This window comes from Manacus vitellinus, unplaced genomic scaffold, assembly GCF_001715985.3.
Source record: "Manacus vitellinus isolate BGI_N305 unplaced genomic scaffold, ASM171598v3 scaffold_39_pilon, whole genome shotgun sequence".
Classification (NCBI taxonomy): domain Eukaryota; kingdom Metazoa; phylum Chordata; class Aves; order Passeriformes; family Pipridae; genus Manacus; species Manacus vitellinus.
In genome coordinates, this window is record NW_021940534.1 from 7,077,149 (window position 1) to 7,212,605 (window position 135,457).

The 135,457-nt window shown below is 42.7% G+C and overlaps 1 protein-coding gene across 2 annotated transcripts; it reads right to left on the bottom strand.

Annotated features, from left to right (window-relative positions):
• Positions 1 to 28,084: 28,084 nt before the first annotated feature.
• Positions 28,085 to 107,387, bottom strand: RREB1 (ras responsive element binding protein 1). 2 transcript variants are annotated; one of them, XM_008934487.4, is made up of 11 exons: positions 107,026 to 107,381; positions 95,675 to 95,794; positions 94,132 to 94,334; positions 89,505 to 89,594; positions 87,989 to 88,152; positions 69,259 to 69,403; positions 68,006 to 68,145; positions 54,185 to 54,374; positions 49,821 to 52,563; positions 34,872 to 35,618; positions 28,085 to 31,854 (listed from the first exon to the last, which is right to left on the bottom strand). In XM_008934487.4, the coding sequence occupies exons 1-11, from the start codon at positions 107,054 to 107,056 to the stop codon at positions 31,349 to 31,351; spliced, it is 5,079 nt and encodes a 1,692-aa protein (XP_008932735.1). In that variant the 5' UTR covers positions 107,057 to 107,381; the 3' UTR covers positions 28,085 to 31,348. The 2 variants fall into 2 exon arrangements, with proteins under 2 accessions (XP_008932735.1, XP_017933132.1); XM_018077643.2 differs by having other exon boundaries at positions 31,688 to 31,854; positions 35,413 to 35,618; positions 107,026 to 107,387.
• Positions 107,388 to 135,457: the final 28,070 nt, after the last annotated feature.

A 135,457-nucleotide genomic window follows, 5' to 3' on the forward strand; every position in this document is an offset into this window, starting at 1 on the left:
TTTTTTTTTTTTTTTGGATAAAATAAGGAATCTGTTTGAGTCAATTTTTCTGTAATAGGGTAAATAAAATTTCTTCCTGAAAAAACTTCAAAGAACCCCCACAATTCAGGCAAAAACCTAGCAAGTCTCATTAAGAGCTCCTGTGAACAGTTTTGTCCCATAGTCAGAAGCAACCAACAGACTTCCAGGGATGAGGGTTGCAACATGACCCCTTTCTGCCTGCATCAATTTCAAATAAGTTGATTCCTCAGACTTATAATCAGTGGTGAGAAAAATAATGTCAGCTTGATAGGTCTAAGTGGAAGATTCTCATTGGAATTATTAACTGCCACATATAGTAACTTTGTAATTTTGAAAAGAACCATAGAAATAAAAAGAAAAACAAATCTCAGAATTTCATATCCACAGAATTACTTCTCTAAACTAAAAAAGGTAAAGAAGAGATAAAGGAAGCAGACAACAGGTTAGGACTTTATGTATGACACTGCTCCTAAAAGTGCTTTGTTGAATTCATCTCTCATAGAAAGTACTGAGTAAATGCTGAAGAGGAGTCCAGCTGGTTCTTAAACACTTCACCAAAAACAAGTATTAATGCAAAAATAAGTCTGTCTATATGTACATAAACAGTTATTTGCCTTTTCCTGGTATCTTCAAAGAGGAAACACACATCTGGGAGATTCATTTAAGAAGTTCAAAATGGAAATAAAAAGTAAACTTTATTTATAATCCACAGACTAGAAATGCTCACTCTTTTTGTAATATGCTTTATGAAACTTAAGGCATATTTTCTAGTTACAGTTTTGCATGTAATTTCTAACTGAAACTCTTTTTTAAAATGCAAGGATACAATGCTTGTACATGACTGCAATCACATTCCATGGGCAACATGAACTCCTAGTGAATACTAGCCTTTTCAGAATTAGTATCCAGCAGAAGGGATGTCAAATCTAAAAGTCACAATAGTGGCAAATACTGTCAACACTTACTTTATTACGACTGTGAATGCACACGTGGAGCAGTCCATGAAAAAAAAACCTCGGAATCTTGCTCCAGTTTTTCATACAGGCTTTTCTTTCAAATTATAACTTGTTTAATATGGGTACAGTGCTTAGCACAAAAGAACTGCAGCCTAATATGCTTTTAGGCACAGTTGTAGTATTGCAGTCAGTCTTGGCTTAGCGTTTTGCTGCAGGTAGTCAGGGTACCTCAATTATTTTCACACACACTTTTAATTAACACATTTCTGTGCCGCCCACCACGTGCAAATTCAGTAAGAGCGCCATACAGGTTAATTAATTAGCAACATCACAAGTGGTTAACTCAGATGGAAAAGCAGCACATTAAGTACATAGTCAATGTATAGATGACACAAAATATTTCAGATCCTACAATGCTATATAGGAAACCACCTACAGCATGCCAGTATTCTTCTACTTTCCTGAAGAAAAAGTAATTAGCTGCTTTCCCCCCTACAAAAAAAAACCCCACAAAACAACCAAACCATGGCTAGGTTAAGTCAAACATGTTTGGCCAAAGATTATATGTTAAACAAACTTTAGGACCTTTGCAGAAAAAGTAATATTATACCACTGTGTGGATAGACTAGAAATACTTTTATCAGTAGCAGTGAATGTTTTCCAGTTTTCAGAATCATGCACCACTTTCAGTCAATACTTAACAGCATTTCAGTAAGGTTTTCGGCATGTTAAAATAAGATTAAAAGTTAGAATGGTTACTTATGATAATTTTTTTAGTGTCATTTGCAGGTTGAAAATCAAATGAGTGAAAATAAAAAACGAAAGCCTCAAGACTACATTTACCATTGCCATTACAGCAAGCTGCAGATGCTCAAATGATAAACCTACCCCAAAATATAGAATGTATCAAAACTACTCTTGCTTCATTGTATCCTGTACGAAAATTGCTGAATGAACTGTCGGAGGAAGGATAAAGCTTGTAGGTTGTTTTTGGCCCTGGTATTTTTGTTTTCGCTGAATGTTTCGATTGCAGGGCCTGGGAAAGCTTTCCATCTTAATAACCCTTCTAACATTTAAGAAAAGGTCCCCTGAGATAAAGGCAACGTATCAGTATCATATTCATTGCCTATCACACTTTGGGAAACTTTCAATTAAACTGTCAAATATATGACCTAAACCCAGTTATTCCAAAGCAACATGGGATTACAAGATTTAAACAGCACCTTTGTTTCAGTAATATGCTTTATCTTTGCTTCTTCCAGAGGTATGTTAATCTACTAAAAAAAAAAAAAAAATTCTTATCCTTTGGAGTTTACTGTGTTATAGTACATTAACAAAGTCGAACACAACTGGCATTCCCTGCACTAAAAGCATCCCAAGCTCAAAGTGCAGGCTCCCACACTGCCAAGTGCCAAAGGCATGCTGGCAGAGAAGTGGCCCTGGCCTCCCACAGCCACTCCTTCCACCTGTTGTGGCCATGAGCACCCCGACAGCCATAGGCAGCACTTCCCACAGAATCACAGAATATTCCAAGCTGGAAGGGACCCACTCTTGTGCAGAAAAAGTGGATTCTTTACTCAGCGTGCAACAAACCATTAACTACACACTTGAGAGAAACATTTATTATTTATTCCAGAGTTGTGTGAGCCTGGGCGCTCGGTGGTATTCCACAAATCAAGCACACCAACAATCAAAACTTTCCACTATTTATACATTTTAGCAAACACAGGCATTAATGTTCATTGGCTACAAGTTACATAGTTTCTTTATCTATTAGTATTCTATCTTCTGTTGGTTAATGACTCCCTCGCTTCTCATGCTAATCAATCCGCATGCTCGGTCTTTCTCTACTTTTGAGTCAGTGAGTTTCTTGGGTCCGTGGTCCGTGAGCCAGTCATCATGATCTCCCCCATGCTGAAATTAGCTTTTACCCAGTTGGAGCTGATTTCAGCACAGCTGCTGAGTTGTCTTCATTAGTTTCTTCCTTATCTTGGGAGTTTTGCCAAATATTCCTGTGCCACGTAAATTCTGCATTCTTTGTATTCGCTGTCAGTGGTGCATCCTTCTTCCCAAGCTTTGTTAATCTCCCCCTAGGTCTGAGATCATCAAAGCATGTCAAGCCCTACACCTTAACAAGGTAATTCTACAGGTAAGTCTTCCTAACAAATGGAAATCACTCAGAGCTTGATTGTTAGCTGCTATGTGATTCACGGGTTAAATTTCCTTTCTTGTTATCAGGCTTGAAAAGAAAACAAAGAGCAAACATCAAAGAACATCTTCTCTTAAGAAGATTTTTACATCTTCCACATTTTGCAGCGCCGCGCGGATCAGTCCAAGCCCGACTCCTGGCCCTGTACGGGACAGCCCCAAGACCCCCCCTCCCACCCCAGGAACTACACCAGGTGGATGAGAGCGTTGTCCAAAGGCTCCCCGAACTGCTAGAGGCTCGGTGCCGTGCCCACTTCCCTGTGGGAGGGGCGGCGCGGGTGGATCGGGAGGCGCCGGCGGCGGCCGAGGGCAGACGTGTGCTTAAGGCGGCCCAACTGACCGCCGCGCCTCCTGCCCCGGCGGAGCCACGTCCGCGGGGGCGGACGGGGCGGGCGCGGCCCCGGCAGCGGATGGAGGGTAGCGGGAGGGAGGTCCGCGCCCGCTCCCCGCACTCGCCGCCATTTAAGACAATATCCCGCAGCGGGCCGCCACCCCCCGCCGCCGGGGCTGGCCTGCGTGGGGGCCGGGCGTATGCCGCGCCATCATTGAGGCGCCTGTCGCAGCTGCTCACTGCTCGTTTCCTGCTGTCTTCCCTGCCGCCGCTGCTGCTCGGGGGCGCCCCGCGGTCGGCCCAGGTTCGAGGGCGGGCGCGTGGTGAGGCGGCCGGCGCTGCCGGGCACGGGAGAGCGGCGGTGGGCGGCGAGGGGATCCCTTTGGCGGTCCGGGGAGGGGGAGCCGCTCGCCGCGGGGCCTGCGGAGCCCAGCGCCGCCTCCGCGGACCCTCCGCCGGGGAAGCCGGCGGGCGCTGCTCATTCATCGCCCCGGGCCGCAACCGCGCACGTGGCCGCCGGGGTTCGGGGCCCGGCCCGGTGCCTGCAGGGCCCCGCCCCTGTCCGAGGCGCCCCGCGGGTGCGGTGGCCGGGGCCCCCCGTCTCTCCCAGTAGAGCCGTCCGCGGGTGTCGGCAGGCCCTGGCGGCTGCCGCCGGGTCACCCGGCCCGGTCCCGGCCGTGACACCGGCCCGCCCAGACCCCGCCTGGGGACGGGGCAGCGGGCTTGTTCTTTTCGCCGCTCCTCGGCGGTGCTGATTCCCACATTCCCCAGCAGATGCGCTGGCTGCCACCCTAGCTTCCCACCTCTTCTGCCGCCACCCCCCGAGTGTCCTTGGCGACACCGAGGAGCGCTAATCTCTGTTTACGCTGCAGCGTTATCTGATTCACGGTCTGAAAATTGCCTCCCTACTACTAAGTTTGGGAAGGCAGGAGAGGGAAGGGAGGCTTCTCATCCAGCTCTTGCAGTGGGCTGCAGCACATGCTGTGTGATAGTCCCTTCCCGCAGCCGGCAGCTCTCCTTTCCCGCTATTGCCACATCATCATCAGCCCCTCCGACATCCATTGAAAAGACTGTAAGCTACGGATATGAAAGAGTGTGCTGGGCAGCAAAGGGTGCCTATGGCTTAACTGTACCCTGTTCATTTTTAAATTGCAATAGTCTTTCGTACACTTGCAAATTGAAAACTTCAGCAAATAAAATCACGGTAGTTAAGGCTTAGGTTAAGTATTGCACGTGCTCGAGCAAAAGTCTTTGAGTGTACCTTCTGAAGACACTTGAGAGGAGGGGTTGTGTTTGCTTTTTCTAGCGCTGACTGACAGTTCTTTAGTCTTCGGATATACTTGTCCTGCTCAAGGATTCTTATTTCCAGTGAAAATTTTTAAATATTTATTTTAAATGCATATTTATAGCAGTTAGATCTTTTTCAGGCTTGGGTAAATCAATCATCTGTTCATTTCTACTTTTTCATATGTGGAAAACGTTAGGTTTATTAACAAAAAAAAAATCTGTAGTTTTGTGCACATGTTTTAAAAGTTCTCAGCCTTGCCTCTGTGTGCTGTAAACTGCGAAGGGACAGAACTTTGTCCCATGGCCAATATTTTTATTAATCATATTTGCCCAGTGTTTGAATGTATGAGGCTTGGCTCCATGAAAGCAAAGAGGCAATGAACTATCAGATTACACTTGTCTTGGAGCGTTGCTCTAGGTCAGGTTTCTTTCCTGACTAATGTTGTGGTTCTGTTGCATATATGGATATATTAGTACATTATATTGAGGTCATATTAAAAAAAGACTTTTTTATATTTTAAAACTTGAGTGAAAATACGTGCAAAAAATAATAACTTTTAATCTACCTTTCAAAGTGTGCTGTTCTGTTATCAGTATGCTAATCATTTAGTAGACTTGCTAGTCTTAGAAGAAACAGTACTTACTAAATTAATTTCCTGGCAATAGCAATGTCTTATTTTCACTTTTTAAATTACAAAATTAAAATATTTTCATATGTTAACATGTTCCAAAATTAAGCAATAGCTTTTAAGGCAAATTTGTTGCCTTCTGCAAATTTAAGCATTGCTGAGTGAATGCTGATTTTTTTTGTCATCCAACTGTAAACTTTTTGGTTTTGAACTTGGTGGCAGATAAATGAGTAGGTGAGAAAGTTATTAGAGAAGGAATAAGGCTGAAAGATCAACCCAGGCATCATTTTAATGTGAGGTTTTTGCAACTGAGGCTTCAGAACACTGTACTGGACAGATTTTTAAGAACTTCTTCAAACATTAGTTTGAGAATTGTATTTCAGTGTCAGTTTTCTATTCATTAACTAGACATTAAAAAGGCTTTCTTGAATTTTGTTTTGGTAGGTTCAGGTTTATTAGCTGCAGCTCAAGATGCTACAGAAGATGAGGAAGCTGTGGAAGATACTGTAGTTGAAGATGAAGATGATGAAGCCGAAGTTGAAGAAGATGAGCCAACAGACTTGGTAATTTTACATGAGTGTTACTTCAGAAGTATGAATTAGACCAAAAGTGCTTCAAGCTGGATAATTTACATATGAGTTTAGTAATGTAATTTTCAAGTAGCTATTTCCACGTGTCTGATTAAGCTTGTGTTCAGTTTGAAGTGTCAAAAGGATTTATCTTTTCTTCCTGAATTACAAGTTGAGAAACCACATGGGGACATCCTGCCAAAACTATGGGTCACAAAAAAGAACACCAAGCGAGAGAAACAGATTCTCATGGGAGCCCCCTGTAGTTCTTTTCTAGCTTAAGCTGCACCTCAGTAAACTGAGAAAAAGATTGCGCTGTGGGTCTACTTAATTCTGGCTTCTTTGTATCTACTTTCCAGGGGCAACAGAACGTCTGTTTTGTAGCCCCTTTTCACTTGCTACATTCCTAGCCTCTGACACTTGTTGCAGGGTATGTTGTGAGCATGTTGCTGTTTAGGGTCACTTGCTTCAGCTTGGCAAACGTTAAAAAAAATTTCTTTGACATAAGTTTTCTCTCAGCAGAGTCTCAGATGTCTGATTCCAGGAAAAAATAATTTAATAATTGAGTGCTACTGCAATAGGGACAGTTTGAGCTGAGTCCCTCTGGAAAAGAACCCTGAACAAAATCCCTGGGCTTTTATACTCTTACAACCTGTGCACCTGTTCTTCATGCACTTTGCACGTGCCTCTTGGTTTAATGGTGATTTTTGTTCTGGGGTCTTCTTGTTCCTTATTGAGTTATTTCTCTAACTGTGTTTATCTGGATGGGTTGCATCTTCTGCTGACAGTTGTGGCTTCCTAATGTTTCAGTTTGCACTGGTCTCCCAGCCTCCCTTCACATAGCTAAGCAACAGTTCAAGATTTGTTCAACTTTTCAAGGTGAAAGTTTGCAGCTTGCAGCCTAAGGCTTCAGAAACCTTAGTTATTCATGCTAATCAAAACTAATCAGACAAGACAACACAGGTAAAAGAATTCCACTAACTAAACTTAATTTACAAGACAAAAAAAATTACAAACAAAATAAATTGTAAACAAAAAAGTGAAATATTTTATGAGGGTTTGTGATCTGCTTATAGCAGCTGAGTATTAGGTTTGCTAGACACTTAGTGTACAAAATTCTCTCAAATAAGGAAGTCTGGGACATTATTAGGCAAAGATGCATAGTAAGAACATAGACCTGGTAAACTGTTCTTTCACTGTATCAGATTTTACTGATGTTGATAAGCTGGTGAGCTCATGGTTGGCCAGCTTTGCTAAGTGGTGGAAGGTATGCTATGTCAGTCCTGACAGAGTATTATTAAATAACCTTTTGAGTGTATTTTGCTTTTAATAAATAGTTTATGGCTCGGTTACAAAGCATTACACTTTTTTGACATTTCTTTTATTTGTCACTGAAAGAGAAGATACACTTGAAATCAAGATGCTAGGTGCTCAGCTCTGGTTCCCGAGTTCATGGTATGTGTATGACAGATCTAGTAGGATATCCACTGCTTCAGGTGGTCGTTTTAAGCACTGAAATCAAATGGCCTGACTTGCAAGCGGTTAGCTGAGACTGTTCAAAATTAGGTCAGCCTTGTTTTTATTTGGTGGGGGCAGTGATGATCCCATGATCCCCAAGTGGAAAATAAGCCTTTAATGCTTGCATTTGCCAAATTAAAAAGTTCATCGTCACGAAGGTGAACTTGAACAAGTGGGTCCATGAACTTGCTTAGTTCCAACAGTCTAACTGTTTCCAGGCATATATACACTTAACTAATGAAAACTGAATAGAAAGCTACTAAACACTCCCTCTATGGTGAAAGTAACTCTCGTTTGTCATATGGTTGTCTGTATTTTGGAAGTTCTTGTTTTCTAAATAGAAATATCTTAGATGTGAACACTTAACATTTAGACTCTATTCTTTTCCTTCTGCCCCCAAACAGAAACCATGCTGATGCTTTCTGATTATAAACCTTTTCAATAGAGCTAAATGCAGTTCAGATTAGTACTGTGTAAAATATAACAAATAGAAAGAAATGCTGAAAATGATGCTAATCAAGTCTAGAGGGAGACTGACTGTGCTAATCCTGCAATAGTAGGATTTGGTACTTGCCGTTGTTGCTTGCTTTGCCGCATGGGATTCTCATGAACCAAGCATGGTCTTTGCTTCACTGTTCATTATAGGATTTTTTCAAAAAAGTCTCTTGTCTTAGACAGAAGAAAAAGAGGAAGAAGACTTGTCAGGAGAGCCTAAAGCCTCACCTAGTGCTGATACAACTATCTTATTTGTGAAAGGTGAAGGTAAGAGTCCCCTGCTAATCTACCATCCTCTTTACCAATGCTTAGACTGTATCTGTTTGCTTAAAACAGTGAAGCTCTAAAACTACAGTCTGTTCTAGATTCTCTCTGTTTAGAAATTGGCTAGGTGTGGTGTATGAAGTTTCTAATAGTTGGATATTTTTTCGTGTTTCAGACTTTCCAGCGAACAACATTGTAAAATTTCTGGTGGGCTTCACCAATAAGGGTACAGAGGATTTCATTGTCGAGTCTCTCGATGCTTCTTTCCGGTATCCCCAAGACTACCAGTTTTATATCCAGAACTTCACAGCTCTCTCTCTGAACACAGTAGTTCCACCACAGAGACAAGCCACGTTTGAGTACTCTTTCATCCCTGCTGAGCCTATGGGTGGTCGTCCTTTCGGTCTAGTTATCAATCTCAACTACAGAGATGTAAATGTAAGTCTGATGTAATTCATCTGAATCTTCCTAGTTGATGTGGAGGTGTCAGGAAAGAACTGCTTAGTTGAGTTACTACCGCTTCATAAAGTGAATGCGTTTGTAATGTTTAACTAAATCACTAGGTACATAAGCACAGTAAGTGACTGCTTACATGTTTCACATTAGCTGCCCAGGCACTCTCAGCTCTTTATATGTTGCACTTAAAGTTATGTCGTCAGTGGAAGCTAGAAGGCCTTAGAACTGTATAGTAGTGGGATGTACTCCTAAAAAACCAAACCAACCAACCAAAGCCAAAGCTCTGTTTAGGACAACTGAATTTTCACTGTGCTTTTCAGATTGGACTATGCTAACAAACCCTACTACCAACCTGAATGCCACCTGCAAACTTTATTCTAGGCAAATAAATGGTCAGTAATTGCAATCTGGGGGAAGACTATGCAAAAGCATAAATGGGGATAAAACAGGGGGATTCTTTTTCTCTTTTGGTGCAGGTCAAAGATTAACGGGCCTCTGTACCTTTGTGTTGTAATAAGAACCCTTCGTACGTAATATCTCTTGTTATAGGAAATAACATACTGAAGGCCAGGTGTGACTGTCTTGCTAATATCAAGACTGTTCTTTGCAGTTGGAGCGAAACATTTGTGCTTTTATGTGTTGAGTCAAACTAGCACAACTTGTTACTTAATAAAGTCTTATGCAGGAGTTACTGCTTTCTAGAATTTTTCCAAGAACATGGAAAAAGATGATAAACATTTGCGTATGTGTTTAACAAATTAGTTTGAAATGTTATGTGCAAACTCTGTTATAGGGCAACATGTTTCAAGATGCTGTCTTCAATCAAACTGTTACAATTATTGAAAAAGAAGATGGGCTGGATGGAGAAACGTAAGGAGACTGGAGATGCAAGCTTAGATTGTGTCCTGGTAGAACAGGTTACTGGTGGTGCCAGTGAGAATAGTTCCTGTATCCTCATTTTATTGAATGTTAGGTCAGCTATGTTGATGGTGTAGTAGGCATCTGACAAATGTTGACAGACTGAAAATAAGAACTTTTCCCCAAAATTAAAGTCTGTATTAATAGTGGGGATCTTCAGGATTGTCAATGAGCAGTTTACAGATGTGCTTTAGCTCAGAGGACATAAGCCTGGAATAGGACCGGATGTTATACAGGTACATAGCAATTCCAAGCTGTTATTCTACTCTGCTTTTTCCTAAGAGTTAAGAGGTGCAGAGGGTCCATAGTATTAGGCTATGGGTCCTGCTGTCAAGACTGGAATAAGTTTCTGGAGCACTCCAGTATAATCTAAGATTATATAAACTAAAAGATATATTTGGAGTACAAGATAGAGGAACTCAACCATTGTTTGCACTATCCCCTATCTGTAGAAGATATCTTTCAGGAGTGATTCTTTTCAAAGATAAGTAGATCTGACACACCTTATATGTTGCAAGCATATGCCGTGCTGATATGCTTTTAAATATTTTAACACTGGAGTGGAATTTTAAGTGAACCTCTGAGTTAAAAAAAAAATTTTCTTCAGAAATACTTGTAGACAATGTTGAATATCTGAATTGTCCTGCCACAGGTAGAAATTGCCTGCTGAGCAAGCTTCCTTTTAAAAAAGGTCAGCCAAAAGAAATAGCTGTTGCATTAATTCATATTTCTCAAATAGAATGGCATAAATGAAAGAAAAATTGGTCACATGAAAATGTGTGATACTCTGAAAAAGGAGCTCTCAAAAGAATTCAGTGTATTAGAATTAGTTTGTGCAAATGTCCTGTGAATAGATAATTACTCTATAACAGGGATTTTTCAATTAAGTCTCTGGTTTAGTTTAACTCCATAATTTCCTTTATCATAAATCTGGGTTCACATGTTCAGCTTGGAATAGGTTTTTTACCTGTAAACTGCCTATTTCCCAAATTAATTTTAGATCTAACTTATATTCACCTCTTGCTAAGTATCTACAGGTATTTCTGGTAAAATTCTTCAAAACAGACCTAAATACACAGATTAAAAAAAACTATTGTTGCATAGGTAGATTCTAACTGTGGAACCCAGAACAAGATAAGCAAGGTCTTTCAAAGCTCTGTTGCAAATGAATTAAGTCCTAGTACACTACTGCAAAGCAAGTGCTGCTAAAAGCATGTAAGAGATTTTTAAGGGGTTTGTAAGTGCTTAAAGCTGTCACAAACATAAATATTGCCTATAACCCAATATCTTGAAACTTCATGATAGTGCAAAAAAGTTCTTGAATTTACACAATTTCAGTATTTATTTAGAACATTTTTCTAATTTATATAGCATTTTTCAAATGTTCTGTTGTTCAGAATTAAGTTTGATTACAGTTTCTGAAGTCAAAGTCAGAATATTTGTTAGCACTTCAGTTTCAGAATCATTGTTTTTTTTCCCACTTCTCCCCTACAAAAGTTCATATGTGGCCAAAGCTAGGCTTAGATTCTGTGCCTCTGTGTAAACTCTCTTCAGAACTTACGATTTTCATTTAATGGTTTCTTAAACTGTTTTTTAAAGGATCTTCATGTACATGTTCCTCGCTGGACTTGGTCTACTTGTCATTGTTGGCCTACATCAGTTACTAGAATCTAGGAAGGTGGGTAGTGTGTTTGTTTATGTACTTGTTAATGCAAGACCTTTCTGATGTGAAAAGAAAGCAATTCAGTAATTGTTTCTGGAATATGACAGTACAGGTAAAACTTCAGAAGATTTTTTTTTTAGAACCTTAGAGCTTACTGGAGAAACTAGAGAGTTTTTTAAAACTTCATAACTGAAGACATTTTGATTGCTCAGCTCTTTGGCGCCACACTGAAGCTGAATTGGAAGCTTTGATACCTTCCAGTCACTGGATGTGTGTGTCTTCTGATTCACTACTTACTGGGTAGATTTTCCCCATGCTCTCTATTTCTGCCTATTAGTTTAATCCAGATCAGACTCAGGGGAAAACAACTGTCTAGTCCTTTATTTAGTTCTCATCAAAGCTTTGCCATAATATTGATTAGGGCCTTCTGAATTCCATTTGTAATTGCATTAATTTAGCTAATAACAGCTAAGGGTTTGTCTATGTATGTGGTTTGGCAAGTAAAAACTGTTGAAGGCTTGAAGTCTCATGTGTATGTAATGCATAGGTGATGCCTTTGTGTGGTGTGGCTTAGCATATTTTTGAAGTAACTTCACTTGGGAACAAGTATGGGATGATTATTGTGTGTTGACATCTACTTTGCAAGGTGACATACAAGAATGTTGTACTAATCTGAGAAAGCATAATGAAACTAGTCATCACAAAGTTTGATTAATCATCAGCCATTTTTTGCAACAGGTATAATGAACTTGCCCAGGTGTGCATGAAATCTTGATGTCTTTATGTGCAATAAGTATTGTGAGGCATAAGAAATGGTAATGTGAGGCTTGGGGAATAAATTGCTATTAGGAAGGATAGCTTAGCTTTAACTGCAAAGACAGCTCCATACATTGACTAGGCTTAACTTTGTGCTTAATTCATTCAGTTTCTGCTTCATTCATTACAATTCATTAAATGTAGCATTTTTAGTAATTGTGCTATCCAAGCCTTCTTTGAAAGAAAAATCTTTCCTTTCTTGAATTTTCAGAGGAAAAGACCGGTACAGAAAGTAGAGATGGGAACATCAAATCAAAATGATGTTGATATGAGCTGGATTCCCCAAGAAACTTTAAATCAAATAAGTAAGTAATCTGTCTTCCACAAACTGGAGCATAACAAACCTATTTGATCAATTAATTATAATGGAATAAGTAACTGATACCCATTTCTCACAACAGCACACAACTCTTCTAGGGAATAAAAAACTGTCTAAAGCACTGTGCTTAATGATTAGACTGTTACTTTAGCAGCCTGGTCTTTATTAGATCAACCAGTAAAGTTTGTTCTGTAATGACTATTGGTGACTCTTACAATTTGGTCTGTAGACTGTTTTTCAACAGTATAAAATCTCTACCCAAAACCTGCATCACAAAGGAGGTTTAAATAGGAGAAAATAGCTGTCATCTCAAAGTTTCTGTAGGTTGTTTGGAAGTTTGCCTGTAGACCAAAGTTTTAAATGAGCATTAGAAGTGTATATTAACTAAAGCCACGTTAAAACTTGGTATTAATGTCCTTCACAAATCCAAAATGATTAAGTTCTACTTGATACCTGAAATGACAACAGTAAACCAAATATCTGATTTCCTTAGACTGTTTGTGGATATTTCTAACTTCTCTTACTCTTTCTTCTCTTTTGCTTTCCCATGGCTTCAGTGCAGAGTAGAAGAGGTGAGGCAAACCCTTTGTGAGCTGCAGAGTGAAGTGGTTAATTGGCTGTCCATGTAGTAATTGGGCATGGATAGAAGTACAGCTTCCTGCATGCAATGCCTGGAGATGTAGCATGAGCAGTAAAAGATAGCAGAACAGATGTGTGCAATGGCACAAATGCATTTTATGTACTTCTAAATTTATGTTTTCATGTATTTTGTGTATGCATTTCTGGTTGTATTGTAGTCACATAGTTTCAGTAGGATACTGCTGAAGTATTGTTGTCTCTTCTAGCTGTTCCCAGAACTCTTTATCTAAAAGGCAGATGTGTATTTTGCCTTCTCTGCTACCTTAGTGTAATGTCAAACTGATATTACATAAGGACGGTGGAGGGACTATTCATGACCAATGGCTGAGTGCATCTTGTTTCAGTGAGAAACAGACCTCACCCTTGGGTATAATAGTTTACTAATCAGGTTTATCTTCCTGCATCTTTCTTATCTGGGTGAACTATCATCAGAAGCACTGGCTGGTGTGAGGTGAGAGAGCCTCAACAAAGTGCATCCTAGACAAGACGTAAACAGAAGTGCTTTGAAAACCCTTTGTGGGACCTACCTTTACTTGGCAAAGACTGCTCTTTTAATGAAATAAGCATATTCTGAGCTTCATTTAGTGTAGAAGGGCTAGAGGCCTTAGGTCTGATATGTGCCAGGAGCTGATGACTTTGCTTTTTTTATTCCTTCACCCTTTTTACTCTATTTACAGGACTATTGCCCTACTTGTGAAGATGTAAACTTTCTTGTACATTGTTTTCTGTGAGACACAAGAATGATAGTGTAAAATCTAGGCACAGATATCTGAAGTCTCAATCTAGCAAGAAAAACTAAATGCTATTTTTTCTGAATAACAAGCTGTCTTTAAACAGGTTCAAATCCTGGTAATGTTTGGGTCCTGTCCCAGTCCCTTTCTTAAGCCAAATAGATATTCATATCTTTTCATATCTTAATACCTGAAGTCTAGGAAAAACTGATGTAAGTTGAACAGTTAAGTTGTTCTTAATTGTTGTTTTCTCAGCTCCCAGTTAGCTTCAGTTAGAACTCTACATTAGAGTTCTTTAAAATATGTGGCCTTTAAGATATTGGAGGTTCTTGAATTTTTATTGCTGAAAGACATTTAATACTGTACTGATTGGCTCATAGTGGCATGATGGCTGCTCCTTGTGTTTGCACATACTCTAAACAGTGAAGTTATAGGAGATTGTTCTGTTTTAAGAAAATGTGCATTTTTAAGTTAGCAGGTGCACATATCAGTCACTTTAACACTTCTACAGAGTATTGAAGCTTCTCTACAATAATCATAGAACCATAGAAGGGTTTGTATTGGGACCTTAAAGTTCATGTAGTTACAACCTCCCTGCCATGGGCAGGGTCACCTTCCACTAGACCAGGTTGCTCAAAGCCCCATCCAACCTGGCCTTGAACATTTCCAGGGATGGGGCAGCCACAGCTTCTCTGGGCAACTTGTTCCAGTGCCTCACCACCCTCACAGTGAAGAATCCTCATATGGGGTATCTGATTATAAAGTGCATCTTCATAGTCAAATGTGGATGCTTTCCGGAAAAGTGGGATTTTTCACAAGAAAAACACTTATCTTCAGCTGCTAGTCTATATGAATGTGGAAATGCTTTATGCAAGACAACTTGCTTAAAGGAGAGTCAATCGTAAATTCTTCAGGAAGGCACACTCAAGTCAGTATTGATCAAAATAATTCATTAACTTTATGAAAGTGTAATTACCGAACATGAAAGTTTTCTAAACAGAGGAGTGGGGTGGAGATGGTGTAGGTTTTTGGTTCTGGGTTTTTTCGTATTTTAGTAACTGGCTAGAGCAAACTTCACCCTGGAGTTGCATGTTACAGAATGGAAACGTTTTTTTGTTACCTTCTATTTAGTATGAAAAAGGCTGAACAAGTTGCTTGAATCTGCTTCTCTGTGGTGATACATTGCATTAGCAGGGCAGTTTGTCTTCTGTTTGGGAGGAGAAAAATACATAGTCGTGTAACAATTGCAATTGATGCAACTGTAACTCCTTTTTTCTTTTTTTTTTCCATCCAGATAAAGCTTCACCAAGGAGGTTGCCCTACAAGAGGGCACAGAAGAGACCAGTGGGCTCTGATGAGTAATATTAACTAAGTACAACAGTTGAACCTTTACTAATCCTGCCTGTTTGGTTTTTTTTTTGGATTGGAGTAGTGCAGAGAATCCATATCACCATAAGGAAAAAATATTGCTAAACATTTGGACTGAACAGATTAACTGAATGGTGTTAATATTACTGAAAATGCACTTCTCTTTAAATTTTTTTTTTTAATTGTTGGGGGGTGGGGGAAGGTACCCGTTAAGATTTGTGCCTGCGTGTGTAAGCGGTTGGTCTTAACAGAAACATGTTACCTGAAATGTGCCTTTAGAGTTCTTTGTAATGCTGGCTTGTCATCTGTACATTGTCTTTGAAGGATTTTTCTCCTCTCCTAATCTGAATGTCTAGTGGCTTAATCTGTCTTGATTGTATCATATCTGTATCAGAATCTGTATGCATTTCTCTTCTTCAGTAAGTAACATTATTCTTTACAGCATGCACACACTGAAGTTTGTGTGCGTGGTCCCATTTCAGTGGCCAGGCACTGATCATCTAGACTTCTGCATAGTTTGCATTCTAAAGGCACAATTGGGTATAGCTGCTTGTAGTGGTAGATATTTTGCTGCTGTTTTGATCTGGGCATGCAGTAACCTAAAAATCTGAACTTATCTGCACAGATGTTAGAAAGACTCTTACACAGCAGCAGAACTTGTGAAGCATGGAATTTGTGTGCTGAATTGGTATTACTACATAAATCTTTTTTATACCCAACTTGGTAAATGGTTAGTTATTTGAGTCGTGCCAGCAGCTTAAGTATTCAGATTATAGTGGTAGTTCTGCAATGTTTACTCAAGAAACTATTGGACAAGACAGAACAACTTTTCAGTAAGTTCTTGGTTCTCTCTCCTAAAAACTAGAATGCCATATGTATCCAAATGTTGATTTTGGGCTTTTTTAAAGCTTTACAAGGATTTGCTGTACACACTTGAAACTGAATTTGAAAAATGGTTTTTATTGGCAAGCTATTTATTTCACCCTTTATGGTTTTTAAATCTCACTCATCTTTCTGCTGCTCAGTACATTGGTCATAATTTTTTTTTTCACTTTGTCTTTCTTACTAGTAACACAGATGCGTATTCATCACTAACCACATGTTATTTCAGTACTCAAGCAGAAAAGCTCTATGAAATCAAAATGAGATTCCCTTTTGTGCTTACATGATTACCAGGTACTGAGGTATTGATCCACACCCACTGCATTCAAGAATTTAACTGACAGGGAAAAGAGCAGATATACAGTGTCAGTTTGCTGCCATTCAGGCACTTGGACAAGGTGTGAGTTGCTTGCATCTAAACTGCGTCTCTTCCTGTGTCTGAAGGTTATCTGGAAGCTCCTTTAGGTCAGGAAGAGGCATCAATTTGAAACCTCTGTCTTCTTTCCCTGCCCTTTCTGATCCCCACCTGTAGAAATGCTCTTTTAGATCTAAACTTGCTCTGCAGGGGCTGAGCTTCTGAGTCAATGAATGCTAAGCAATATTTCCAAGTCCTGTCACTGTGTGTTTGAAGCATCTAAGCTCTGAAACTACCTGTACTGGCACTATTTTATTATACACTTTTCCAGAATGAACTGTGAAGATGTTCTTGACTCATCTTGCTATGGAAGAGATGTTTTATTCAACTTTCTGAAAATATAGCTAGTCCAGGCAGAATACTTTTTACAGTTAAGATTGCTTTGTTTTCATACAGATCACTTAGCAAACAGTTGAATGCTGCCTTCATAAGAGGTATCTCCACTCAAGTTGTGTGGAACAACTTTTTTTGCCTTTAGTGATGCAATCTGTGATTCTGTGGTAGGTTTGAGGGCTTATATTCAAGCTTGCATTGATTCAACAGAGTGTTTATGTATTAAATGCTTTATATACTAAAGCCCTATATTTATTGCAGCACCTGATACACTGAACTCTTAAGTTCCCTCTTTTGGATTATGTCTCTAACCTGACATCAAGAGGGTTGTTTTTTTTTCACCTCTGGTAATAGGTCATCTTGAACTGTGTGCTCTAATTCTTCCCAAGGATCCAAAGGTACTCTCTGAGGGGGTGGTGATGAGAGCTACTCTAGATACAGTGGTACACTGGGAAAAAAGACAAAGGATCAGAACAGAGGATGCTAATTTGTAATACTCTAGTCTTTGTTGAGATAAATAGATTAGCCCTTACTGACTGAGTCCTGGAGCAAATGTGGCCTTTAGAAGCTGAAGGAGTGTACAAATAAGAAGTAACTACTTGAAGGTTTCAGCTCTTTTCTCTGCACTTGAAGGTTACCTTCCAAATGCTTAAGCTCTAAGCATGAAGGAAGAGAGGAGGCATCTTGCTTAGGAATCAGCACTGGCAATGTCCAGTTGTGCCAAACCCATCTTTCTGATCATACAACTTGGCATTCACTGTGGATGGTTCACAGTAATTTTCTCAGCCAGAAGCAGTTCATAAGAACAGTGGCCAGTAGACCACTACTGCTCATGATAAATGTCATAACAGTTTTGAATTACTTGTTTCTCTTTAATTTGCTGTAGTTGAAACTTAGCAATAACATTCCAGTATGCAGTGGAAACCGAACTTTGGCATCTCTAATATTATTTCTAGTGAATAAGCCAGTCTACTATACTCATTTTTCTTCAAATGGAAGAGTATACTTGCTGCTTTATCCCATTGGTTAGAAACTTTTATTTTGGTACTTGAATTTTCTACTCAATTTTTAAACACACAGAGATAGCTTAGTGTCACAGGTATGTTATTGGATATCATTATTACCAGCTGTGTAGGGTATCCTTTCACTGACTTAAAGATGAGACAGTAGCAATTCTACCTGTCTCTATGCCACCCCTTTCCATGTGGCAGCATAAGCATTATTATAATCTAGCGTTCTCACCGCCATTCAGCTGGCTTAGTACACTGCCACACCACTGCTCCTGTGAGGTTTTGAGAAAGTTTCACAGTGAGAACTGTAAAAGATGTGGGCTAGAGTTTCTTCCTAATTAGTAAGAGATGTTAAAGTGGTTTTAGACAGCACATAAACCATGGCCTTAGAGTGAAGGACCACTATTAATTCCTTTCTCACAGCTCCTTAACTTACTCAAAAAAATTGTGTAGACTTAACAATTCCACACTTGGGGTAAGAAAAACTGCTTTAGAGTTCATGTCTACAAAGCATTGAGCTAGATTTGAACTGCATGGGATACTTGTAGCCTTCTGTATGCTGTCTGCTTCATGACAGCAGTTCATTTTTTCCCAGTATCATTTAATCTGAGAAAGAAGAGTGGCTGCTGTCAGACTAAAGGATTGAAGCATCACCTTAATTCTTCATGTACAAAATTATTAAATTGCAGACTAGTGATGGTAGTGCTTGTTTAAAGAGTTATGCTGAAGCTCTTCCTTAGCTTGGAACAGGTATAATCAAAATTATCATTCACTGATTATTCCTGGAATGCACGGTGCTAAACAAAGTGTTGCAGGTGAAAGCTCTGAATTCAGGGAAGTAGCAGGGAAGCCAAATAATAATGTGGGCTGGTTGTCCCATTTTTCAGTGTGCCTGATGTACTGAGCAGTAAAGAGTGTTCTCTTTTCTCCTCCAAAGGAAGGACACTGCCTACCTCATAGGAGTGACACAAGGGCTGTTTCAAGAGTGTTTTGAAGTTATTTGAGACTTGCACAATATGCTTCCGTGGAGATAGTAAGACATAGCACTAGTGTAGCTTGCTGGCAATTGCATACATAGATCCATACTGTACCAGTTCAGTCCCCTCACTGAACAGAACTCAGCAGCTTTACACTTAGACATTTCTAAAATTCACAGAGGAATCGCAATTAACTTACAGAGGAGAGCAAAGCCAGAAAGATCTCCTATTTTCTGCAAAGGCTTATGGGCGGGCTAAGTAACATTCTTCTGACATTTTTCCATTTATCTTTTCAATTTTCCCAGTGACTTTTTTTAATCAATTGATACAGATGATTGTTTGTGTAGCTACAATCAACAGTCAGTTTAAGAATGACTGATTGTTTTGGATGATTAAGTTCAGATGTACTGCAACCGAAGTGTTAAATTAACATTTAGGTTTTTACCTGCTGACTTCCATTTATAGGTGAGATCAGATCTCTTTAAAACAGCTGCAGGTTTTTGTAAATTATACTTGATTTTTTTTTTCTTAGCATTGTGTAGCTTTTTTTCTTTTTTTTAATAAAGCATGAGTATGGCACCAAAAAAAGGCCTTTTCCTTGAAAAGCAACCTGTTCTTGCAAATATGCAAAGAGTGGAAAAAATACTATTCTTAAAAAGCTACTTTCTACAAGTGTAGTTGGGATGGAAATAATATTGAGCAAATACACTGTTTTGGACAGTGGACTCATAATTAAGATTAGAATTCTTTATAAGAATGAGGGAGGGCCCTGGGAAAATGTTCAGTAAGTTCTTGAATCCTCATCTGTTAAAACTGAGCCATAGTCCCCTACATTTCTAGAAGGAATAACCTCCTGTTAAACCATAGGCAGTGGAAAAAGGATTTGTTAGGATGCTTAAAGGTTGCTGAAGCACAAGGTTTTAATAAGGCCAAATCCTTATGGCTTTTCCATGAATGCTTGTTATCTGACCAAACAAACATGATGTTCCAGGCAGTAATTCTGACAGTAGCAGTTCCAGCAGGTGTATTGTATCCAAACAGAACAAGGTAAGACTTGCTGGGGAAAAAAGCTGACAAAAATGGCTTAAAAATAAAGGATGCTGGGACTCCTGTATTTGTGAACTATATCTGTGGATAAATAAGGAAAAAATTAAAAGCAGATGTGTTGATGTATTTTTAGGTCCGAGAAGACATAAAAATAACTCTGAAATTTGAAGCCTGCCTCATCTTTCCCTGAAAAAATCAAGATAGGTTTTTAAGATCTCATCTTGGTATCTCTTCTTTCTAAACCAGTTATTGCAGTCTATCTATCTGCCTGTCTTTTATGTCCCCTCACGTTAGTAGTCTTGGCTATAAATTTATATTAGCCAAGATGCAGTAATATTTCATCATTACAACATCGCAGTCCTGTAACTGATGAGGAAAAGCTGAAGCTTAATTTGCCTTTCCTCCTCCCTCTCTGTCTGTTCAGCTGACATAGAAACCACAACTTGTCCTACCTTAACTGAGTTTTCCCTCTGCCACTTAAATTCACAAAATGAAACCGCCACTTAAGAGCTGGCTCTTTCACACAGCAAAGAGAATGCTTGGAGGTGATGTACTTAGTCTCACAATTGTCTGAATAAGGGAGATTTTCAAGATGATCTCACAGCACATATTCTAGTAAAGAAGGTTCAGTCCTGCCCTGCAGGGCCTGGATGGAGCTACACAGTGTAATTTTCATAGACATGAAGCTGCTTGATGAAGCATGTGGGATTAAAGCCTTTACCCTGGAAATAAAATATGGTACTGGGTTCACTAGATGGAAATTATTACAGCCAGCAATACCCAAATCTGCCAGCTGAGGGATCTCCCAAGCCTGTGACAACTGCTCCTCATAACAGACAAGTACAAGAGAGCTTTAGCCCCTTCTCAAAGAGCAGCATCTACATGGATGGGTTAGAGCATCTGTGTCTAGCCTTTCTTAATCATTCCTTGCTGTATCTTGGTCACCAGAGTAAATCTGAGCAATATATTTTTCTGTGCTTTTCAGAAAATAATTGCCAGATGTGAAGCTTGAAGTCAGAAAAGCTGTAAGTGGTTGTGTCTTGCATTTGCTTCCAGAAAACATCAGGGCTGTAGCCACCCGCACTGTCACTGCAAGGTGTTGCAGAGGCAAGGTTTATAGGGATGCTGCATACACACTGCCTCTGCCACCTGCTGTCTCGGTGCTGGTTCCACAGTCAGGTTTCCCGTGGTTAGAGTTGGATTAAATTGGACCTTTTAACCCCATATGCACCTTGACCACAGTCAGATAAAAAGAGGTTCTCATTCAGCTTTTCCATGAAGACTGGATCAAAGAGCCCAGACTGTTCAGAACACTGAAGCAGCTTCCTTGCCTGAACTGGATCCACAGGACTGCAGAAGCAAGCAGGGGACACAACCTTGCTAGGACAGCATGCTTGATCCCAGCCACAGCTGGCAAGTTTTCCACCCCTAAGTTTTCGAGAGAGAAGGAAAGAAAGAACACACTGTTTTCTTTAGCAAGGAGGAAAGTCTTAAAATACCCTATTGCAGGTTTCCAGTGCAAAGGAAATGCTAGAATTTAAATAGTGTCTGATGACTGTTACATGCAGTGTGGCAAACATTGTCACCAAAATAACAGGTTATATTTAGAAGCAAGTTTAAATACCCTAAAAACACTTGATCATGGAGTGCAACGTTTTCTTTAGAGCCAGTAGTTAAGACTTAGTTAATGTTTGGTTGTTTGTAATAGTGCTTCATTCATGGAGAGTGGAATTAATTTCTCACAGCTGAAAATGACATTTTGCCCTCTTAATTTTAACTTGTTGCTGCTGCAAGCAAGCTGGAAACCAGGAAGCACATCTTGCTGTTAGGCACCACGGGAACGCCAGTGCATGAAAGAGGATTTAGCTTGTATTTTAGGAACTATGCTACACTCCTCTCCAATGTATCAGTAGTTTGACAGGTTCCCTCAAGGTCCTCTTGAGACTGAACTCAGTCTGCTCCCGTTTAAAGCATCTCACTGAGTGTCACTTACTGTTCCATTAGTTAGGTGCAGTGCTCCTTGTAGTTAGTAATTTCTTTCTGTGACAATCCCCAAGGGCCATCGCCTCTCATTCCTATTTTGCTGAATTTATAGAATTGCACCAACCCAGACGTCACTGATTCCCTACAGTGGAAATAACTACTTGCCATCAGGGATCTGCTAACAAACTGCAAAACATTCCTCAGCTGTAGTTCAGTAAAACACTGCTGGAAGGAACTGGGGGAGAGGCTGCTATCGCTTTTAATTAAGTGTTGTTCAAATTAAGTATGTTCATTTTTAAGCAGGTGTTTTGCAGCTGCTAAAGACTTTTCTTTTAGAAAAGGAGTTCAAAACTGTCAAAGAGGTGCACTCACCAAAAAGTAATAGCGAAATGCATTAAAGGCAGCGTGTGGCTCTGCAGCCTGTGCCAGAACACGTTACCACGAGGTGCACATGTTGCTCAGTTCTCCAGATCCCTCTCTTTCCCTCACCTACGAGCTCGTTTTCTAAGAGGCTCTGTGTCTCAGGTAGCTGTGCTAGACAGCCCCTGTGGTTTTAACTCCAAAAGATACTGACAGATAGTGGTCTAGACACGAACCCAGAAATCAAACTCGCTGTGCTGTGGTGCAGACTTCACAGACTGCTGCGTATATGCAGGCAGGTTGATACTCTGATTTTCTCTGACTGTGGAGTATAATGGACCTGATACATGTAACCTTGAAGCCTCAGTCACACAGGCACCTTGAAGGCAGCAGATGAAATGGTGTTAAACATCCTGCCACCAAAAAGACTTTCTGGCATAGTGTGCAAATCCAGGAATATTGGATCCCACTCAGCAGCAGCGCATGTGGTAGAACATGGGAGGCCATGTGCTACCTCCTCCCCAGCTGCTCCCTAGAAGCCCTGTGCATCAAGTAGGGCTGCGCTTCACTAGAATTAGAAGAAAACAGCAATGATGGTTATATTTTTTGTCTAGAGCCAGGTTTTACCTGGTCACCTTCCCATTCCCAAGCACAGGTCATGTGGTAAAGCTTGAGTTGCAAATACTTGGGAGAAATACTGGTCAAAGCAAGCCTACGTCTCACAAATAGCACTACCATCACCCAAAAATAAGATACAAATATTTCTTTTGGGTGCAGATTCATTAGAAGTCAGATGCTGCTCATTTAAAACAAACCTAAGCTGTCATTCTCTGTAGGATCAGGAGATGGGAGGAAGCTTAACAGATCAATTGCTTTAGTTACCCAAACATAACTGACCTTGTTCCTGCACCCACTCCCTGTCTGGAGGCAGGAGCTGATAGTGCTGTGTGCGCACACTCAGGAAGGACCATTTCTTTGCACATTTGCTGCCAAGAGGCATGTTTTGCTGTTCCTCATGCCCCAGCTGCTCAGATCATGCCCTGTAGTAGAGCTACCAACCCTCTGGCTGACATTTTGTCCTAACCTTCGCACATTTTTATGAGCAGCACGGCTGCGCTCCACGTGTGGTTACAGGCTAAAAATTACCGACGGAAAGTCAGCCCATAGCCTGCTGGCCTTTACTGCATTAACCTCTGCCTCCGAGATTATGAAAACAGATCAGGCCTTTCACGACGAAAAGCCTTTTCTCCAGCAGATTTCTCTTATTTACAGCCTCCCATTAACTGATATTCGTAAGCTGCTTCACAACCCTCTGCTGAAAGGCTCTACAGAAGTTCAGGCGCTTTCACAACAGCGTATTCCAAACACCCATCGTCCAGAGTTTCCTCATACACTCCTGGCAGTTTTCCCTGACAAACAAGAGACAAATCTGGCACAGGAGAAATAAACTAGCACAGCAAAGAAGAAAGCTATTTTCGGTTCCTACTACTCAGAGGATTGCTACGTTTACTGCATTACTCAGTGAGGTTGGGTGAGCCAGAGGAGTCTTCCCACTTACTACTGTTTAATATATGAAAAAAACTGCTTCCCTTTTGTGAGGGTCTTTTTTTAGGCTGAGGGGGGACTTGAGAACTGAAGGTAGGAGGCAACACTAGAATTTTAGGAAAGCCTCAACAATATTTCTCAACTCCATTTAATTTCACCTCTACAGGGTGATTTCAGATGTGTCCTGAAATGAAGGCATCTTGGCACCTTACCTAGCAATACCCTGAAGGTTTTCATTTCCATAGAGAAACCAATCAAGTTTTTTGTCTGTGTGGCACCCCATTAACACACTGGCATGTGTATGCAGGTTATATGCCACTTACCTGAGGTGACACTTGCATATATCAACATCAAGGCAGATGCTCCTATATCTGTTGGGCATCCCATTCTGTGCAGTAACCTACCAGCAGACTGCTGCCAGCAGTGTCTTCACTGCTGTCTTGGAGCAGGCCAGCTGCCCTCTGACTCTCCACTGTATTTCTCCCAAGTATTAAACCACTTAATTTCCTTTTTAAAACAAGGTATTTCTGGAAAAACAGTTTCATAAACATATTTTTAGAGTGCTGAACATGCTGCTGCTCACAAACACAACACTCTTACCCCCAACCTAACCTCCACCCCATCCCTTGCTTTAAATAGGCCTCCCTGCCCAGGTGAAGCCACTGATGGGTCCTGGCAGCACACAGGGATGGTGCTCTTGCAGCTTTCGCACCTGTAGAGTTGCAGCTGGTGAGACATCCCAAATAATTCTGTCCCAGAGCACTCCTCCCTATGCTGTGCCCCCATCCCAGTCCTCTAATAGTTCCCAAGCAAACACGAGTACCACTAGACGAATGAGTCCCTCACTTGTCCTGGGGCTAAGGGCACACACCACTTGTGTCTGACACCCACTCAACGTGTGGGAGAAACACCTTGGGCTTACTTGGTATAAATCATCCTTTCAGGATTGTCGAGAAGGGGCTAAATCATCTCAAACTGCATTCCCAATACACAGTCCTCGCTGAGGGGACTAGGAAAGACACCATTGAGGTCATATTGAGAAGGGCCAAGAGGTATGAACTTGCTGAGTGCAAGTCTGTGCATCTGCAGGACATGCTTCAGACATACTAGATGAGGCTCCATGAACAAACCACTTTTCCTGTTAATGTTCCTAAAAACGAGAGGAACAGGCTGTGACCATACACCCGCTCAGCAGAGTTGTTGGCTCAGGAACCCCAGCTGTGCTGAATCTCCTGTCATTTTAGAGATATTTCCATTTTCTCTAATCCTGTGATCCAGCATGGCACTAATTTCCAAAGACTAGGGAAATCCAGCAGCAAATCTGCAGGTAGCTGCAGTCACTGGTTTCCAGACAGTGACAATACGCTCCCGAATGTTTGTTTCCCCTGTTCCCTGTGTGTGCATGTGAGGACATGGAGCAAGGAGCACAACTCCAGTGTGGGGCTGGAGGCCAAACCCAGGAACTCCAGAGCACACCCAGGACTCAAAGTCCAGGGGTCACCACAGGGAAGTGGTGATATGCCACCAACCTGCAGTGCACACACAGCCAGGCGACCGCTCACATCCCCAGGTCAGACACCGCACAGGCAATCCAAGATGCAGATACCAGTCAGATCATGCCATCCCACTTAGGCTAGATACATACCTTTTCCTACACACACACTTCCCTCTTCCCCAAACCTTGGACCATTTTTCATGAAACATTCAGCTCCTCCCTAGCATGAAGGAGGTTTTCAAAATCCCCCAAGTCAATTCCTTTCTTTAAACAGATTGGAGCACAAAACCCAGCATCTCCCTCATTGCCCCTTTCGCTGTTGCAGCACAGCCCCTCCCTTGCACAGGTGATTACAGTTAGTGCCAAGGAAGGGGAATGGGGGGAAAATATTTTATGCAGCTCCTTGGCTGGAGGCTCAGGTGACCTATGACACCAGAACATGCTGGTGCATTGTACAGGTTATACTCACTTCCCTCCCTGACGTTGGGTACTCCAGTACTCAGGTTCTTGGAAATGCTGGCATGGCCCCTTTTTGCACAGAGATGTTGTCAGAGTGGGTGATAAAAAATGGCGCCAGTTAGACTGACATACAGAAAGTGCCGATTATTCTGTGCTGGGGTCTTGTCTCCCTTTTACAGGTAGTCCTAAGCCTCAGGGTTTCTAAAAGTGACATTTTCAATCCCACTGTAACTCTACACAAAGGCCTAAAGAGTACGGCATGTGTGACTCCCCAAACCAGAGACTTGCGAAGAAGGAAAAGTTTCAAGTAAACTTTTACCCCTTGCCACCTTTGTTAGTTGAATTGTGACCGATTTTGTTTGAGAAAGGCTTTTTTTCAACAGAACAGGCCAAAACACTATGTTAAGTGTCAACAGCAAATTATTTCTGATTGTACTCACTTTCTGAAGATGTTGGTGTAGGCATTCAGCCCTCCCATCTCTCAGATTCTGGCTACTTTTTGACAGCTGGATAATGGAAAACAAATACCTTTATTCCTTTCTCTTTACCTGTTTGCAATTCAGTAGCAGCAAAGATGCAAAAGATGCTCCAACCAGGGTCTGCATCTTGCTTTGGGACAGCCAGTTTTTACCCAGTCCTGCTATCTCCAGCCCATTCCCACAGCCCACAGCTTCATACTCCACACCTGGGAAAAAACCTCACTCTCCTGGTGCCCCTCGCTGCCAAGGCATCCCTGTGGTGGCACAGGACTTACATCTTCCCCAAACCTTAATGCTATGGGCTAAGTGTGTGGCCTCCATGCCTGAGGCACTGCTGTGAGAAAGATCCACAACACAGGGGCTACGCCACTCTCTGTCCATGTGGAGATTTAGCCTGCAGCTTTACCTTTAAACACAGTGGGGAAAAAATCTTTAGGGAATGAGATAAGGAATCAGCAAGTTGGAGGAAGCACACAGAGACACCACTACCACCTCCCCACCTCTCTGTTAACCTGATGTTTCGGGCCAGATCTGCTGCTGGAGTTGGTGTGGGGAGGAGTGGAGGCAGAAAGAGGGAAAGGGAAATGCCAGTAAGGAGCAAAGTTCAGCTGGCCCTGCAGAGTGTCACCCTGTCAAAGGCAAGAAGAGCAGGGAAATTCCCAAGTTGTGAATAGTCACTGCAAATTGAGGTAGAAGGAGAAAAGGGCTGGGTACAGCAATTATACCCTTCCATGGCCAAGAACCAAGTGCTTTCTAAGTCATCTATTTCATAAGTAACTAGTCACAGTCACTTCCTAGCCACATAAACTCATCCCATTTGATTTTACACCTCCTGACAGGTCCCCACTCCACTTGGATGCAAGCTTCCCATCAGTCTCACGAGAGGAGAGGAGACACAGGTCAGTGGGTGGGAGAGGGAAGATTTGTTTTCTGCTGGTTTCCTCCCTCAGAAATCATGCCTCCACCCCCTCAGCCCACCCAGAGAGCATTCACAGAGCCCCACTTCATCAGGTATCCTCGGTTTGGGGCAGAGCTGACTGCTTTTCTTTGAACCTGGCCCTCTTAAGGGAGGAGGGACCAGCTCCTCACCAGAGGAAGTGCTGAGGAATTTTGACATCTGTCAGGAATGTGCAGGAGGCTTGAGGGAGGAAAGCAGCAGCAGTTCATCCCAAGTCTGTCTCTCTCATTCTGAACCTGGTTCAATTCCCTGCCAGAAAGAGCCATCGCAGCAGGACTTAGGAAGATGGGGATGCTTCAGCTTCACTGCAATTCCCTGGCCTCCAGAGCTGGATAGACAACTCAGATGATTCTTTGGCTCACTGTCCTGTGAAAGGCATTTTATTTATAGGAAGGCATATAAAATGCAACTAAGGCAGCTCTGACAAGCTAAACCAAGGGATTTCTCTCTTTGTGACACATGCACGTGGCTTTTGAATACATCCCGAAGAGTTCACAACCATAAACACTTATGCAAGAAAAATACTACAGTGGCAGAAACCTACTTAATTTATACAGAAAGCAACTGATATAGTGTTAATCACCACAGCTGGAAGGACACACTTATGTGACCATGGGGCTACAATTAGTGAAAAAAAAGGAAAGAGAACCCTGACCTACCTACGCAGGAAAATCAGCACCAAAGTACTTTCCTGTTGTATTCGGCTGCTCTGTTGAGGAACTACACCAGGAGAAAAGCAGCATTTCAAAGGGGCTTGACTACTAGAAAATGGTGGTCAAAAGGAACATGCATTTTCAGAGTGCTGCAATCATCTGCAACTCAAACTCAGATCAACCGAAGGAAGAGAAATGCTGATGCTACTGGCACAGATAAGCTCTGGCTTGTACATCATCCTCCAGCAGAACTAAGTCTGAGAGCAAGTTACAACAAACCCACAAGAAGAGCCACGTCCATTTCATAACCTATAATTTTTAAATATAACATTTTATTGCTTAGATGGTTTGATACAGAACAAGTTTTACTTTTTATTTTGAATTTGGAAGTACTGTACAACTGAATAAAAAGAGGAATAAAAGTACCAAAACAAATGTGTGATTCTCTGTTCATGTGGCATAAACCAGTCTTGTACACAATTCGTAGCAGCAGTTTAAGTTCCCTTTAGAAAAATATGAATTCTACACATTTATTACTGTTTCCTGCATGGGATGAAATCACTAGGATTAAAATTCCTTCGTGGAGAGAGAGAAGAGAGAAAAAAAGACACAGAGAGAGAGAGAAGATGATGAATCATTCTGAAAATGGAATCAGACTGTCACATAGCCCCCGAAAGTTATTTCACAACAGCCTCAAACAAGGTTCTCTCTTTTTTTTTTCCTTTGTTTATTTTTCTTTGCGCTTTCACAGTCAAGTGCTTAATGTAGTGATTGAATTATCTCCATGTTAAGTCCATTGCAACTCAGGAAAAAGCATTTTAGAAGATTTTTTTTTTGTTTTGTTTTGTTTTTTGTAAAAGCCCTGAGAGAGGAAAAAAATAAAAAGATTCAAACAAAAATCATATAGAGACAAATTAGCTGAACATGCAAACTAAAGCCTAAGATTCACCCATAGTTTAAACACATTATAAATTTCACAGTTTAATATTGGGGGAGGAGGGGGAACAAAAAAAAATCCCAACAACAGCAACAGTTCTCAGTCAAACTCAACTAATAAAAATGTCAATAAAATGTGGCAAGACCTTATACTCTACTAGGATATAGATAAAGGCTAAATAAAGCTTTAAATCAATAGTGATTATTGCTAGCAGATGTCCCGGCAGGATGCTGGGAATTAATTACTTGCTACATTGTTCTGCAGCATATAGTTTAGTAATGGCTTCTCCCCCACAGTATTGCGCAGTTTAGTGTGGAGAGTTGCAAAAAAAAAAACAACAAAAAAACCCAAAATAAACAAACAAAAAAACCAAATGACAAAAACCAAAAAATACCCAAAATAATAATAATAATAATAATAATTATAATTATAATAGTAATAACAATTTAAGGGATGCATGAACTGGTTTTAATTAAGTAGAATGCACCTGGGTAGAGTTTCAAATGAATCACTGGTTGTGATTGGTTTATCTATATCTGGCATTAGCTTCGTTTCAGAACTGGTTCAAACATCCCTATTTAAAAATTAAAAAAAAAAAAATCAACCACAAAAAAATAGAAATCACATATACCTCAACCATTTTTTCTTATTCTATTTGCAAGAATATTACTCAAGAACGCTTCTCTTCCTCTCAATTCTGGACAGTGAGATTTCAGTCTCCAGAAATTTTACGAGAATTTTAATATATAGATAGATATATATAGATATATATATTATATAATATAGACTGGGTTCGAGGCCCTCTTCCTCCATGTCTGGTGAGAGCAGGAAAAGCAATTCTGCGGGGGGAAGGAGGGAGGGTCACAGTGCGGGCTGGGCTGGGCTGGGCTGCAGTGGTGGAATAGCACAGTGAGGCTCCGGCAATGCTATTATGGCTCTGTCTGTCCCAGAGGTCATGACTGAAGGACAATTAACAAACAACAATAACGACGACAACAACAACAAGGACAACAAAAATGCTGTGCACTCCTAAAAATGCGCAGCTACAGTAGGATACATTTCACTTAACCCCTTCAATATTGGTGGCCAGAGTGTCACCTGTTGCCGGCAACAGGAGCCATACAGAGAAATTCCAGCTGCCAGCATTAAAGGGGTTAAATTACTGATATGAAATTTAGACACACACCTTAAGTCTTCAAGCATTAACCCCAAAATCTCAGGAAGAATTTAATTTTTTTTTAATTTATTTTATTTATTTTTAACATGTCGTATATCTGTAGTTTTATTACCAGTAGTATTTTCTTGCTCTAGAACGTGACAGTAGCAAGATGAGGGTAAGGCTCGCATTTCTCTCTTGCTTTCAACTGGAAGACGGAATAACTTTGCTCTTTAAGTAACACACGCTATCACCAATGTGATTGCAACGAGACTAATCCAGCACTTGCAGTGCCTTTCTCACGCACTTGGAGGGGCCTGGCGTGGCCCCGTCCTCGCACACCTCTCCTCTGATACGCACACACGCACCCACACGCACACACTCACACCCCACCACGAGTGAGATGTACCCCTGCACAGGTGGGACGATACCTCGCTGGCCTCCACTTGACTCTCTGGTCAGAGGAAGGGTTTCATTTAAGGTACAGTGGAAGAGCTGCAACACAGGAGGAGGAGGAAGAGGAGGAGCAGGAGGAGGAGGAGGAGGAGGAGGAGCTGGTGAAAGCGTTAAGTCAAAAACACTTGGAGAGGGGATCCAAGCTGCGCTACGCATCTCTGTGGGCAAATATTGCCCATTGGTTTCTGCTGACTGCAGAGACGAGCGAACTGATGGATTTATAAAATAATAATAAAATAATAATAATAATATACTGAAGCAAATCAAACATATGTAACAGCAGGTGCATAATTTCCATAGGTTACGTTGCTATGTAACTCTTCTCTGTACACATGCTCAGTTCATGACGGCCAGAAAAAACCCCTAGGATTCAGAAGACCATTTCTAATGCTGAAAAGTGGAAACAAGCATGAGGTTGAAATTCATTGCTTTTGGCTTGAACCACTTTGAACACCTTCAACTGCCACGTTGTTCAGGCCTCGAACAGGCTTAATGCTCCACTGTGTGGCAAATGCAAGAACATCTACTGAGAAAAAACAATAAATCAACATCTCCTCTGTATCTCCTCTGACTATTTCATATGAAATTCACATCATTTTTCTTCCAGTTATTGGCTGTGGTATCCAAGGGCCTCCCACCCCACTGCCCCCATTTCCAGCTCAGAGAACAAACACAGCGACTATCACAGATATACAAGAACAAGCTCACACACACCAATACAAAAGGTAACATTAATGCTTAAATGAAAAAGGGTCCTCTCCAAATAATTCTTTAAAATATTAAAATCATTTTTGAAAAAATCTATAATACCAAAAAGATCTAATAAAGTAGTAAGGCACTCAAATCAGTATATACTGTAGTCTCTTGCATTATTATACTGAAAGGCATATGGCACCGCGTCCAGTCTGCCATACTCTCCCCATAGCTGTAGGTCGCTCTTCCAAAATGAGACTCCAGAAACCTTGCTCTGCTGGCTTCAGTTTGCCTGCTGGGATGGGTCCAACCTCCTAGCAAGTCATTCAACCCCCAAGAGCTGAGGTGCACTGTCTGCAGGGGCAAGGATGTGATTCATGGGAGATGGTGTGTTGTGCATCTCCAGCAAGTCTTGAATGAAACCTGAGGGCCTCTCGTGCTCGGAGCCACCCCGAGGTTCCTGGTCTTTTGCGGTCTGTTTCTGTGCGCTCTTGGTGGGCTCCATGAGGCAGGTGCCGCTCCTCTCCTCTCCGCAGGGGGAATCCATGACCGTGCCAGCCAGGGACTCATTTCGGCTTCCCATGAGGGGTGTATGGCTACCGACAGCCCCCGCGGAGTCGCACTCGCTTTCTGAGATGGGGTTGGCGCCACTGTGATTGGACTCATTTTCACTGTCTTCTCCACACCTCGACTGGGTCTCCTCCTTGTCACTCTCCTTCCCGTGGTTTCGGGCATTTTTGACTTTCTGGTGTATGCGCTGGTGACGAACCAGGCTGTGCTTCAGAGTGAAGGTCCGTTCACAGGTTTGACACTTGTAAGGTCTCTCACCTAGAAGAAAATTAAAAGACAAAATCAGCTGTAAGGTCACAAATGTGCCTTGAAACTCTTCTTTCAAGCAGTGTAAAACGCTCCGCCCTTTGTAAATTCAGTACCCATATCAAACATGAATGTCACATTTATGCTGATATTTTGCTTCTGTTCTAGCAAGCTAGCTGATGGAGTGCACGCAGGAATACAGATACATTGCCTATGGCACAAAAGAAAAATCAAAACTACGTGTCTTGAGACAGTTACAAGCTTGGCAAGGCCCTGAACTAAGGAGGGAGGAAGACTATAAGCACCAGGTGCTCATTAGCATCCTGTTGAATTTAGTGTGCAATTTTTCTGGAAGAAGTTTTCAGTCAACCTCTGGATGGAAGGATGAGGATACAGCCCAGGTAACTGTGGTCAACAGCACATGAGAAATCATCTCCCTCTCTCTTAGATGCTGACAGATGGGTGAAGATGAAATGTGCAAGTTAATCACCAATGTTGAAGACAGGCTGTCAAGAATTACCCTTGCCACAACAGCCCCTCCTCTTTCTGTGAAGCAGAAGACAGTATCACCATGTTCCAAAATGGACACAGAACAGCTAAAGGACCTAGACTAGTCAGACATTTGTGAGACATGGGATGTGCCTGGTAGAGGCGGTCAAAATTTACTGACCAAGTGAAAAATGCCTGCCTTGGGATGTTATTTACAGAGCTGCTGGTGTTCCTCAGCCCACTAGTGCTTTAGGACAGCTGTGACATGTGAAACCCCTAAAAAAACCTCTTCTCAGACATTCCAGAAATGCTACTTGCAGGACAAAATTCTTCCTCTTATTTTGCAATCTTGAGCTGCAGAGCATCTGCAGGCATTCTCTGCTGTAATCAGGTAGACTGCTGCGATCTCAGAGCTGCTTTTTGCACCTCAGATGCTTGAATACTTTCCTAAGCATGAACTCATTGGAAAACAAAGCGGCCACAGCCCCATAGACAAAATTTGCCTCAAGTCCCAACCAAACACAGTGCCTCAGACTGCTGCCGGCCCTGACTGAAGGTCCCATCCTTTCCTTTCCAACTCCAACTCCCCAACCCATCCGCTCTTTCCAACTACACCTCTTAAAGAGTTTTCAGTGCTGCAATTCCCTCAAGACACCATCTTGGGCCAATGACGATTAGAACAAGGCACCTATGGCTCATTACTCACTTGTAATAATGCTTGGGATCACTAAAAGAAAACCCAGTACAAACTTCAGGGGACTGGCTTAAATGTGCAAGTACATTGCGTTGTCCCTGGGAAGCCTGATGCTCCTTAGAAATGCTTCTCTCCAGTGCTCTGCTCAGGCACCTGCTATCAAGGGAGGGTAGAGCTCTCCCAGAGCATTTTCAGCCAAAAGCCTTTGCCCATCTGGCACTTGAGTGTGGCTGATGCAGCACTGTGGCTCACCCTGCGCTTGGGCCAGCAGCACCAGAGCATCTCACAGCTACTTGCTGGGAAGTAGCCTGCACTGAGAGAACGGAAAAAAATTTCCAGCTCAACTGGCGTGCGTTAGGAAGGCAGAGGTTTCTTGCACACTTCAGCATGTCCCAAACATTCCTCCTCTGAATAAGCAAACTCCAAAACCTTACAGTTATCTTTAAAAAACCCATACACTTAAACTGAAGTATAAGTAATGTGCAACCTGAACAAGGGGGAAGGAGAGAAGGAGGAGAGTCAACCCACAATACTGGTGCAAAATCCTTGTCTGAAAATACATTGATCTGACAGTGGGGGTCGGTGGTATTTACATTTATTAAATTTGAAGAAAGCACTGTCTCAAGTTCCTATTCCACATCTATTCTATGCTGAAACATCCTTCCGTGTCAAATAAGAAACAGAAAGATTTAGGAAAGAAACATCCTGACAAGGCCCACATAACTCAGCATGCAATGAAAGCAATTAAAACAGAGAGGATGGGAATCTCCACGGGCACACATCATCTGGGGATAAAGCTCAGTAGTTTAGATATTAACATTTCCCAAAGCTTCTGCACTAGTATGAAAATAGGAACAAGAATAGGACCTGTCCCCTGTTTTACTTGTGGCTCAATGCCAGAAGAAAACAGATCAATTTTGCACTCAATTGGTCAATATTTATGATTTAGAAGGGTTGCAGTCTAGTTCAGGCTCTACTCTTTGGTGCTGTTTACTAAAAATTCCTATCAATTACAGAACAAATATTTTGTTAATCTCGAAGATCTTGTCTTCAGCAGAGAGCACCTTCAAAAGATACAAAATGTCAAACTACATTAGTTTCCCACATCAGAGCAGCTCGCCAGCAGGTAAAATACATAACTAATAAGGATGCATTAATAAGGATGAATGATTAATTCACCTTTGAGCTGGCTCATAGCTTCACCTCATTTGCAAGGCACTGCTGCAATCTGTATATCACAAAAAGCAATCCCACTGCCCTGTCAAGTCATCAGACAAACGTTTTACTACCCGTGTTCCACCTTCCCTGCCCAAGTGCCCACTGTAGCTTTGCCTTTCACCCAAGCAGCAGGTCACACAGATCACCAGCACGTTACCCATATTAGGCTCAGATAATCAGACAAAACCAGGCTATCTCTCTCTCTCTAAACTTCCACTCTTGAGATCAAGTCTTATCACATACTCACACGTTTCTCCACTGCTTGTCAAAATATTGGGAAGAGGTAAAGCCACATATACATGGCATGGTAAGAAGGGAGTCAGAAGCTGGACAGAACAACTTCCCAGGGATCTCCATACTTGCCCTCACCTCTAAACTCTGCAAGCAAGCATTGGGAAAAAGTTTGGGAATTGAAGATAAGACAGTGGTGGCAATTCCTGCTCTCTCCATAGGCTTTGTATGCAGCATGGGGGATTGGGGCACAGAAGACACCTTGCAGATACCTATAGGACTAAAAGCAGTGTCTCCAACCTCAAGTGCTAGCAGCCACTGTGCACCTACAGAGCAGATGCCTCAGTCTGGTGGCAGACTTGCTCACGTTCTGCTCTGCTCTCAAGCCTCCTCTTACCTGTATGAGACCGCATATGTCGCGTCAGATCTTGCAGAGACCAGAAACGCTTGTTGCACACAGTACAGACTTTCTTTCTTTTGTCTGCTTTTGCAGTACTCTTAGCCCCATCAGTCTTTGGTTTTTTGTCATCACTGCTCTTCTCAGTGGACTTTCTCTCTGTGCCTTCCCCCTCAGAGATGCTTTCGCTCTCTTCATTCTCCTTTCCTGTTGCCTCACAGTCCACAGGAGACTCCACTACCTTCAAGTCCAACGGAGACTCTTCCTGCTCAAGACCAGAGTCCTGCATCGAGGGAGCTCCTGCATCATCCTGAACGCTTTTGCTTTCATCCTCACTGCTCCTTTCATCCTTTCTGTCCTCACGAATGTGGGCCTTTTTGTGACGGCTAAGAGTGCCAGCAAACTTGAAGGTTTTGCCACAAATGTCACAGGCATGTTTCCTTTCAGTCTGAGAACTGCTGCCTGCGCCCTGGTCACTCTCTGCCAGCTTGAAGTCCATTAATTTGCTGGCAAAATTGAGGTCAAGACTTTTGTTACTTACAGAATCTTCCTCAGGGCCCTCTTCATATCCATCCACTTTTTCTTCAGCATCCTCTTCTGCCAGAAGGGAGTCAGCCTTTTGCTCCTCCTTGGGGCCGCACTCACTCTCTGGTAGCTCTGTCATTTCCTCTGACTGCTCCTTCTCGCAGCAGGTCAGGTTCAAGACTTTGTTTCCTGTAGCTAGCGCCTCTGCATCAGCCTGGCTGTCTGCAAGGAAACAGAGAGAAACTTTCAGCGGGATGCTCTCTGATAATTCCCAACTACCAGCGGAAAGGCCTCACATGGACCCACAAGCATTGCTTCTGATCAAGCATCCAAACGTATGTTTCTCTTATCTGTGACCGAGGCCAGTAACTTAAAGCTGAAAAGAGATCAAAACATCACAGAACCCAATTAACACGATGATACAAAATCTGTAACAAAATGCTTTCTTTTCCAAAATACACCCACAATCTTGGCAGTTTCTTGAAATCATTTTAAAATATAATCACTTTTACCAGAGAACACAAAATACTGAGACACCAAAGAAGAGCTGAGGTCACTACTATCACAAATACTGTTCCCGAGACACATGGATATATTATTAATAAACTTGTGTATGAAAAATATGGACACAGATCAAAGTAATATACACCCACATATTAGTCAAACTAATTTATGTGTAGCAGGAAATGCTTTTCATAGGAACCAACTGGTACAATTAAATGCTAGAGGTTAGTGCAGGCAGTAACACAGAAGTTGTTTAAAAACTTGGGTATACACCATAAAAGTGAAAGATGCAGAAGTTCATCCACACCTGGGTCTCTGATATGCCACTTGGAACCAAAACACAAAGCCAAGGGGCAGTAACGGGCAGCACTCTTTGCTGTTTCACAATTACCCCAACAAGAAGGCAAAAATCACTTAAGAGGTGATCCTTAATGATGTCCTCTGCTTCCTTACTGGTCTGTAGCATTAACGTTGCTGAAGACATAACAAATGTTCAAAAAATTAAAACAGATAAGGTGCTTAAGGAGGACAGAGGGCTGGAGCTGTACCCCCTCCAAGCTCTACACAAATAGTGTACTTGTAAATAGGAAATAAACTGACTGGCTCTGGAGGCCAAAGCTGATGATGATGCATGGCAAGTAACCGCATCCCCAGTGCCACTTTCCAGCAACTGTTCCAGGACACGAACTTTGCAAGCTGTTCTTTCTGAAAGCTGAAACTTCCCTTTGCTTTAACTCCTCCACCCCACCTCCTTCTTGTTGACAGCATGCAGCCAAGGAAGCCCACAACCTAACAGACATTTCAACATTCATCTGCAAGCCCAGAGAGCTGCTGAGTAACTACAGGGATTTAAAAACTTTAGAAGAGCAGTTTAAGTTCTTTGTTTGAAAAAGTACAACATGCTGCTTGTCTCCAAATTGCCTAGATTTCCTATCACAGGGTTTTTTTGGTAAGAAAAGAGTAATGACAGAAGATAAGAAGATAGTTCTCAGGCACTTATTAGTATGAACCTAATCTTGCAACATGACTTGCACTGACCCCATCTCCTCGCAGTAGTGAAAATAAATGGCCATTAAACAAATGTCAAAGTGCAGCAGTGTTTCCAGTGATAGTGAACAATCACTTAATAGTGCATAATTGTTGATATGCTTTTTCTTGGGGGGTAGAAGGGGGAGAAGTGACCTGTCAAAAAAAATCATCTCACCTTTTAATCAAAACAGATCTGTTTACACAGACAGTGGATTACACAAAAGCCTTCCACAAAGTTCATTGCTCATCTAATTATCTGCCCATTAAAACACGCAAGCAAGCCATAATCTGTGTATAACGCTAGAGAATTTGAGGATGGGGGCATCTGAAAACAGAGGTCACCTACAAGTGCCCTATGAATCTCCATTTGAATTCTGTGTTTTGACTTGCTGATTATCTCTTGGTTATATTAAAGCAAAAAAAAAGAAAAAAAATAGCTATTATTAAAAAAAAAAAAAAAAAAAGAGGTCACTTCTAAAAATCAAGCTGAAATGCCAATGCACAATAATTAAGGGGAAGCACTGCTCCACGACCCAGAGAAATGGGAGCCAGGCATGACTGAGAAGCCAGGCCCATGCATGGTGCTCCTGGTTACATGTAAGTAGCTAGGTCTCACAGCTGGCAGTACAGGGAAGGGAGTGAGCCCAGAAGCCAAACCCAGGCCATATCAACACAGGGAAGATGTTTAAAAAGGAAGCATGGCCATGGGTTCCTGCCTGCTGTCTTCTTCCACAAGCACATCTGGCTCTCCCAGCAGTGTCTCACTTTGGCCCATGAGCAGGGATGAAAGGAAGGATTAAAGGCAAAAGATGTGACTCCCTGCTGCTGCGGGAAGGATCTTTGTCTTTCCTTGGCTACCCACTCCCACCCCAGCCCTTGCATGGCCCTAATGTTCATACAGGGTCTTTCTCAACAGAGCACAGGTTTATGTTGCACTAAAGTGATCCTGTAATCATGCTCCCTTCAGGTTAGGGGCAGGAGGGAAGGGAAACAACACAGCTGCCTTTGGTTGCCAGTGGAAGATGGACAGAGACAAAAATAGGACAGCAAAGTGGATCTGAGGCATGAAGACCTTGAAGTGACATCAACAGAAAGCACCTAAACCAGGTGCTATACCCTTGCCATCACTGCTCCCCCTCAGCAAAGTGAGAGGCACCTCCTGGCAGATATGGGCTGCCCTGTCTCATCCCCCCAAGGCCAGGAAATGCTCCCCTGACGGGATGTGTGTTAGGCCAAAGAAAGGCTGCAAGCACAGCATAGAGGGAGTTCATTAGGGAATGGGGCAGGAAACCATGTGAGCTGTTAGGATGGAGATGAGTGAAGAGCACAAGGAAACTGAGATGAGAGAAAGCTCCTCTTTTATTGTACCCAGAGAGATATTCTGTAACTCTTTACTGACCCAACAGAAGACAATGGATGAAGAGTAAGTTTTTTCCTGGTTTTTCAAAAGGAAATATCATGAGCAAAGTGAGAATATCCACTGGAATCACTCAAGAGCAAGCCAAAACCAGTATGTCTTAAAACTCTCAATACAAAAGTCCCAACTTTTACATTCAACATGTCATATATTATGTATGATTTTCCAATTTTTCCCTTTTTCTTCTTCTGCTTCCAGTATTTCCAAAAATATATTATTTTTCTTATAGTATACTCATTCTTCAGTGAACTGTACTCGAACTCTGTCTCCTCCTTGCCTCTCCTCTGTGCCCTGGGCCCCTTCCCATGGCTGGCCTGCAATTGCATTTTCCTGCACAAGGGATAACGTTTCAAGGGATAGGTGGTCCACAGGTAAGTGATGTTGCCTTACTAGCACAGGCAAACAGATGAAGTTGACATCAAGAAAAACGAACTCTTGTTTAAACAATGTGCTTCACAAAGGGCACAGACCACTGCAGATCCTGGGAAAACAGATGTACACAGGTTTTCTCTTCTGAAGCTGGCCCAGCGCCCCTGAAGGAAGACATTCAAAATTCAGGTAGCGATGTAGCCAGGAACATGTTGACATGTGTTCATGCTTGGGGGAGCACTCTTCCTTCTTACCTGCACAAACCAGACGTGCTGTCTGCTTTGTCAAGAAGGAGTGTCACAGGCCCCTTACGAAACTTCATGCATGTACCTCATGTAAAGTGGTAGTTCCTCACTAGCTGAGCTCTCTGTAGTTATCCCCAACCCATGCAGTTAGTTTTGCAGCTGGTGAAAAAGTGAGCTGCTCTGCACAAATTTTGGTTGTCTGGGGATGGGTGAGAATCAGCTCAGCTCTGCTTCCGATGGACTGGAATAGCAGCAGGGGAGCTGTGAAGGTGTGTGGTAAACAGTTGTGAAGACAATTGTGTCAGGTCTGGTGTGGGATTTCTCCTGCAGTGCAAAGGATAGCTGCAAGGGTAGTCCTGCACTGGCAGCTGCTTCGTCCCCTCCAGCAGAGGTTAGGCCTGGCCTACACTAAGTTTTTTTCCCACTTACATGTCTATCTGCAGCAACAGAAACCCTACTGGTCATAGAACTCCAACAGGCTTGTATCTTACACAAGGAGGAGGATTTTGACTGAGCCTTCAGATCTGGGCAAACATCCCCCAACGAGGCCAAGCTCCTCTCAGATGGAATATCATATCCAGAATTTTGCTGATTTATGTTGCAGAGCAGTCACATGATTCCAGCCAGTGAAGGAAACAGGATGCATGCGAAAGGCCTGCCGTTTCTTTCGGCCCTTTCACATCTTTCACTTACTAAGGCTGTAAAATGCTTTCTGGTCCATTTGTTACCCACACATATTTACACTTGGTGAATCAAGAGGACAAGAGTGGAGAAGTCCACTTGCCAAGGCTCCCACTTACCACCACTTCTTCAGCAACTGTGGGAGCAGAATACGTTACCTTGTCATGGACAACCAGTTTGTGTCACTCCTTCAAAATGACAATAAGAAGGTGACGCTATTTGATGATGCCAATTCTGAGAGCAGAGTCAAAAAAGATGCACAAGGTAAGGAAGAGAGAGGAGAAGAGCTGGGAGGTAAGCATGTACGGAAGAAGGCAACACAAAACAACCACTGGTAACTCAGCTGCTGCCTCATCAGCTCCTGGGAAAAAAAGAACTTCTCATGAGATGTATTCATAAGCAAAACCTCAAGGACTCAATCTGAGAATCTAAAAACTTTTCTGCTTGCATGAAAGAAACCACTGTATAGTTGTAGCCAAAATAATTTTTCCTTCAAACTGTGGAAAGAAAAGACTGTTTTGCTAAAGTGTATTTACAATTCAAGTTGCAGTCTTTGGTCAGCCCAGTCAGAAGAATCTGCTTAATCTTTTATAGGTGGTAAGAAAAAGAAAGAGGAGGAAACTGCTTTCCTGCATACACAAACCAAATGACGAAGAGAGATGCCAAATGTGGAAAATTTCAGCTAAAGGGAAGATGCAGATCAAGGTGGGGAGATTGCTGGTTTGACTTTTTCCCTTGGTTTTCTGTTTTCATGGAAATACACTGGAATAGGCAGTAGAGCCTGAGATGCTAAGGAGTTATTAGATTAAACAGGGTGTAATGAAAACTATTTTGTGGCTAAAGCAAGTGTTTATTGACAAACATTCCTGACATCCCAAGAGAAGTGTTAGGAAACACATCACATAAATAATCCTCAAAACTGGAGCAGATAGAGCACCGGAAATGGATATTGTACAAACAGCTGGCATTATCAGTCAGATGAACTGATGATATAATATTTTCCCTACATTAACTGAAATAACTCCAGTTAGTCTTATATTTTACAATGGAGGCAGCCACCACTAGGTGGTAGCAGTTCTAGCAAATTTGGCATTTTCTGGAACCACTCACATAACTCTGTTTCTACTTCCACCCACGAACTGGAAAACATCTTTTTGACCTGCAGAGTCAACTTGCAAATTTTTGGGCGTTATCTCTGTCCATTTTTATTGTAAACACTCTAAACACTAAAATTTAGCCACCTTCATTACATCACACGCACACACGCAAGTTAAATATTTAATCAGCCCACAGTTGAGAGAACTTCGGTCGTACCTGCATGCCTTTTGACATGAAAACATTCAAGACAGAAAAGGACTATTTACAGTAAATGGAACTGAATATATCTGGGGGAAAAGGAGAAAACCAGTTCTGGGAAAAAACACTTTTTGCCTTTGATACAACGTATGATTCCCCAGTACCTTCAAGAGAGCAGCTGAAGTCATAAAGAAAAGTTTTCAGGACTAGCTCTGACTGCACCTACCAAGGAGAAATCTGCACTGAAGGGAGTGGGGGGCAGGGGGGAACCCCACACTTTCAGCTTATGGTGAAATATGAATTTATTTCTTTATTATTAATATGGTGATTTCCACCGTTCAGCAGAAAGGCAGTCTGATGTAGAGCCGACAATACAATAAGGAAGCTATACACCATTTCCTCAGTATCCTCCATACAACAGCTCCAGCACTTGGGCCAAGCCCCAGTGGCAAGCAGCTCTTGCTTTATTCTGAGCTGTGGCTCTGAAGCAGCTGTTAAACTTTGCCTGACACTGAAAAAACACTTTTAAGCCCTTTGTCCTCTAGGAAATACCCACAAATGTAGTTCAGAGGTACAAACAGCTAGAACAGTTTGGAAAAAGTCGCCCACTATACCCAGGGCTCACATGATTTCTGGAGGGATCACAGAGTGGCAGATATCTAGAGCAAAGATGAATTCTGCTAAATGCCAATTGGAAAGCTCACTGTCAAGTATACTTACTTTATAATTATTTGCCTATTTAGCACAGAGCAGTTGTGTTCGATCCTCTCACACTAGAGGCAAGCCTCTTTACGAAAAAGATCTTTCCTTAGCAAAGTCTTTTTCTCTACTACGTAAGAAATAATACCTTAGCCCATTCCCATCCCACATCTCTTCTCTGTTAGCTGCATTTTGTTGCAAGAAGGGAGCATTCAGAAAGCCCTAAGGAGACAAAGTCAGGGGTGCTTTAATATGATGAAAGTGGGCAATTCATTAAGTCGCTCCACAGTTTCCTTGTAAGCCTCTCTGCCAGTACAGTTCTCCCCTGGTCTGACTACTGTGAGCCAGGCAAGATGTCCTCAGTTTGCTTCAGGTGCTTTAGACCATTCCTTTCCTCTCCATGTAGCAAGGATCTGTGGAAGCCCCATCACTTACACAGCCTCCTCATCTCTGAATCCTATTCAAAATCACCATCTTGTTATTGTTTTGGTTTAAAACAAGACCAAAAGAAACCCTCTATAAACTTGTTCCCAGTGACACTCTATTGAATTGCACTTCCTGTCTTACACCTCATCTTAAAGCTTTTCTTCATTTATGGCTGACCAAACATCATTCATTCCCTTTCCTTCTGGTGTACAGTGAAATCCAGATGATTATTCACGTCCAAGGACAGAGAACGGTCCTCACAAGGACTCTGCATGTGAGCCTGAGCATGCTACCTTCCGACTTTTTAAAGCCAGCACAAAAAGAGAAATCACCACATTTTAAACTTAAGCCACAGTTTCAAATAGTTAATTTACTTCCACAGACTTGGAAATCCGTTTTTCTTGGCCAATAGCAGGAGACCACAAGTGCAAAGCTGTTGAATGATTTTGGACCATGATTAAGCACTGCTTGGTCAAGCCAGTTATAAATGCTAAGCTGTGCTATAAAGTGCATGTGATAACTTAGTGTACACTATAGGATATGGGCTCACCAGGATATTGCTGTCCAAAGCTGCAATTTGAAGACACAAAGCATTTGACAGCAAAGCCAACTTCAACAGCATCTATCCCTTGCGCCTCCCAGGAGATTGCTGCCAGCTCCACACCCCAGCTGCATCAATGTGCTCTTTTAGGGCTGTACCGCCAGCCAGATCCGGGAACTGATCTCACAACTGCCAGTCCCTCTCCTTGCCCTTTTAATTTTTTTGAGCAGCTGGGTCAGCTACAGCTGCAGGGATGAACAGTTGGGAGCAGGTTGAGCCAGTGTGGCCAAGAAGTGCTTTGTGTTATCCAACCATGGCCCAAGGCTCTGTCTGCTGGGGCAGGTTGAACCACTCTGATCAGCCCAGTGCCAGCTGCTAAGAACAACATCTACGTTCCACCAAGGTCCTACCCATCCTACGTGCTGCTCCAGTGCTCATCTGAGCGGCTTCAGAAATGCTTGCCTCCTCATCCCATCGACCAGCTGAACTGCATTAGGATCTCGCTGACTATAAAGTAAGCCTTCAACTGACTCAAGTAGAACATTTCAGTTTCATTCTGTCATGAGAATTGTCAGAGGTGAGCACTTTCAGAGCCCTTTCTGCAGACTTTTGTTCTGTGAGGGGATCATGTCATAACATGAGTCTTCCTCTCTCATGCTGTAGCCATCTGTTGTCTGCACAGGCAGGATGAGCCCACGTGACACCCCAGGTACCAAGCTACAGCCCTGTGAAGTTACAGGCTGTTAACATGGTAACAAGGCAACTTAGTCTCTTCATGATAGGCAAGATCAAATCATGTCGTAACAGGTCCCCAGCATGGCAGATTGTAATGCCAGACTAGTACTGAGACCTGTATTACCACATTTGAATCACTGCAAGGCAACCTGCTGTATTAAAAGAAGAAGAGAGGATCAGAGAGAGTGGAAAGACAGCAGACTTTCCCAAACAAACTGGTGCATGGAGATGTAAGAAGAAAATCCTGTGCTCATTTTTGTGCAATCTGATCAGCAGCTACCCTGAGGTTGAGGGTAATAACTCATTTGTAATTTTAACTACCCTGATGCACAGAGCCAACTTCTTGCCACTTTTAGGTTTGTTACCTCACCAATTATCCCGTGAAACCAACTCTGAGTAACACTAAGTGACCGTGTCTGTACTGGAGGTGTGAACACCTTACAGCAATAGCTCCCTTGTGCAAACACTTTTCAGGCAAGAGACATGTACCACCATCTGCTGAGCTTCCTTCTTGCACTCATCCCATTTGGTCAGCACACTAAAACCCCTGAGTGACTGCGCTCACCTTTGGATTTGTGTCAGCTTCTCCTTTCTAGCTAAATGCCACTCACCTGCCTACAACAAAGCCTTGTAGGATCAGTCAATTTCTTTTGCTACTAATTGTCAAGACAGAGGGGGCAATATGATGGCAGGCAAGCTTCAATGCGAAGACTAATATAAAGTAAAACAATCTAAAACATGCCTATGTGATGCTAAATATGTTACTGGCAGGTACATTCAGGCAGGAGGACTCAGAGCCATCGCTGATATCTCTCCAGGATCACTGGTGTGGCCAGCAGCAGCAGCCAAATTAAAGCCAGACTGCATCAACAGGCTCAGAAAGCAATCAGAGGGACTTGCAGACAGCACCTCCATAAATAGGTAATAAAGGGAGCAGGCAGGTATGTGCTCTCGAACACACAACCCTAATGAACCAGTTGTGGATGCTGATGGAGTTAAGAGGAACAGGAGGAAGTGGCTGGGTCCACAGCTCACACTAAATAGCACATCCTACTGCTACCACTGGAGACAAGAGTACCTGCCCTCAGTGGCAGGGCACTTCTCACATCCTTACGCTTTGCTTGTCTGCAGCCTTCAGTCCGACTAAATACAACTTGGCCTTGCTATTCAGAACAGCTGGGAAAAACTGCATGTGCCGCTGTGAGGTCCAGCATCCTCTTCCTTAGACTGGGGATAAGCACATTTCTCCTCAGGTAGCAGCTGGCAACTCCAGGTTTATGCAAATTCTGTTATATTTGGTAGAAAAGACACCACCACATTTTTGACAGGGGAAGGGCTTCTGGCCTGACACAAGATAAAATGTATGTCTATCTGTCCCTCCCAGTGTGTAATAAGAAACTTCACTGGTTTTTCTTCCTTTACTCCCATTACTGCTTGGTGACCAACCACAATATCCTGACTGTAAGCACCTCAAAAGCCTCTCCATAAATGTCTATCACCTGTGTGATAGACAGATAGACTTCCATCAGAGCCACAGGGCATCTTTCCACTGACTTCAGTGGATCAAGCCCCACATCAGTTACTTCCCCCCAGGAGAAAGTTTTTCATGTCTGTAATTCATTTAAATGACTAGAACACAGGAAGGGACTGAGCACAGAAGTTGAAAGAAAAACCAGGATCATGAAATGAGGAAAGCAATTCTGCAAGACATCCTTGTGATGAAGAAAGAGATTGAGAGGATAGTTACTCGTAAAACGAGATCAGCTCTTGTCACACCTCCCACCTCCCACCCAAAACCTCTGAAAACACACACACACCACCCAACCCCCTGCCACAGCCAGCAGCCTCTTTGATACAACATTGTGGGTATCTCTCTCACTTTAATCTTCTGAAAGCTGGTTCTGTTCTAGTTAAAATCTCAACCCATACCAGGGATTCCTCGTATCTTGCAGACACCTTGGGAGCTGCTTCTTTCCCCTAATTTTCTTCCAGTGTCAACACAACTTTTTAGATGCATCATGGCACTGCTTTTTGTAGTCTTTCAAGTCACTCTTACTTTTTAGAATGCCTGCTAAGTCAATCATAAATTTATGGTTACAAATAACATCACTTTTTGCACTTTTATCTGGCTTCATTCACAATGCAAATACAAAACTTCAAAGTTGAGCAGAAACCCTTTTGCTTCACGATAGCCCAATTCCTTTCCACATTTCTTTTCAAGCATGAAACGACAGGACTAGCTGAGGATTAATTATTTGAAACTCAACCTGCATCCCAGGTCACAATTTTCTCATTTTTTCAGCCTTTAAAAGTTTTGTATCAACCAAATATTTGTTATACAGATCAATATTTGCAACGAACAAAATATTCTTTTTCCACACAGCCGTACTAGTTGGACATCTCAAAACCCAAACATAAATTCTGCTTACTGTGCAAACTCCAATCCTCCCACCCCAAGTTGCAATGCTATTCCCAAGTGGAAACCAGACTGCTTTCCAAAAATGTCACCTTTGAAGGTACAAAAAAGATAATTAAAAAAAGCCATTTTCTCTGTTTCCTGCATTGTCTCTTAAAGGCAACTGCTCTTCTGATAAAATACACCTACTCACTGGAAGATAACCTAAACAGTAAATGTCATTTTATCTTCTATTAATTTTTTCTGTCAGAATAGTCATGGCCTGTATTAAAATACGTCTGTGCCTAAATATTGACCCAGAACTGACTGTAAACTTTGGTCAGCAGCACAGCAGGACTGTCTGGACACTTCCTGGAAGCTAGTCATTTGAAGGGAGTCTGTTCCAGTATAAAGGGTCATCTGAGTAATTATAGCATATAAGAAGATCAGTCCTTAATTCAGGTATCTCTTGCCATCGTTGTCCTAGTGGAAACACATTATCACCATAGCAAGTACAAATGTTGCAATGTTTACAATTTCACTGACTTAAATCATAAAAGCAAAGAATAAAAGTGCCTCCAGTCCTTTTTTTTTTATGTCTTGTGATCTCCACTCGACAGGAAACATTTAGGTTCACGGGCTAGGTGTAACTACATTCTATTTATCTATTTATTCCTTTATTTTGTTTATGGACCTTTTCTTGTACGGTTTGTTCCTGTTGTAGCAGCAAAACAAAACAAAACCAAAAACCTCCTCTGCCATTAAATCTCACTTGCTACAAAAAATAATCTTGGGCCGAGTAAGACCCTTTGGTATCCCTCTGAAAATATGCTCAAGTGACTCTCTGCAAACGGATTAGGTTAGCTATAACAAACTAGTGGTCAAAAAAGACCATCATTGTAATTTTATATTGAACCTAGTCTGATGCACATGCTATAAAAGGAGCAAAATTAACTGCATCACCTGCAGGGCACTTGCTGCTCTGAGAATTAAAAAAGTCAAGACCAGGAGGGAAGAGTAAAAAAGAAAGGCTAACCAAGTTGAACACAGAAAAGTAAATTACACAGTAAAGACATCAAGATAAAGAAAGTATTAAAAGCAAGTGTTCAAGCATGTTCAAACAAAACACAGGTACTGTGTTAGACACTGCATAAAACCAAGCTATGCCAAATTCCCTGTGCCCCACTTGCGAGCTCAGCATTAAAATAAAAAAACAGTGAGGAAGGTGTATGCTTCTTCAGGGAAATGCTTTTGAATTAAAAAAAAAAAAAGCACAGTGGTGTTGAGGCACGAATGAGCAAAAGCTTTCGTGAGAGAGACTTTTGGTTGCATGAGGGATGTGGGTTACTGTCAGCATATGCATTTTTGCACTTTTCACAAAAGGGAAATACGATCTTGACACCACATGGAAGGAGCCCTCCTCGTTGAAATTTTATTGAACATGAAAGACATACTGGCAAGAATCTTTTTATGTCTGTATAAATACAGTAGTTTAAAACTGGTAATATACAGGTAACACTTAAATGCCCAAAATTATATACAGTTCCTTTAACCTAACTTAGACCACTTACACAAATTACTTGAATAGCAACTTCCCTACAAATGGACAAGAAAAAAGAGCAAGAAAGAAGAGCTAGTTGTTGCTTTTTAGCTCAAACAACTGCCTCGTTGGGGTTTTTTGATAGCAGCGTTAAATAGACCAGCTTGCCTGCTGTGATTGCCAACACATGCAGCTTGGAAGCAGATCACCAGAACTCTCATCTATCCCATTCACATCAGCCTGTCAGCCCTCTCTCTACACAGGCCAGGGAGCAGCCATCAATCCCAGACAATAAAGTTCCCCTTTTCTCTTTACAATAAGATTAGCAAATACATTTTTTTTCTTAACTCTTTTTAAAAAACAGAGCGATCTAACAAGTCACTGCCTGTGCAATAGGTGGGGACAGGAACGCTGCGTTGCACTACCACGCTGTAGATGTCTCCATGAGAAAACCAACTCGCCCACCCACAACATAAACCCAACAGACTGCTATGTCTACCACAGAGCTGCCAAACTTCTCGCATGCCACTAGCAGCGGACACTCACCACAAAAAACACAGGGCTCACTCCAGCTGAATGCACCCTAGCACTTCCCTTGGCACCATTTCTGTGGCCTAAATTTCCTCCATCTTCCTAGCTCACCTTTCCCTCTCCCCTCCAGTAAAACCTCATTGACACTGCTGTCACAGGGGAGCTGCTGTGAACTCCCAGTTTAGAAACAGAATGCTAATGTCACCTGAAAGCAGATGCCCCAAGGCCAATCAAAGCTTGCTGGTGGTGGGGTGGTCCTCCAGCAACAAGTCTCTCTCAACACTGCTCTGAGATTAAGAAAGAGCTCAGTATTATCACTGCCAGAGCACACCAACCAAAATCTGATTATTGCCACTGCTGTAGTATCACCAAAAATCTTGTATCTGTGGTGAGGATCCAGCCCTGCTACTGCTGCAGTTGCCTGCCTTCCTTGTGGCGATCGTAGCACAGGCCTTCTAAAAGGACGGGGTCTCCTTCCAAGGCCAGTGGTCGTAAGGGAGACAAGTTTTACCAGCATAATTCATGGCTGAGTGCATTTTCCTGTCTTCATTAAGGGTTTACACCAGTGCTGCTACCTTGGAAGTCTGCCATCAATAAGCAGGTCAAACCTCTTAGTCTGGGAAAAGCCTCTCCATTGTTTTCTGTCTCATGAACAGTTCTTCAGTAACTATCTATTTTTTTTGGAGACCAGGGTGTTGGAAAACAATTGAGATACGAGTAAAGATCTCTCCTTCACCATTGAAAGTAAACTGTATGCTTAATAAGATGAAATAATTTGGTCTCTGTGGACCAGAAAACAATAGCCTCGCTGTTGCACTGATACCTTGCAAGTTATGTCCTTGCGTCACCCAAAGCAAACTGGAATAGGGACTGCTCCACAGCTCAGATTCCCTTTAAACCTCTTAGCTAACCTCTTTTACCTCTTCAGGTTTCCCTCTTTAGCACAGACATGAATCAATTGCTTCAGGAAACTTCAATTTCTTTTTAAAAAAGTTAACTTTTATAAGACTGTACTCAAATCCCCTATGTTTCTTACAAATATTCCTGATTTTTATTCTTCATGCTAGGAGCTGAGATGCATAATGAAGTAAATAACATCAACAACTGTGGCTGACTTAAAAGGAAGCAGCAGCAAGTAGAGCTTTGTCCTCACTCTCTCTGAGCAGGATGAGAATCTACTAATTACTTTATTACAGTCTGGGTGGAAAAAGGAGTGAACTTCAAATCAGCACAGCATTCAATGCAGTATTTCCTTTGTAGTGAAGAACAGAAAATAACCCCAGACCTAGGATAAATCTCTCTACCCAATTCCTCCTTTTGTTTACACCAGGTTTGAGGTTACTTACACAGTGGCACAACACTAGAGATTCCATACACATCTCCACACCTTAGGGTATGTGCCCACCTTTAGCTGTCTATCTCTGAGAAGAAACACTTCCTAGAGGCAAGCTACTACGTAATGCTCAGGATAAGCAGTTCTTGCACCCTCCTTCTTTGATCTGTCAAATAAAAGCCACTGCAAGGATAAAAAAAAACCTAAACGCTCTATTATTTTATTTTCCTGCCACAATTCTATACTTAGTGGCTCTCATTTTTAGAAAACTTTTTATCATTACTTATGCAGATAAAGAGCCACCAGAAGCAGCCAAACGAACCATGTAAGGCACAATGAAATATTCAACACATATGTTCTCCTTTAAGATAAGACAATAATAACAATAGAACAACTGAAACCTGAGTCTCTTCCAAGTATACTGAGTTATGCCACTGAAGTCAAATGGGTAATAGAAGTTTAATTTACCTTCTGATACTCAAAGGCACAGAGATTATCCCACTACTGGAAAATCTATCACTACCACTACAACAACAGCAACAGCTAGGGATTTGCAAACTAATGAAGAATACAATTCAGACACTAGAGAGAGGACAAGAAAGGAAGATTCCTCCACAGAGAGGCCCTTCCATGAGGAACATCCTCAGGGGCTACAATCTACTGTGAGCATAAAGTGCTCTTACCTGTGTGAGTGAGCATGTGCCACTGCAGGGAATTTGCCCATGGAAAGACTTGAGGACAGTAAGGACAGGGGATATTTTGCACGCAGTCTGAATAAGCATTCCTCTTCCCTCTCAGCAGCTTATCCTTGGCAGTTTCCTTCTCATCCTCACTTGTTCCATTTCTGCCACTTTCTTCCTTGAAATTGTCAGTGGACTGCAGAAACGGGCTAAATTTGTTAGCGTCTGTGGTAGCCAGCATTTTCTCTATGCTGGCAAACTCCCCACTTGACTCCAGATCCACATTACTGCTAAGTTTGGGCTTATTTTTCGTTCCTTTCTTTCTACCTCTCTTCTTAGTCAACCCAGCATCAGCAACGGGAGACTGCTCTGGATCACATGCCTGAGACAGGTCACTGGGCAGGCTGGAGTCTCTCTGAACAGCAGTCATGATTGTCACTTTAGCTTTGGCGTTCCCTGATTTGTCACACCCAGTGGAGCTGCTCGCTGCCTTGGGACTGGCGTCTGGAGCCTCTGTTTTCAGCAAAGCGTGAGCAGAAGACACAGATGAAATGATCTGTGCAATGGAAGCCAATGGCGGCAGCTCTTTAGTTACTGAAGGCTTTGGCAAGAGAGGTGGCGGTGCTGGTTTAGGCCTCAAGGGTCTCAGCAAGGCAGAATTGCCAGGGAGAGCTGGGGAAATGATCGGGACAGTCAAATGCAATGAACCTTTCAGTGGCTGGGGATGTCTGACACCCCGGTTTGTCTCTGAGCCCCCATTGGCACCAAAAACCAAAGGACACTGCAGACAGTTATAGGCTTTATCACTGTTCCCAGAAGCAGCCAACTCTTGATTCCTGGTTTCACATGGGACATCATCTTTATCCTTCTTCAGGATTTTGGGGATGGACAGGTCGATAGGCTCCATGGAACAGTCGTAAAGGGACAGGGGAGAAGAGCCGAACAGGTTCTCCTGCTTCACTTGCACAGCACTCAGGCTTTTGCTCTTCTGAGAGAAATCCAACGGCTCATCAAAATCCATCGGGAAGCTGCCCACAGGTTCACGCTTGATGGAAACGTGAGATGATGTTCCAAGTAAGAAGCCATTTTGTGGCTCCAGAAAAGGCGCCATGGGCTTGTGGTCCATATAAGTGCTGTCCTCCAATAAAGAAGGCTCTGTCTGGCTCTCCTGGGCACTGCAGTCCACCGTTAAGATGTAATTCTCAATCTCCCTTTCTTGCACATGCAAGTGCTGCTTGAGGATATGGTGAATGCAATTCCTCTTAGCTGAGAAGGCTGTGCCACACTCCTTGCACTCAAATGGCTTCTTCTTCTGGCACCCACTGTGTGTCCTCATGTGAATGCGGAGGGCACGGTAATGCTTCAGGTCCTCACCACACAGCTTGCACACAGTGTCTGGGGAGCAGAAGGCATCCACCATCTCTGCGGCGTTGCTCGTGACATATTCGATGTTCTTCTCTATATCCTTCCTGGTCACTTTGAGGTGCTTCTTCCGCAGGTGCCTCTCACAATTGGCTTTCACTGTGAATGGGTAGTGGCAGATTTTACATATGTAAGGCCTCTCCCCACTGTGTGTCCGCAGGTGCCGGATCAGTGCTGCCTTGTCAGCTGCGATGTAGTCACAGATGTTGCACTGATACGGGGAAATACCTAAGTGAGAACGGATGTGAGCTCTCAGGACACCAGAGAAGGCAAACACCTGGTCACAGAAACGGCAGGGGTACAAAACTTTCCTCATGGTTGGGGTCTTCTTGTTCGCTGCCCCTGCAATGATGGCTTTGAGGTCTCCTTCTGTGACCTCTTGCTTGATCTTGGCTTCCATACTCAGAGGCAGGAGAGCTTCGATGATGCTGTCCTGCTCCAGTTGCGTCTTCATCTCATGCTGAGTTAAAGGCTCTGCTTTGGGTTGGAGGAGCAACTGCGAGGAAGGACTTGATTTGGCTCCTGGCTGAGGGAGATGAGAGTTGGAGGAGGACTCCACCGAGTTCTTGATCAGCCTCAGAGGGGGAGGTGGGAGGCTTGGGCTGATGCAGCCAGGGGAGGCTTGCTGGGCACTGATAAGAGGAGGAGGTGTAGAGGTTGCGACAACTGTTCGGGGCGTTACCAAAGGCTTTGGCTTCAGTGGTGGCATATGCTTGAAAATGGACTGCACAGGGACAGAAGGTGCCTTAGAAAGTGGAGGAAGACTGATTTGAGGAGGAGCGGAAGAAGCCATCTTCAAGATCTGCTGAATATCTGCCAGCTCAATGGCAGACTCATTGGAGATGGGTTTCACCACAATACTGCTGTCAGGCTGGATAATAAAACCCTTCTGGAAAGGCTGCAGTGAGAGAAGCTTTATGTTTTCTTTTGTAGGGGGAAGGACTGAAAATGACCCTCCCATGGAGGCAGCTTCCAGAGGAGAGAGGCTGAGCAAGGTGGTGCTGCCAGGTTCCTGAGGTAGGTTACTCTTCAGTGCTCTGAGCCGCATTTCTTGGACCTCATCCTGTGTATTGTCCTCCTGCTTGACAGGCTTGATGTCTTTGGTGTACTGTAGGCCCAAGGATGCCATGAAGGCTTTCTGGTCTGGATTCTCGCCAGGTGGGGTCATGGACTGTGGTTTGTGCTTGTCTTTTCCCTGATCCACCACATGCGTTTCTGTGTGCAGTTTGAGTGCCGAAAGCATGGGGAATGCCTTGTTACACATCTCGCAAATAAATCGATGGAAGTCACTGATGCACCTTCGCAAATTTGTTTCACACCAGACCTGCAAGACATGCAAAAATATTTAGAGTAGGCATCTTAAACTGGAAAGGCATCACACGCTATTGCAAAACAAAACCAGCTCACTCTCTTTTCCCCTGCCTAAGTTAAGGGGTTTAGAGCAGCCACCACCCATCTGGTATGGAGATATTCCTGCTCCACAGCCTTTAGTCTCCTAAGTGGTGTACCTGAATTAGGGGCTGATTCTCCAGAAGTTCCCCTCTATAAAGGTAAACTCCTTCAGATGGCTGTTCAGACTCTCAAACACTTTTCTATCATGAACTTCCCTACCAGAAACCTCTCTCGTGTCACTGACAGGACAGGAGCCTCAGTAGACTACACAGCAAGTAAACTGAGCAGTAAGACTACCTCGTTTAGCTCTACTACTATAAAGAACATGGGAGGAGAGGAAGCAAAAAAAAAAAAACAGCACCCAAAAAGGCAAAACAATATAAACCAACCAAAACAATATCCCCCAAAAGCAGATCAATGAAACTCAGAGCCTAAAGTAGAAAAGCTTTCGGATAAGGAAGTTTGATTACATTTACTCTCCCAAGAAAAACAGTAGTAGAGGGCTGGTAACATCTTTATATACTCTACATACTTCGTAAGTTTCGTCTCACAATGCAAGCAAAGTTATTACAAAAGGAAAATACCAATCCCTTAATGTCTGCCATTAATTACAAAAAAAACCCAAACAAACAAGTTGTTTAAAAAGCTTTTTCTTCTGATTTTGTAACTTTTACACCAAAACTATAACAGACTTACAGAATGATCTATGTGCTCCCCCTGGACCAGCAACAAATTTCAGGTCTACCACCTTGCAGCCAGAAGAGCTGGAAATCAATGATTTAATCCCAGTAGAATAAAAGAAGTGCAGACACTGACTAAGCGTGGTCCTTCTGGATTGTGCTGTTGATTTCTTTTCTTTTTTTTAATAGATATGCAGCGTCATCCAGACCCAAACTAACTAAGGCAAGCAAGGTTTGACAGAGGGAAGAGTAATATCAACCAGCAGAAAGCTTTATGGCTCTCAGAAAAATATTCACAGACTACCTCCCTGTCTCCCCCCAGCCACTTTCCCTCAGAGGTGCAAAACCCTCAGACCTTATATAAGGAATATTGTGGAAAGGTGCCTGGGAGTGTTTAGTGAAGAAATCACTGAATATGTCACTGTTTATTAAGTAAGGTGTCTGCTCAAAGTTTTTTGTAATAAAGCTTTTACATCACAACTACATCCTTGCTAGAGTAAATTAAAATAATGTCTTCCTTACTGTGTGTCCTCTCTACTGATTTCAGATGTGGGATAATTTTGTGAAAGAGAGAACTAATGGGCAGGTTGGAAGGGGCAAGGATCTAATATTATGAAGTTTTCCTTGAGAATGTTTTTATACATCTTTACACTGATAGTTACCCACTGGAATGCTGAAAAAAATCCAGTGCCAATATTCTCTAGATGGCAAAAGAAAAGGAAAAGGCAGAAAATGTTTGAAGCCTACGCAAACAGTGCTTTCCACAAAATATTCTACATGCACTCTCTGCCTCAGCAAGGATGAATTCTTCAATGATTTCATAAGGTATGTGCTGTAGCAGCTGGTATCTTACGCTATGAAGAACAAGAGTACCTGAGAAATGCGGGGGAACTTCCTACAGGAGAAGTCTGTGAATCCCAAGTCGTGGAAGCCTGCTGGAATCGAAGGGTTGTTCTGAATGAAAGGCTTTCCCATGGGATCTCTGGGAAGCTGCTTGTGGATGACTGCATTATGGCGCAGTAAGCCCCGATGAGTACGAAAGGTAATACAACAGATGTCACACCTGGAAAGGAAAGGAATAAAATATAAATGACTTACTGAGTGCTGCAAGCATAAGAACTAGCATTCTTCTTGCTTTAGTACACCCTCCTTACTCTCACTCCACGATACCAAGAACCTGCTAAATGCAAAAAAAAAAAAAAAAAGCCACAGCATGTTAAAAACTGATCTCCACAAAAAGGCCATTTCAGTCAGTCACTTTCTACTAGTTTCTGGCTAATAAGTTCACTGAAAGTTTAAAGAACATAACACATGAGAACTGACAATCCCACAAGGGCAGGCAGTAAAATGGCAGCTGAGACCACAGCCTTCTGACAACCTTCCCATTGTCCAACCAAAAATATTTCAATGGGCTTTACGCCATTTCATTTTTACTAAGAAATACTGTTAAAACAAACAACATTTTAAAAAAAAATCAGTGACAAGAAGACGCTAAATCTGACTTAAGTAGCAAGCAGCTGCAAATGTATAAATAGCACCTTTTATAACCACTGCTTAAAACATACTATGGCACACCACTCAAATACCCATGTGTGAATCTTCCTCACACTGCCTTTCCATAACCTTCCACTGATTTTTTTTTTCCAAGCTGTTATGAGAAATATATTGTTTTAAAAGGAAAACCAGAAGGGGAGAAATGTCAGAGGGGGAAGACCTGAAACAGGTTCAACACTTCTGACACTCTTACATCTCCTTCACAGCCAGTGTGCCCTGAAGAAAAATGCAGAATCAATGTCTTTTTCTACCTGCACTTTACTGCTGTGATTTCTTGCTTTTCTTAAGTTCTCAGATCCCAAATTCAGCTAAACAAAGGTTTCTCACATGAAACATTGCATTAAATAACCAAAGCTGTGCTGCAGGCAGTAAGGGCTACACAGCAACATTTGGCCAACATGTAAACAAGCCTATTCCCTTTTAAATATCTGGAATTTGAGCTCTGCAGCATGACAGGTCACGTCCACTCTGCATTCAACTAGTGATACACAGTTTCACTCAACACAGTTCCTTGTGGTTACCAGTGAATGAGAAGCAGTCAGATTTTGTCAGTGAGAATATTAGAGGAGTTTTTCACATCTCCCCCTGCCTTAGTTCTTCCCATACCATCCTTGCTTTCTACATCAAGGAAAAGGACATGTGCCTACTCATTAAAAAAACATCCTGCAATTCGAAATAACTTCTGACAAAATCCTGAAACCACTCCCTCCCTGTCCTGTCCTCAACAAACTCCCATTGTTGTTCTTTTTATCACCACATAAACTCCCACAGCCATTTTTTTATTCCCTGAAAATGAAGAGATAACCAAGTCACCCACAAAGCAACTGGACTCAGTCTCTGAGTGGTGAAAGAAGCAAGTGTGAAGTGTATATAACACGGCCTTTGTTATCAGAGTACCCAGAAAGCTTGGACATAAATATTGTGCGCTGAAGTTTTAATCTGCTTTAACTCTCCTGTCAATTCCCTTGCATCCTACCTTTACAACTATTGCTAGCACAGTTCCTCCAGTCTATTAAATACCAAACCAATGCCATTTACAAAGCTAATGTTTGCTTAAAAAGGTATGCTAAATGTGACAAGAATCTCTGGTGGTGTGGGGGAAATGCCAACACGTAGTACTTCTCCAGCATCAGGATCTACGGCCCTCCTCCAGCTCACTTGGCAGCACCTACTCTATGATGCAAAGCTTTCATCTTTAGTGAAAACAAAAACACACACAACCACCAAAACCACTGGGGGAAGAAGGGCATTAAAGGGTTAGAACAGTCACCTGAAGAAGTTGCAGGCTACTGAAATAAACTCACTTTTAGAGGTGATGAAAATGCCTTGCGTGAAAGCGAGCAGTGTTTCTGGCATGCTCCTCCTGGTACGTCAGCATACAAACAGTGAAGGCTTGGAAGCAATGCTCCTGCACCATCAGGAGCATCACTGGCTGTTCTGCAGAGGCACACAGACCCTCACACCTCAGGGCATCTTGAGGCATTTCCAGGTCAGTGTGCCCGGCCTTCTATGGCCCAGCAACCCAATGCAGTAGGTGTATCCCCTTGTGTGTGATGAGGCAGGCACAGCTACCACCCCTGAGAGCACCACAGAATTACTGGGAGAGCTGGCTCCTGCTACTGTATCCCCAAGATCTGGGCAGAGCAGGAGCCAGTGATCCTTGGCGAGCAGCCAGACGTCCTGCAGACGGGTAAGGTGTGACTCATCAACCTTGCAGCACTCCCTCACCTCCATTGGCTGTGCAACGTGCTGATTTTAAGCACTAGTTTATTTAGGTCTACCATCAAAAGCTGCACTTCAGAGTTAATCTTTCTGAGCAGACACCCGTGTGAAAGTCCTCCACAGTACACCTGTATCAACTGCTATGCCTCAGGACAGTAAAAATTTGCAATTTAAAAATGGTGTTTTCCATGCAAAGGGAACTGCCTCCCCTCCCCCCAAGCAAAAGTAATGTATCTCACTCTTTTATAAAGCATAGAATGAAACACTCCTCTGTATTTTTCTCTTTCTTCCTTAGTCTTCTTTTCTTTTCCTTGCTGTGGGTGAAGAAGCAACAAGTAAAAAGAGAAGTTGGGAAAAGGATTAAGCTCTTTTTCCATTCGGTCAAAAAGAAACACCTGGCTGAAAGTGGAAACATATAGATAAATTATGCCTGGCATTTCAAGATGCAGGCTCTTCAGGGCATATAAATGCACCGCGCCCTGGCTCAGCACTTTGCCCTGGTGGCACAGCTTACAGAATCACAGAGGACCTGGAGCATGGGAGGGACCTGTGGATGCCATGTCTTTCTCTGTGGTCCAGGCACACCTGTACAGGCAGCTGCAGTTTGGAGAGTTGGAATAAAAACAACTTGAGAAAAGCCCTCCCTGAGAGATGTGGAGCAGCCCCTCTAGGCAGGCTCCCCAGGCAAGCTAGTGACCTGGTGGGCTCCAGTCACCACACCGGCACCTGGTGCCCATGTTGCTTGCCAAAGACAAGTGAGGTCTTTGTAAAGCTGCTCCTGATGCTGAGGGGTGTCACCATGCCACCAGTTCAGGAGATCTCTCAGGCTCTGCAGACCTCACTTGGGCTTGCTACAGATGCAAGCTATTTAAAATACACACCTCGTTTGCCCAAGTGTCTGCACAACTTTTTTTTCTGCCTGTGTTTTTGCTGAGTTCCTTCCCCTCACCTCAAGTAGGAAGGGAGTCTGAATTTCTCACAAATGACACGACTTGAGCTTTGAACACAATTAGCAGTGCAGATGCAGACAGGGATCCATAGCACCTCCAAGAAAAACTCTGCAGGTACTAAGTATCAAAACCTAACTAGTTAAGGCAAGCATCATGCTGCATTGACTAAGGCTTGTGTTAAATTTAGAATGGAGTAAGCTGACATGCCTAACAGTGCATTAACTGGAAGCATTAGCTTTTTTTAAGGAAGTCTAACCATTAATTTCTCTATTTTGTCATCAATACTATTTCCCATCTTTAGGTAGTGTCAATGCCTACTGTATTTTTAAACCTAAACCCACGGTCTAAGAAGGATAAGAGAAAGGAATCCTAGGTGACATGAACATTTCTTCATCTTGCTTAAATTGCTTTAAAAAAAAGTTAAAGTCTGAAAAGTCTAGGATATCAAATAAGCATCTGAAACATATGGTAATATTTTGCTCATGATGAACTTAAAAAAAACCAAACCAAAACAACAAAAACCCCTCCATCTCCTTAAAATTTCATAAGTCTGTTCATGTGCAGTGCCAAGTCAAATACGGATGGCACGGCTGCAGAGAACAGTGATGGGAACAGGTTTTGAGATTGTTCGCAGAACAGGCAGAGCAGTGGCTCAACACCTGTGCAGAGATAAAAGCACTCTACTGGTAAGGTAAGTTTCCAGATGTATCTAATAAAAGCTGCTGTGCTATCATGTGATTGCTAGTCTTGGCCACAGTCTTCCATTTTTCTATAAATATGATTACAGAGTAGGGAGAAAAAAGCTGTTCAGTTCCAAGCACAGAGATTCAATTTTAAGTGAAAAGGAAAAAACTGCTTTTAGCAGCTAAGGCTGCTTGAAAATGAGCTCAATTCTCAATTGCCTTTATGTTTTGAAGTAATTCATACCTGTACACTGCCAATGTAATACCAGGGCTCTGGCTCGCTGGCAGAGGTGCACAAAGCAAGAGGATAAGAAAACACAACTACTAAAACACAAAAGCAGGACCAAAATATAACAGTGCAATGACCAGGCTGCGCTTGAAGCTCAGGCTACATATTACACCAGGCAAGTCTGTTTAATTATTACTACACCAGTGCACTTTTTCTTTTTTTTTTTTTCAAATGCAGACAAGGTCTTTGTGTAAAAACACACTATTAAAAAGCTTTCTACTAAAATAAGTTAGTATTCTTGAAATCTGTAATGCTAATTAGGATATAAAAGCATTTTAACAGGCTTTAAGAAATAGTCTGTGAAGCTTGTTCAAGAGGCAAGCCAGGATTTGCTACACTTTTGACAAGTGGCACCTATGCAAGAAAAGTTTACATTAGCAGTGCCTGTTGCCTTGTATTACACTCTCCTCTGAGATAATTCCAATTTCTCAGCAGAGGAAACAGCTTTTCTTCTTTAAGAAATGGAAAGACATTTTAGAAAGGAAATGCAGAGCCACAGTTTAAGCAAAATGAATCAGTCTTGATTTTGATTAGGAGTAATGCAGACAAACATTCAATCTTTCTAAATTTTATATTTCAGTAATCAAGATACAAATGCCAAATATTTATATCCATCATTATGTTACCAAGAAATTAAACAAACGCTATGCTCTGCACTGCTTGAGACTGGCGGTGGGAAAGCGAAAGTGACATTTACTATTCTTCTACTTACACTTCCGAAACCACACAAGAGCAGACTAAACCCTGAAGTTTTCACCCATGCGGCTCACTAAGACAAAGTTGTTCATGTTGTGGATGAGAACAAAGAAAAACAGTGTGAATTTCTAGGTCTTATCTAAAATAAAAAGCTTGATATCACTTTGTTCCTTTCCTGTTTGTCCTCTTTAGCAACTTTCACAAACAGAAGCAAAGAAAACAAAACAAGAATGGAACATATCCTGAGACAGAAGTCATTAATATATAATTAAGTTATGAAGCTGTCTAACTCCTCCCACTGAAATCCCTAGTATATACTGTATGTATTTCTGTCTTTGTCATTATTATTCTCCTTTCTGTCTTACTTTATTTGCAGAATTGGCTCTCATGAGCAAAGAAAATCCTGTGCCTAGGACCTCAAAGTAATACGACTGGGCAGAAGAGAAAGATCAGTGATTCCCTGCTGTTGACTCATGCCTGCATCAGGGAGAGCAGGCTCCCAGACTCTGCACTGGCAATGTCTGCTGCAGGGAAGGCTGACAAGCAGGAGGAGATGAAGAAAGGATGGTTTTGAACACAACGATTTTCACCACCTATGAAAGAAAAACTAGCAGGTTATAAACATATCCCCCTTCAGGAGAGGATTCCTTTGCTTCTCTTTTGCTTCTTTTGGGGCAAGGCAAAGGGAGAGAGATGAGAAAGAGCAAATTGGTCTCTGCTCCTGTGCAACCCCACCCAGGTCCAGCTACTCATCTCCTTTTGGATAAAAAAAACCCCCTTCCTGGCCTCCACACCCAGGGCCCTGGGAAATAACATCCAACAGCTGCACTAATCTCTCCCACTTGCTGTAGATGAGTGACAGAAAAGCAGCAGTGCTGCGAACTCGCTCCTGCCTCCCTCCCCAGGGACCCCTGTGGGTCCTCCTACTGTCCTGCCATGACCGTTCCTGCCTCCTTCCCCGCAGGATCGTGTCTGACCCCCGAAGGACCTGCTGCTCTCCCATCTCGACCTCGCCCAATGCTATGGGTCTGTGCTGAAACCGCAAGAGGCACAGCAGCATCAGGAGCCAACTCCCTGCCAGGCGCGACAGGACAGAGAGGCTCCCCTCCCTCTCCCCTGTGCGTAAGGGCCTGGACTCAGCTCACTAACAAGTTCAGTGCGCGCTGCTTCACATACACAGCAAAGGTGGGGCTTTTTTTTTGACTTCTCCCCCCTTCCACCTCCCCACTGGCTGTCTGACTTTGTTACCAATGTGTCCTGTCGCTCTTTTTAACCCTCTCCCCCCCAAAGAAGCCACCCTTGGGTGCAGCAAAGGCTGAAACCCCTGCACCAACCCTTCTATTAATAGAGGGATGCACAATGTTATGTTCATTCCTACAGCTGCGCTGTGGTCCAGGCAAGAAAAGTATCATGTTGGAGCCAGAACAGCCCCAATATAAACCAGGGTGATGCTGTACTTCAGAAATTTGTCAGCATGCTGCAAAGCCAGCGTCCCTACCAGTGCATCATGACTCCCACAGTCAGAGTAACTTGAGTGAAATTAACTGCTGTGAAGTTTAATAAAAAGGTATAAGCCATCCTGTGTCATGTTTTAACTTTCTTTGTGTGTGAGCAAAGAAAAAAATCAGGAGAAAAGATTTCACTTCTTCCCAACACTAACGAACTGCATTTACCAGCGACACTTCAACAGTGCCAGATTTAAACATCTCTGCCCCATTGGAATGGTAGCTTACTCTACCATTTACTTCAACAGAATTAACATGCAACTAATTAAAAATAAAGGGGAAATTGGAGATGGCCTGCAGACATTTGCACAAAGCAGTCATTTTCTCATAATGACTTTTTTACTTAATAAAGGTCAAAGTTTTAAAAACCAGAAGTCTCAACAAATTGGCAGGAGAGAAAGAGGTGAAGATCAACTCAAACAAAAATGAAAAGTTTAACAGTTAGGGCAAGCATACCTGAGGAAAAAAACCAACCCTCTGACCAGTACAGTCATCTACAACTACCAATATTGGAAGCTGCACAGCATTCAGAATAACAGTCACTATTTGTGCAAACAAACTCAAATGAACCTTCTGGTATTCTTTCAGGGTAAGAAATGGAAAGCTCTTCCTACCTTCTAACACCTTTCAAATATGGAAGCAAAGTACTTGTGCTATTTTAAAATTAACAGTAAGAGTTAAAAAAAAAAATCTACGTGTCTACCATGTTAAAAAACAACACAATTTTTCATAAGTAACATAAAGAGAAATCCCACAACCACACACTGATCGCAACAGGGCTCACAAATAGGTGCAGCTGAATCTGGACTGCACACCCTTGCCCTTACCTGTATTTGCAGGTAAGATATGCTCAGCATGCAGACATGACTGTGAACACACTTTGAGAGAGCCTGTGTATAAACAAATCCTGTTACTTAGGATCAGGCAGGTGTGTTAATAAGCTATTTTGGCTCAGCCCTTTTTCTCTCCTGTATGCCCTTTTACAAGCAGCTTTCCTCTACAGTCAGCTTTGCATTTACCCACTTTCTATTCTTGCAGCTGAGCTAAGATATTCAACGCCATGTGACACACCACACAGTTTCACATGAGAGCATCACTCCCTGCGTCCATTCACTATCTGATATTTTTATCCGGCTGCTCTGGATTCCCAGTCTCCTCACACAATGAGCTCCCTGAAGTGAGCTGACCACTTCTAGGCCAGGCTTGGACTCGCGCTGCTCTTCAGATGTTTCCCATTTCTCTTTTCTGAACAGAAACTTTAGAAAGCACTTCAAGTGCAGTTCTGCTCTGCTTTTGCAAGCCAGCACACAGACAGATGCTCAAGCCACTGATTCTACTTCTCCATTAGCTCAGTAAAAGGATGCATTCACCAGCTTGCTTGCATACCCTCTCCTCTGCCTTACTGAGTTGCATTGTACCACAGCATATTTTTGGTCATAGCATTTACTAGAGCTGGATTTCATCGTCATCAGCTGTCTCATGGAACTGCTCCTGCACTGAAAATACTGCCAACAAGAGATTAGTTCTAGTTCCTATTAGCAAGATACTGTAAAACTGCTTGAGAGATGAGCAGAACAGGAGAGTCAGCCTAATCAGCAATGCCACACAACTGACCCTTGTCTCCATCCTTGGCTGTAACAAGTTTTGTAGCATTGACTCTTGTTAGTACTCAGTAACTCCAGTGCAGTTCCCACCCAAACTATCCTTGCTGGTATAATCTCAACAATGACTCAGAATGGAAGAACTGGGGCCAAAGTTTAGTATGCCAAAACCAGAGGTCAAGGAGGTCCATGAACATGTCCATGCTAGAGTGCTCTCCATCTCTCTCAACAACTGTGTAGGATACAAGCTCAGAATTATTCAGCCTCATTAAAAGAGCACAGCTTTTCTTATTTTGAAGTGCTAACAAGGAATGAGGCTATGTGCACACCAACAGTTGTGACAGACAGAAAAGCAGTATATAATCTCACAATGCTGAATGCAGATGACTCATCATTCATGCTTCAAGTTGCTTCCAGTAACAGTAGTGTCAACTATCAGGAAAAAACTTCCTCTCCCCATCCTGAACCTGTAGTTTTGTCTTATAATAATATAAATTGCAAACAACATATAGTTTTCAAACAACTTCACTCGGGTAAATTTGCAATGTCACTATCACCCTCCTCCCACAAAAGGCTGGCCACATGCAAAAAGCAATGTGCTTCACAAAAATGAAGCCAGCAGGATTATTGCCTACTAGACAAGGAGAGAAAAGACAGAAACTGAATTCCTAAACTTGCTTAAATAGGCATTAGTAAAAACAGGAATTAAACTTAAGGGTCTTTTTCTTATTGTTGTCTTTTTTTTTTTTCTTTTAACATCCTGTACAATGTACTTCTAGTCAGTCACACTGCTGGCTCTGTAAACAACTTAATCTTGTGCTAATCTTTTCTACTGGTGCTAATGATTGAAATCATCTCCACGCAGTTTAAATTTACATTCAATTCTTTTCTTGGCTATTTTCTCTCCCTAGAACCAATGTGCAGAACAGCCCTGAAGAACGGTAACTGGGCAATAAACATTCAATATTCTAAGTAGCTAGAATAATTTTCACTCAAAACCCACTTCCTTTTGTCTTGACATAAATGGGCCTGCTCATGTGCATTGGCTAAAATGATTTAAGATTGGAACCTAGGTCCAGGTGCCTGGCAGCATCTCACCACCTGCCACCATACACTAAAGAATGCAGATGTGCTGGCAAAGAGGGAAACTGGGTGACCAGCCCAACTTAACTGCAAGCTGCATGTGAGATCTCGTGAAACGATTTTCCCAGAGAGTCCAGCAGACCATTCCTAGGGCATTTAAGTTGTCCACTCCATCTAGGTGAAGCCAGGTAACACCAAGACACAATGACAGCATTTTCCACCTGTGTTTTCAGAAACAAGAGCTCACAGCGGTTACTCTGGTAAAACTAGAGGCAGACAACCGCAGATACCAATGGTCAGAGTGTCCCGACACTTTCTCTTCCAGGGCCTGAGCTCTTCTGTTGCTGTGCCCATTACTGATCTGGCTGTTCAAAGCCATAACTTTCCATGGCAGTGTTCAACCTCTAGACAATTTGACTTAATAATTTTCACGAAACTTAGGTAGGCTTTTTTGAAGAACAAGGTGGGCTGTGGATGGCTTTTGGTTTTCTTTGTTCGGAGGTTTTACAGGAGCACATTACCCTGGGGGAAGACAGCTACTTTTCGCTGTCCTTGTAAAAATATGCCTGGGATTTGGCAAGTTATAAACCTTAATATATTATATCACTGTTTGGATAGGCTTTGTAAAAGGTCAAAAAACTTAATCTACCCTGAATCCATTCATGGCAAAAGGGATCCACTGGTTCTGGTCACCAGATCAGCTCAGTGACTTAGGCAGGCAGTGTCTTTCACACTGCAACGTCTATTTCTCGTCTCCTATAAAAATGTAGCAAAAAGAAATCCTGTAACTGAAGGCAAAGCCACGCTGAACCAACTGTGATCAGAAAGTCCCCATAATGTTCATTAAGAGCCAGACTTTTACCATATTCAAACTGCACAACTATCCTTGCTAAGAACTGAAGTTTAAACATGAACATCCTTTCTAAGAAAGGAGGTAACTGCAACACTACCAACATCTCCCCCCTGCTCTCCTCAGGGAAGATACACAGGCATGAGAGGCAGCATAAATGTCTCCTTGCTGCTGTGAGGAAGTAAAAATTAAAAAAACTGTACAAAACCTCCAGGAGGAGAAGGAGAGGAAATGTAAAGGGTATGCTCTGGTTACACCAAAACCCAACTGAGGAATTTTATAGTGTACGTACTCTTTTTAAAAAAGCCACAGGTTTTACTTTAAGCCTGTTCCGTTGTACTTGCCAAAGGAAAGAGGAGAAACCTAACATAGCACCTGGAGAGGTTTCTCTCCAGGAAACCCTCACGTCTCCTTTGCTTGCACTGCTGATGTGCTCAGAGCTGCCTGTCAGGTGACCTGTACAAGCACATCACCACGTTTGACGGCCACAAAAGCTTCCAGGGAAGTTATCCTGCTCTGCGACGTTTCTCATTTTCACTATTGGCTGCACAGCGTTTCGGCGCTCTGCTATTATATCAACACTCAGATACAAACTCACCAAAATAGAAGGCGTCCTGAGGCCCCAGCTGCAGGGAAATAGACCTCTTCTTTAAACAATCCAAGGTAGAGAGGCCAAGGAGGTCAGAAAGCACCCCCGGGCCACCTCCTACTGCTAACGGGGACTGCAGACAATCTTGCTGGGGCCAGCTCATGTCACTAATTAGGGTGCAGGTCCCAGAGCTTCAAAGGGACAGAGAGTGACCAGTGGGTGTAATGCCATGAAGGAGATGCAGTGCCACAACCCATTGTCAGTGGGACAAAGAGCCCTATTATTGCTCCCAAGAGCAGGGCAGTTCTTACAGTAATTAGGAGACAAAGATGCACGATTTAGGATTTTACATAATCAAGAGATACTCTCCCAAGCGGGAGCCCCTCTCACACAATCAGTGGATTAAGTATTGTTTATTCTGCTGCAAGTAAACAATGAGGTGCTCCCTGCTCGAGGTTTTACATGAAAAAGCAGTACCAGGGAAGACAATGCGAAGTGCCTTTTCAACTGACTTTGAACAGCTAACTCTGTGATTTAAAGTTGTTCATTTGACTGTATCTGGAAGGGTATTGGCCCACCCCGTAAATTAGCTGCTCACATACTGATCCCGGGGCTACCAGACAGCCGTACCTTTTCTGCTGCATAGCAGAAGGGGGGCCGGGACAGACAGACTCAGACAGCTCTGGGGGCAAGAGGTTCTATTTACACAACAGCACTATAATGGCAGGATTAAAGGACCACAAGAAAGCCAGGCAGAAGCTCCTGCCCACCGGGGCACTTGGCCGCTGCTGAGGAAGCATCCCTGAAGGGAGGTTGGTACCACCATCTAGGCAGTGCACGCTGTTGCACTGCTTCAGAGCCGGTCTGCACTCATTTTCATAGTAACTACCGGGGGGAGCAAAGAGGAATCGAATGTCTGCCCTGTGCCCTTATAATGAGAAGCACGGCTAGGCAAATTGAGCATCACTTATTTTTGGTCATGACAAAACAGTCTGTACTGGGTTACCTATTGCAGTAGCTCCAAACCAACCACCAGCTCCCAGAGCATCTGGCTCTGGGATACACATCTGATACCTGCTTCACAGGTCCCGATCAAGTGACTCTACTTTTACAATATGGGCAATAAAAAGAGACTGAGGGTGTTATGCTCCCTGCCCTTTGCTCATAACACAGTTACTATGCTTTTTTGTTCGTTTGAACTTTAATGAGAGTTCTTTCCCCTTGTCTTCTACAATAAGGCAACAACAGGACTTGATGAACTCCTTTTAACATTTTGCAGTCTGCTCCCCCACCACAGGCATACCCGTATACATATGCCTCTTGCTCTGATACTCTAGCAAAATATTCTCTTTTCTTCATCTCTTTCACTCAAAAAAGCACCCTTAAGCCTCACCAAAAAGATTTCTATCACATGAACTCTGGACTGAGAACGGCATGCCACATTCTGCTTATCTTGTTGAATCCTACAGCCAGTCTTGCACAACACTGGGAGCCAGGGGATTACAGCCCCTGTCTGCCAAGGATTTTAACCCATTTCCTTTGGGATGAAAGAGTCACCTTAAGAGCAACTCAAACTGCTCTGCTTACAAGAGGATTTTCTGTTAGGTTGGGCCAAGCAGACAGTGTCGTTTGACTTGTCTAGACTAGGACAAAAGGTGTGTTTTAAACCAGATGGGCAGGGTAAGTTGCACTTGAATATTGTAGCTGACCAGGGAGAACCACAGCTTTCTTGTCCTGTCCTATCTCCACTGACTTGTCTTAAACTGCTGAAGTAAATACTTGACAATCCCCCCTTACCACCATCTAGACAATTTCATAAAAACCAGCATCCCAGCACAACCCTTAAATCATGCCCACAGAGCTCAACAATTGTGGCTCTTGATTTAGGGACACATTCTAATCTTTGTTGTTCAACACAATCAAGGGTAGCAAAATCCATATCAGGTGAATATTATCCAAAAGCAAGTCTCCTAATACTAGAGAAAGATGCACAGCCAGTGTGTCCCCCTGCCTTACTGCAGCAGACAGCAAAGCTGCCAAGCTAGAATGGTATCTATTCCCTTATCTTTTATCCATCATTCAAAGCAAGACAATCCACCTCTTCCTCTGTCCATCTTTGTGAAGAAGACATATCTTCACAGAAGCTTCAAAATAAGGGTAATACCAGGATAAAGCTAATATGACAGTCACTTTTCTCTAGAGCATGAAGTGTAAGGCAAAATTTGTCTCAGACTCCATTTTGTGTGGCTTGCAAGAGCTTTTGCCAGAGAACAGAACTGTTTCAGTTTTGATCTATAATGAAAATTTACTTAATTTACCTCAGAAGCAGCAAAGTATATTTAATTAACCAACATTTAACGGACCAAACTTTTCAACTCCTTTCCAATTACTGAATTGCAACACTTACAATGCCTTTAAAAATATGTCACGTGGACTTATCATGGTTTTCTATTTCTATATATATTTCATATATCTGGCTCTACATTTCTCTACGGTAAAAAACAGAAAATAAAAAAGTATCAGGAGTCTCAGGGGCAATTACATGAACCAAAATACAACATCCAAGCACCTTCCCAAACAATTAATAACTAATTTTTCCTTGTTAAGCGAAGTTGATTTAAGCCAAAATCCACATCATTCCCTAACCTCAACAGGCAGAAAAGTATAAAATATTTTATTGAAAGTCTGGAACCAGAAACTCATCTATCTTCATTCCCATGACTCAAAAAAACCCCCTTCGTATCCAGCTGCCTTCTTCTCCCCAAACAGAATAATCTTGTAAGTTAATACCTGAATACTTTTATCAGTTTTTTTTCTCCATGTTTTAGGCATCCTCAGTTTAACTTGCTAACTTGTTAAAATTTTGGACTGTTGGCATTTTACAGTTTTATGTAACAACAGTGATAGGTTTCAAGGGGAGGAAGGGGGCTATAATTTTTTCTGAAATATTTCCAGCTATTAACTAGTAAGATTTCCTGAATATGCAAAATATAACAGAATTAAACTCTACAGCACCCTGGTGACACAGGATGAGGCAAAACATTTAAAAACCTGCTCAAAATCACAAAGACGGGCAGTTAACAGTGCAGGGGGATGAAGGGCTCCTTCCCCTCCCCAGAAGGTTCCCTCAGGCCATCTGATGATGAGAGACACTCTTGGTATTATTTCTTACCTCAATGAATTATCTGGATGTGTTTCCATGTGGGACTCCAGCCCGTACTTGCAAAAAAAATCTTTGAAACACACTGGACAATGATAAACTTCATCGTCAGCCTTCTTATCCCCTTCACCAGAGTGACCATCCTCGACAACCTTCAGAAAAAGGGAAAAAAACCTCACTAGACCAAATTTTAAGGAACAAACCAAACTTGCAATCCATTCAAAGTCTTTCTTTAGAAACAAAGTAGCGGTCTTCGGTCCTAACCTTGCTGCAAGCAACCAGAAATCACATTCCACAGCAGAGAGGGTAAGTGACAGAGCCTCTGCACATGTGTAAGAACATGCAGGACAGAAAAGGACACTCAGTAGGAGATAAAGTGTGCAACTGAGTCACAGATATATCAGTTCTGATGAGAAACTGATTTGAACAACTTATAAGCCCCTATGTTTAAATACCACTGAACTAGCATTCCTCCCCCTTCAGAAAGCCAAGGGAGCTGTCAGCCTAAATTATTTATGCCACTGAGATACTTCCAACTGCCAAGTCAAGTGGTTCAGCGAAAAGCAATGAACTTGTGCATGTTTTCTGTAGTTCTCTACTGATTACAGGGAGAAAAGCATGCACAGAACGAGGGATACTGTGCTAAAACGAACTGCTTCTAGCTTGCCATTTAGAGATAGTAAGTGGAAAGAGTCAAGTTTGGCAGACACCATACATGTTGTACAAGTATTTCATAAACAAAACCCTAGTGGAAATGTCTAGCCTTCAAATAAATATTTTCTGGTAGTTCTTGCAACTCCAATAATACAGGATTATGCTACTGTGAAAGGGAAATGCACTGCAGATTTTTTTCCCTCCAGATCAAGACAAAACCAGACTTGCGCTGTTGCTGCTTTTGAAGTAAGCTGTATTTTTTAAAAAGTTTAAATCACCATCCTGCAAGATTACTAAGAATTAAATGTGAAGAAAAAAAAAGCTACGGGAAAAGCTGCAGCAGCAAAAGAATAGTTCATCCTCTTGTCATCCAACATCAATTTTTTGTAAATCATAAGCAAATCCAAAAATTTAAACAATAAAGAATTTGAAAAATTGAATTATTTCAATCTCAGACAACCGTGTTGGTTAAACAGGACAAGCATGGCAACTCATATTCAGGGCTGTAACACGACCACATTTTAATATTTCTATGCTGACTGCACGAACTCAACAGCAGACAGTCAAGGAGGTAGCCAGAAACATCTTTTACTTCAAGCCCCATAAAGAACCTTTTTTGCAGGTGTTCTCTCCTCTCTGTCCAAATCAGCATCGTGACTAAACTTCCGTTTTGAAGGTAATCGCCTGCGCCTCAGCGGCGAGGGGGGAGTTGTGCTCGCTGTGCTGTTCGGATCCTTCTCGTGAATCTTCATGTGCCTGAGCAGGAGGGGGAAGAAGACACTGTCAGCAGGCAAATCAGGGCAGAAAGTCCACGTAAATTTTAATGCCAACACCATTTCTAAGGTTTTCCTTTAAAGGATATCATCAGAGATTCTGTAAACCAGACTGAACTTTAGAAAAACAACTGGGGTATGATCCAGCCCAGGCCCTTTGCAGTGCCTGGGACTGCATGGAGCTGCAGCAGGGAGACCAGAAGCTCTCCTCCATGTCCCGACCCACAGCACAGCACTTGCCCTGCTACCATCTAACTCCATGAGCACTGTACCTGTTCCCCATCATCCAAGAAGCCCCAATCCCGCCTAATACTGCACAGCAATCTACACATCCAGCCTCCCAGTCTTGTGGCCATCTAGTAAGTGAAAGCCTGCAGTTTAGCATTCACTTCTCTCAGTGCAACAAAAGCACCCCATCTTCAGTGGTTCTTCGTTTAGAGTTTGAGACAGTACCTCAAATTGATCTGTACATTCCAGTGTCAGAGCAACACTCAGATGTATTTGTTTCCTTCTCATCCTTAACACAATAGTGCACCCCAATATTGAATTTCAACTGCAGCTTTCAAGTCAAGATATATCTGGTCACAGTGGTAAACAGCAACAGGTATAACTTGTGAAACTCCATACTTCCAAGGCATGTTCACAAACCTGCTTTCCCAGGAAAACAACTATTTCTTGTCACAAAGACATGGGGAAAAGGAGAGGGGCAAAATGACTCAAGAAGCAATCTCATGAATATCTGTGTACCTGACCCAATTACCTATTGGTTTTCCATATTTGCAACCTGAGGAAGATACTGCCATCTAGTTCCCTTCAAGTTAGATGAAAGGTATTACTTCCATGCTTCTTTTTCTGAGAACTCAAAGCTCAAATTGTACATTTTTTTTAAATATAGAGCCTTTAGCCTCACTTCGATTTGGAAAAAAAAAAATCAAACTTATGCTCCTAGATACAATGGAAAATTTTTGCTTCTAATAGCTAGATATTGCAGTGCAGGACAGAGTTGGCCATTTGTTCATATGAGTGACTTCAAAAAAACAGAAGGGAGACAATGTTAATGGCATTTGGGCACATCTTTCAGAAAAGTCACATCCACAACTCGGCTCAGGACTGTACCATTTAACATGACTGTGCACTATCATGTTCCAACACGAGAGAATGTTGTAACCTAGACGAGTCTTGCATGTCCTCATAACTGCCTGGGTGTTATGACATTAAATCCGTTTTAGCTTTGGATGCCAAGATAACACTCAGGACCAAACTGACCTGAGGACAAGAGGGTATGGTCTTAAGCTCTGCCAGGGGAGATATTAGGAAGAAATTCTACAGAGAGGGTAATCAGGCATTGGAATGGGCTGCCCAGGGAACTGGTGGATTCTCCGTCCCTGGAGGTTCTTAAGATGAGACTGGATGTGGCACTTAGTGCCATGGTCTAGTAACCACGGTGGTAGTGGATCAAGGGTAGGACTTGATGATCTCAGAGGTCCCTTCCAACCCGGATGATTCTGATTCTATGACCCACAAGCAGACTCCACTGGAGCTGCTGGGAAGACTGTCTCATCACAAAATGTTTTTTTTAATGTTTCCTTTCACAACCTCTGAACCTTTTAAAAAAAAACAAAGAAGGCATCTAAATTACCGTCTCAAACTACAGCCAGGCTTCTGAGGGTGTTATGAGGGAACAGCCTCAAGCAAAAGCACCACACATACCAGAACCGATGCAAGACTAAAATGGCTGTTCAGCTACTGCCTTCTTTCAGCACCCGTCAAACACATGAGGAAAAAAACACATGGTTTCCCCAGATCCCCAGCAACCTGCACTGGTCATACAAACGGTGGACAGACACTGGTGACACCTCTCAGTCACATCTATGTGCAGATATGCCCAGCAGACTGGACAAAGAATCACAGAAATGCTGCTGAATTTGTGTGACCTCTTTCCCTGCTGATCGCCCAACTGGGAGCAGAAGGAAGGATGAAGCTCTGAGAGTTTTGCTCTCTCCAGGTTTGACAGAACCCAGAGAGAAGCTGAAGTGCTGAGACAGCCTCCAGAGTGCTGTGCACTCCCCTGCCTCAGCCCTCTGGTAGCCCTGGCACCACAAGCACAAAGCAACTGATTAATCCACATGAATGCAGTGCTACCGGGTCTCACAAAATCTGCAGGGAAGGCATCTATAGGTACTGTACTACCTAATTTATTTTTTTTGGTTGTTCGTTTTTCCCTGGTGGCACCAATCTAACTTCTCATACTATCTAGAGCTTCTCTTATGGGTGATAACAGCACGAGCAGCAGTTTTCTCTATTCACACAAAAATAAGGGAGAAGAAACCAGTTATTTGTTCAAAGGGTTTCTGTCCACAATTACTGAAGATGTAACTTAAAAAGCACCTGGGAACATGAAAACATAGCATTCAATTACACAGGCAAAGCTGAATCTGGAAGATGGTTCGTTGGTCTGTGTTTGTATTATTTCTTTCTGGTAAAGACTGCTTTCCAGTTTCAGTGATCTCTTGAAAGCAAAGGCTTTTGCATGTGCCTCTCTTGTCCCCCCACTCCAGACACACCCACATGGTCTGATTGCTTAACCCTCTGGCACTTTGGCTGATGCACAGCTAATACTACTCGGCCAGTTACTTTTCAGATAGCTAGAAAGCCAAATCGGTCAAGCTAAATTACATTCATCCAGTAAACAAACAAACAACAAAAAACCTGCTATGCATTAAACGTGGGATTTTTTCTTCCTATTTTCTTTTAAGGTCTCTTTTCAGCCATTAACAAGTATGCACAACTCCTGTTTAGCAGCTACTCATGTAAAACAGCCCTTCCTTAAGGCTATGTTCTTTCCTCCCGCTGTTTGTCCACCTGTTGAACTCTGCTTATTTTGATGGAACTGCTCCTACTTGAGAGGGGTCTGATGGCACATCCACAGCATACCAACAGGAAAAACTCTTGAGAACTCCAGGTTAGTGCCAGTCCAATCTGGCACCTCTGCCTGGCATGACCTAATGCATGCAAACACACTGGCTCCTGCAAGTCCCAAAAACAGTTCAGCTGTGTTTGCAATATAAAGTATGCCAGTAAGGCAGGGCTCGCTAACGGGTGCAGCACCACAGTAATGGGGCTTTGCTATGTCTGGTGTCCCTCACTGGCTCCCCCCAGCTTGCAGTTCTCCTTCCTGCAACGTGTGCGCTTTTACCATGCCCTAAAAGCCAGAGCAGAATCTGTACCCACAGCAAGGAATGTGGTAATCCCTTCATGTTTTAGTTTTGCATATTTGAAAGGAAGCAGCCTGAGCTATCAAGCTATAAACAGGAAGACACCCTGACTGCACCTTTGACTTTTACTGTATAGGTCAAACATCACAGCCACTGTGATAGTTCTCTGCATGTGATCATTAGGGGAAAAAAGAAAAATCTAAAACCAAAGCAGCAGGTTCCAGAGTTCTCAAAGAAATTCGCAACCTGCCTGCATTACAGCCAGCAGGTTGTTCCTTTGGCAGGTTAAGCAAGTTTCACTACATCAAGTTAAGGGTGGAGAGGAAAAAGATTACTAGAGCTACAGCCCAAGATAAGCGGGAAGATAAAGCCAAGAAGTACAAAGGATAGACACAATCTTCATCTCTCTCTTTTACTTTGCAACATGGATGTCATTCTGCCTCGAGAAAACATTTATCACCCAATATGGGTGAACTGCAGCAGATGCCAAGTCACATCCACATCCACAACCTTTCTTTTAAATACTCCCTTCACCAAGACTTCTTCTACTTAAAAAGCTTCCTAGCCATAATCAAGGGGGGGGGAAGTATTTGTATTGCCTTATCCTCCTTTAGAAGAGTTTGCCTTGATTAGATCTTACATGTAACACTGGAAATGTTCGACCTCACTTTAGCCTGCCAAGATACAAGAAGAACAGGAACAAAGCTGTGCTTAGAAGTTATTTTCCCATTGTGACTATAACAACATATTTTGGCCTGACAACACTGGCATACTTTGAATGCGAAAGACAGGCTCATAAGTCAGCCTGGCTTTCAGCATCTTACAATGATAAAGGAAAATGATAGGACATTCATCAGTTCTAAAAAATAAAGATAAACACTCAACACTTTAAGTGAGAATGTAGTTCAAAAAAAGAAGGGCAAAATAAGGACATGTACAGAAATGCTCATATTCATCTGCAGATGCAAGTTACAGTAACATGTGCCAGCAGCTCCGAAGTGACCACTACTGCAGCTCAGAAGACAGCCAGAGCCACAGCAGATGAAACTTGGCTCTTTTTTTCCAATTTAAATCAATGAACTGTGGCTCTGAGCCATCCTACAGAGCAACTCAAGCACAGCAGACAAGCTCAGGAAGGTACAGAGCCCTGAAATCTGTACTTCATATAGTGGTTATTAGTCTCCCCAGCATGCAAGTACATATGCACTTGGGACAGTATCGAGGGTAGAACACTAAAATGCAACCATGATACACAGGATGACAGGAAGGAGATAAAAAATTGAGCTTAATATTAGGGAGGACTCCTTTGCACTAAGTGCTAGCTAGCCTTGATTAACCTCAGAGAAGGTGGTGGAGCTCTATTTAAAATAAGGACAGAGAACCAGAAAAATTTGAAATCAATAATCCCAAAATGGAAATTAAATCTTTTCCAAACATGTCTGATCCACCTCTGAATAAACTCTAAATGTTTAAGAACTGCTATGCAAAAAAAAGGAAATAACTTGCTACACACTACGCTTTTCGCAGCACAGCTGTACATGAAAAAGCTCTCCTTGTAATCTCTTCTCTCCCTATTGAACAAGGAATTTCACAGGTGAGCCAAGAGGATCCAACTGTGCTAGGTCTGTGTGCCAGTCAGCCCTACCAACAAAATCACATTTTTTCAAGTGCTTGACTGCTTTTCATTCCATCCTCCCCCTGAGAATCACCTTGCACTTCCTCTTTTCTGCTACAACTTTCCTCTCCCTTCTCAGGGTCACATGAGCAGAATGATTAAGATGATACTACAAAAGAATTTCCCCAGCTTCTTTTCTCTTTTTTTTCCCCTTTTTTAAGACAAACGGGCAGAAAAAGTTTCCAACCCCACACTGTAATGCAGAGCATGATTTCAGAAGGGTGACTGTTGGCCCAGAACAGCAGCAAGGAAATACTTTGCTACTTTACATTGAAGATGAGACTTCTGTAATAATAAGCAAATGCAGAACTCAAGTGCCTTACTCCTTCTTCTCCTTGTGGATGGTGTTGGATCAGTGTCTGTGGGAAGTGACTCATGTGGAGGGCAGGGGTAGCATGTGTCCTGCTGAAGTGACATATACAGCTCCTGCTGGTCACATCCCAGTCTTTACCGCATCTCCAGAAAGGGCTGATGTATTTTCTTAATGTCAAAGGGATTTGCATGTTGATCGTGTAAGCTTTCTGGAGGTCTCGAAACAGGGCAGCCTACAGCTTCAATGCCAAAACCAGAACGTGGGCAGGTTTTGACTGGCTGGCTCAAGGCTAGAATGAGCAGCCAAAGAATCCTGAAGGAGGCAATTGCAAGATGCAGCTGCTCCCAGCTCCGGGTCCCACTGAATTATGAACAAAACCAGGAGCTCCTGCTTTGCATGCAGATAACCCGATCAGTGCCACTTTGGTTCTCGAAGAGGAAGCATCCCTCAGCATGCGTGGGAATCCCTCACGTCTTAATTCTGGGAAGAGAAAAGCACACCGTGGCTGCACCCTGAGTTTCCATGGCTCCTGATATGCTTCACATCCCTAAGAAAAAAGGTCTGTCTGACTTGGAGGCCCAGGCAAAAGGAAGGTATGGAACAAAAGGGTGTATTTGCAGCCTTTGAGTAGGGTCCAGGGTTAAGCCTCTCCCTTATAACTATGGCAGCACAAGCACTGCTGGCTTTCAGTCAAGAGAGGTTTATGCCAGGTAGGTCTGATTAGAAGGAGCAGCATGTCCAGAGGGGGAGCAGCACGCAATTTCACTGAGGCCTGGTTGGGAAAGTCCCAGCATCTAAATCAAGATTAATTCTCGAGCACAGAATCCAGTGTATGTATAAACACCCTCCTCCTCCCTCATGTCTCCACGCCTGTGGAAACACAGTGGGGAGGCCAATGAATCCGGGCATTATCAGTCCAGAGAGATCATCTGACAGTATCAAGTTCAGGTTCTGGCTTCATATCCCACATATTATTATAAGTCTCTCCACTTTACCACTAGATGTACCCCCTATACTCTACTGTATTGCACATGGCTATTCCTCATCTCCCTTGTGATTTCTAAGCAGTTTGACATCAAAACCAAGGGGAAAATCCTCACCCATCTGATGCTTATCAAAAGACAAGGGAGCCACACATCCAATCATTCAAATCAAAGACTAAGAATAAAAATCAGTGCTTTCCATCCTTCAACTTATTTAAAATACAGGGGTTTTTCCCTTTCCAACATGAATTACTCAAGTTCCAAAGCTAGTCTGCAAAGAATTGAGCTTGTCAGTCACAATTTAGCTGATATAATTGCTTTAGCTCTTTCACTGTTTTCCTTCTCGAGATCTTTCACTTACATTGCTCCCCTCAAGTAACAGCAATCAAACTCCAAAAAATCAAAAAACACTTTTTCAATAATTTAGAGGGGGAAAAAAAGGCTGTCCTTCAGAACGTGACCAAACATCTCTGTTTTTAAAAAAACAAAGCTTTTAAAAAAAACTTGTTAAAGCTTCAACTTTGTGCCATCATATCAGAACCAACAGAAGTAAAGGATACATCCAAGTTAGATTGAAATTTGTACCATGATGTTCTTCAGGCCTCATGAAATGAAAAATGCCTCAGAGGAAGAGAAAAAGCCTTTAAAACGACACTGGTAACATCTCTTGTCAGAGATCTCTCTCTCATGCCATTTTTGTCACTGTTTTTGTTTCATTCTGCTTTAAAAAATGATACTTCAGCCCAAATTGTCTAGAAATATAGGAAAACAGAGGGAACTCCTCTTTAAATCTTCTGCCTTTTGATTAGAAGTACAGGAAGTAAACCCCAAACAAAGACAAAGTTAAGCAGTAGTATTTTTAGGAGCAATCATTCAATACCCTGCTGCTAACTCCCTCCTTAAGAGTCTCGTGAATATGACTGGAACTTAATTCAAAAGTGTAGTACCATTATACCCTTGGTTAAAGAGTTTAGTCAGTTGTTTGTTTGTTAAAACATGTAGAGAATCTGTATTGACAATGTATTTCCAGTGTTAATTACCAACATCACCCACTTAAGAGAGCAATCCACTCAGCCCTTGCCAGCTGTAATCAGAAAGGAACCAGAAAGGTGCAGGTAATTTTGCAAATCAGACATGATCTGTACTTGGACAAGTTTCTGTTTGCCTTCTCTTCTTGGCTTGTTTAATATTTGTATCCTCAAAAAAACCTAAAAATGACCCAAAAAGCCCTCAGACATGCACGCACACTTCACAGCAAGACAAGAGACATTCAAATACCAAAACCCAAACCATATGGGAAACGCCCTCTTACAACTGCAAAGCAATCTCAAAACAAATTTCAAGTACCACCAAATATTCTAGTGGTCACCAGTGTTGAACACTAGCATGGGATAAACAAAATGAAGCTGAACAGCAAGAAGTCTCCACGGCTATGCTATTAAGAAAGCCACTGCAATGCATGCAGTGAAAGGGTAGGGTGGGGCAAAGAGATCCCAGGAAGGATCAGATTGGGAAGCCCTGACTCATTTCAGCTGTCTGCAACCAGACACAGCAGGACATTCCCCAGCTAGTGCTCCCCATGGCATCCAGGCACTGCTATCCTGCCAGCACAGCAGCACGGCTCATTATCGTCATGGAGGTTCCAGTGCTTATTAGCACTGTCTTCCAGGGCTAACATGGTGAGCCTACCCACACAGCAGCATGTGGCAGCACATGGGTGTAGCAGTCCCCTTGGCATCCCCCAGGTATCCAAGGTGCCACACAGATGTGCCTGAAGCATCCCCCCAAGTTTCAAGCAGGCTGCCACATTGTCTGTCTCCCTGTGCAATGAGGTTCTCCCAGCAGATAGCATCATTAGGATGACATGAGTGTTATTATTCAGATCCACCAAGACTAGCTGGGTGTGCTAAGGCTGAAAACGCCACCTGTGATTAAATTCAAATGATGGATTTGAAATCTCTTTTCAGTGCTACCAGGACAGTCTGCAAAGTGAACCAGTGCCACGCAGCTGCCAGTACATGATACCTAAGGATACACACACATGCACACAGAGCATTCTGTATTTTTATCATAGAGAAAAATTTTGCTTTGCTGTGAATAAAAGGCAAGTTGTAAGTATGAGTGAGAGGAAAGATACTGATCTACAAATCCAAAGGGAGGGGGGGTACCATTTCTGAATAATTATGCTGTATTCACATTAAGCAACTACTTGCCACGAAGACTCAGCAAGTTCAAACAGGCTGAAATTGATACAACTGCATTCCCAGCTTGGCTCAAAGTTACTCCTGTTCCCTAACAGCAACGTTGTCAGAACACCTCAAAGGAAAAATGGGAGACAAATATTTGCCTGATGATGCTGTGACAGGGAAGTGATTCAAACCATGCCTCTAAAGCAAAGCTTCCCAAAGGACAGCAAAAGAAAGCATTTATTTGCAGTTTGCATCAATCCTGGCGTAAGGAGGGCAAAAGAGAAGGGAAATGCAGTGTGAGCTTCCCAGTATCACTTCACCAAGCTGTCAGCTCGCAGTCTGCATTAAATTCAGAGCAGACCTAAATTAACTGTAAGGAGACTTCCAAGATGAAGGAAACTTTCACAGAAGACAGTATTAAACCAGATCCTTCTGAGGCCACCGTACTTTCTTGAGCTTGGAGAAAAAAGTTCATTAACAACAATAAAGTTAAGTAAAATTAAGCAGGAATAATATTTTTAGAAGTGTACCAAAATCCTGGCCTGGGACATTCTGAACTGTTTCCTTCAATCTTTTTGGAAATTTCTGGTTTTCAGGTATGTCCTTCAGTTAACACACAGTACAACCTTAATCAATTACTTCAGTACTGATTTTTCAGGAAATTTCATGTTAAAAGAAAACAAGTGTTATTAGATGGTAAGGACAATTAAAGTAATTTTAAAATTTAGTAACAGGGAAAACAAGGAGACAGAAGGAAAGAGAAAATTAGAGAAAGTATATCAGAACAAGGAAAAGGTTTATGCTAAGGAGCAAACACAGTCAAAGAAGTCCTAGGTACATCCTGCCTCTCCCCACAAACCGCACCCCTTTCCTAACCAACCAAACCCAGCTACTTCCCAGAACCAGGCAAAGCCCTCATGCTGTTGGTTCCCTCTCACACTCTGCTGTTGAGTAATCCTGATGGCACACAGCACAGAACAACTTGCTGCGTCACACAGCTCAAGGAAGAAAAAATAGCCAGGCACAGCAATGGTGGGGACGCTGTGCAGATGGAGCTGAATATCTGCCCCCGACACACACACACACACAGACGCACGCACGCAAGGAAGCTGCACGAGATAAGAGAAGCGCATCTTCGTTACAGCAGGGTCTCCGCATCACCCTCATATCAGCAGTCACCAAGTAACTCGAGGGGCAAGGAAGTAAGAGGTTATCACTGCACACACACACACAAGTTGTGCAAACTTTTCCCAGCGCTGAGGACGGCATCCTAGCAAAAGAGGTTTCACGTGCTCAGCCCATTTCCTCTCCTGTTCCTGAACATGTGGTCCTCTTTCCTCACAGCATTCCACACAGAGCAGAGAAGCTTAGGGAAAGGTTTCATGTCTTGTTACATGTCTGTTTAGTTAAGTGTAGGAGTTGGAAACAGAAGTTCCTGCATGACTTGTGCTACTTTACAGGAGTCTGGGAACTTTCACCCTCAAAAGAAATTCATTTCAGTTAAGTCCATGAGCAACTGTCACTTTATTCTCTCTACCCTCTGTTTGAAACTGTCTAAAAAGACAACGCACTGAAGTGGCTTGATGTGGGAACAAGCTAGGTCAGCTGCACCATCCACTGCCATTAGCTTGATGGCAAAAATGGGCCCCACAGAAGTTGTACCCCTTCTCTGTTTCAGGATACCTTTTCACATGAGTCAGCACTGGAGAGCTGACTCTGAGGATTTACCAAAAAAATCACAGAGTGTTTGGTGAACTTCAGCTCAGAGAGCAGCCTGAAGAACTCAGCATATCTATCTATAGATGCCCTCGAGAAACAGAAAGCAGTATTTGCATATTGTCTGCTATTTAGCAGTTGTATAATGGCACTACTACTTTATAGACCTTTGCAATTAAATATATGCTTTGCCTAAGCTTTATGCATCATGGTTCAAAAACCAGAGTGAAAGGGCCTGGTTAAGTCCAAATGGAAAGATCCCCCTCACCATTTTGGGTGTGTTTTCGGTTGTTTTTTTTTTACAGCTGGAGAAGCTTCGCCAAATGCTTACAAGCTACTGTTAAGGAATAGCCTATTTTTAAAAGAGGGAAGAAAAGAAAGAGGAAAAAACTTGCTGACCCTGAGAGGGGGTATATTCTAGTTCAGCTTGCTGGTTTCAGCACGCTGAACTAGAACAGGTTGAGCAGGTTAGATACTGGGGGGAGAAAAGGTAAAGCTGGAAGACATATATTAAAGGTGTAACGGCAGCAACCACAAGTGCAGTTCGTGATAGACTTTTTCCTCATTCTCGTGGGTACTTGGCCCAAGAATCTTTCCAGACAACAAGAGGAACAGAGGGAATATATGTTCATCAGAGAAGCACTGCAAGTATTTCTGATGTGCATACACAACAGGCTGAATAAAGATTACCTTAACATATAAACTCTCTCAGTGAACTTTCTCACCACCAGCATTTTCTACACAGAATCACCCAACTGAAGTACAAGCTATAAGAGAAACCACCAACCAAAATGTGAACCAAACAACATGTTACTTTTTAACCTTGAGAGCTGACATCTCCACAACAATCATGTTAATGTCAGGTTTATGGCAGAGGAATAAAAGCACCTCATCTCCTCAAAAAGATTGCCTGGATTTTCTAGTGCTTGCTAAGTTAAGGCTTGCATTTATTTTGTAGCTCATCAAGGTGAGAAGGGGAGGAAACATCCCTGAGAATACTAGACCTTCAGAGGAGGTGATATTCCTGAAAGGGTACTTATGTAGGAAGATCAAGGTTTTGCACTGCCATGTGCTCTATGGTGAGAGTCTAATCTGTCAAGGGGGTTCTGCTTATTTGAGCTGTAACATGGGTAACAAAGCAGCACTAAGCTACTCTCAATACACTCTGTTATACGGAGATTTATGTTATTGCCCGTGAGGAGGGTGGTATTACTCTGCCATGTCAGACCACCTTCCCCTCGACACAAATCACACCAGAAACCTAAACTACTTGAGAGAAAAGTGTTCCCTTTTTTTGCCTGAAGAAAACAAAAACGTAAGAATCCACAACCTTACAGTGCCCAAGATCAGGCTTTGCTATTGCTTAAAGGCAACACACACAAAATCTAGGACTGAAAAGTACACTGAAGTCTTTCTTATGTTTAGGTAGTGAGGAGCTCTGGAGATGCAAGTATAATGTTCCTCATTGTGTACGCTTCAGTTCTCAAGAACAATGGAGCTAATTAAGGTCTGCATATAAATCTTAACTCTGCACTTCCTTGCTTCGCTTGATTCTAATCAGATCTCAGCATTTGTGTTTTTGTGTTAACTTCCTTTGCTGTTCTTTAATGATAACTGAAGGGGGATACTGTCCAAGACTACAAGCAGCATGTAACATATCCAAAATCATGGCATCTCCTTTTGGCTCTGAGAGCCCAGAGGTACTGTGGCACAAGAGCTCATCCACAGTCTTTTACCATTGAAGATATCGATGAAGGGATTTTTTTGGAGCATCCTATTCATGAGTCATGTGAATTAAATAGAAGTTTATATAAAGTCTTTACAAAAGATAACCAATCAGCTCAGCAACAGTGAGGAAGACACAGGCTTCTCCCTGGGGACCACTAAAAATTCCTTCCTTTCTTTCTTTAGTTCTTTCTAATTTAATCTTCTTCAAATCATGGGAATCCCAGCAGAATACCAAACATTTACTCTGGATAGTATCTGCTGACAGGAGAGAGACCAAAAAGCTTCCCTCCACCTGTTTCCCCAACCTTACTTACAAAATGTATTAGCAAAAAATGGAACAAACATTTTTTAATTGCAAAGAAAACCAAAACAGCTATCATATATCACCTGCATCCTACAACTACAGTCATCAATTACTAGAAGCAGAAATTAGTCCTTTGTGTTCGTTATCCCTGCTCAAGAATTAGGGCACTTGCGTTTGCTGAAGCTTATCTTTCACTAGCATGCTGACAGTGGTTAAATCATCCCCCACATATAAAGAATGCATTTAAAAGCCTGTAATACAGCCTGCTTCTTAATATTTCAGAGGACTGCCTACCAATTGGTACATTGAAATAAAAGCTCCTTAGGAGATGACCAGAGACATTTCTATTGTGCAAGACAATAAGGGACAGCCTTTTCACACATGTGAAGTGTCAGTCACTTTCAGCGTGGAGAGTTCCTTGGGTATTTGTTTTTAGCTTCAAGATCTTGCATGTAGGTTTTAAAAGCTACGCCAGATTTCCACCCGGTCATCTTTGCAAACCACCAGAAAACAAACCATGTTGTAATAAGGTAGTTCCTCTCCTCTTCTGGAAAAACGAGAGAGCTCATCACCACATTTGGCTGTGATCTGCCTCCAAAATTCCCATCTAAAGCAAATGCCAGCCTCCCTGTGCTACACTGCAGAGATCCTATTTGTACTTATAGGCTGGGCATTGTTACTGCACTGCACCCTACAAAGCACACACAACATACTGGAAGCAGGACAATGCCATAAATAACACGGGAGCGATTCACAGGTGAAATGTAGGGAGAGGATGGATTCAGCCAGCTCTTAAGGACACTTTGCCTACTGGATATTTGCAAAGTCACAGGTGGCTTGCACACATGCCTGCCCTTGAAACACAGGCCCATGTTAAAGCAAGCAGGGAAACCACTAAAGCTTACGCATCTCAACGCCTAAGCCTTTATCAGGATCCAACACTCATCTTCTGACCAGCGCATTACAATCTTCCACATGCGTACACTCTTTGTTTGCCAGCAGAGATGGTAGGTTAAAACATCAAAATTCACAGGTTACCCCCCAGCGTGGGCATTTTCTATCTTTCCCAAGAAACTCACTCAGCAACATACACACAACACACAAAAAGTGTTGTTTAAAAAAGATTTAACTCGAACATCAGAATAGTACCATACCTTGATTTAAAAAACCAGCCATTTGGCTCTCCATAGTGAATTAAAAAGAGAAGTTTGGGAAAATTATCTAGTACTGAAAATAAGATTGAGAATGAAAGTTCCTTCTTAATTAAAAGAAGAAATACCTTCTTTGATAGGACCCTTTTTAAGCATGCTTCAAAGCATAGCTTCTGCGATCCAGATCTTCCAATTTGAGTTTCAAAGACTTCTGCATGTGGTTGTTGCATGTGGTGTTTCGCATGTGCCAAAAAAAAAAATTTCCCAAACTCTGAGACCTGATCCTGACATGGTACATAAACAGCCTACAAGTACCTAAGCAGGATGTAAATAAAAAGCCATTTTGAATAATTTTGTTAGGTATGGTCAAGGAATGGAAAAAGAGAAAGAAGGCAGATACTCGTGATGCTTTGGTTTCACGTGAAACACTTCAGTTAGTTTGCATTACTGCATTTATATGGACAGCCTGGAGAAAACCAGCTTCATTTACCAAACTGGGGAAGCTGTGGCTGAAACACATATATTATCCCTTTACTCTTTTCAGACTTACCACAGAGCCTTTAATAGCTTCCCACTGGAAACTGGCAGGAAGATCATTTCTCGCCTCCTTTTCAGCATTTATATCCTATTAACATTTTCAAGTTGCATGGAGAGCATGTCTCTAGCAGGGAGAAAAATGTGACTTTAAAGTGATAGGCACAGACCATCATAAGTCACAGAAATGGAAAAGGAACTGCTGGCAAAGTCTCCTCCCCCAAAGGAAACACTTGGAGCAAATGGAGGCATCGCCCTTCCCCCTAAAGCCTCATGCATGTTCTACTGGAATGCAATACAGTAAGTCAAGCAAAGTTTTTTTCTCTACCTCAAGATCCCTTGCTAACACTTACAAACCACCACTACAATCCACAGCAGTGGCATAACTCCTCTGTCTGCATTTTGAGGGGATGCAGTGGTGTAGATGGAGTAAGAGACTTGAAACCTCCCATTTGGTGTCAGGGTCTGGATCCAAAAGGGCTCCTCAGGGTTGGGACTATTCTCAGATAAACTCCCTAGGGAGCTACTGTGAAAGTACAGATTGAAAACCTTTGGAAAGTCTTTAGTAATTACAATCTATTTGATTGGAGACAGTACATATGAAATCCCCAACTCTTCCAGAGCTACAGAAAACTCTTTATATATCCCCCACTCCCCTCCCTATCATTTATGCTCCTGATGGAGATATGAGAATATTCAGCTTTGACTGTGACCAAGAGAAAGCCACAGTGGCTGTGTCTCTACCACAGAAGAGTGAGGATAAGGTATATCCTAAACTACAGATTTTCTTATGGACTGATCATTGCAGTGCCATTCCAGTTAGAGGAACTTTGAACTCAAAATTACTATGACCTAACTCCTTCCTTCAAATTCCTAAAAAGCCCTGAGAAAACAACTCCTCCAATCCCCAAATCAGTTCCTGATGCTAGAAGGCTTGCTACTTCCAAGAAGACTTGCTCTTTCCAATACTGGTCAAAAAGAAATCTTTAAAAAATTCAGCATCATCTCCAGCTCTTCTTCTCCAGAACAATTCTTTATCCTGATACCAGATACCGATGGAGCTCCCCGTTACTGTACCAGATTACATCAACCCTCCCCAAATAGTAGGAGCAAGATTGATATGGGGGAACAGCTCGATGGCACATCTGGAAGAATGAGAAAATCAGCTTTTCACTCTGGACATTGAGCACTCTCCAGAGACCTTTGCTCTCTCCAAATACAACTGTCCTCATAGAAGGTTCAGGCCACTCCTCAACAGATTGGCAGCCTGTAAGAGAGTTTTCTGAGATGATCTGGGTTCAAGGTTCCCTGTTGAAAATACTGGCCAAGAGTCACCTTGGTCAGAAAAGGAAGCAGTTTTTTTCTGACTAGTGTTGCACAAGAGAACCCTTCCCTCCACTCCTGTCTGCTGTGCCCATTCAACTTGACTTGTTGACAAGGAGCCAAGGAGCACAACAAAAAGAAATTGCACTTCATGTGAGAGGCTCTGACTCATTTACAAATGAAATGCTGCATGTATTGTGGGAGTCAGGAAGGGCAGCATCAGTTTCACAGGTGAAGAGTACATGCAACACCCCAGCACAGCTAGACTAACTCAGAGATGTGCAGAAAACAGCACTCTCACTCCACAAAAAGTCTGGCTACTGCATAAAAGTTTTGCTGTCATCCAAAAGAGCAACAGGTAAGAGTCCTGAGCACTTTAGAGTGTAACAACACTGATAATCATTTTCTAACCTGAAAAAGCAACCGAAACTTGTCTGCTTCCCTCCTCCACTAAGCTGAATGTCTAATGGCCTGGCTGCTCTGGGGTGGAAAAATGGATAAGAAATTTCTTTCTGTGATGGAACAGCAATAAGCACTCCCATGGCACAGTATTTCCCTGGACAAAACCATTCCAATTGAACTTTTTCCCCTAAAAGGTCTTTTAAAAGTCTGGATTTAAAAATAGTATAGACAGCTAAATAAGAGCCAGAACAAGGCAGAGGAGGGGAAAGAGAAGAGAGGATGTACATAGCATGTGCCTACATATTTTTCCCCCATTCAGATACTGGCAGACTAACTTCCCCCTCGCTCCACTCCGGTGAGCTGAACATATTTGGCATAAGTGCAGTAATACTTGAGAGGCTCCTGCATGACCTTCACAAGCTACACTGATTCTTTAGCAGCGCATTCAAAAGTTTCTGCTAAACCTACAACTGCTCTCTCTGACCCCACACTGTGCAATGCCTTGGGGATACCACTATGCTGGCTACCGGGGTACCAGGTTAGAAATCTTTTTTTTTTTTTTTTTTTTTTTTTTTTTTTTTGCTGGTTTGGGCATGTATCTGTCACTGCTTAAATACTGCACAAAAATAGAGATCAATAAAGGAACTGCACACAAAAGCAGAGGAAGATGGGCTTGAGTTATCTAGCTGGCACAGAAGAACAGACATGGTACCACTACAAGCAAGGCCTGCGGGAGTTACACACAAGGCAGGACCTGGCAAGCAGGTCCTTTCTCCAGAATCCTGAGGCAGAAACAGTTTTGAATGTGATATAAGCGGCATTCAGCCACAGCACCGACGGTCCACTGGATGTGACGCTACAGCTAAGTTTGAGATGTCTGCAAAAGAAATTTTCTTCACACCATCTTAAGACTAGAAATACCTGTTTCAGAAGGAGGTACTGGTGGGCAAAATGAACATCTTCCTTGTGTGTCACAGTACCAGATAAAAAATTTAATTTCACTTTGAATTTATCCTCATTTGCCTACTTGCACATTCATGCTTTCAGCAACAAGATTCAGTATTACAGTCTGTTATAGCAACAAGAAAAAGTTATTCACTGAAAAAAAACCCGATGGCACAGCCTGCCAACCACAACTCTGCTTTAGCAGAACCAGCTTGTTTCAGTGTGTTCAGGATTTTGCTTATCATGGGTCTGGGGTCACTTGTTGCAGTACTCAGTAACAGGTTTCTGCTGCTGCAGTGAAGGCCTACACATGGAGTTTTACAGAGCAGACGGGAACCTATCAGATGGAAAGAACTTTTAATATGAAGATTTTCCTTGCATGAACTGAAGTCCTTCTTAGTGCAGTCAGTAAATACAGTACTCCATCCTGATAACTTCAAGCAACATCTTGTTAAGAGAAAAATTTAAAACCAAGCAATCTTCTCATCAGAAGGTTCTGATCTGTACTTACTTATTTTGGACAAGTCACTGAGCCTGGCAATTCTGGCAAGTTTGCTGCAAAAGCACACTAAGAGAAACTCCCAGAAGCAAAGGTGACTGCATCTATCTCTCACAGGCCTGGAGTCAAGTTTCAGGGGAAGCCTCCCTTTCCTGCCTCCAGAAGAGGATGAGGAGATGCCCAGTGAGCAAAAAGCCAAACAAACCGCACAAACAGTCCTTCAGCAAGCAGCCCAGACACAAGTGACTGACCACCCCAGGGCTCCACCACTGGAACTCACCCTTCGATACTGACAGTGGCATCAGCTGCAACTCAGCAGCAGCCCTGCCCTTCTCAGAGCACACAGAGTAATGACCCAGTCTGCCAAACACGTGGCTCACACCACCTCTGGTCAGATGAGTCAGATGTGTGATTTATTCAATGCCCAAGGCCAGTATCTCCTCCCTGTGTTTTTCCCTTCTTATTTTATATCTATCTTTCCAAACCTCCCCAATTCCACTCAACTGCAAGTTAAACAAATACAGAATTACAAAACTGCATTCCCTCCTGTTTCTCCTCTGTTTTCACTACATCTTGAACATGGACAAAATGATACCAGAAAGGGAAGGCTGCAAGCAGCTATTGCTTCCTTTGTGTGACATTATGTTATCTTTCTTATTGTCATCAAAATCATCCCTTTCATTCTACCTATAGCACACTGCTTGGAAAATGATTGGTAATAATCAAGGAAACAAGATCTCTTTTCTTCCCACACAGAACCAGTCTGTAACCATCACTCTTGCCATTTTGCTTATAAGCTATACTCTTTTTCCCTACTTGTCTTGCAGTTTCTTTGTGGGTTGTAAACTCTTTGATATGGGGACTAAAGCTATGTGGGAATCCACAAAGTCTTAATCAGCTCTGAGGTGTTCCACCCATGCAAATAAATGAATGCTGGATGAGAGAGGGGAAGGAACACACATGTGATTTAACATTTTGTTTCCCCAGTTGACAAGTAGACATATTGCTACATCCCTACAAATAAAACTACATGAAATATGTTCGGAAACTTGGATTATAGAGAATTTGCCAGATCTATAGTGCAATAAGTTGTTTACAGTGCAAACAAGTATTGATGAATGTATTTAAAAACAAGATCAAATATGCCAAAGAGGCATCTTCCTGATGGCACATGGATACCTAAGTACGTAACATCAACACCACCACAGATGTTCTAATACAACGACTTTCATCTACGACTCTGAAGCCGCAAAATTAGAAGCTCCTATACAGCTTGGCTTTATATATTTGCCCCCAGAGAAAAATCCATTTTTCATAATAATAATAATATTACTACTACTAAAAAAAAAAAAAGCTGTAACAACTCTTGATAATACTTAAAGAGAGCTAGAAAACCCCTCTCAGTTCTAACTTCCTTCCTCTACCTAAGCATCCTAGTGTGTACGTGTGCCATGCCATAGTAGGTCCCCGATACTTCACACCGTCTGCCCAGGTAAGTGTCTTTAGTCAGTCTGAAATTCCCTCCAAGGAAACAAACCAGCCACCTATGCTGTAATCCTTTTCAAACTCCTGGAACACGATCAGCACTCACCTGTGCATGTTTCCATTGGTGGTGAAGGACTGTCCACATACTGAACATTTATAAGGCCTTTCACCTGAGTGCACCAGCATGTGGCGATCAAGGGAGCTCGCTGAGCTCAGAGACTTTCCACAGATGCTGCAGGAATGGTCTGTCCCTCCAGTGTCAGTGTTATGCTAGAGAAAGCAATGATTTTTTTTTTTCATTGAAAGTCCCTTCTGAAGTGCCAGTAAAATATCATCAAGAACTATAAACATCTCAAAACCGACTTTAAAGAGCCACTCCATAAAGCACAATACCTTATATTAAGGTGTGCCCTGTAAATACCTCTCCTCCCCAGCCCTCCCCACCTCAACTCCAACACCACCCCCCCTGATTTTTAACCCCTTAATGCATGAGCAGAAATAGCTGTTTCATACAGGCTGCAGTGCCTGTCACATGCAGCATTTCTGCTGGATCTGCAGCAAAAGGGGACTCAGCAACAACCCATCAGATAAATGGTACCTTGGGATACTTTAAGCTGTGCAGTGGTTTGGGGTTGTGTGAGTGGTAAGGAAAGGGGATGTAATTATGAACTTCACAGCAGAAGAAAGACACTTAAAAACAAATACTCTTTAAAGGTATTGATTTCAAACTGTGTAGTAAGAAAACAGAAACTGCTTCTGAATGCACATGCAGACTTCTATGGCCATAAGAATGCATTACAGGGTCAAATTAAGGCCATTAGCTACAGTGCTATATACGCACCACTCTTTCTTACTTGCACTCAGAGACTCTAAGATTTCTTCACATATGAAAAAAATCCACCAGAAGAGTAAGAAAAAAAAAATTTAAGTAACAGTTACAGTACAGGAGGAAAAACTGAAGTAATAAGTACCTAGTGAACTCACAGTCGTCAACCACACCTTAGCATCCTAAGCAGAACCTTCTGTTAGAGAAAAGGCCAAACCTCCTAATTAAGTATGCATATATTTCAGGAGGAGCAAGAACAGGCCTGTAGCTGACAAAAATGTGCATTATCCATTAAGGAAACATATTCTTAATTCTGCCTCCCAAAATTGCTTATATCCTGTGAAGGACTGAGAGGCTCTTCTACATCGAGTTGATTTAAAAATTGTGTCTTCCTCCTCCTTAATTTGCATGACCAGTAAAAAGATCTGTACCCAAACAGAATAACAAAACAGGACTTATGCCGCATGATGGAAGCAGCTTTCCGGATTCTTAGGACACCTTAAGCTACACAGAACAGGACATACATCCTTGTTTGAGCCGCTGGGGGAGGGAGGGGGGGCAGAATGCTGGGTAAGGAAGGGAGGACAATTGCCCACTTCAGAGTTAGGTTTGTGGGGTGTGGTTTTTTGAAGAAAATGCAAAGGAAGACTAAAATAGAAGTAAAACAAGTGAATAAAGTTATACTGGAAGCATTTCTGACTTGCACATGAAATTGTTTTTCACCAGTACAAACTGCACCCTGGCAAACAAGACATTCAATAAAAGTAAGAAATCAAGAGCTGGTAACTCTACATACCTGACGAATGTGCATAGTTAGCTGGTGCTGTGTAGTGCAAATCTTTTCACACAGAGGACAGGTATAGGAAGACTTCTCTTCTTTTGTTTCCTGTGAAAAAAACAGAACAAAACAATCAGAAGCAATATCAATATAAAAGAACCCAAAAGCTGTTACTGTTGAGGGTGGAAAAATATAATCAATCCTAAGTACAAAAGGCCACTGTTAACGGAGTATCTTATCATCTGATAGATTCCTCAAGGAAGTTTCAGAAACTTTCTGAATTTATAATTAGGGGCCATTTCAATTACCACAGAAGTACAGCAGCTGTTTTAACAGCACATGGACACATATCAGTACCAGTTTAGGACAGGATGTGAAGGCAATTATTGTGACGAGCTCAAAGTGCCAGGAGGAATTTAGGTGAGCAGAAAATAACTCCTGGAACACCACCAGAATATGTGGGAAAACGTCATCAATCTTCCCAAAAGATTTTTAACAGCCAAGTTGTCAGAACTTCAGATTTTCCACCCCAACTTGTGGCAAAGCACTGTCCTGGTGCACTTTTCTAGGGGCTGTATGTTCTGTTCCATGGCTGACTCAGAAGGAAGAGCCGCATTTACTGAATCATCAGCACCATTTCCTTTAGTATCCTGTGTTTCTCCTGGAAGCATCCCATTCAGGCACACTGGCCAGGCCCAACCCTTCTGAAGCTTGCAAGATCTGATGAGATCATACTGAGAAAGAGGTGACAATGCAGGAGTGTACGTGACTCTAAAAGATCACATTATGAACCCGGTTATTCTCCACCCAGGTGAGAATCAGGAGTAACCATGGTCAAACCATGACTACAAACAATGAAGCCGACCAGAGAGCTCAACCTGATTCAAGTATACCCTTGGGACACTGAGCAAAGGCACCACTCTTTCAGTCAAGGATGAAATGGCACTCTTGCAGGAACCAAAGGTGTTTGCCTGAATTTGTCCACAAGGATGGATACCGGATGATGTAAAGGTTATTTTCACTGCCTCACTAAGAAGCCCAGGTGTGGCTTCTGCACCAACGCCTGTACATTAAAAAGAAAATGGTCTAGCACTGAAAATTAAACCTATGCAAATCTTCACCACACAGATCCACTGCTTGTTACCTACACTTCTAATGCCAACAGTACAAAAACCATCTCTGCATGACCAATAGGAAAATATTTCTGCCAAAATGACATTTCCTAATGAAGTTCTTTGCTGGATATTGTAAGTATCATTAGTAAAAGCATGAAAACAAGTAAAAAGAAGAACTCATCCTCAGTAACTCTTCAGCTGGGAGGAAGTTGGTAGGTATGACTATGTCTATGCATTTTCTCTCTCCGTGCAATTCTCTTCCCTCAATGCCATCCCAAAGGTCATCAACTCAGAAGGTTGTCAGACACAAGCATTCATGAAGAACATTGAGAATGACTAACACAAGTCTCTCTGACAAATTCTTTGCCATGTTAGGAGGGAAGATGCTGACACAGTGTTAGAGAAAGTTCTTTTTATGTCTCAATAAAGCAGTATCACCTCCTACACGATTTGGGGAACCACTCTAGAGAGCCCCCTTTTATAATATTACACTGTGTTTTCAAACACAGGGTCATGATGATTTTCTATTAACTTCAGTGACCTGCGGACACGGATGAAGAGTTGTTTTCCCATTTTGTCCAAAGTAAACAAAATTTGTGACTTCACTTCTAAAAGGATTGGGACTGCAACAATTATGTTCTCTCACCCCTCTCTACTCTTTTGCTTGTACACGTTTTTCTAACCGTATTTCAGGGCTCTACATCCCACTGTAGGCCACACATATAGGCCACGGCCTAACGTACTAGCACTTGCAAAACATTAGAAAGAAAACAAAAGAATGCTGCCACTATGAAGTCTGAACACCCAAAGAAAATTGAAGTGCGTTATCCCAGTGCCCCTCCCCCATTTTTATATACAAACACGTAATTCACAAATATTCATTCCATCCTACTTCAGCAACCTGTGCATGGAGTAATGTTCAGCTCCAAATATACTGCAACCGTGTTAAAGCTGGCTCAGGACAGAGAACAAGCACACTGTGCCGTAAGGAAAATCCCTGCAGCTGTGCTGACAGTTTAGATGGTGTTTAATCCCCAGGGTATTTCTGGGAAATTATCAACCCACTACTGTTTTTTGTCCCCCTCCTCTTTAAATGAGTGCTGCAGTTCTACATGATGCACTTGATTGTTTCAAAGTCTGTTTAAGCTTTCCAGACTGCCTTCTCTTTGAATCAGCAAATTAACAGAAGATAGAGTAATTACTGGTTCACCTTGAAGCAAAGATCAGAAACACACTATAGCTCAGCCAGAGCTGATTAGTATTGAATCTGGGGTTTATTATTAACTAAAACCCAAACTTTCTCCAGTGGTCAGACAGGGTACATTCTGCATACCATAACACAGCTCAAGCAAATCCAGGGTATCTACAAAAGGAATGCTGTTGACTGACCCAATCCAGATCAAAAAACATTAGCATCCCTACTGTAAAAGCACCCTCATTCACAAATTTGAAACATAGCACTCAGTTACCCCGCCAGAGCTGGTTTTGTGAGAACACAGTTCCTAAACTGACAGATAAAATTAACAGCTCATTTGTTAGCTACTCTCTCTTTAGTAAGTCAACCTGGCACAACTGCTCTGCATTCAAGTGAAGGGGAATGCTTTTGCAGTTGTGCATTAGGTCCATTTGTTTTTCTCCAGCTCAAAAAACTACCTCTGTCACACTTTTTATTTTCTTCAAGAGCAAAGCAAATAAGAAATTAAAATGGATGCAGGTTGATTTGAGAACACGTTTATTAGACTATGGGTAGACGACAGCCATGATAAAGTCAGCATTATAAAGAGAACCACAGACTTTGGGACAAAGGTTCAGGGCAGAATGTTTCACTGCCAACTCATGGGAAACAGCAGTCAGACCCAGAAAACTAGCTAACTGTTATTATCCTTGAAGTTATAATAAGGGGAACATTATGAGCAGAATCTGAGATCTGTGCGCTACCACACACTAGAACAATTCAGTGCTTTCATTCTGCTATGCTGAAAGTGGAAATTCGCTGTATTAGAGGTTGCTAACCAGATTGATACCTGCTTAATATTTCACATCTCACTCGTATTTTCTCAGTAATGTAGCCATTTGCCACTCTGGCCTTAACGATCCTTCAGCCTAAAAACAAATAGGCTATTTACTATGTTTTCAATCTATTTGTTTATTTTTATGCTGTAAGAATCCTTCTTAATCCTGTCACATTTACTCTCAAGCTTCCTTTGATTCGATGCCCACAGAACTATCAGGTGGAATAAAGGTCACCAACACTAATAAACTTCCCTGAAGCCAAACCACATGGTGTACCGGTGGACAGCTGTGTAATAGCACTGCCACTGAGACTAGTCTGGACTCCAGTGCCTCATTTCACACGATGAAATCAAGGAACCAGGGTAGCCCCTAAGTGAGGACACTGCAAATAAACTTTAAAGCCAAGTGCTAGGCAATACGATCCCACAAACACGGTTGTCTGTATACAGCCCAGACTCTTCATGTAAGAATTTCCATTTACAATTAATGGTTTTTAACTCCTTTCATGCTGAAAATCCAAGACAAGCCATTAGTCTGTCAACTGGGCAGCTATTTGGCAAGCTATTAATAAACTACTATAGGAACATCACATGAGTCATGCCTCTCAACCTTTCTGGTCCCTGTTACATCTTGATTCATTTACTAAGTCTCCATGTTTCACCGTAAGCTCTAAAGTCAAATGGACACAGAGTTTTGGGGTATTTTTTGATATTCTGCAGCACCTTCCTTGGTAGAGCTTGGCCCAGAAGAAGAAAAACATGAATATAAATAACCACAGCTTTAACTGATACAACTCTCTCCTTTCACTTGTTTAGATCAATATTGTTATCAACTGGTGCCATCAACTGGTAAATGGAAAAAAACTGATAAAAGCTAAATATATTTGCTCTGCAAAATTCATATAAAGCATTCTGCAATAGCTCTTCATGGTTTTATTAACAAAGAAGAAAAGGCACCTTACACTACACATGTAAACTGCTTATCTTGATGGACGTTTTGTTCTAGCACCACCTTTAACCTTAAATCACTTGTATCTTCCCGAGGGACAGCTGCACACCTCATGAGGGGTCCCACATGATGGCTGAGCCAAGCCTCTTGGCAGACTGCTCTGCTCTTCTCTGAGGTCATTCTTTTCTCCTAGTTTCATGAATTGAGCTGGTCCCCCAACAGGTTATGCAAATGAAAGAGCCTGGAGAAAGGATACAGTGGGACTGAAATGGCAATTCTTAGGTGACTCTGTTACTGCTAGGGGCATCTGCTAGACCAGTATGACACTGGAGCTCGTGCTCAATTTTTTATGTGTGAATGCAAGTAAGTGGATCCCTCTGATTATCAGTTTTCTAAGTTATGTTCTAGAGAGATACCAGAAAACATACACAGAGAAACAATGGCAGAGGCAAGAAAGATCAACTGAGGGAAAAAAAGGCAAAATAATCAAAGAAACATAATTACATCTTCTCATTTCCCATGCAGCTGCTTGTCTCCCCTTCGCCCTCCCTGCATTTGGGTTTACACACCTGGTTCCTCCTGCCAATTCGATTTGGTGCAGGAGACTTTGAGGGAGATTTGACATTTTGAGAGTTCCCGCCGTTTTCAGCAATCTTCCCCACATTCATCACTGCTGACATCATGGCGTCAATGGAGGACAAGTCTGCTCCGTCCAAACTGTTTGGTGAACTTGGGGATACCTTGTAGGTGTTTAAGCTTTCCAGCTGCTTCTCTGGAATTACAAACAAAAGCACACATTAGTTCTTTAGTTGAAAAAAACTCCAACTCATAGTATTTTCAGCTGTCTGTAACTCACATCACACTCTGCTGAATCATCATAGATCACAGGCAGCAGCCCATAATAACTGGAGTTCTTATAACAGGACAAGTTTCTCATATTAGAATACACAAGACAAGGGGTACATTTCTTCTCACAGGACATTCACATTACTTAATTTTCAACCTTAATTCTCTATGGAGTTTATAGTGATTAACTTCACACTCTCCCTATAGTGATTTACTTCACACTCTCTTGCTGTAAAATGGTATCATTTGTGGTACCTTGTGATCACCATGAACTAGTAGAGCAGTACTGATGAATGCACGCTCTGGCAAGCACAATCATTCAAGCAAGCACGTGTTTTGAGCAGAACTGCACAATTAAGGCATCAGTAAGTGTGTAGCATAGTTTAAGCCAGCTCTGTATATGGAATAAGATAACTTAGCAAAAATCCAACCAAAACAAAACCCCATATGCCCCCTGTAGCCTCTTTACTGCCACAGCTGGCATCTATGTAATTTTTTTCTCTCTTTTGGTCTACCAAGCCACACAAGTCATGGAGCATATGTGTTACATCCATGACTAATGTCACAGTTAAAGCTGTTGAGATTCAGAGTAGTCCATCTCATACTGTATGTAGCATGGATGCTCCTATCTCAGACACCAAATTCAAAACAAACCTAAAATCTCATCTCTGCTTTCTCAAAGTACAGATGTGTCAAACACACAGGCAAGGCCTTTCACTTTGCTCTTTAAGAATTTGAAAAGGAAAATGCTTTCAAATTAAACACTCCTTTTCCTAAAAAGAAAATCTACTGCAAACTTAGTGCTCTGTCACCTCTGGTGGAAAGCACAGAATTTTAATGTGTGTTGTGAGAAAGTCACTGTAACAGAAGAGTATGTGAAGGTGAACAAGGAGGAACACGTTTGTCTGTGAACATTTGATCTCTGCATAATACTGTCTTTGGAACATAAGTTTGAGGATTATAAACAGGTGGTTTTTCTGAGGCTAAGTTATGTGGTGCCAAGTTACTGGGAGCCAAGAAAATCTTAGTTTGGAAGCCTGCAGTGGTAGTCAAGTATTTATGCGCCCATGCTTCTGTTCAATCTATTTTATACTTTTCAGATAGATAAAAGTTAGGGATGGAGAAAGAAACATATGCACCAGTGCTTCTGCTCAATGTGTCTTATACTCTTCACACAGGTAAGGTGTATGGATGGGTAAGAAATGTTTCCACATTCTTAATCAATGCCCTAATTTACAGAGTCACAGAGCTAGTAGAACCAGTTACCTTCATCTTTATCCCCCGACTGACTGTGGCTCTCTTCTTGGTTGCTGGTCTCCTCACTTAGTGTAGTACGTGTAGTAGCGTCTGGCTCTTCAGCCTCTTCTTCAGCAGCACCCTCTAGCACTACGTGAGGGAGAAGGGAAAAAAAGAAAAGGCATAAGTTTTTCTGGATGCCATTTTAGCAAAATAAGACTACAGCCCTCTAGTTTGAGGGTTCCCCTGACTGGTACATAGACCCAGTGACAGAAGCGTGTAAACAGTTCCCAGCACAGCCAAGCACCCACTCCAGGCATTGAGCTGGGAGATGCTGTTGCTTCTGCCAGTGGCAAAACCTGGGCAAACAAAGAAAGGAAACCCTTACCAGCTTTGTCCCCAGTATTCAGTCAGCAAAAAAAGGAGGAGGAGGAGAAAGTAAGCTAACATATCATTGACAGTAGTGACATTTGATTAAGAAGTTGGAAGAATAGTCTGCAGCTAGAGAATTTAAGTAATTCAATTTCATATGTGCACTGCTCCCCTCTTCTCTTCTTGGAAGATTAACCTTTACTCCAATACATGAATTCACTGTGGCCACCTACTTCCTTCTAGCAGTGGTGACATGACTACTGAGGTTTCTGGGACCATTTCACACATGCTTCACAGCCACTGCCCAAGGTTTCCAGATGAGTTGAAGACATAAGCAACCATTGTATGCACCAACTGAATTCCTCCACATCCCTTTCTGAAACCACAAACTTATCATGCTATCGTTGGGGTTCCAGGAAGGATACCTGTTCTGTCTAGAGAATGACAGGGCAGTTAAACATCACTTTTAGAGGTGATGGGGGACAACCAACACATAAGAATCAGATGAGTTCTCTGCCCATGGCATTCATGGCTATAGCCTCTGGAAAAGGTTATTTGTAATACTGAAAACTACTGACACATTTTTAATGGAAAAATACACCTTTTTAACCTTACAAGCAAAATATCTATTTCATTATATAAGGAAATACTCTGTGGACACTTCATCATCTCAGATTTACAAATCACATCAAGTAACCTTAATGCAAGTTTTCCTTTTATCAGAGAGCGGAGACAATTGCCTTCAAATCATGGTTAACTCAACAGGGTCTCTTCCTTTAAAAAAAAAGACATTCTCAAGGATGTCATGCAAATCAGTCACATGACACATCTTCAAATGCTGTTTGGATAGCATTTGAAAACAATAAACCACTACATTATCCCAACTACTAACATTTTAGAGCACCCAAGAAGAGACAGACAAAAAGAAAGGGCCCACCTTGTGTCAAGTAGTTCCTCATTTCATACCATGCCAGACAAAGCAATGGATTTAACCTTCCCACATTTAGCTGCCAACCTTCTTAGTAGCAGCACACAGATGATCTGACATAGCAAGCCAGTGCAGTCTAGAGACAAAACCTAGGACCTGACTAAGCCAAGCATTTAAGGCTCAGGATAACATCAACCTCTTAACAAACACTGCTTTCAATTTGCATCTTCAAAAACAGACAAAATATTATTCTGAACAACTCAAGGTGGCTTTTCCCTAATAATTTTTGAACTTTTCTATTAAGAAAATACTAATGTCCCTCTGACACAGGGATTTCCTGCTCCAAGGTGAGGCCAAGCACCCATTCTTCTGTATTTTCTCCAGTAATTATGGGAGCCATTTATTTGTCTTTGTTTTGTTTGTCCTTAACTGTTGTAACTTTACTGTTATTTTGTTTGTTTTTTAAAAAAAGTCCATCTCATTCAAGAGCAACACAGTAATTTCCCCCCCCCTCCTTTTTGTAACCACTTATGTGGTAGCTGACTTAACTTTGAATAGAATGAACATCAGAATTGTTTTTGAGACTGGCCTAAATCTAAAGTTGCTTGCTGTATCTGCTTAGCACCACCAAAAATAAGGATCAGTTTAAATAATTTGGAGAGATTTCTGTTAAAACAATTAAGTGCTTTAGTCCTCAGAAAAACTCCAAACAAACAAAACAACTTTTCCTTCCAAAATACACATATTCATTCCTCTTTCAGTTAATACCTAGGACATTATTGTCACCACTGATACATCCTGGAAAAAAATCTGTTGTGTAACTGTGAAGATTCCCTTGTTTGCCAAGGTAGCTTTTAGATAGTTGAGCAGCTTCCCAGAGAACTAGAGTTGGAATTCCTGGTGTTGCTTTCACCAACACTGAAAATGGGAAATGCTCAGAGAGCCTGCAGAAGAGGAAGGCATACATGCACATTAAAAAAACCTATTTACTGGTTTAGAAAAACCTGCCAGCTTGCTCTCTGTTCCTTTTTCAGGAGGAAAACTATGGATTATACTACTACAGCATTTTATAATTTCTATGAACCAATGGTTATTTTTTTATTTCTGAATCTAAATATCTTCCTGCTAAGGCAAACCAACATATGAAGTCACAGATCTTGTTTTTAAAACTGTTTTCTGCACCTTAAAAAAATTCTGAAAGCAGTGTAAATATTGAAACTGAAATGTGTTGCTGCACATTTTTATTTACTTATGTATTTTCCACTCTCTTGGATGTGGCAAAAATGCACCACCGAAACAAAGATAACTGCATGAGCAGCACACACCAATTTCAGAAGCATGACTTTCTATTTGCAATAGGATATAGAAACAATAAGAATACTGGGCCAAATCACTCCTTCCTGTGGGAAAACCCATGGCAGAGCGCCTTTAGGCAGGAACATACTGAGAGATTTCGCTTGCAGCCTTGTTTTTTTTTTGGTTTGGGTTTCCCCCCCTTTAAAAAATGCATCACTGAGGATGGGGAAGTGTTGGGGTTTTTTTCCACAGCATCTATGAAACTTGGAATCAGATAGGCAACAACCAGCATGGATGCCCTATGTCACACTGACTTTAGGACTGTAAACCTTCCCAGCTCACACCACATGTCCCTGCTTGGAGGTTGTGCTTGGAGCCTCCTTCCTCCCTCTCCCCAAAAGAAAACAAAGACCTCCAGGAAAAAGGACAAACAGGAAATAAGCTGGCAAACAGTACAGCCTCAGGTTGCATTCAACACTGGACCAAAGCCTCTAGGAAACAGGGAAGTGGTCACAGGCATTCAAGTCATCTTCTACTTTGAAGAAACCCCCCAGTGCCACATTCATCCTCTGTGAAAAGGAGGAAAAGAAGAGAGTGAGCAACTAAGCAAGAGCGCTAACACATGGTAGGGGGCACAGGACCAAACAAAAAATGCAGCAGCCCTCTTTGCACAGCCACACCGAGAGACCGGTCTCTTCTGCAGGAACACGTTCCCTCCACTTGCTGATGTTGTTGAAAACACGAAACTGGGGCAACTTCTACTCCACAGTGAGACTTGAGGGGCCTTTAGTTCCTGCTTCTGACAGAGGCCCACCTCTGATGCCCCACACAACCAGCTAATGGGAGAGTCACTGTGAAAGCAGAGTTTAAAAAAAAAAAAAAAACCAAAAAAAAAGGAAAAAACTTGTTGCTTCCCATTCAGTCTGTACAGGAAGACACTTGCTAGACCTATTTCCTCCTTTGGGATAAAGTGTGACTCCAGTGTATGTTAAAGCTGAGCCCATCAACAGTTACTTCTCCCCCTTCGCTTAAGTGTATTTATTTGTATTTGTTCGTTATTTTGTTTTGAAGACCACTCCAAAGAGTTACAGCTGCTTCTCCTTCTGGTGAAGAGCATCACAGATGAAGTGGAAAGAAGAACACAGGCTACAGGATAAGGAAGAAAAAAGGAGAAGAAATGGTGAGTCTTCAGAATCACAGTCACTTGATTTGCCATTGAGAGGCAGCTACACAAGCACAGAGCAGCATGTCCCAGCCCCTGGGAGCTGGTACAAGTCTCTGCTCCAGATTGCTCCACTGTCTTTGCACATGAGCTCTCCCTTTAGAATAGATAGGAAGAAATGCACAATACAGGCAAGAAGGGGAAAAACCTGGTATGTAACACAAAGCTGCTCATTGTTCTGCCTTCCGAAAAAAATCCACATTAACGTTTAAGTAGAAGCCATGTACTAATTGGGCCAGGGAAAGATTAACACTCTCGGCCAAATACTTTTATTGGTTTCACTAAACATGCCATAGTACTCTTTCAGAACACGGTGGGGGAGGAGAAACAGGGAAAAGAAATGACAGGTTTAGGAATGCACACCCCCACACACATGCATTTCAAACCACTTTTTCCCATGAGGCCCAAACAGGAATCCTGAGCCTTCTTCATCATTTCCATCTTTGCAACACTATTAGCTTAGTCAAGGCTTTCCCACTGTTGTTTTTTTTTTTTCTAAGTGGCAGGAAAAAAACCCAAGGATCATTTAAATGAAGGCCAGACCTGCTAGTATACAAATTTAGACGAGAACAGAACTTCAAAGAGGTATATCACATTTGAATAAACAAAGTTTACCATTTACCGTTTACCCTTGAGATTATAATACCTAAGAATCACTACACCACACTACAAACTGTTTCTGATGCACTGGTCTCCTGCTAAGCTTCTACACAGAAGAGCAAATTTTGCTCCCAGAGCACATGGCAACAATCCCAAGCACAAATGGTTGCTCCCACCCCAAAAGAGATGTGCACTATCACCCGCACTACTTTTTGAACACGATTTTGCATCAGAGCTGGCAGGAAGGAAAGAGGGTGAAAAGCCATTGTCTGGGAAGAAAAAAAGATTAACGCTATTCAAGGCACTGCCTCAAGGCAAAGGAAAACCAAACTCTGCCTTTGCTACTGAAGTATTGGTGCTGACTGGGCACCCCAGTGGTAGAGAATTTACTGAGAGCATCGCCTCACTGTGACCACTGCTGGAGCGCAGTACAGAGCAGCCTAGAGGGAAAGGAACACAAGCAGAGAAACACAGTGGCATGGAAGTATCTACTGGCTGCTCTTTCATTTACCATCAGCTAAAAAACTAAGAATGTTACCCCAAAGGTTTTAAACTTGTACCTGTAAGTAACATTTTCCTGTAGGGTAAAACAAAACCAACCAAACCCCTAAAAGACAACAACCAAAAGGAGTAACATCTCTTGAAGGGTACTCTCTGAGCACCAGAAGATGGACTGGTCCTCTTTCTATGAACTATCTGACTATTAGCGATACAATTGTTTTACATGTGTTAGTGCATGCTCCTAAAATAACCCCATGAGTCTACAACATCCATTATGCCTTTTCTTACCGAACTTGTATACAGACAGATACACCCAGACATCGAATAAACATGGCCATGCCTTAAAACTGAGCTAGGGACCACCTTCTGGTGTGGGAACGAGGCAGAGGAAGAAGTACCAAACAAGAACAAGATGACCCCCATATTCCAGATTATTTTGTATTCTCCTGTGACAAGACCTAACAGTTAGGTTAGATTTTAAATACTCAAACATATTTACTCCTCCTGTTTTATCATCTTGCAAGCATGATGTGATACACGTGTGCATTTGCTTTTTATGTAGCTTTTGAAAATCACTTTCTGGTGACTTACGGACCAGTAGGGCTCCTCAGGATTTTGGCTCAGATGATCAAAACCTTCTCTCCATCAAGCACATCAGAATTTTAACTTAGTTAATGCCTGAAGTGAATGACAACTCTGAATCACCAGGATACTCTGGCATTACATTGATGCAACGCACTGAAAACAAGGAAGCTGTACTAATATAGCAGTGAGACACTGCACGGCAAAACAGGGATGAAATTTGCCCATACAGTCCAACTAGTTCACAGCAATGCACGGAGGTACGACGCAGCCTTAATACAAAATGCATTCATGCCTATCTTCTTGGCCCTGCACTCCATTTGCTAACTTGAACAGGGAACCCACATCTGCCCCTTTTGCAAGTGCTGAGTGCCGTGGGAACAGCCCTCATGTGGGAGCTTGTGGTCTTGCTAGGCTAGAAAAGAGAACCAAGGCACAAGCTGCTTGGCACTGAGACCGAAAGTAAAACCCGATGGACCCCTGGCTCTCAACAGGAAAGCACAGCACATTTGGTAAACACCTCAGAGGGTTTGATCCAAGTCTGCACCAAGTTCCCGACCAGCACTGCCATTTTCAGGGATGGTAGCACCACACAAAATGCACAGCAGTAACTGCAATAACCTGTGGCTGTATTTAGGATCAACAGTTGCTGATGAATTTTGAGACTTTTCTAACACCTTAGCACTCCTTCCCCCTGACCAAAGACATATCTATGAGCTGTTCCTCATCTTCACTGTCCATATCAGCTGGTTGGTGAGCACCTGGCCCTCCAGAAGTCTTTGTCACCACACTGCAGTCACTTTCAAGAGTTTGTTCAAGCAAAAAGGATACTGAAATTTGAAGACAGCTTAACAAACCTGGGATCACAAGCACCACTTTTAGGCACAAAAATAAAGTCAGGGCAACATCAGAGTAAAACAAGTGGCTGTCAGCAGACATCCCTCCACTCCTTCCCACATAGACAACTGCAAACACCACTCCATTCTCATCCCTGCCTGCCTGCACAGCTGTCAGGATGCCAGTGGGAAGGGAGCCTGGCTTCCCTCAGTCACTGGGAACCACAGCGATGCAGGGGGAACACGGAACAAGGCACGCCTTGGGCTTTACCCAGCCCATCCCCTCCCCTGCGCCCTCCCCACTGGCTGAGGAGGGACACAAAAGCAATACTGTCTGTCCTTATAAGCTCTGCTTTGCATGTGTTCGGGGAGTGGGGACAGCTGTGCGGACGGCTCACAGAGTTCCAGGAAGTCGATGTGTTTCTTGGCTTTAACTCCAGTTTATTTGCCTTAGATGAAGTGGCGACCCGAGAAAGTCCCTTCAAGTCTCTCCTGGGCTGGCACTGGCTGCAGCAGGGCAGCACTCCTTGGGAAACGGCCCAGGGTCTCTCCCCACATCAATTAGCCTTCCCCACTCCAGTTACTGCATCTCTCCCTTGCATCAGGGCTGGCTCACATCCTACTGGGCAAGGGGATGGCCTTGGGACATAGTGTGGGAGAGGGTGGGAGTCCAGAGCACAGTCAGAGACTGAAGGGAGTGGGCCCTGAATGCACTTTCCCTCAGCAGGTAGGAGGGAGGTATCTTGCAAAAGCAGGAACAGGTCAGGCAGGTGGTGTCACACTGCCTGCCAAAACCACCACTGCCCACATGGCCCCGAAGGAGCTGAGGAAAGGGCAAGAGAACCGAGGGGCAGGGGGAAGCCAAAATGAGGACCAGTGGGCAACCCCATCACAAGTGTCTCCCTGCCAAACAGGCCGAGGAAAGGAAGATGCACCTGCCCGAGGGGAGCCCCAGCAATCCTGGGGCAGCATGGCCTCAGGGCACAAACCTCATCTGCTGCTGCCGCCATCTGAGACAAGCAAGAGGGGATGAGGGATGCAAAATGAGGAAACAATCAAAATGTAACCTTGTGGGTTTGTTGCTTGGGTTTTGTTGGGTTTAATGTTTTTGGTTTTTTTTTTTTTCATTTTTGCTTTGTCCTGACAAACCCTGTTAATTTAAATCCCTGGAGGGGAGCGAAGGGGGAGCTATAGTTTGATGTCCCATCACTTACATTGCTAAGCAAGCACTGTGCTGAGAGAATGAGAAACTTGTCCAAGAGCACAAGGGGTGAACTAGATGCATTGCATTAGGGAGAGCCAGATGGAAAACATTTCTGAGTAACAGAGAAGAAAAGCAACCTCCTCTTCAAACAGTCCAAGTTCCAGCACCCCTCGGCTCTGACTAAGGAGAGGCTGCAGGCACGCAGGGCAGGCAAAGCAGGACACTGGGCTCAGCTGGGTAGCTGTGACGGAGATGCTGACATCCCCAACAATATATGGACAGTCTAAACCACGGGATATCTTGTCCTTTTAAGGTGGGCCAAGAGCAAGCATCTGTGCAGCAGCAGCAGCACAGCCCCAGCCTGCCATCAATAGCCCCTGGTGCCACCGAAAAAACAGGGGCTCCTGTGCCATACCAACCGGCTGTGCAGATGCCCGGGCACCCACCCCCAGAGGAGACAATCTGTCCGGTTGTTCCTCTGAGCATCATCACGGAAACGAGAAGGCACATTAGTAACAAGAGGAAGAAAAGCCACGAAACCATGCGGTCAGGGCTGCTCCCTGGCAATTGGTGCCTGCAGCTGTTGGGGAGGGAGAGGGGGAGGAGGGAGGGCCAGTCCCCATCCCAGTCTCTGTCCCTCATCCTGACAGCCAGCAGCTCAGCCAAGGGCAGCATCGGACTCAGGACTTGAGGTGAAGGTTTAAAGCAAGTCTCTGGAGGAAGAAACAAACATATATTTCACCCCCTCACACTTGCTCTTCACACGTAGCCAGAGCTGCATGTGCGCAGGACAGGTTCAACAGGGATTAGAGAGGCAGGATGAATCATGCTGAGGAAGATACAGAAAATGTCCTGTGCTAGTGCCATGCTTCTTGTGCAGTGCTCTGGTTGCAATCCTCTTCCTCCAAGATGAGGATTTAAAGAGAGCTTCATAAAAGGGATTGAATGCACAGGTAATCTTACAAAAAACATTCTGCAAATAGGGTAAGCTAAACCAGGAAAAGACTCCTTTTGGAGTAGCTATGTCCCACATGGCATTTCACTGCTGTAAGTGCATCCATATGCTAGCAAACATCCTTACACAAGCAAGACCAAGGAAGAGAGCATCAGTTCACTTACTGCAGAGCCCCCAACTCATCCTTTGCAGTCCAACCACACTGTCTTTGCAGGAGATGCCAGCACACTCTCTGCTTGGAGCACCATACCGGGTAGCATGTCAAAACATTTTACACCTCACGAGATAACACAGTAAAATGAGAAAAGAAAAAGTAGAAATTACAGGGATTTAACCCCATTTCCTTGTAGTAGTATTGTTAACCATCATGATTTTATCACGAGCCTGTAAAATCTGATGCTGCTATATTACTGCACAACAATCTCAACATTTTTAAGTCAAAATTCTAGTTTTCTGGGTTGCAGAAGAAGGATAGAGACATTACGTGCTCGGCTCAGCAAAATACAAAAAGTAAACTGAGGTGAACACATTAATTTTAAAGCCTCAAGCTTTCAAGGATAATCGTGATCTCAGGTGCTCAACCTGTAATTTCTTAACACGTGGGGACAGCAACAAAGAGTGCCCCTTCTGTACACAGCATATTTTTTATTCTGGAAAATATACCTTCCAAAACTTAATTGGTTTTTTTAAAGAGAGAAAAGAATTGCAACATCTCAGCACGTTTTTAACATTTTACTTAAAAGCCAACATAGCTGCACTTTAATGCTACTTAAAGATGGGAACCTCCACCAAATTACCAAACTCATTTTAATCAGAAAGAGATTCAACATGAAACTATTTTGAAGAGAGAATGATTCAAGAGTTTGTGGCTCTTCTCACTGCTCTTTTCCAGGGAGCATAACTTGCTGACAGGATTAACTACTGCCAGGCTCACGAAGCTGGGAGACAGCTGCCACATGGCAGCCATTTATTACAAAGCTCCACTCCTCTAAAGTTAGGAAAGAGGCAGACTGTTTCATCTGTGTTATCAGCAGGGTTCCTCTGCCCCACAGGCTTTAGTGACTAGGCTTTTTCTAAACAAACACCTCCTTTTCTCCCCCACCTTGTTAACATCATTATCTTCCTGTCTTCTGTTTCTGGTCAGCACAGGAACTATTTCCCCTATCACATTCTCCAAGCGACAACAAAAAAAAATATATAATCAAGATAATTTAAAAAGTTTAGAAACGCACATCATATTCCTACCTCCCCCTCATCCCCAAAATAGGTTTTTAAATTAGGAGGTTTTAGCTTGAAATTTTCAGAAGCGAAACCACATGCCATAGGGAGGAGAGAGGTGTGCTGAAGCAAAGGGACTCAGAAGCATGCTGAACAGTCCTTGCTCTCCCATCTACCCTGGGAGGCACTTGTAATGTCAGCCTCCGACTGCAGTATCCCAAGCGGCCACACAGCTTTTATATGAGCAAGACAACTAGTAGTGCTCCTTCCTAGCTTTTATCTCCACACCAGGAAAACTCTCTGGAGACCCACAAGCCAAAGCAACATCTGTCCTGCACTGTACAATGCACAAAGAGTTCTCAGGTCAACCACCTCCTACAGTCTGCTAAGGACCAGAAACAGATACATACCATCTACATAATCTCTACGAGATACTAAGCATAGACAACCATCAGTTGCCATTCTCCTGTTATTGTGAACCAGAGTTAAAAGATACAAACTAGTTTTTTTAATTTTATGTGGAGTTGTTTTAGATATATATTTGCCACAGATGCTAGAGTACCACAGATCACTCAAATTGAGGTTTATTGCTTCCTCTAGGTGAAGGAGAAAGCCAGCCTTCAGAAAAACATCTCTCTCCCACCACTGTGAACAAGTTGCCACAGTTTTGTGAGCACACCCACTGGCTTATAGCAGCTGGGCCAATAGCCTTTGGGGTTGTTTGCAGAGCTCTGAATTCTGAAATACAAAGTTTCTTTCTTGGTTTAGTTAAGTAAATTAATTACAGCAATAGACAGTGCTGGCAAGCCTCTCCAAGTTGAGATCCGCACAGGAAAGCCACTAAGAAAATTTTAAATAGCAGTGCTACCTGCCAATGGCACTCTTCAGCAGAGATTGCTTTCTATTCTGAAGTACACACAGGGAAACTAACCTGGGGGAGGTGCTTCCAGCACACTGACAAAGTGAAACAGCATCTGTTAATTTTCATAGACTGCAACACGCATGCAAAAAAAGGGCACAGGGATCCTGTTCAACAATTTCTTATGGTATTCAGAAGTCCCTCAGCTTTGTCAGAGAGTACAAGAAGCCTTTTCAGAAACAATATATCTCTATCTGACCTGAAAAAAAACATGTATTTTCAAAACAAGAACTGCATAGTCACACACACACACACACACACACACACACACAAGTCCCCCTTCATCCACAACCATATCCAGCTGCTAACCTTCCAAGTTCCTTGCAGTATAGCTTTTGCTCTGGGACTTTAAAGGCCTAGCAGGCATATCTAAAGGATTTTACAAAGTACACTGGCCTGGCCTTGTAAAAGCTCATGAGGAATCCACGGAGGTCATCGTGCAGCTTAGACAGTCTGCAAACAGCATAATCCACGTGCTGGTGAGGTAAGGAATGACCAGAGTCGGGGGGATAGGCCTGAAGACTTCTGCAGTGACTGTTTCCTCCAACAATGCTGTAAACCCTGGAGGAAATGCCTGCTGATCTTCAAAGCCCTTCAGTAGGAACAGCCTTAAGTTTCCTGAACATGAGCATTCTGGTTGCAAGGCCACAATCCTCTTACACGTACAGAGAAAAATATAAAAACAAAGGAAACAAAAAAATTTAAAATCCACTAAGGTTAATAACTGCAAATAACCAACGAGACTGACCCTCTACTTTGCAACGAGCTGTCGGATCCATCCAGCAATGTTTTGATGCTCCTCGGCACAACAGCCACACGGATCAAGCAGCAGCTTACAATCTCTGCAGCTTTCCTTTTTCTATTCCAGGCAGTCCTCCACACGTGTAGACTCCTGGACCGCAATACTCAGTTGTTCGGACTACGAGGGGATGCTACAGCCTGTAGCTGCACAAGGTGTCCACCGTAACTATCTCAAGGCCACTGCTGTGTGCTGCACTGCCAGCAGAATTTTAGGTACAGCCTTCAGTAGCCTGACGGGTTTCACAGGCGACCATGAGTAAAGGGGAGTCTGGACACCTGCACACTGCAAAGAATTGCAGGAAGTTTATTTCAGGAACGCTGGGAAAAAAAAAAAAAAACAGACAAAATTGTGAACAGGTTTCTTCAGCAAGTGAAGTTTCAAGTTGCTATTCCTCCAGCCAAAAACGTCTGCTGCTAGTCCAAAACCACCCTCTTCTTCCAAAAAACCAATTCCACTGCTAGTGCTTCACACATTGCCATCAAGCAGATGACACAGACAATTCTTGAAACAATTCACATATGAAAAGGTAAATTCATTTCCTTCTGCTGACTCCCATATGTTGACATATAATAAACCAAAATATTAGCGTGAAACAAATTAGTATGATCTATGCATAGGTCCAAACCCAGTTCTGGGTAAAGTAGTAGTTGCAAGTAGAGAAAAATGAATGATGACAACAAAAAAGTTGATCAAGTGGCCTGTTTGCCCACTTGCATCCACCTCAATTTCCGCAGTAGGACAGCCAGTGGAAACTTAACTCATCACTTTCACATAGGTGCACATAGTGAAGCAACACTGAAACATCATAATCAGACCCACGATACTGAAAGTCACACTTCTTTTGAGGAGTGATGCTTCCAAATTAACATTTTCTTGGTCATGTAAACATGCACACCGACACAGCCATCATCTTTTAATTCTAAGCATGAAATCACCTTGCTTTTTTTAGTTTTAAGTCAGTACATACTATGAAAATATTTATATTTACATTGATATTGCTAAGGTCACCTAGAATCTACTCTACGACCAGAGGTGAAGTAGACCTTAAGTGTTTTAAGAGAACCACAAAGAAAAATAAATAAATCTGATATTATTCACTGATTAGGTTACAACTCTTTAAGGGAACAAACTATATTTCTACCTGAATGACAGATTCCATTCTCCAAACTTCACATAAAAATTATGTTCATTTTCATGAGCAAAAGTAAAGGACAAAGAAAACCTCAACACCAGAACTCATGTTTTCACTCAGAAACTAAATAGCAGGAGCTGTTTTCTGCTTCCAGTTCAGACATTATTGTTTTGTAGTAAGTTTTATATGCCTCATGGAACTCAACCATTCAATATAGAAATATACAAGAGAAGAATTCAAGAAATTGTTGGCCATCTCAACCTGTAGAGCAGACAAGCACGTATTCGAACGAGTTAAAACAAGAAACTAAGAGGAGAAAGACAGAAAAAACACTAGTTAAATAAATTATTTTTTACTGTAAGATGAAAAACTTTTCTTAATCTACCCACTCATTTCACACATGGTAATGCATAACTATCATTCTACCAAAAATCAGAAACAAGTCACCACCAGATTTGTTTCACTCGACCCGTCATCTGAACTTCAAATGGAGTTTCTGCAGATTTCACCATCCCTAGTTACTGGCAACTGAAGACAGAAACTGGCCCTTTCCTCATCTCTTCGGGTCTGACACGCCACAAGGGCTATGAAGGTAGGCACTTTCATAAACAGAAGTGGCAGTACTAACATGTTCAGCATTTTCACACCAAACTTGAAATATTATTCAATACAGACTTGACAAAAAAATCCACGAAAGCTGACGAGTTCAAGGGTTTCTCAGCAAATACACTCCTCTAAGACTTCCTAAAATCTCCAAGCATGGATAATTTCTAAAGTAACAAGGTCTTCAAAATAGCAGTAAGCAAGCTCCCTGAAGGGTGGGGTAATTGGGAGGGTTATCACACCTCTGGGGGAAGTCACAGGCTCTATCTTGGCAGTGTTTCATCCCTTCATATACCCAGGGGACTGATTAGTTCATGATAAGCAATTAGGCACCCTAGGGAGGACGGTTAACCGTCTTACCAAAACAAAAAGGCTGCACAAATGTAAGTCTCATTAGATTAAAGAAACACTATCTGCAGAACAGCAAATTTGTGTCTGTTCCCTTCTACTGGAACTAGCAAATACTACGTTTTGCCTACATATGGCACACACAGATCTCAGAAATCCCAAATTTGAGCACGTACTTGCTGCTAAATTGGTAACAAATGCTCTGAAGCATTTTCTTTCCCAAGACACTAATGCTGTGATGCAGGAAAAAAGGAGGAGGGACGGCAGGGAGGAATAGAGCAAATACTGATTAGAAGACTTGAGCTAGCAATCTCATTCATTTAAATTCTCTTCCTCATTGTTAAAATAGTCCCTTACCAAAGCTCAGCTGCAGAAAGCAGGCCCTGGAAAGGCTATATATGGCTGAATGCTGGTTGCATTTCAGAACGAAATCCCCAGTCAATAGCAGCCCCACCATTACATGCCCTGCTCCTAAAAAAACGATCTGGGAAGCTCCTGCCAGCTGTGAGGCTCACAGTGAAGCATTTAGGTGTATCACTACCCTACCCACGTTAAACATTTATCTCTGATGAAGCAGAGGGACGAAGTCACCTTTTGCCTGCCAACTGATGTAAAAGCTCCCACACACCCCAACAGCTGTCGATGGTGCTGTTCCTGACTTACATCAGGCTCAGTGTATTTCAAAGTACTCCGATGGCTTAAAATAAGAAGGAATGCTTTTTTCAATAAGACGACCCCCTGTTCTTTTCTGTCCTTTTATCTTTCCTTAACAGTTTGCCATTCAGTGATAGGAGGGAACCCCAGCTGCATAGCCTGAGCTTTTATCTTCTGCTGACCATGCAACAACACAAAGCTCAGTGCTGGATTTCCTGCTGCTCGCCGAAAGGGGCTGTTCAGCTTGTTTAAATATTACTTGCCTTGGGAGCCTTGGAGTTGTGCCCAAGCACTGTACTGTATCTTCCCAGCATCCATTTCAGCATGTACTTTAAAGGTCTTTAGGTTCCATGTACTATCCTCTCTCTCACTACAGGAGAAGCCTGATGCCTCCAGGAAAAAAAGAAAACCCACCAAACTCCTCCCTCTCTCTCCATTTCCCCCATTAATCCCCGTGCTTCATTCTGTTACACAGTTAACAGAAGACCCTCTTCAACCCAAAAGCATGCAAACATATTTAGTCCTGTAAACCAAACCAACTGCAAACAAGGTAAAAGACATTTTGGTATGAAAAGCTACAGACAGGAAGCTATCAATGCCCAGTGAGCAAGCAACCAAGAAAGCCCAGAAGCAAAAGCGGCTTGTGGTACAGCAGCCTCCTGCCATATTAAATTTATAGTCTCCACAGTGGATTTCAGAAGACAAGAATCTTAAAATATAACCTTCTCTGAATTTGCAAACTCAACATCAAGGCACTTTCCCATTCAGAGCAGTGATGAAGACAAAACATGGCTTTCACAAAACCAGAAAGGATATTCCTGCCTTTAGGAATTCTTTCAGAAGTCCTCCTTTTCACAATTACTGTGCCACCGGGAGGCTGAGTTCTGGTTACAAGGTCAGGAGGAGATAACCTTGGCCAATAGAAATGATCTGCATCAGCCCAAAGGCAGCGCCAGGCCACCCATTAAGCAGCCCAGCAGGCCCCACTGTTAACCTGTTTGCAGCTGATAACAGCTGATACGGATGGAGAAGAAGGACATAAAAATCCAGATTCACAATCTATTTGTGAAAGTTGTGGACACAGCCGCTCAAAAAATGAAAACTTCAGTGAACACTGACTGCAAGACTTGTCCTGTAAGAAAATGTCTCTCATATTCCACGGCAGCTGGGATGCAGAAATACATGCACCCCCACAAGCTTATGTAGAATTGCAGGAAACTCAAGGCTAGAAGTGAAAACCTGTTTTTAATCCATTCTGCTTCGCTCCAGCCCGCAGTGTACAGACTGATTTAACCTGATGTAAACCACGGCTGTCATTCAGAAGGACAGGCTGCCAGTCCTCACTTTACCCCACAGCTCTGGCCACATGTTCTCCCTCCAGCCTTGTGCCAGTCTTAGAGTTTGAACAACCGCACAGTGATCCAGGATCATGGAACTGTTCTGATTTGGGATCCGTGTTTGTTTGGGTTGTTTTTTGTTTGCACTTAAAAATGTACATACACACAGTTTCATCAACAACCTTCACGCGGGGGAGCTGAGACATCGTCAAATTACACCCTCTATTTGAGTGAGGGATGAGAGACCTGAGCAAGAATGTTGTTGGTAACTCTACTCCTGCGGTGCTGCAGTACCGGGGAAAGATGAAAAGATGTAGTGGAATGAACCCACAACTGGCTCCATCTCCAGACTCCCCCCTCCTGCTCCTGTTCACTCCCTCTCCCCAGCTCAGAGCTCATTTGCAACCCTCTGCCACAGAAAACACTCCTATTATTTAAAAGTCTACTTGAAGTTCAGTTCTCTCATTAACCTCAGTGAAAATAAGTTCACAATAAAATAAGCTACCACAATTAAAATATCTGCACTGCATTTCTCCGATGGCACCCCTGGATGAGGGGAGCAAGAGCACTCTCAGGCAACGAGTTAGTAATTTCCTGCTTACCTATCCAATTTTTCCTACATCAAGAGCTGGGTGTACCTTTTGCACAGTGCTAAGCACAAAACAAACATAACTCGAAAATATACCTCTCCCTCCCTGCCTCCCTAAGTCCTTACATGGCTGAATTAAGCATAATTTTCAACTCGTTTGTTTGTTTGTAAACATTTGTCAATGACCTTTTCCCCAGACACAAAATTTACCCCCTCCAATACCACTCATGCTTCATTAAATCACATCAGTAACAATGCTGAAATAGCCTGCCACCCTGTGCCACATGTACCAACCACAGCTCCAGAACCACCAGCACGTAGCTCACCTGGAGCCCTCAAGTACTTTAGAAACAATATTTACAAACCTTGGGCCCTTGGATTTAACATACAGCACAGTGGGAATGGCACACATGCTTCCACACAGGCAGCTGGCCTCCTACAGAGAGTGGTATTTATTGTAAAACGCATCACCTTAAGGGGACAGGATGGGACATAAGTAGAGAAAAGAAACCAAAGCTGCAGAGGGACAGGACTTGTTGCTTGGCTGCATGTCCTCAGGCGCTACTATCTCACATTGCTTACACCATCTGATCACTCAAAGCTAAACATGGAATGTAGGTAGCAAGTCATAACGCTGCGCAGGCCTGGAGATGTGACCCATCAGCTGTTTCTGCATTATAATTATTACACTGGGGCACAGCAGGACCAAAAGTTTGCCTGGGTAGATTTCTGAAAAGTTCTAGCTTGTTAAAAATGACAAGAAAGGCCACATGCCGCTTTCGGATTTATGATTACAGTCACTTTTCTGCAGGCCCGGCATTCCCTGTTTAAAATCCTCAATCTGCAAGAAAAGCATAAGGCCCAGAACTATTTCACGTTATTTGAAACAGCATTAATAAGTGAGATTTCACAAGACTGTAATCTGTCTCACCCTTCTTCATAAAACAGAAAGGAGTTTCACATGAAGATGCAGTGAAGCAGCACTCCTGAACCATCATTCTCTGAAATTCTAAGCTAGCCTTGGTCATTTTTCCTTCAGGCCACTTCTGCTCCCAGGCTTTCTCTCTCTCTTTTTATTTTTGAAGTTTCTGCTACTAATAAAAAAACCTGAAAACCTTATTGCAGTACATTTCCTTGTATTATCATATACTCTACCGAACTGATTCTCAGAGCAATTCTGACCCTCAGCTCCCACAGGACTTCAAGTGATTGCTAACTGCTTCTTTCAGCTCTTCCTCCATTTTATTTTTGTCCTGCCATGCACAGAGTACAAGTACAGGACTCAGCTTTGCAACTCTGGACTTAAAATGCAAGTATCTTCACCGGTATAGCTGGAAAGGAACACCTCACTTTTAGGCAGTCTGATTGTTTCTGTAACAGGCTCAGAACTGCTCAAAGAGTACAAGTTAGTAACGAAATTATTTAAGCCAATATATATTCAACATGTCTCACTGTCCAGGATTTGCTCTATAAGTAAACCTTAACTTATTAGGAATACAGTTTGTCAGGCAGTGACATGAATTTTAGTGCAAGAGATCAAGAGAGAAACAATAACAAAAATTGTAGGACAACAAAAACTTGCAGCAGTACACAGCCACAGCATTTCTGTGATATGAAACGTAGCAGGCACTGTAAATCCAGATAGCGCAGCCCCTTTCCAAATGACTGCCTTTAGAAAATTCACAGAGCAGAAGGGATGCTTTCAGGAGGTCACTTCGAGCTATCTCAACCTCAAGTTTCCTGTTTGACACCTCTCGGACTCCCCCTGGCCTTCCACCTACCCCTTAACCAAACAAAATAAAAATTTAAGCACTTTTAGCACATTCCAGACAAAGATGTGCTCAAAGCAAAATCATTTTGAGGGTCAAACACTACAGGGATATTGCCCAAACTTCAAAGACGCCATTTTTTGCAAGAGCAGAGAGGCACAGGGATGGCAGGTGGTTAATGGGAAGATGGGCAGAAGGAAGACACCAGTAAGCTATGAAGGAGTTTGTAGGTCAGAAAAGCACACTTGAGGCTAATAGACCAAAACTTCTGTTAGCACAAGAAGAGCATCCACCTCTAAGAAACCACATCCTATCTTATTCTCCCCATGCCCTCCCTGGTACCTTCTCCCTACTGTAATTCAGAACAGCAAGGCAACTGACGTCCAACCATACATTAGAAGAATTGGCTAATACAATGTCACCCAGTCCACCACATGAACAAAACCCACCAACGAATCCAGCGACTGGTTAACTGCAAATTTTTGCTTTACTGATGGTATTACACTGCCAAGGGTTCCCTTGCCTTTGCACACACACTGCCCTCTTAGAAACACCCTCTGCTCAAACCCAGATTTACAAATATGTGTACAGATATTGTACACATCTGCTTCCACCTGGTGGATTACCAGAGATGGAGACTGCTGTGTTTTTAAAACAAATGTGTAAACCCACCTCTAAAATTAGTTGCATGACAATTCTGTGGGCAGGTGCAGAAGGGAAGAGCGGTTGGGCTCGGGGTGGGGTGGGGGGAAGTTTGCAAGGAATGGAATAAGAATCACTAAACTGTTTAACATATTTTGAAATTATTTTTTCCCCCTCTTAGAAAACAAACAAAAAAGGGTTTTTTCTTCCGTTTTAAAGAGTTCCTCAAAATAGAGGAGGACAGAGCTATTCAATACTGCTCTGGGGTGCTTAACATGAATAAATTACTTCAATCAAGTATTTTGTTAAAGAACTTAAAATTCTCTTTCCACAGTCTCCCCTTCCATAATCAGGCAAAAAAGCAGTTTTTAAATGCACATTAAAATATGTATTACACATATACACTGTATATAAACAAAACAAAATCAGAAAGTAATTTATTAATTGCTGGCTGCAACTACAAAAATGAGGGGTTCTTTTAGTACTTCACCAAAGCAAATGAGAAATGCCAGGGAGTATCCTGAGAAACTCTCAGTTGTAAAGTCTTTCAGGTCTGGTTTCTAAAAATTTCCTTGCTATGATAACTGCAAATGCAGCTTTGCAGTAACTTCCAGTTCCATTTTCATATGCACATTTTTAAATACAGCAGATGCCTTTGGCCTGTGTATACAACATCCGGGGTATTTCATTTCTCAGGAAAGCCAACTCTGGAGATCCTAGAGGTGTGGCACATTTTTTTTGCTCCAGATACTCCTGACTAGAAGAGAAGGTAAATATTATTCCAGGCTCAATCTGTTTCCCTCTTGCACCCACAGCAGTTTAGTAAGATACAGTAAGCAGGCTATTGCAAGTTACTCTTAAGGGGTCATTACAAATCAAGGCCTCAGTCTTGCTAATGTACTGATACTAATAGGCCCATTCTATGGAACAGACCCATTAGCTTCAACAGTGGTCCCTGAATCAGGAAGTTTGTTTACATCACATGCACAGGTATTAACAAACTTCTGGGCCTTTGTTTTTATTTAGGAGGCTACTGGTGTTTGGTGCGGAGTGCAAATCTTGTCAGACAACTTTCAAGCTACTCTTACTCCATATGGAACCGAAGTGCCTGCAGAGTAAAGCACATTCATGAGAACAGCATTTTCATCTCACATCGACAAACCCCTCAACCAGAAATTCTATACCTACACCTGTACATCACAGTGCAAGAGGAACAATCATGCATTCCCCATGAGTGTTTTGCACCTCAAAGAGCAGACAAATACAAAGGTATAAAAGATTACTAAATTTCTTCCTCAAAATGTGGGACTAGGTTACCAACTTCAGTCTTCACAGAGCTGAACTGACTTACTCTGGTCTGGAGTAAGACAGACATGATAATGCCTGGCTTTCATTGGGTCATTCACAGTCCTTTTTACCTCTAAATTGCAACAGACATTAAGAACAGAATGCACTGGAGAAATTGCCATTGCCAGCTATTATCAGCTATGATAAGAGCTAGCTTATTCAACTGATAGCTATAACTTCAATCTCCCACCCGCTTCACCCTTCCCAAATCTCAATGTCCCTGCATTACAGCTTTGAGGACCAGAAGAACAGGTCAGACTTTCTCCCCCTTTGTAAAGATTCTGCGTTTGTTGTGGGTTTTGTTCTATTTCCAATAAGAAAAGAGAAGACATGAAAAGTGATTCAAAACCTGAACTCACTTTTCCCTCAGGTTCACTCTCAGAAATGGCTGAAGAATTTTTTTTACTACTTATTTTTCTTTCAAAAACAAATGTGGCCTGAAGCTAAACACCTGACGTAGTTTTTCAGCACAAATGGTTAAAGTTCAGTAGAGCCACATGCAAGAGAAAACAGGGCCCATAATAAAAGCTGCCTAGTGACCTCTAACTGGAAATCCTCCTGGTAGCCCATCTCCTTTCATGAAGAGGAACTTACTGACATTCTCTCTCCATTTTTGTCCCTGATGACTCTCTCACTACACCTGGAAATTAGGAAGCTGACTGAGCTCCCTAAAAACTGGTCTGGTCAGTCCCAGTCACCCCCGCTCCAAAACAGTGAAAGCAGACTGTAACATCTCAGACGACACTGATGGAACTGGCAGCAAACATTAAGAGTACCTCTCTTTCCGGGAGTCCAGTTGCTGTCACAGACCCTCATTCCAAAAGTCATGAGGTATTTTCAATGCATTTTTGGGGTTGCTGACTTTAAGCCCACAGGATAAACTCCACTAGCGGTAGTTCAAAAGTCAGAAAATGCTCGGGAAAAGAAAGCAGAAAAAAGCTGACATTCTCTCACAATCACTTGAGAACAAGAGCCACAGCCTTAGCACTGCCAGTTTCCCATCTCACTAAGTGTCTTGCAATACTTGTTTTTGTAATCATTTTCCACACTGTCTACACAAAAAACCTCTCAGAAGCCAGAAGAACTACATTCCTTAAATATGGACCCTTTCCAGACTCACCCCAAACCTTTCTGTGCGTAAGGCCCTACACATACATGAACATGCAGATCATTACAGGCCCAGCAGTTAATTCACCTTCAAGTCGCCCTAATTTTGAGGCTGAGCACTTCCTAAACTCCATCCCTGATGCTTTCCTGGCTCTCTGAAGGAAGGCAGGCTGCCTCCTGCTTCCTCATCCATTCCCGGTTGCCAGGACTGCACTGGGGCCTACCCACGCTGCCTACCCCAAGCCACACCGGTGTGCCCAATGCGTGGCAGGGTGTGATCACAGTAACCCCGACATACGCAGCATCTTTCTTTCCAAGAATTTCACAGCCAGTAGCTGCTTGCTTTCCAGTTTTTCCTTTTCAACTCTTTTTTTAAGACGTGGACACCTCCTCCCCCTCATTCCTCGTCACCTCCACTCAAAAAGCCTGAGGCTTGCTGATGCCATGGTAGACAGAAAGGTCTTTGAATACGTGGCTGCTGGCTGGTCTGTAACCAGCCTGGATAAGGTTCAGACAAGACACAGAGCACATACACTCTTCCAGAAACTTTAAAATCCAAATGCAAATTCTCTGCCCATCGCCTTGAATGTTGTCAGGCAATAAAACGCTAATATGAGAAGTCACAGTAGGAGAAGTCACCGGCTACCTGCCTGGGGTCTGATGACTGCAGGCAAGCCCTCGTGAGGAACGGACACGATCCAGTCACCGATGGTAGTTGCCTCCCACAGCCCCTCCAGCAGATCCTACCCTATGGACCAGGCCCCACGTTCAGCTCACCCGTTCCTATGTCTCTCGGACGTAACAACATTTGAGGGGCCATTAACGGCCTCCTGAACTCCACAGCAGCTATGTCCTCTCATCATCCTCTGGCAACGCTACAGACATAACAAGACTCAACACCACTAACTCCAAGGTACAATGAAAAATAAAGAGGTAGTCCCTTCCCAAGCTCAGCGCGTACCTACAGATGTCAGCTCACAACATATGCATTTATTTTCTTTGTATACTTTACATTCCTCTATGACTAAGTCAAGACAAACCCCACTTTGGAAACTTTTTAAGAAGAAAGAGGTCCAGTCCTTCCAGTTTTTGTACAAGGAGCAAATCCTCCAATACCCACTTTGTGTGCTTAGGGTCCTGAAAGCTGCCAGAAACAGATGAAGGATGGAGGGAGACAGAAGATTTTTGTGATGAATCCCTCTTTTCAGAAAGTTTTAGAAATAACTGTACAATCAAATAGATACAATGCACTGCTCAAATCAGTATGTAAACTTAGAATGGAAACTATGGCTTTAGGTTTTCTACTTATATTTCTTTACATATATCTAATTATATTTCCTCTTTTATTTCTCTTCTTATATTTTGACTGCAAAGGATAAACTGTCTCCTGTAAAACAAAATTACTTTTCATCTTCAAGATATAATTAACATAGGAATTGGTACCTTTGCATCTTTCCTATGCATTTGTGTCAAAAACTCAATGGTACAAACACAAGGATGCATACCTGTAAGGTTCCTAACCACACCTCTCCATTAAAAAGATTAATGAGCAATCTAACAAAAGGGTGTTTGCTTTTAGTGCACCCGGATTCTGTATCACTCAGCCCATTTGCAATCTGTAATACTGATATCATTTAATTGGTATTTACTGGTATTTTGGAGACAAAGGGACCTATGCTTCTCCATCAATCAGATTTAGTATATGCACAAAAGTCAAAACGAACCAGTCAAGAGACAGAAAAATGAAGCCTCTGGGATGCTACACTACTGTCTCTTGTGTGGTTAATTTTGATGATCTCGTTGAAGCACAGCCTTTAGCAATGTGCTTTTTCATACAAACATCCATAGCTCAGAGACGATTAATCACTATCTATTACTCACCTTCTGGCAACACCCACTCTAAGCTAGGCACCATCCAGACACATCAAGACAGTCCCCGTCTGAAGGTTTTGCGGTAAAAAAGAGCCATTTCTGAGACCCAATCTTGATGGACAGGCATCTACAGACCCCCGTGGTACTCAACACAGCTACTAGGATCTGCCAGAATAAAGCTGTTCACAGGATAACTTTATCACAAATACCATTCTTTCAAAAAGGGACAAGGTATGTATTAAATACATCAGCTATACCTACTTTTCAGTACCTGCCAACTGCTACTGGTGTTACGGTACAAGTAAGCCTTGTGAAAGGATTTTGCTGAAGAAATACAGTGAATCTTCATAGATTTATCGATCAGAGCACCTCACTTGGTTACAGGAAAGTAGTTATTCTGTTCTTCTGTGGCATTAGTAACTTCTCAAACAAAGAAGCCTGATTGAGGCAGACAGTGAGGGGCTTATCAGCTTAGGAAATGGGAAGGATGGTCCAATTAACTGCCAAGCAGTCAGACATAATTCACTCTGACCAGGCCAATGAGAGACAAGTCCCAGAAATGCATGTCCTGTCCATTTATGTAACACCCAAACATTTCCCCCTGGCAAAGTCTCCCCCTCTGGAAGTGTTACCTAACTAAGGAGCAAGCCAGCATAGGAAAATCTACCTGTATCAGGCTGCATCCAAACCAACACCCTCTCTGATTAAGCAACCACCTGTGGTACAGGAGACATTGCCAGTCACTAAACTGCTGAACTCAGGCACTAACAGCCATCATCAAGCAGAAAGCCAGAAAGCTCTGTGCAAGGTTATCCAGGGTACACACCACTGTGCTGTCTTCTCACATATCAATGAACGGGGCAAGATGTAGAAAGCACAAAAAGGAAAAAAAACCCTGCCTTGTAGGGTATAGGTAGGCAGGCTTCATCTCCTTCTTCTGAGTCTCTTCTGCTAGCACAGAAATAGGCAGAATGTTACTGAAGTGATACGACAATGTTAAAAACAAACAAACAAATAAAAAACCTGAAGGCAAACCATATGTAACAGCTGATTAGGAAAGCTGTGAATCCAGCCACACAGCTGCTCTTCATGTCCTCTGCCATGCTTAGTACCCCACTAGTCCAGGGGAAACAGGAGGGCACAGAGAAAGAGGAAGAGGAGAAATTTCACAAAAAATGCTAGAATGAAAAGAGAAAGTTCTCAGGGAACCACAGTTCTAGCTTGGGATCCATCACCTAGGAGGCAGCAGGCATTTAAAGTGGAGACAGAAGAAAAAAAGAAAGAAAAAAAAAAAGCCCACCAAACATTGATTCATAAATACAAAATTCATACGATGTTTATCAAAAGAGTGGAATCTTTATTCTGCAACAAATATGTGCAGGTGGCACCTGATCCATCCTTTGATAAGGCACCTTTTTTTGTATAATCCTCTTCATTTTTAAGGGCTAGACTTAAGACTGTCATGTTTAAAAACACATGCTTTATGCACTATGAGCAGGAGTGTAAAAAACCCCAGTTGTGTGAAATATTCACGTTACGTATGGCAACATCCTATTTATCAGCCAGTTACCAGGAGCTAAGGAATCTGTGTGGTACTAGCAAAGTTGCCTTGCAGCAGGGTGTTAGAGCAAGCACGAATCGGACTATATATGGTATGTTTACTGAACGATTAGGCATAAAAATGTTACAGAAGAAACGATGTCTTGTATTAGATGCTGGGCTTCCTGCTGCAAGGCAAACCATCTTGCTCGGAAAGCAGTCTGTCACATATTCCTCATACGCTTCTGGCTGCGGGTGCCAGTGAAACCTCTAGAAAACAGGAACAGGTTATGCTGCATGTAATGATTAACTACATGGAGGATCAGCACTCCAAGCTCCGCCCGCCAGCATTCCCTGTCTCCTTGCTGCTCTTCCTCCCCCGCTACTTTTCGGCTGGGACTGCTCGGCAGGCAACCCTGCGGAGGGGGCAGGAAGGCACACACACACACACAGGCACATGCTGCGCTGCCTCTGCGACGAGATGACGGGTACGGACAAGTGCAACCTCTATTTCTTAAGAAACAGCTGGCAGCAGGCGAGCCAGCGCTGCAACCCATCCGCCTGCCCCGCGTTCAAACCCAGTCGGCACAGGACTATTTCACAACGGGGAGGAGGGGGGGGAAAATCCTGAAAGGGCAGAGGGAGGAGGGTGTACTGAAGATGCCTTAAAGCACAGGAGAAGGTTCGTACCTGGCTTCGGTGTCCTGCCTAACCTGTTTTGTGGTATGTTCCGGTTAACTCTCCTTGTGGTCGAGGTTGTTCGATGTTTTTGTTTTTTTGGCAGCCAAAGCCAAGTTGCAGCCCCTTCTCTCCTCTGGCTCCTTTCATGCTCCATCACACTCCAGCACAAACATAGGCACACGGGAAGGAGACGCCAGAAAACAAAACACTGAGTTCATCACAGACTGAAACTGGATGCATAGTTTCTTTACTGGAAGGAACTGGATCAACTCACCAGGACCATCAGCCCTCAAGTGCCAGACTTCTCACCTTCATTGCTGCTTTTTGACATTTAGCAACTCCTCAAGAAACCGTCAAAACTATACAAAGTGGTAAGGGGGTGGGAAAACAAAAAAAAAAAAAAAAAAAAAAGAACCCTCAAACCACATACGAAGAAGACTGCATGCCACACAAATCTAACCAGAGCACAGTGCAGGAGCAGCAGCAGCCATCACAGCACCAGGACATACCATCATACCACAGCAGATTTATGTCTTCACTGTGTACAGTATTCACAGGTTTAATGGATAGCCCAAAGATCAGAAATATAACTGTTAAGCAATAAAAGCATCAACTCAAAGCTGTGCTGGATGGTTTTTGACAGAGGTTAAGCGGTTAGTAACCAGCGACAAGAACTTGGTGGTGGCTCAGTAGCCATTTTAAGCAGCAGACATACTAATCGTGGGAGCACAGTAACAAAAGAACCAGGGGCAAAAACATGCTACAAAAATGAGGACCCTAAAGAGCTCAGCAGCACACACATACCCCTCCATCGTGTGTAAAATAAACTTGGAGAAGCCAACAAAGAAGAAAGATGATTCCACGACCTCCAGAGCACAGCAAATCCCTCAGAGCAATAAGTGCTAGGCATCAGAAACTTCCTGGTTTCCAGGCTGTTGTTTCACATTTTCTGGGGAGTTTTCACGCTGTGGGAAAGACTTCCAAGTACACTGAAAGTAAGCCTGCAACATCCCCTTCCACTCCCACAGCAAGTATGCAGTCCATAAAAGATTAAAGTGTTGGAAACATATGCTTGAACGAAGACTCCTTTTTTTTTTTTTTTAAATCATATCAACAGTTTAGCAGTTGATGCATTTTCTCAAAATATTTTGCCATTCCATTTTTAAGGCAGCAAGGTGGGGGGGCGGGGAGATAGAGCGAGTGAGCAAGAGTATGTGAGACACACACAGTCTGTAACTTCAACACAGATTTACAGATGTATTTACTATACTGTTTCTCTTTAGGGGCTTTTCAAGCCAGGGCAGCCTTTGTCTCTACGTGCTACATGCTAGCCAGCTCATAACAAATGAGCAATCTCAGCATAAGTCGATCTGGCTTCTTCTCTGAATCTGCTGGGATGCTGAGGCACAAAGATGTGCCTGAAAAACTTCTGTCCGGTTACAAATCTGATCAATCCCTTTGGTCACGCGAGCCCCTGAAGGCTGGTACAATTATTAACTATGCTGCAGTCACATGAGAGAGAACAAGCTTCCCCTTCCCACCCTCATCCTGTGGGTAACATTATGTGGGCAGTGAATATAAGAAGGAACATGGTGAGGCGGGGATGTGTGTGGAAACCTCCACGGAAAGGCTGCAACAGCTGTCTTTTTTAATTATATTTTCTTTTTGGTGGACGAGTTAGGAACATTTCATGCAAGCCTGACCAATGCCCAGACACGTTCAGGCACCCAAAGGAGGGTGGGGTGGGGAATCCTCATTTCCAATCAGTACCACCTTCATTAAAGAGGGGAAACCAGAGGTTTCCAATTTTCCCCATTTCTTAAACACAATGATGATGGAGCACAGAAAGTATTTTTACTGAAGCACGACTGAGTAATTTCTAAACTGATGGGCTTGCTTTGAAGATTTCTTATTTGTTGGAGGGGACTCGACAGGTATGAGAGAATAGAGATAGGGAAAGGAGCCCACTATGCTTCTGAGGAGAAACTCTTGGCATTGAGACAAATGAGACAGGCAGCATGAACTAAAACCCTAAGCTGCAATTCAGCTGCTGGGACCAGAGCCTCATGCAGCATCCCTGCTATATGTAACTAAGAATAGAGATGGCACTTTCCAAAAGCAGCTTTTCAGGACTGAGAGGGAAATGACAGAGAAATGGCATGCAACCAGCATGGTACCCACTAACCCCCAACTGTGCATCTGCTTACTCCTCATGCACCTCCCGGTCTGCCAGAAAGCTGGTGTTGCATTATTTTAACTGTGAACCAAAAGTTGCAGATGTGTGTGCACTGTAGAAACCTGGGCTAGGAAATACTAAAGACATGCAGCCTCTCCAGCTTTCCCCGACACATCCTGACCCAGCACAGCAGCCCTCCCGAAAACAGTAAATTGTGCTGACCTTAGAAGGGGGATAAGCGGGGCAGGCAGTGAGAAAAAGTGTCAGGTTTGACATCAGATGATATTTCCTAGACATAATTAAAAATATAAAGCACAGTGCATCTTTAAGTGGTTATATCTACACAGTCTCCAGCCCTGTGGCACTTAAGGAAGGAGGGGGAGTGGAGATGTGGTTGATGACATACAATAAAACATAAATGAGCACATACAAAGTGCTACATATATTTTCAGTTAAGTTATAATTGAGTATGTCCTCAACAAAACAACTACATTTGTAATATTATACCATGCATCCATTTTATAAAATATTTCAAAATGTGCTTTTGCCTCGGCCCGCCTACACAAAATAATGAAGAAATATCACTTGTCAGGAACTCCCTAAGAAAAATAAACTTTAAAATAGCAGGGTACGCTCACTGAGTAACACGTATTTCTGCAAAACTGCTGTTCTTTATGTATTTTGCATCTGAAAACTGCAAGTCTCACACGCGTGCACACAAAAGACAGACAGACTGCTGCTGTGGACAAAATGGTGCCATTTAATACAAAAATCTGGTTTATGCATAGCCTGGCTGTAGTGCATGCTGGTCCCAAGCAGAGTGGGATGCAGCCAGTTATATCGAACAGTTGTGCCCTCAGCAACAAATGGTGCATTCATAAAACTGGAAAAGCCTCTGTCTAGGGGATTGTAGCTCTGCAAAGGAAACAATCGCTTGCTGACATTTTCTGAGGGAGGGTATGGCCAAAAGAGGTTGAGGGGGAGAAGTATGATCTACAGGAAAGCTATGTTCAGAAGAAATACCAAAATATAAGAGAAAAAACCCAAATCTGCCACTGAGCTCTCTTTGCACTCTCCCTCCATTAGCTAGTCTCTAACAAAAGAGCAAGGCCACCTGAAAAAGACATGTGCTTGGAAAACACTTGGCCAGTCAAGAGTATAGAAGAAAAAGAAGAAGGAAAGAAAAAAAGCTTTCTTGCAGAACTCTAGCCCATGAAGAAGCGACAGACATCACGCAAGCTGCAGTACACAAAGCCACATCTGACAGTCAGTTTCTCACAAGTTTCTTATCCTTGCCTTTATTAGCTATGCCACCTCCACACTGGTAACTAAAAGCCAACATCTGGTGCTAGCTAAATGTCAGCACAGACAATCCCTTTAATAAAAATTTAAAGAGTCTGGGTCTCAACGAGGAAATCATTAGTTCTTTGAATGTAAGACCCTCCATGAGAGCTGAAAGACTGAAACAATCCAGGTTTTTAAGCTGTGCGAAGCAGTGACTTTGTTGTGCACTAAGCCACATCTCCAAGCCCCATGCTACCTTGCATGGGGGATGCTCGGTTCACAGCCAGTAGTCTACGTGTAGTCCATCTGGACAGTTTATCTGGTCAGCACCCTGCACTGGGAAGCCCAGACGGGTCTGTGGATGCCCAGGTCTTGCTGCAGGATGGGAGCATGCTATGCAGTCTGCCCTCGGCCTCAGGAGCTCTGTCTCCTGAAGCTGAAATGCTAGGTACCACAGCTTGCCTCAAACACACCTGCCATCTGCATCTCTGAAACCGAACCTGGCTTGCCCCTAAGATCCATGAGATACCCATACAAGTCAATGCAAAAGTGCTCCTTTTGGAGCTAAGCAGCATGGCTTATTAACGAATACCTGTCACCTGCTCTGTTCCACTGAACTTAGTAATAAAACAAAAAACTCCCAAATCATACACTAACTAAAGTTCAGTGGGAGAGTCAGTGAAAGTTTCCATAAGAGGCAAAAGAAATTGAGGCCCACCTGTACACTGATAGGAAATTAAAAAAAAGGCTCCCCAAGCATTCCTGGCTGCCCCGAGGCTGCAGTGGGGGATGCACCCTGTTTCCTCCCAGCGCTTACGCAGCACAGAGGTCTCATATCTCACCCAATAACAGTTTTCTATCAAGCCAAAAACTAACCACGACAGTTTTGGAGTAACGAGACTGTCTTCCCTGGCAAAGGCAAGCCCAGCTAAGGACAGAGGACAGAAATTTTTTGTAATGGTTGTGACAGAAAGAGTCTCTCCATTATATTGTCATTAAAAGACTTTGTGTGCAAAGAGACTTAATAGAGTCTTGCACTGTCTCTTGCACTGAAGCCTTTGCAAAGGAATCTAAAAAAGGGATGCACGTAATTCTTCCTACCTCCAGTGCACCTTACAGTCCTTTAAAAGCCTTTTATGATTCAGAGGGAAACAGGACTGTGGTCCCACAGACTGACAGTAAAAGAGATTTAAAAAAACCCTTTGGGAAGTTTGTGAATAAGAGATGAAAAAAGAAGTACTCCATTTGAGAACTGTCTTTCCTTTGAACACTGAATCACAGAATACAAGTCTCCACATCACCTTGCAAAACAAAAATAAAAAATAAATCCTGCCTGAAATGTGTCACTTTTCACTGCTGTTTACTTTGTTTGTAGTGGTTTGGTAAAATCCCACAAATATTTCAGACCAAAACCACAGTCCGTATTTTATATTTAGATGAACTATGGCATCTTTCAAGAAGCTATAATTGCAAGCCTGCATCTAAAGCTCTCCTTCTGCCTGCCCTGAGACCATGCTGCCACTGCAGGATAAAGAACATGGGCCACCACTGCAACCCTGGTGGTGGCCCTCCTCCATGCACTGGCCTAGCCACCCCACAGCTCAGTTCCAGCAGGATGCGAGAGCTGAGCCTTACATCTCCCATGACAAGGGACGGTTTTGAGTAGGATGGGTAATGCCTGTAGTTAAAATTTAAAATGAACAAAAAAGTCTCTTTGTCTTTCTTTTCTTTCCCATCTAATCCAGGTGGATCGAACAGGATAGGATTTGCCTCTTGTGCTGATGTGTCTAGTATCAGCCCAGATTTAAATCAATATAACATGCAGTAAGGAGAGGAGCCTGAAGGTTTCTAACCGGGTGTGTTGAACACCATGACCTCCTCACACCCCCGCCCCACAAATGCTTAACTGCTGAATGAGATTCCTCTCGTTTCCTGCATTGAATCATTTGTGTCACCACAAAGATGAGATTTTTAACTGTGCGCACACGTTTCTTATTTGAGGGGCATGCAGCAGAGGGTGTTTCTCAAACTACTGTCAGACCAGCCACAGACGGTTTGTGTTTCTTCTGTGTTTGATGTATCATTTAAGTAAACCTGTGTTTTCCCAATGAGGTACGACTTTTCAATGATGCCGTTTTCTAGGAAATATGCAGGCAAATGCTGCTGCTTCCTTCTTTTGCAAAGTATTATTTGAATGGAGCTAGGAGGGGCAGGATATGCTGATTTGCACAATTAAAAATAACTTACAGTTTGAACTGTGGCATCAGATGCTTCAACAAATTTCATTAGGGCAAGTTACATGTTCTTTTCAAAATGCCTTTTTTTCCACACCTCAAAATCGTTTCATTAATTTACCCACAAATTACCCCATTTTCCTTGCTAAGCTGATCAACTATTTTTTAATCATTACAGAATTCATTCTGCAGGAAAAATTAGCAGCACTGCACCCCTCAAAAGCAATAAAGAAACATCCAAAGAGAAAGAAAGATGAGGCAAAATGCTAGACCACAGTTCCTTAATCACCCTCCCTAACCAGGATGGCTTTGTGTAATTGCAGGCACAGAAGGGAGGAAATTGTGATCTCTGTTTAGCTGTGCACTCTCAAGTCAGTGGGATCTTTGTGGATGCTGGGTAGGAGCAGGCCCCTATAAAGATGCAACAAGCGTTGCTCTGGATTGATCTGAGTCACGAGGAGCTCAAGCTGTCAGTCAGCAAGAGTTTGAGGAGGGCTGACGTGTTCTGGTCATCTCACTAGAGTGGAAGAAAAATTCAAAATGCATAGCACCCCCACAAACTCTCACCCCGACAAAAGCCTAAGGACAAGAACCATGCTTTTCACACAAGCCTACTTTTTCCACGAACTGTTGTCAACCTTCACCACCCCTTACTTTAATAAGGGAAAAACTACCATCCTTTTGACCTTGGACTTGTTCGTTTTTTCTGTCTCTCTCAGTGCATGCTCTTTGCTAACCATTCTGCATGCTGCAAGCCCTGATAAAAGTGGTTAATGTTTACTGAAACCTGCATATGAACTGTACTAAACCTCATGCAGGGGGAGGCAAAGTTCTGCTAGCAGCATCCATGACCAATTAAAAAGAAGTGTTGGTTTGTTTTGTTTCTTAGACTCATTTCCCCCCCCCCCCACCTCCCAAACAGCTGCATGAGTAGATGGGAAGGCAGCACAGGGAGAAGACCGAAAAAATGCTTCTAATCCATCCACCTAGACAGTTCAAAAGAAGTCCCTGTTCTGAGTACCACAGGCCTTTCAAGAATACACAAAATCAATGAAAGAACTGACTGCTGCAGTTCTTTTTCTGGGGAATGCATATTTTATCCCCTAATAACTGTTTTCCAAAACAGTCTGAAAATCTACAGACCAAGCAGAACTGTAGAGTGTTTCCTTCTAGCTTTCCTTGCTTGAGCAGTCTTGAAAGCATACTATCAATCAAGTGAAAAAGTAGAATATTACTACTGTGAACTCCAACTACAACAGTTGATAAGTATGATTGAAAGACCTTAAATTTATCATAAATTCTTCTTAGCAGAGACACAATCTTAGCAACAACCAGGTTTCAATATCTGTATCCATGCACTATTTAGGAAAAATGTTTAGTAGCACAAACTCAATGCATACATCATCCCTTCTTAGCTTACTGGCATTTTCTCCATTTGTATTCTAATATCCATCCCAAAGAGCTCTAACAAACTGCTCCTTCCTCCCTCCCTCCCACTGTCTCTGGTGACAGTGGGATGCTCTCAGGTGTTTAATGCCAATTTTTTTGTACTAGAGGGCAGCAACAGTGCCATAGTCACCTTGGAAACAACCATCACCCACTGTTTGCAGAACAAACAATGGTACCTTTTCAGCCAGTGCAAGGCAGGCAGGGCAAGGGGCAGCCAAGCAATTCTGGGACTTACAGGAGTGTTAACATATTGCATTCATTCAGTGCGTCAAAAAATAGTTCAGCACGAGGAGCAAGGCGCTCTCAAAGTGAGAGCCTTTGGCTGGAAACCACAGACAAGTGCACAGGGCTCAGAAGGTCAAACAAGTCTCCCCAGTCAGCAACGAGGTCTTTTCCTCTGATTTTTTTACTTGCCCTCCTGTTCCCCTCTCTCATACACACAGAAGGAAGAAAAACACACCTATTTAAACTGATCTTATCCACAAAAAGTCAAGTGTTCAGCTTCCAAGTAGCACTCTCTGAAGTTTTCTCAGTGTGCCAAAATATTTTAAAGAACTGTTTACCCGCACTTGTAGTGCTTTGTACCCAGTGCATCAAGAGCCGTTTCCAGAAGCGTTCCTTGTGAAGTTAGCGAGAATTGCGGTTATTCAGCATTTCAGACCATATGCCTAGGCACTTAAACAGTTATATACCCCTCTCTTTTCAAAATAATTCCATTTTCATAGAGCCACGGGCAATCTGACTGCTTTAAAATACAGATGATGTACATGTGGCTCAAAAGTAACTTCTGAGTGGCTTCCTGACTCCTGGAGACTTTTTTCTCTGCTCAAAAAAAGACCCCCACCACCAAAGAAGCCTTTTTACCTATAATAAGCAGAGGAAGAAACTAGGTATTTAAGGATTCAAGTTTTATCAATTTGAACACACTCCCATGAAGTGCTCGCTCTTGTGGCCTGTCACAAGTGGAGTGTTTAAAGCAGAATGGAGACTGAGGTGTCACTCAGATACTTTAGTGCTTTATAACCTTCCCACAATGGCTTGCAGACACCTATGCTGTTGAGAACTGACAGCAGTCCAGCTGCCCAGCTCATCGGTAAGGCCACCTGGCAAAGTATCGCAAGGCCCTATGAAATCACGCTACTGCTTGACTTGTGCATAAAAGGGCACCCAGGTGTGCTGTGAAGGAGTGCCAGGCACAACACACCCAGCTGAGAACTGCACTGAGGTGATGAGAGCAGTACAAAGGTACAACAAAGCAGCTCTTGGGCGAGATCTGTATTTCCACATCACATTATAAACATTTTTCTACAGCCTTCACTCATATTTCACGGCATTCTCAGCTTTGGCAAAATAAAAAGGAAAAAAAAAAAAAAGCCAAATCACTTTTAGACCATCAGAAACACTGACTAGTGCTGTCCTGCTAACTAAAGCCTCCAGCAAACTTGCCTATGTGGACCAGACAGGTTCACTCATGACTTACAACCATGGTAGCTCAGTTGAGTCAGATTAACATTACTAAAAGTCTACCTTAATGTTCATTAAGATGCAGGTTAACACATTAACTAGTCTAGCACAGCCACAAACATGGCTTCGGACACAGTAGGCTGTACCTTAAGGAGCATCAAGAGAGCTTTTTTTTTTTTTTTAAATTGTGTTTGGCTAACTCAGTTGACCTCAAACAGTTGAGACACACACCCTTTTTGCCTGTCAGGACAGGGTCCTTCTCTGTCTTGCACTGCTGGGACAGGAGAAGTGAAATAGGTATGGAGGTGATTCACATTCAACCCATCCTTCACTTACACCTAATAGGGGGTGGAGGGGAGGGAAGCATATGGGTGAAAAGCCGCAGCTGTTCTAAGGCTGTTCCAGCTTTATAGCACAGGATTTATGGAAAACAAAACAAGAGGAACAGAAAAATAGGATTTGAACATTACTGACTTGAGAGAATCATTATAAATACCTCCTGCTCTGTTCAAGGGCTACCCTGGCCTCCATCTGCCTCCAAGGCCAAGAAAGGAAACATTAAACTTGAACAGCAGCCAGAATTCCCTTTCTACTTCCTAACAGTGCCAGGCCATGCTTAGGCGGGGCAGCCTCTACCTGCGGCAGACCACAGGCAGGGCACTGCCCAAGCCTTGCTGCTGCTCTGCACATCGCACTGTCACTGTGAGCACCAGCCAGAGCCCGGCAGAGGGGCAAACACGTCCAGCAACCGAGCATCCACAGGCAGCACTGAGTTCGGAGGGGAGCGTGCTACTCACGCCCCAGCAACAGGCTCTGGCAATTTTGGCATAGGCACGTGCTCCGGAGGGCTCTGACGCAGCAGGCGAGGAAGGCACGGGTACCAGGGCGTCGAGAACGTGCTCCCCGCACAGGACGACTCCCCAGCGGGCTGGGGTTGCTATTCCAGGCACCGCACCAGCGTCCAAACAAACAGGGACGCAGGCGCATCCCCGCAGAAACTTCCCGGGGTCACACCGCAGGGCAGAGCACCCAGGCCTCCCTGCCAGCGTGAGGGCGACGGAAGAGGGCAGGAGGGTGCAGCAGTGGCGTGCAGGCAATGGGCGGCAGCCCTTTCCCCGTCCTTCCACCTGGGGCGCAGGGCCGCCCCCACCCTCCAGGAGCTCTATCGCAAATCCCCAGGCCGCGCCGACTGCCAGCTGACATAACTGTTTAGTCAGCAACCAGGGAGAGGAGCGGCCGCCCTCCTCCATCCTTCCCCGGCTCCTTCCCGTGGTACCTCCCTGCCGCCAGCAGCGCCGGGGAAACACTCCCTCGCTCCCCAACCCTTCGCCCAAAGGTGGATTCCCAAAGTATTTACAGTTCCGAAAAGTTTTGCCGAGCTTTGCACGTAGCTTGAGGGATCCCGGTTGTTGGGGGATTTTTTTCCCTCCTCCCCTCCCCTCGGTGCTTTGTATAAACCCTCTTTCACCACCCTGCCCCATCCCCCAGGCGAGAGGAGATCCAGAAGCGCTGCTGCTGCTGGAGGAACTTCCTCCATTTGCTGTGAGAACATCACTCCGGCGGCCCCGCGCCCCGCGCCGCCCCGCAGAGGAAGTGCAACATAATAGCCAGGCCCCAGGTGCCAAGGTTAGCTTGTCCTTTTCCTCTCCACGGGATGATTTCCACTCCCTTCAATACCAGCCTCACGAAGAGCAAGGCCTTTAAAGTTATGGGGAAAAGTTATGAAAAACAACAAAAAGAAAGCTGAAACCTGCTGAAGCACCACCACGCAGCTTTTGCACACAAAAAAACTTACATGCTTACAAGGTTTAACCTTTTCTATGAAGAGAAAATTCTGGTTTCATCCACGCACAGAAAAGCTGAACGACTTCAGCTGTACCTTTTTAAGTCAGAGAAGAAACCCAGCCCTGGCCAGCGAGGCAGCAGTACCATCAGCACATGGAACTGCCCGTGCCGGCTTTCTCTGCCTGGCCAGTACAGATGTAACAGCTACAGCAGCACAAATGTCTCAGCTGAAAGGAAAACCGTATCTAAGGTCAGGCTGGAATAATGAAAATCCTAAGCAAAAGGCACGGATTTAGCCTGCAAGGAAGATGGAGATGATCACCCAAATCCTTTTTCTCAGAGCATCGTGGACACAGTTTCCACTCTCTATTCTGACAACACCTGCATAACTGAATGCATGAAGTAATTTAAAAAAAAAAAAAAGGTTTTAATGGAAAGTCTCACAATGCCTTATTACACTTTGCCCTTGTCAGTTTGCTTACATGGTATTAACCTGTGCATCTGCTTCCTCCAAAATACAAAAACTCAGAGTCGAGTTGTTGGAGGGATGCTGCTACACTGGCTCATTTCACAAAATCCTCTGCCTTTCCAAGTGTAACACGGGGAGATTAAAAGGTGTAACAAAGCCCTAGGTGTTATGATGCTATCCATAATTTATGCAGAAACAAAATGTCCCATGCTGACATCTCTATGACAAAGCATTTATTTGGCTTATACAAAAGTCTATTTCACGGTGAAAAAGTGAAATCCCCTCTTTCCTCCTCTCCTTCCCATAACAAAAGAGATCTATGTTCTTTTTTTGCATTTCCTCCCAGCTGAGTATTCACGCAACTGACTCCAATTCATTTGATTACTAAACTGCAGAATAACTGAGAAAAGTGAAGATTTACCAACCTGTCTCAGTTTACCATATTGTGAATATAAGGAGTTACTGAAAGAAAACAACCCTACACACAGTCTCCACACAAATAACTAAGCAATGGTGAGGACTGAAATTCCCTAGAAGAGAAGAATATTTTAAGTTCAGAACCCCTTAATTCACTCTTCCACACTTTAGTGCTAAAACCTCACAGTCTACACAGGCTGCCTGCTGCCAATAGATAGACAGCTGCAACATGCAGACATAAAAAGAAGGTGTCTTTTGGCTGGAGTTTTAGATTTCTACATGCTGCCCTGTTTTACATGCTACTCCCTCAAACAGTTATAAAAAAAAAAATAAGTGCAAAAATCTAAAAAAAAAAAAGGGACTATTTTAACTGATGATAATTACTGATAGAGCCTGTATTAAGTGTGCAGATGCCATAAGGACCCTTCACAGTCCAAGTTCCTTTGCAACAAGACAATTTTCTTGGAAATGGGCCACTGTAGTTTTTTCACTTACTTGGCTTTTAGCGTATGTTTAGTTCCCTATCTTGGGCATTCCAACAAAACCTACATCAGTCTTCACTCCTGTTTTCTTCAAGCTGGTGTCTCTGGCTGTGATTGATACTTGCTACTCAAACCGGCTTCTTCCACAAAAGATGCTGACCCGTCACTGGCAAAACTGCACCAGATTTCTGCTAGTCCAGTCAGAACAAAACCTGGACCACAATCTTACATAATGAAACATGATCTCCTTACAGTATCAAGCATGCTTAAGAAAGATACTCTCTGAAGATGGAAATTTACTTGCAAACAGAAAGAACAGCTAAAGGAGACCTGATTTCTAGAATTTTTTGCACAGCTAATGCAATAACAAGATTTGCATCAAGAGGGTAAACAAAGAATGTGTGGTAACGTGGGAAGATGAGACTATCTTCACAGACAAAACTCTCAAGCTTCTTGATACAAACAGCATGTAGTTTTGTGCCACCTGCACTGAGGGTCAGCACCTCTCCAGAAGCTCTTTCCTTTCCTTCAGCTGCTCATTCCCATGCCAGGGAAAGCCTATGGTTTGCTTCCCCTTTATTGACCAAAACAAAAGTTGGTGAGGTAGGATTCTCGAAAGACAGAAAAAATGAAAGAGGACTGGCTACTCAGAACATTTTAGAGATAAGGCTTACAGAGAAACCCCATAAACCCTTGTAACAGCATCTTGGAAGATTACAACAGCAGCAATGAGCTGCCAGAGGTGAGGGGGTAAACAAATTACCAAAACAAAAAGCCCAAACACCCTTCCTTAAGCTGATTTTGCTGCTTCTTCATCCTGTGATGTCAAATGCCATTTAGGTTGCCAAGGAAACCATTCTGAAGTCAGTAATTCAACATCATGATGATTTTTTTTTTAGTTATTAAGGCAAAGACACACCAGAAAGGGGAAGGCTGGGAGGAAATACCTAAATATCAAAAGACGCTTAAAAAAAAGGCAGCTTCAAAGAGATAAAAAACATCATGCACAGATCTCCACTGAGATTTTTCCCTTTGCATTGTTTGTAGTCACATACCTGGAAGAATACTTGCCCTGAAGTGGTGGAGGGAAAAAGCTTGAATACAAGTGGTGTTAAATGCAGTCTTTAAAGGCAAACACCACAATGTTTGGGGGGGGGGGGCAAGTTTGACAGTGGCAACTGGGAAAAGCAAAAGGTGAGGGGCAGGGGAAGGTGACTCTATTAACATAAGCCTGCCACTCTTACAGTTACTGGAATCACAGCACAAAGATACCCATGAACTGACAGTAGCCACGGAGTAGATGCTCACTTCAACGAAGCTGGAAGCCAGAATGAAGGTAAGAATCTTTAAAATCTTTAAAAAAAAATCCAAAATAGTTGTGCTGGTTTTTCAACACCACAGCTCCAAGCCAGCAAAGATCCTAAGCCCAACAACACAGCAGATGTAGTTCCTATGCAGAAGGACAGATAAAAACAGAGATTGCTAATCACCCCCCACCCATGGAGAAGAGCTTGGATTAGGCTCCGTGTACAGAAATCCATCAACCCAGCAACACTGCTGCATGGATTCAAGGATCCACCCTAGGAGGCAATGCATCTTGTTTCATCCAAGGTTGGCTTGAGGCCCCTTCAAAGATAAACTGACAAAAGGGCATTCCAGTTGATTCTTCTACTTTTCATCCTGGCCCCTGCTTCGGTTGAAAGACATGATGGTTCTGATGGTTTGAGCACCAGCCTTTTTAATGATGCTTGCACAGGCTTTTAAAACCTATTGTACCTGCACTGCAATCAGAAGTCCTGTCCTTCTCTGCTATGTCTTCTGCCTCCTTGTGCCAGCACAACTGAATCGGCGGCACAGCAATCCAGAGAAGAGAACTGATCGAGCCAAAACTGAACTTTCATAAGACAGAGGGACAAATACAAAGAGTCCTTATCAGCATTTTGGCCTAGCACTTTAAGGCATACCTTTAAGGTATTTAAAATCTTTATTATTTAGAATACATACTCTAAGAAAACAAGCAGTTGGAAAATAGTTCTAATTAAAGCAACATAAACATGCCCTCCTGCTTACACATACACAATGACTTAATTTTATGTTTATTTTTAGGTTTTCCTGATCTAACACCCAAGAACAGAGAGACACCTGCAAAGCATATGCCATACTAGGGTTCCACTCCTTGCTCCTCACAGGGCCTTTAGGATATTAAATTTAAATTTAAGATACTAAATGCTTAGAGCAGCAGCAGAGAAATAAAAGAGGAGCTCTAAATTCAACAATAAGAAATACAACCACAACTTGATAGTTTAAATGGAAAGTTTGCCTTTCTCCAAACACATATGTATGCTACTTCCAAATGCTATATAATTCAGAGAAGCCACAGAGCTCAGCATTAAGCACTGAACAGCTTATTGGAATGGCTTTACACACAGCAACCTTCAAAGATTATACTTATAAATCAGTACTACATGATGAACAAGGCTTGTTTCTCCTAAGACCACTACATTTCATCAATCCTGAGAGGCTTAATAAAGGGAGTAAGTAACCTAGATAAAGCTGAGTTCTCATTGTGAAAGGCTTTCATACCAAAAGGTTTGAAATCACTACCGTCTCCCTTGCAACTAAGTTCCCAGTTCTGGCAAGTCGGAATAAAGTTTTCATCAGCTGAAACACAAATCAAGCAGTACACATCATTTGGTAGGCAGGTTAAGGTAGGGCTTTAAAAGCAAAGGTTCCTTTTTAGGCCATGTCAGTAGTGAAGAATGTGCAGCACTTTACACAGAGAAAGGGGTTAGCATGACCTGATCTAAACCTCTCCTTTCTCACTCCCCACTTCAGAAGTGACTGCATTTCATTAGCCTTGTAGGCACCAATTTGTAAAGCACCCTGGGAACAATCTAATATAAGTAAACAGTAGTGGTAAGGTCAGTACTGAAACAAACTTCTTTTGGTTGCAAAAATTAAGATCTTGAGGTCCACCAACATGGACCAGTCCTACAGG

Excerpts from the sequence above, each read along its gene's own strand:
- RREB1 (XM_008934487.4), bottom strand. The coding sequence starts at position 107,056 with ATGGATCCGACAGCTCGTTGCAAAGTAGAGG. Across the intron at positions 95,795-107,025 it reads AGCTCGTTGCAAAGTAGAGG|TGCTAGAGGGTGCTGCTGAA; the intron begins GTCAGTCTCGTT and ends TCCCTCACGTAG. Across the intron at positions 94,335-95,674 it reads GTCGGGGGATAAAGATGAAG|AGAAGCAGCTGGAAAGCTTA; the intron begins GTAACTGGTTCT and ends TTGTAATTCCAG.